This window comes from Corvus cornix, chromosome 13 (assembly GCF_000738735.6).
Source record: "Corvus cornix cornix isolate S_Up_H32 chromosome 13, ASM73873v5, whole genome shotgun sequence".
NCBI lineage: Eukaryota > Metazoa > Chordata > Aves > Passeriformes > Corvidae > Corvus > Corvus cornix.
In genome coordinates, this window is record NC_046343.1 from 12709739 (window position 1) to 12853917 (window position 144179).

Here is a 144179-nt window from a genome sequence, read left to right on the forward strand (position 1 = left end):
TGCAGTTTAGACACTGACTCCAGCCCAGGCTTTTCCAGTTCGGTGGAGGCTCCACAGGAACAGGCACCGCGGTGCTGCCCCGTGCAGGCACCGCTTCCCTGCACCCGACTCGACTGGGACGTGTGAAACACGCTGAAATTCATAAAATTTAAATAAGACAGCGAAATTATACCTTGTAGCTATAGTTATCACAAATAATGTACAGTCTAAATTGCAGCCTGAGCAAACACGATTTCCTGGGTGCCTCTGGAAGCCCAAGGCGGGATGCAGAGCAATTATGAGGAATGAGCACAAAGCTGATTTGCATCTGAATGGCGGGGGGGGGGCGAGGGGCGGGCTGGGCCCGCGCCATTCACAGCACCACAATACAGCAGCTGGGAAAAGCAACTTTATTAGTGTCCCGCAGCAAAATACATTAGTAATTTGTAACCAGGCATTGAAATTCCCGTCCGTGTCACACAGGAGCGATCGGCCGCCCACACCGGGGGATGTTTCCGCAGCGATTGGCCCCGGGAGCTCCCCCGGCAGCGGAGCCCTCCGGAGGGAGAAGTGCCAGGAGCACAAGGGAAGCACCCCGAGGGCTCAGGAAAAGCAGCATCACAGCCCCAAGACACCACCGAGCCCAGCTCCAAACATGATCCTCAGCAAAGCCCAGCCCAGGCACGGGTGTATCGTTTCTTTCCAGCTGTTTTCCAGCTGTGGTCACACAGCCGGTGCCTGCTGCATTTTCAAACTCCTCTGAGCTTGCTCCCTCTCCACCCCACAGCAGAGATACACTATCACACACAATACTTCCATTAATCTTTTTTTTTTAGTAAAATATCTAATTTTTCTCTCTTGATCACCATGATAAACTGAGTCTCTGAGTAGCAGGATCCAGTATTAGTGTTAACCGTTAGTGTTACTGTAAAATCCTCTTTGGTTATAGAATCTTCCATTTAAAGCACGATTATAAAAAACAGTTTCCAGCTAGAAATCCACCCCTGTAATCTAAAGGCCATCTAAATTACCACACTTCTGCAGGCTGAAGATATACTGATAGGACTTAGCAATTTGAGTATCTCCCCAGGTAATCTAAACAAAGTTATCAAAATTATATTAAGTAAATACATTTGGAGGAATAGTAAATTTTTGAAAAATCCTTAGGGTATTAAAAGTAGAGTTCTGGAAGTAGCAGTAGTGGGCTAGAGAAAAACACCCCTGAGCCAGAGCCCTCCTCTAAATACTCTCCATGGCTTTGAACTCACTGAGGGCCTGCACGGGGTTCACGTGCTTCTTCTGGGATGCCCTCTTGATTTTAGTCTGGGTCTCGTCCTGTTTCTCCCTCTTGACCAGGGGTTTCTTCTCCGGAGCCTTCATCTTCCAGGAGACGGCCGGGAGGTTGAGGGAGGCCATGCCCTGGGACTTCTGGTACTTGGTGGACGCCACGTAGGAGGCCTTGACCGTCTGCACCACGGCGTTCATCAGGTTCTTGGCTGCCTGGATCAGGGACATGGCACTGTCCACCTGCCAAGGGGCACACACAGTTACACACCACTGAAAACACAACAGGCCTGGGGGGCAGAACCACTTGAAACAGATTCATGTAACTGATTTGTATTTGTCCTTTGAAACCTGAGGCTGCCAGTTTGAGGCAGGATTTTTCTTTGGACACTTAGTGGTTACAAACCTGACTTTGCCACCAACACAAAAGCAGGGTTTTCCCCATCTGCATTTTCCATATTAATGGTGATGGGAACGATTTGTATTCTGCCCTTTGCTTTTGTGACTAAGCTTTAACAGTTGCTTATTCTCTAATGAAATTAATAAAGCTGTAGTAGTATCTTAATCACTGATAATAAACATTTAAATTGCCCTAGAATACTAAGTTGTATTGGGAAGGAAGGAACACAACTGCATCACCAGCCAGGCCTGGAGCCCTTTCCCAGCTGGTTCCTGATTTACAAGAGCATCAAAACAAGGATAAACATGAATTTGTCAAAGCTGTAGGGCACAGCAGGGACAAAGAGCTGAGACCAGGGCCGGGGGGAAGAGAGAGGGAGGAGCACTGTGGTGGCCTCAGCTGGGACCCCCTTCTGCAGAGGCCAGTGTCCTGCCCTGGGTGGGATCCCCAGCTTTTCAAGGCCAAATGGTCTGGGACAGGGTTTGATCTGGGGCAGGGTTTGGTCCAGGGCAGGGTTTGAACTGGGGCAGGGGTTCAGCACCTCTGCTGAGCTTCCACAAGAGCTCAGCTGCCTCTACAAACTCAAACCCTGCTGTTACAGACCTCTAAGGAAGGTTCTGGGGAAAAGCTCGCAGCCGTGGCTTGTCCAGCAGCAAACCCAGCCAGGCAGGGGCTGGTGGCTTTTCTGGGGGATTGTCCCCTCCCTTCTACCCTGCTGTGCCCCGAGTGCCACCACAGCACTTTGGATCCTCCAGCAAACCCCTGTGCTCTGCCCTCCTCCTCAGTAGCCTGGAAACCACTGCCACTGCCCTGGACTGTTTGCATGAATCCCCACAGCAGGAGGAATCATTGAACACCAGGAGAGCAGGGAGGTGCTTTTGTGAATGAACTGAGACTGTGCAGGTGCCAGCGCTGCCCGCCCAGGCCGTGGCTCTGCTCTCACAGCACTCTGCTCCATGGGCAGGGTGTTAACACTGCACAGAATCGTCCTTCTGACAGGTGATGTCTCTGCACTGGCTGAGGTCTTCATCTGATTATCCCACGGAGCTTAACACTGCTGCTGGCAACACTCAGCCCTGGTGGACAGGCTCGAGGAGAAGGATAAAACCAGGAGATCAGACTACAGATGGCAGGCTGTTCTATAACTAATTTATGGCAGAGGGGATGTAAATCCTGGAGACACTGAGTAACTGCAGTGAGGCCCTGGAGTACGTACTGCTGCATAGTAACACATCTCCTGCTGTGACAGCACGATGCCTTCAGCCTCCCAGCTCCCAGGACAGGAACAGCAGCACCCAGCAGCACGTCCCAGCACAGCCCCTGGAGCGGCTCTGGGGGCTGGAAAGGAAGCAGGGGGGGCTGGCAGCAGCAGGAGGGGCAGCACAGTCCCATCACCCCCAGATGGGCTCGGCTTGGGCAGGGATATCTATTGCAGACCTCCCCCAGCTGCTGCTGCCCCAAAGCTCTCCTTCCACAGCTCTCCCTGGTTTTTGGGGAGAAACCTGTGCTAATAAGTTTAAGCAACTGTGCTAATAAGTTTAAGCAAAATAAGTTTATCAAACAGTTTCACTGGAAAATATCAGTGGTACAGGGTGCCCAGAGCAGCTGTGGCTGCCCCTGGATCCCTGGCAGTGTCCAAGGCCAGGCTGGACAGGGCTTGGAGCTGGCAGGGGTGGGATTGGATGGGCTTTAAGGTCCCTTCCAACCCAAACCATTCTGTGATTCTGTGGTATCAAAACGGCAGAATGTGTTTTTTCCATTTGCTGTTAAGGATTCAAGGAGCAATACTGGACTATCAGCCAATTCTGTCCCTTCTTCAAACCTTCCTCAGTCCTGACATGGCTGGGGAAAGGCACCAGTGACCAAATGTGCCTGTGCAGGGCAAGGAAGAGTATGCCAGAAGAAATTAAGAATTTAGCTCCTCTTCCCTCCCCGCAAATACCCGTCATACAGAATCCTCTTAGGAGGAAGCATTTCATGAACTACAGTGAAAAAATTATTTGCAAAGTAATGGCTGGAATAAGGAAGCAGGCTGGCCTAGGGCAGCTTCCAGCTGTCAGAAACCAGAGCAGCCACTAAAAATCCCTGCACTCTTCAGGGCACAGCTATCCTGAAATATTAACATCTCTGGAGCATTGCAGGACCCCAGCATGTTCCAAGGCTGTGCAGAGACGTGGGGTAGGTATAGCTGGGCTGATAAAGTGATTTAACCTCACTAACAGTGAAAAGCAGTCTGGAAAACAGATTACACAGAGGTGAAGTGAAATCTGTCTACAAACACTGTTGAGTAAGGAAATGTGAAGTCTGTATTTTCACAGCAAGCGTTCCTCCCCAGAATGAGGCAGCAACGCAAACTCTGCATACATTAAAACTCTGAACGCTCCAGCATCTCCTGTCTACATTCTGTGGTGTTTAACATAAAAGCTCAGCTTGGAATAGCAGTTGCCTGTGGAAGCAAAGCTGCCCGAGGCAGGCGTGTGCCATACGTACCCCGGAGACGACGAGCTCCCCGCCCAGGTTCTGCACCTCGGCCTTCACCTTGCTGCAGATGTTGAGCTGGTGGCAGTAGAGCGCGATGCGCTGCAGGTAGGCCAGCAGGTCCTGCTTGCACGCCGAGTCCGGGCACTGCGGGCAACAGAGGGCACGTCTGGCTCTGCAGCACCACAGCTGGGGCAGGAGCCAGAGGGACAAAGCAGGCAGCTCCCCCTGGAGCAGGGAACGGGTTGGGAGAGCACTGCCCTGCCTGGAACGCTGGGGTTGGAGACAGCCGAGCAGCATGAAAGGCATCTAAAAGCCAGGAGCCATAAACAGGGGTGGCACTGGACAGGCTGCTGGACTCCTTCCAGCTGCCCTTCAGCAGCCCTCCCAGGGAGGAGGAAGAAGAGGAAGAGGAGGAAGAGGAGGAGGAAGAGAAGGAAGAGGAGGAAGAGGAGGAAGAGAAGGAAGAAGAGAAGGAGGAGGAAGAGGAGGAGGACTATCTACCCTCCCCAGAGCTGGTTTGTCAGCTGTAAAAGGTCCTTCCCCTACTGTGCAGGACACAGCAGCAATGGTTTGACACCCAGGATCTCAAGCTGCAACTAGCAGATGTTACCAATTCCTCCCTCAGTGCTCAATCTTAAGTATTCCAAGCTCAGAAATGATAAACCCAACAGCTACTCAATGACATGCAGCAAACAGATTTTCCTGACTTCTGCTCCCATTTTGTAGCAGTGGGGAAACCAGGTTCCTCTCCAGGCACAAAATGACATTTTTAAGGTGCTTGCTGCAGCACTCATCCATAAGATAAAGGTAACTTTTTCAGCTTTGCACAAAGGGCTCTGCAGGAGCCCCTCTGCGGGGCTGCTGTGCAGTTTGGGAAGGTGCCATTTTCCAGGACAGAACTGAAGGGCCACCCCTGGCTTTGCTGAGCAGTGAAATGATGGATGAGCCACAGATGAGCCAGGCTCAGGCTGGATTTCCAGACCAGAGAGGAGCCCAGCTGAGGGGCAGCTACAGTCCAGAGCAGGCTCTGTGAGACAAAAGGGCTGGGGGAAGGGTTTTGCTGCCCATGCCAGCCCTGCCGCCCCTCTGGGAGCAGCAGCAGTGGGGTGCCAGCAGCAGGTCCCCCATGGGCCACCTCAGCCCCAGGGGCACCCCACGGCTGCCTGAGGACGAGTGAATAAAGCAGCTGGCACACACTCACCTCCACAGCCCCTTTGCCCACCGGGCTCTGGTGCTGCTGTGGAACAATCCCAGTGGCACCTGTGCCACACTCCTGTCCCTGTGCCCAGTGCCATCAGGGCACCTGCAGCTGCCATGACCAGTGTGGGCACCAAACAGCTCCTGGCCGGGCAACACCCGGGCAAGCTCAGACCTCCAGACACGGCTGGTGCTGCTGCAAGCAGTGTCTGAGACCCCAGTGTGGGTGTATTCCCGATGGCAGGACTGCAGCAGGGCTGGGGGCTGTCCCAGTCCTACAGGCCGTGCCCTGGGGCCTGCAGGGGAGGACCCCTTGCTGCTGCAGGAGCATTTCTGGCCAGAGCAGGGGATGAGAGCTGGGTGTTCACACACACACACAGAGCACCCACAGCTTCACATCCATGTGAGGTACATCACACTGTGTCACACCCCCTGTTGCTTAAGCCCTGCTCTGAACCCGAGAGAAGCATCACTTGCTGTACCCCACAGAGAGCTCCTGCTCTTTGTTCCACTGAAATGGCCACTCATATCTCATCTTCCCACCCAGCATCCACAGGCCTCCTGGACAAACCCACCATCAGACTCACATTGGTTGTTATTCTGTGCTCTAAGGCAGGCTGCCCTGTACCCAGCATTATTTCAGTGGTAGCAGTGGAATTCACCTGGCATTACCCAGGGACAGGACTACAGGCACACCCTGCAGTGACCTCCAGCCTTCCAGACAGCTGCACCCCATCCAGAGTGATTTAAGAGCTCCTTTTCACACACCCCTGTTCACAGCAAAATCCCATTTCGCCTAAGACCCTGATCCTGTGCAATGGACCATCTGATGAAGATTCATAATGGACATGAAGATTACTGCTACAAAATGGACTGGAAGATTAATCTTCAATGTGGCACCACTTCATTACTTAATGCTTCACTCCAGCTGAGGTTTGTTGCTTTGGCCACGCAGCCTCTCCTCCCCTTTCAGGTAAAAGTCTCCTCCTGGCTGTCAGCAGCAGGGTCTGAGCCCTAATTCTCCCTGCAGACCCCTCCTTAGCTGTGAGATGGAAGCACGAACTCTTTTCCCTGTCTGAAAGAGGCACCAGAGCAGATCGTGGTGCACACACAGGGATGTGCAAACAGGGTCCCACTCACATGGAGCATTTCCTTCCCAACACCACCTGATCTGCCAGAACAGGCATTTCCCTCTGCAGTGAGGGTGAGTGTAGCTAACACATACATTTGGTTTTTTCCAGGGCCAGACCGAGTGGTTTCTGTGAGCCAAAGTGGTCTCTGTGCTGAGCAGAGGTAGCTCAGGTGCTGCAGTGATGTGCACACAGCTAACACACACACGGGCACTGCACAGGGACTGGGGCCACGCTGGCACAAGCACATCAGTGTGGAGATCTGCGTGGCTTTATGGGCATCTGACCCCACCAACAGACATAAAACCACCTTCTGAGTCCCAAGGAAAATGATGGAACACCCAAAGTAACTGCAGCTCTAACGTGGGCACATGGCTTCCATCAGTGCAGTGAAGCACTGCCTAACGAAGCAGCAAAGCTTGCAGGTTAATTTTTTAAGCTAATCAATATTAGTCAGCGGTACAAGAATGTTTTAGAGCAAGTCCACAAACAGCCCTGGCCAAAGAGCTAATGAAAAGTTCAAATTACCATTTTGGAAACTGCTCTCCATCTCCCAAAGAGCTCATCTAACACAGCGAGTGAGCAGCCCAGCAGTGGAGGGGCTTGAGGGCTGACAAATGCCCAGTACAGCATGTCAGAGGGATGGCTCAACAATTCCAGCTACTCTGTGGGGCTGTGGAAACTGTTCAAGGGAAGACTCTTGAGGCAGGAGGCTGCTGCATGATCACCAACAGCCGAGGAAGGCAGCAAAACCTTCGTGGAATAGGAATCATCACTGGGTTGTGTGCATCAATATGATGTGAGTTGAAACCCACATCCTCTCCTGTGTGTGCTATTTCTGCGGGCAGAATCGAGGACTCAGCTCAAAGACAGATGAGGTTTAAATGGAGATGTAACACAAGATAAAAAAGAGCATCAACAAAAGGCTCTGCGGGCGCCTGCAGGAGCCCTGTCCTTTCCTAGGCAGGAGCATTCAGATAAAAATCAAAAAACCCAAAAGGCAACAATTTTATCACTGATCGAGAATGATGACATTATTGTATTAACCCACAGCCACAAGCCCCATCTGTAGAGCCCAGCAGGGAGTGCAGCGTAGATGGAAATGAACACGTTGGGGGACACTCCAGCTTCCCCAACCGCCCAGACTGAGCTGCTGCCACAGACCCAGTGAAGGTTACTGGCAGAAGCTAAGCTGGCTGCTCCAGGTCAAATCCAGGCTCCGTCCTGGACACTGCAAACATCCCCCACATTCAGTTCCTGCTGCCACAGCTGAGCCTGCAGAGAAGCAGAATCACCCTTTTCTCTCTTTTTGCCAAGAAAAGGGGCAGGGAAGACAGCAGAGCCCTGGTGGTGTGTGCTGATGGAGACAGCCCATCCCCACAGGCTGTAGGGGAGAGCCAGGAACTGCAGAGTTTCTTCCTCCCTGCTGCACCAGGAATTCCCAATAAACGCCCCCCAGCCCTGGGTGCCAGCTGGGCCCAGCAGGAGCTGCAGCAGCTGTTTTGGGGAGGCAGCTCCCTGGCAGGACAGGCACTGACCATGTGTGCCAGCAGCTGCCACTGCCTGTGCCCAAGGTCCCCACGCCAGCCCCCCCAGCCAGGGACCAGTCTCCCCAGCAAGAGGCTGCTGGCACCTTTTACTGGGAAGTGGGGCAACTCCTACCCTCACCCCCAGCTACTTCTCACTGAATGATCAGAACTGATGTAGCCTCAGCCTCCCACCACTAGGAAAGGAAAAAAGCAACAGAAATGTTCTTCAGCTTTGTAGGTGTTTCGACACTGAAGAAATAAATAATAGAGAGAACCCTTGTCCTGCTGCAAATCATTGTCATTTGTGTTGTGCTCATAACTGCTTCATATTCCCCTATTCCCAGCAAGCAGCAGCTGCTTGGAGTGAGGGATGGAAACCTTGGGGAGAACCTGCGGCTGATGGCAGGACTCTTCCCAACAGACACGGAATTCCTGGGATAGCAGCTCTTGGGGTTCCAGAGGAATGTGACGGCAGAGCTGGGAGCCCCTGGCACAGGGACACGAGGGGTCAGGGCTGTGGTGTCCCCCAGCACACAGGACACAAACCCCTCCGGGGGCTCCCGGCCCCGAGCAGGCACAGCAGGGATCAGGGCTCGGAGCTGCTCCTGCTCTGTAGCTGTCACACCGTGCCACGTTAACATGTTTCCAAAGAGTATGGAAGCACAGCTAATGAAATATGCAGGCTCGAAGTATTAGCAGAGTATGGAGTCAGGAAAAAGCTATATTCTTGTCAAAATGACTAACTGTACAGTGCTGCTCGTATTTATCTTCAAACATGTGCTTAATCTGTTACATTTTTAAGGACCTTACGGCTACTAAAAGGAGCCATTTAGTTTTCTTTTATATTTTGAAATGGCTTGGTACAGAAAACCATATACTAACTTTGCATAAAACATGTGAATTTAAAAAAAAATAAAAAGCAGTGTAAACCTTCAGCCCAAGCTCCCCGGAGACCTCTAACACAAACTGCTCCTTGCTTCATTTACCTACATCAGCAGCACACCTGGTTCTTGCAGAAACAAGGCTATCAAAGTGCTACAGCAAGGAGACCCATCTGAAAAAACACTTCTCAAATTTATCTCCCCACTGAACATTTCTCACTGCATCATTAATAAAGGAGGGTGTAGACAAGCACCCCTGGATGCAGCATTAAGAGAGAGTCCTGCACTGCAATGATTTACTTCCAAAGTGACACGGGTTCAGTTAGAACCTTGCAGTACAAATTTCCATCCTGGAAAGGCCTGGAAAGCAAGTGACAGCTGGAGAAAACAAAGTTTAGTCCATGATCTCAGACTTAACCTCCCTGCATTTCAGAGTCTCTCTTGAAGGTGGAATATTATTACTAATGTCAATGTTTCCCTGCCATTTGGGTGTGGGCTGAGGCCAGAGGTGCTCTTGCTTGGCCCAGTTTCTAAATGGCTCAGGACAGGCATTGCATAAATAAATCCCTGAGCTGGCCATGCTCATTCAATCCTGGAAGAATTCCTTCCAAATACTGGGACAGCACAGCCACGCTCAGGTCACTGCAGGCCTTGCTCCAAATCTTCATCAGCTCTGACTGGACAGGGAGAAAACCACCAGAGAGCTTTGAACACCTCCCCACTCAGTCTGTGGGGCATCTGAAAATTGTTAATACTAAAAAGCTGCCTCAAAACCAGTATTAAAGGTTGTGCAACAGGCCAGGTGCGATTGTGCAGGTGCTGTCCCTGCAGTCTGTGCTTTGGGGAGCACCAGGAGTGCTCTGGGTGTGACGTGAGCCCAGCCTGGCTCCTGCTCAGCACAGCCACTGCCCTGGCTCTACGTGACCTGAAGCAGGGCTGGCACAAAATGCCAGGTGCCTGATGCCAGCCAAGGAGCTGCTGTGGCACTGCTGGCCACGCTCAGGTGTGACACAGCTCAGGGAGGCACGAGAGCAGCCGGAAAGAACAGGCTAGAATTTTCTAGCAGCAGATCTGGAAAATCAGTTAAAACACCCCAAAACCCAAACACATTTTCATCTGTTCCTCATGCCTGCAGATCTGAAAGATCTGCTATTGCTCCTTGGTGCTGGAGGCTTATGGGACTGTGACTTACATGGTCAGCAATGGTCCGGCCCAGCTTGTCCATCCTTGACCCAGCCTCTGCGATCTTCTTGGCTGCACTAATCACATCTGACGTGTTCTTCAGTGGACCCTTGCCCCTGCAAAACAGAGCAGAGGCTCCTTCCTAGCACCAGAAAACCACAGCAGTGAACTCTACATCCCTTTTCTCATTCTGTTCCACACGGTGCTGGCAGTGACTCCTCACCCCAAGGGCAGGAAGAGGCAGGAGCAGCCATTACAGCACCTTCATTTTCAAGAGTTTCCCCCTTTCGGCTCCTCCCCACATTTAGCTTAAATCTAGGAATAAAAACATCTTAAATTTTACTGCCCTGAGCAACCTAATGATGATAAGAGATAACATTTTAGAAGACGGATTTGCAATTTTTATGGAATGGAACATGAAGTTTAAAAAATAGTGTTATATAAAATCTGGTAAATTAATTTCAAAAGGCATCAAAAAGCCTCTTTTTCCTCTGCAAATAACTGTGCTAGGAACTATTCCTGTAGTATGGCAATATTGAGAAGCCCACAGAATTTAATGCTGTAAAGAACTGAGCAAATATATATATATTCCTGGGGACAAGAATCACCCTTAAGAAAGGAAGAAAGACAGGCAATAACTGCTGTGTATCTGTAGATCAATTTAAGCAGTTATTACCACCCAGCCACTGCACAATAATGCGTCTCCCCAGTTCATGTGCAGGCTGTAACAGGGCACCATTTAAAGGAAATTAGAAGTAAGGCTCTTAGGAGAACTTGCACCGTGTCTCACTGAAAGCCCAGCAGCCCGGAGAGCTCGGAGTGAGCACAAATTAAAAAGCCTCACCTGGTGAAGTCTGTCATTTCCATCATGATCATACACATCTGTTTGGCCAGGACAATGATGTCATTGCCACTGTCATCCCATTTTGACACTTCAGCATCCAATTTACTCTTCTCCTCCTGGAAGCTGGCGACCTGCTCAGCAATCTTGGCTTTCTGCTCTTGAGGGAGCTGAGCCATGATAGCCTGGAAGAGAAGAGTTTTCTCACGTGGCCTCCTGCTGCCTTGTAGAGGCTTTTTGGAACATTTCACTAATAACCAATTTCAGTCATGTAGATGGGGGATAAAACTTTAATAGCAATCCTCTACCTAGAGGCTTTACAGAGCCATTTGCTTCCATTTTGAATCGAAGTTTATGCTCTTTTTTAAGAAAAAGTGCCCAGAAAGACAAGTTGACACTTAAAATATGGGCCTTTGCATGATAAAGCTGTTAAGACTCCAAACAAATTTGCCACATATTACCATCCCTCAAAATAAAACTGCATGAAGAAGGAGGACTTGTCTTTTATAGAAAATTTCAACATTTTAAAATTAAGTTCCACTTGGGTATTGAGGATAATAAGAAATATTACCAGTCTCTTCCCTGCAAAAAGCTAGCTGTACTCTTTTGAAACATGTCTGCTGAAGAAAGAGCAAGTGAAAATAAAGGGTATGTGCTTACTCCCAAATAAAATCTCTCAGCCTGGGTTTACAGCCTGAGTAAGACTCCATGCCCTTGCCTTCATAAATACTGGGAGCACAGATGCCTCCAGGAGCAGGCAAAAAGGAGCCTTTGGTACTAAAAATCCTCTGGCAGCAGCTGTGCTGAGAGGCAAATGAGCAATGTCTGCATTTAAATGGAAAGGCGTGAGGGTCCAGGCACAGAAAGTGCTTGTGCAAGGGAGGGGAGCATAAAAATACTCTCAGTTAGTGTAACTCCCAAGCCAACGTGGCAGAAGTTTGATAAATAAGGTCTGGCTTCTTCTTGCCTGGCAGGAAGAGCCCCCACAAAAAATCTGCCATGGCCCTTTCCCAAGAGTGTAAATTGTTATCGATCCAGAGGGGCCGTGTCAAATAAAAGCAATAGGTAAGGCCTGGTCTTCCTTCAGTGCACTAATTTTAGGGTTTCACCTCTTAATGATTATATATTGCCTATCAATGCTTTCATTTTTAAGTCATAGGAAATGCAGTTAGTTGAAATTATTTCATTTCTGAGTTCCTCTCAACGTTGTCTTGACAAATGCTCAGTGAACAAACACACACCAGCACGTGTGTGAGGAGACATTTTGTGAAGATTTTTTGCTCATAAAGTTCGTATTTGTCTGTTGGAAGTAACATTAATCCAATGGAATGATCTGCCCTGTACCTCCCTGCAGAAGCTCACCCGACTACAGTGTCTGTGATATCAAAATGTGAAGCAGTTTGTTGGTACTAAAAGGATTTTGATCTCTCAGAACACCCAAAATAAACCACAGACATTTCTCACATCCATCAGACCAAGTGCATTTCACTCAACCTCCTTTTCAGAAGAATACTGGAAACAAAGAATGCCAGTTTTCTGATCCAGCATTTTTATCACCATCCCCCCCAAATTAAACCTGGGTTTTCAAAGCAAGCTGAAGTGTTGCTTGAAGGCAGGTCACACTTTTATAATGCTCAGGGTTCTGCCTTACCCTCGCACTCTGTCCAGCAATGAGCTGATCATCCTCAGTCTGGATACTGGTTCTGCTTCGCACATCGAAGTCCTCGGTCTCAAAGTCGGAATCATCCAGCTCTTCAGGAGTCTGAGGAAAAAGCATTCACTCAGAGTCAAACTACAGATTACATGGCTCTGCAAATCAACAACAATATTGTTTTTCAAGTAGAGAGAATGGAAATCAGTGGAGGTAAAAATTATTTCATGTTTTCAACAAAAAGGTAAATAGAGGGACTGTATCCAGCTCTGAACATGTGTGATTTTATGTGCTTGACTGCTCCTGTTAAACACCATAGGGATCCCCAAAATCACACAGCAGTAACTGAACAGCTGAGATTTGTCAGGACATTAATGCACTCAGCATCTGAAAGACAAAAAAATGTTCTTGCAAAACGAACAGCATTTTTGCAACTTGATTAAATGTAAAAGCTTCACTTGAGATTCTGAAGCTGGAATTACACACAGCTCTAAAGGCTGGTTCAGAAGCACAGACAGTGTCTTCAGCACAATTATGAATCAAAGCATTGACTAAATTAACAACAGATAAAATATCTCAAAATTTATCCTTATCCCTCAGGAAAAGCTGAAAAATTTTAGCTAGTAAGGGCCAGCTTTTATGCCGTAGGCTAAACACATCTGACCTAGTTCCTGCTTGCCTAGGATTTATTTTTGCTACTGCCAGTCTGTAGCTGGCAAACTTTTTATAAAGCTTATCAAGTTTAAACAGCATGTTTGTCAGAATACTACATCTTTGCTAAAGTGGTACTTCATGACAATTCTCCAGAGCTGGGTCAACAAAGAACTTCACTGATAAATGCAATAAATTGTGATTAACAGATAAGATGCAAATAAAGTCCCTGTTCTTTACATTTCTCTCCTATGATTTGGATTTCACAGACTTGTCTTCCAGTACAGACACTTTGTGATACAGTGAAAACAGAGATGGACATGCACAATAGTTGCCAAAAAGCAAAGGTGAGCAGGGTGACAATCAAGGCTTTGGGTATTCCAGCCTCCTCTCCAGGCCCTGGAGAACAGGGTATAGCCACAAAATCAGCAGAGGGACACACACTAGGAAGTAGCTCAGTGTATCAATATTTAAAAAATTAAAAAAAATAAAGACAGTTCTGCTGTATGTTTACAAACTGTCTGTGAGTCTCTGCCCATCCCTCCCAAAGCTCAGGGACACACAAAGTGTAACTCTGCCTTTCAAGTGCCACCAAGGGCAGAGACTCCTCTGGGGTGACGGGCCTGGGCAGCAGGGAAGGAGGGAGAGCTTCTCTTCAATACATACAGATAGAGTGAGATGGTAGTTTTGAAATACCCTGCATAAACACAGAAATGAGGTGCTGCAGTACCTTTTCCTGCTGGTCCCTGTAAAGAGCAAGAGCCCCTGGACAAAGCTGAAGTGAACGAGCCTCTGTGAGTGGGTTACACCAAGCCCTGGAAAACCCTGGAATGTCCACTTGGATGGCTCTTTTATCCCAAAATAAACCCTCTGGACCACAAGTGCTAGCATTTTAACTTCTTTCTAGGTGGCCGCTGTGTCGCCAGGGAGCTGCTGTTGGCTGCTGGCAGCGGAGCTGTGGCTCCCTGACACTGGAGCGTGGCACAGGGGAAGCGTCAGCGCTCCTGGCACTGCCAGCCCGGATAATTGCTGCCGACTGGGATTGGCAGCCGTGCTCCCTGTCCTGAATAACAAGGGCTTCAGCAGGGGGGGAATCACATCCGTTTGTCTGCATAGCGGGAAGGCATTGATATCTTCATCTAACACTGGCTGTCTATAAATCCTGAGCGCGTCTGAAAAAAATTCCGTGGGGAGCACATATGTGGTTGTCAGCTTTTCTCCTGGTTTCTCATCTGATCATTTGCTTTAAGCAGCACACACGGAAGATGCTGTTGCAATGGTTACTGTAATCACGTCTCTTCTGGGGCTGTACATCCTTGATTTACTGATCACAAGCTGCATCTGCCATGGTCACCACTCTGACCATAGGCAGTTTCTCAGAGTCAAAGGAATACAAGGAAAAGAAGAAAAAAGGAATAAACCCCCTCTATTTGTCTTTGTTGTGTCTGGCTCCTGCCAATTTTTGCCCCACTAATATCCAAGAAATAGGTCCATGGATCAGCTTCAACCAGAACTTCCTTTTCTGCATCCCTTCAACCAACTGCAGGAGCCCTTCTGACCTACCAGAAATTTGGGCTTCCAAGTCACACCCACTGCACCTGAAACAGCAAGCACAGAGGAGACAAGGCCTCTGTGAGCTGCCCCTGTGTACCCAGGTTAGCCAATTAACAAATTACATGCTTTAGGAACTGCAGACCAAACTCATCTCAGCTTCCTTTTGACTAACTAACATCAATTCTCCAAATTTACTTAATGAAGAGCCATTAGGTTTTATTTTTAAGCTCTCAAACCATCAACAAGCATCTATAGTTCTGAATTAATTTGCTATTGTTAACTCAAAGGTCACTGATTTTAGCACATTAACGAGCCAGGCATTACCACGAGATTACAAAAGATGCGTGAAGGGTATTTAGCATCACAACTCGGGCCATCATCGATGCTCAGATCTGGTTAATGAATCTGAATCCAAACGTACTGCTCCAGTGCTCCACAGCGATTTTAAGACTCTGAATATTAATATGAGCTAAATGAAAATCTTCTGCTGTCCGCTCCCCATTATCCTGATGGCTGTCAGTTCAACAGCGGCAGGGAAAGCGGGAAGCTGCTGGGGGAAGTTCTGCTCACCCGGATCATCAGCACGGCTTTCCTGATGTCCCGGATGCCGTCGTACACCAGCCGGGAGGCGTCGATGAACTCGTTCTCATCCATGGGCTGGGCAGGGTCGGAGCTCAGGGCTTCCACTGCAGCTTCCACTTGCTCCGTGAAGCGTGGCATGACTGAACTCAGAGCACACAGCCAGTCAGTCCCACCCCAGAGCCACCCTGCTTCCCCCTCCTGGAACCCTCGCGACTGCCTTGCTCCTAACTATCCTGGAAGCTGTGCAGTCCTTCCACTGAAATCACAACATTTCTTACAGGAGCTGAAGTCTTAATCCACCTCTGTTTCTGCTTACGCTGCTGATACTTGGTGTTTTCCCCTTGGACAGAGAAAAGTTTATCACACCCTTCTAGTGGACAAGGAGAAAACACCCGGGGAAGCCCTTGAATACTATGGGATAAAATACTGATTGTTCGTTTGATGTTCCCTGCAGATGTACATCATTTTTTGGGGAAAAAAAAGTCATACTACCATCAGGAAGCTCACGTTTAAGAAGCACTGGAAGGGGGCAGATTGCACTGCTGCATTTTGGTGACTCATGGTGCCCCAGGAAGAACACGCCAGAACCAGTTAAGAGTCTGCTGTTTCTTCAGTGTCACCCTTGATTCTTCATCAAAGTAATTAAAGCAAAACCAACAGCTAGTGGCTGGCACTGAAGCAACTCGAATCACCCCTCACCTGTACGGGTGTCAGCAGGTAGTTCACAGGGAACACCCTCATTCGGTGTTTATATGTGGGGCACCACAACCTACAATGCTCTTTCAACAGCTGTAAAGATACTTTACAAAATTTACCCTAATTATTACCCCAAATTTATTCTGCTGGGGGAATGTGATCTTCCTTCTGGACCCTGAACAGCTGCAGGGCCTGGTGCAATACTGCAGCACGAGCAGAGCTCAACTTTCAAGCCTTCACTCACGTCTGGGACTCATTCCCGGTGTTTTTGCTTCCCACAGCCCAGTCCATGACAGCGAGCACGCTCAGGGACACCATGTGCACCCCTGAGCTTCAGGCCAGTCAACACAGCAAAATCACACTTCTCACTTTGAAACAGCTTTGCAAACAACTCCCACTAATTTGCATTCCAGCAAAGTGAGTCTTTAACAGGTTTCACAGGTACGCTGGTACCCAGCTGCCCACACGCCTTCAGGCAACAGGAGCTCAGGGCTCCTGGGAGTAAGCGACCCTTACCTGTGTTGGACAGTAACTTGGTTGCTTCCAGCACCTTCTCGGTGTAGACTCCAGGTTCGTAGTTGTCCATCTCCGAGGTGACCACGTGAATGACCCGAGCGGCGCGGCCCCGGATCGCTCCGGCCGTGCGGTCTAAGCCATCCACATCCTTTTCTTGGAGAGCAATGACACACTTGTTTACATCTTCTAAAATGTGGTTCTCTGGTGGTAAAAGAAGGAGGATTTAGATGGTAACGTCTTTTCTGTCACAGTCATCAGCATTGCAGCTGCTCAGGGTGGGACCTGCTCTATAAAAGCTCCACAGAGATGTTGTCAAGCATGAATCTGAAGGTCACCACAACCAGCAAAGAGCTGCCCTTCTCCAGAAGGTCAAAAAGCCATCAGTCCATCCACCAACTGGCCTCCACACGTCCTGCCCCTGTTTGTACTCGATTTTACCAACAGGAAAGCTGAGTTCTGCTGAGTTCTCCCCTGGTTTCTTTCCATATTCCTCCCCTGGACTGCCCCAGCCCTTATTCCAAATACCTGCAAACCACTCCCCTGTTATTGCACGTGGGGCAATGGGCACTCCCCCTCAGCACCACACCTACTCCCCTCAACACTCCAACAGACACTTGGTGCACGTTTCCAGCTTCCTCCAGAGTGTTTTCCTACAGCCACACACGTTCCATCAGAGCTCATTACACTGTCAGTCGCCAATTCCCATCTGAGACACATAATGTATGCAGTGAATAATGTGGAAAGCATTCCAGCCACACAGCACTCACTGACTGTTCAGAAAACAAAAATAAAACAAAGGCAAGACCTCTGTTTGCAATTTGCTTTTTAAATATACATTTGCTGGTTTTGTAAAGAGATATTTTCCCCATTCATCAAGTCCAAGAAGCCCAAAATGGGTAAAACCCTCTAAGAGATTTCTGAAGATGCCTAAAGAAGTTGGGATCCTTATTTAGGGAAACCTACCCTAAAGATCTCCCAGACTGTTATTAGAGACTTCCAAACTCTGTTGGAGAGTCTTTAATGAATCAAGACCAATGCTTCGATATCATCATCTAACACCAGCATTTGGGCTGCTTGGTAAGAAACCAACTTGGAAACATTTCTGCTCTGTCACTTAAAATAGTTTCCAGTGTTAATTACCATTGACTTACTCATTCTACACTGCCAACCTGTGCAAGTGGCTTTTATTCCCTCTGCAGGTAGTAAAAGAGCCATTTTGCAAGAGTTTGTAGAGACAAGAAGCTCACAGAGTTGGCTGGGAGAGGATCTGGAAGGAACCGCCTGAAAGGATTGCTGCGGGAAGTTACACCTGATTTACATAAAATTAACAGAGCCAGGTGCAATATTGCAAGACTTCTGTAAGTAACCTGGACAAAAATTAAACTTGTGAAATCCCTCTGAAGCAACTCAGCCTGAACAGGTTCAGCTGAGGGCAGAATGTGGCCCTGAGAGAGGGAAGAGCAGGTTCATTAGTGATTTGACAAGTCAGTGAGCAGGCACAGGAGCCACAGCGGGCACAGAGGGTATTTAAAGCAGAGACAGCCCTGGGAGCTGCAAGAGCCCAAAGAAAAAGCTTCGGCGCCAGGCCAAAACACAGACTGTTTATTGCTTCAATTCCTAAATGAATAAATTAAGCCACAGACCATTTAAAAGCCTCTTTGGATTATCTGAACTTTAATAAAAGGCATGGACAAAATGAAGGTGAATATTTAAATGTCTGCTGATCATTTAATGCCTTTTGCAGATGTGAAGTGGCCAGAAAGTCCCTTCTAGAGGGAGATAACCCACAGGGCAGCTTGCAAAGGGCCCAGGGAAGTGCAGGACTGTCAGGTCTCTCTGCTCTGGTGATATTCTCCAGCTGGATGATAACAGGTAAGATCTGACACTGTGCTGAGTTCTTATAAATACACCCAGTGCTCCCCACCCTACTGGCACACGGAGCACAGGTTCACCACCAGCACCTCTGGGAATGGGAGAAGATTGTCCCACATTAGAACTCCCCTGTCCTCCTGCTGAGCAGGAGGAACATCCCACAGCAACAGAACACAGCACAGACAACAGCAAAGAGATCTTGCCCCACCAAAATAGCTACAGGGAAAATGGTGTGGTTGGGCAGCAAGGGAAGAGGAAAGGCATTTTTTCCATAGAAATGATTTTCAGACCAAACAAGGAAATACATTAAATAGTGAAAAGCTACAGAATAAAAAGTCACCCACGACTGTCAATCCTCAATCCACGCCCACCAAACACCTTCCACCTCCACCCACCTCCACATTAAAGGGATTAAGAAATCCTTTTCCAAACAACCCCAGCAGTCTGTGAGGACATCTGAGGGCTACAGGAGATCAAAATCAAAGAGCAACAGTCGGGAGATGAAGCCACAGATTCATAAACACAACTGTGCTTCTCTGCTGCATCTCCTGGGGAAGGTCTCAGAACTATTTCCGTGCTGAGCCTCTGCTGCCAAGGGGCACTGCAGGAGCCAGGCCAGGCAGCAGTGCTGGCACAGGGAGCAAACGCTGGAGCATTCACACCCGTGTAAACACAGTGTTCATCCTGGAAATATTCACTGGGAGGCTCTTCTGAAAAAACAGTTCCACTGAGATGGGCAATCTCTGGCATAAACCTCTGTCAGCAGCAGAGGAACAGAAGGCAGCAAATGGAATGGTTCTCTAAGAAGGTTTCAAAAGAGATTCAGGTAATTTCAGAACATTGAATTTGACAATTACACGGTGCTATCAGCAAGTGCTCTAAAGAACAGAGATAGTGGGCACACCAACACACCCAGAGTGCTTAGGGAAGGCACTGATAAGAGGGATAAGAATTACAGAAGGTACGGTAGAGCTTTGAAATGAGGAATAATGAAACAGGCAAAGACTCTGCAGTCAGGAAAGCAATGAATGACGAAGTGTATGGCAGAACTCTGCATGTCTGCAAACAGCATGAAGAGAGAGAGGGGGGAAATAACCTCTTCACCATCTTCTAGTACAAGTAGGGGCACCAAATGAAGCAAAGAGGTGACAGTGCAAAACAAGGAGGTTCTTCACACGGAGCACACTTCAGCTGTGAATTTTGCACAGGATGATGGAGGTGCCAGCAGTTTATAATGGTCGAAAGAACAACTAACACCAGCTTAAATGAGAAAAATCTGTCAAGGACTGTTCAGGAGATAGCACCTCTGATGCTGGAGCTCCCTGAGCTGCACATCACTCATGGCTGGGAGCACACAGACATCTCTAGGCTACAGGGCTCCTGTGCCATCCATCTCCATCCTGACAGTGAGCCTCCCCCAGACCCTGCCCTAGCTCAACAGGGCCCTTCTGCTGCTGTACCTACAGAAATGTTGTCACCTGCAAGCTCACCTGCAGCACTGTGCACTGAAGGATCCTTCTTCTGTGATGTTCTGCTGTTACCTAAACCCAGCATCTCTTTCATCATGCCTTCACTTGTGGGTAATTGGTACAGTTCTGTAGCATATGCTGCATGGTGAAGCCTTTACTTCAGCACACCACACGGCAGGAATGTGGGATGCTTATATACATATTTATATATGCACACACTCATGCACTCACAAGAACTCCTTTAAATTCTGCTTCCATCCCAGTTAGTAACTGATACAAACATCCTAATAACCCCAAACAGCACTCGACATAAATCATATCCGCCACGACTTTATCCAAAGAGAAGTTCAGACTTTTTGCAGATGAATTGGAGCTGTGGCATTTATATGGGAAACATTTATCAAAGTTCAAACAAATAATATTTAAAAGAGTATTTATTGCTTTAATATTTTTCTACCATCTCTTCGAAAACACACATAAATAATTACTGAATGCACTTGAATGTCTGGAGTTGTCTCCAACTACACTTCCTTGGCTCCATTGTGGGTGGTGAGCACTCACTCCAGGTGAACTCTCCTGAGTCAACCTGCCACCACCCCAGGAAAGAAACCTTCTCTGCTTACTGCCAAGCTCTTGAGAGTACAGCCATGCAACAGACTTGGTTATTTAACCAAAAACCCCACTTCTGCTCTAACCTGCATCCCTGCAGAAGATGGGATTGTCCTGCCCACAACTCACTTGAGTCTTGTGGTTCTACACCTGGGCTACAAGGGAAGGAAAGTGATTTTACTGAGTGATGCAACTTCCTGCTTGTGGTGTCTTCAGTCCTAAAAAGCAGCTTGGAGCTCTTCAGCACAGCCCAGCACTGGGCCCACACCACGAGCTGAGGAGCAGAGCTCCCACAGCAGAGCTCCATTCCTCAAATGTCCTGCACGGGGATGCAGAGCCCTCAGTTCAGTGGCTGACCCCTGTGGGGGCACAGCTGCCAGGGAGATGCCCTTTGGCAGCTCCCCACAGGCTGTGTTTGCATGGACTCACAGCTTTTCCTTGAGCCTCCAACTTCAGCACACAATTCCCTCTGAACAGATTTCCCCAGAAACAGGCTCCTCCCAGCTGTGCAATTCCAGCTGCTGCTGCCCCAGTGGGCACCGACAAAGAGCTCAGATACTCAATTGCCCACGAAGTTTATGCTCACTCACTGCAAAGAGGATTTTTAGTCAGAACCCAGGGAACCACAATACAATGTGGATGACAATGCAGGTGACTCATCACAGGAACACCACTTGGCCTTCTGTTTGTTTTGTTTATTTTACTTTTCTCTCTTTTTTTAATAATATAAAAAATACGGTCTCCTAATTCAGGATCTTAATTTTTCATCTACATTTTCTAACCATGTTCACCTAGTACTTCTCACTCCACACATCCTCCTGTGAAATCTCTCTTTACAACTGGGGGTTTTAGGTCACTTGAGATGCCCAAAGCTGCTTGCACCACAGAAATTAGAATCCCAGCTTGCAGTGGTGATTTGTGAACACTATTGCAGACACAATTCATGTGGCTACATCTCCATGTCCTCTGACTAGAGCACAATTAAAGGATGTGGAAATAAAAATGCCCCCATTATTTTTAGGTCACAGCAGCTGACAGCGGGTCTTTATCAAGATGCTGATAAAACGGATTATCTTGGCAAGCACTTTGCCAAATGCAATTATTAATCTATTATAATGATCCAATCTCTTCTAAAAACTCTTAAAACTTTACTAAAGCTGACATGGTACTAACAGTTTTATTTTAATTAACTTGTACAACCATGGTTTGATATTCAATTTTGTTTACATGGCAGAGTCTAAAGTGAACTGAGGGATCACTTTTTCTGCTAGTTCCTACCTTGGACATAAACACGTTCTATTTCCCCCAGAGTTACTGGTGAGGCTTGTCTACAGCAGCTACATGGTAATGCATCCTTAGCTCAGCCAGCAATTCCAAATCCTGAGACATGAAGTGCCTTCTTGAGACCAGATCTCCTGCTGCACTTTCACACCTCGCTGGGCACGAGGTGACACCAGGTGAGGTGTAACAACACCATCCCTTCCAAAAACCTCACAGGCTCCAGAACACGTGTCCAAACCACCCATTCCCAGGAGTAAGCTCTTAGGAGGATGATTATTTCTGAGACTGTGCCCCTGATTACCTGATACAGCCAGGAAGTCATCGATGGACGTGATGTCATCCACAGCGTCTGTCAGCACACGGACCTGCCTCTCCCACTGCTCCTTGAAGAGATCCATGTTCTCTTGAGCCAGTTTGCTTTGGGGTTTAGCAGCCAGAGCCAGTGCAGCATTGATGACCTGTAAAACACCTCTGGATTTTTAAAACATATCCCAACAAAATGATTACCTTCTGTGTCCAATGAACTCAGCAGCAGACAAAGCAATTTTCATAAGTTTTGTGGAGCTTGATGTTTAAACACAGAAGTGTTTAATTTTGTTGCTCTCGCATCCAACTCATACCTGCTCCCACACTGATTATGGATAGTTATTGGAAGCAAAATCACTTGGCCAAGTTTTCCCAAGAGCTGGTTTCACCTGTCTTTAGCAGCTCGTGGTAACAAGGTGTTGCTTTCCCAGTGCAGGCTGTGTTGTTAAGCATTTTAGGCAGGATGACATTTAGTACACTTGAGGCTGCATTTGCTACTTGCCAAAACCTCAGTAAAAAGGTCAAAAAAGGATTAATCTTACACAGACTGAAGTAGAAACAATATGCAAATATAAAAACACAGATAAATTTTGATTTATCACTTATTCCTAAAGCTTTAGTCTGAATCTTGCCAGTAATTGTTGTAATGACTTCAGATTTCTGCTGTGGCTGTGAACAAGCCGAGGGAACAGCAGGAGATGCTCCTTTTGAATACCCCCTCCTAATTTTTTTCAAACACTAAGACCAGAATTTACACCAGATCCTAGTTTTTCTTAGCAGAACAAATGCTACAGGTGCTGCTGGGTCACAAAGCTTACGCTGTGTCCACTAGCTGGTCATTGAAATGGCCACAAAAGCCTCTCTGAATGTGGGGAGAAACCAATCTCAACAGCCTGGTCCTGCTCTTGCTGCAGCAGAACGACCTGGAAAGGTGCCAGGTGTGAGAAACCATCCGCAGCCAGAGCGTGACAATCCCAGCCTTGTTCCCAAGCACCTGAGAGTCAGAGCTAATTAACTCACAACTTCAAGGTGTAATTTTTCTTCTCTTTAGGACCGTATTAATTTCACAAAATTGTCGACCAAAACATGCAAGCACCAGATGTTCCCGCTTTTCCAAAATCTACCTTCTCTACCTGCTTCATTTACAAGTGTCACAAAGCATTTAAAACAATATATAACTCACTAAACATGGAAATGATGCTGATGTCAAACGTACTGGGATGGCACTGAATGAATCAAGCAGGAGAAGGAGGCTGCTTCACCCGAGGGATGCCAGGAGGTAGCAGTGACTGAGGAGAATCCACGGACAGGCTGGGCTGCTCCCCACGCTGCCATCCTGCCTCTGGAGCTGGGGGCTGCAGCTCTGGGTCACAAATCCAGCCCAGCTCGGTGGGTTTGGTGACAGTGACAAACACAAGGAGCAGCACCTGAGCCTGAGCAGCATCTGCTCAGGGGCCTGTGGGGATGAATGTCCCTGTCCCCACCACCACCGTGGGCTCCTCTGCTGCTCCCCTTCCTCCAGCCAGCCCAAGGTCACACCTGTGTGGCACCTGCAGGAGTCAGGATGTCCCTTTGGAACGTCCCTGCTGCCAGCCACGGTCCCTGCTGCTCTGCCCCTCTCACTCATGGATCTGAAAGTCCTGAAAGCCTCCAAAATGCCTTGCAGCACCCAAGAAAATGTTGTTTAGAATTTCAAAATCAAACAGAAATAGAGGTTTTAGAGAGGCAAACCTGTCCTCTGCTCAAGAGCCCTGATTTGCAGTCCAGCCACTGCCACCTCTTGCCCCAGTCTGATGGATGTAATGAATTAACCACCTATCAGTCAAAATCTAGCTATCCAAGGTTTCATGAAGATGAATCTAAACAAGTGGCCTGGAAACAGGAGAGATAAACCAGACAATGCTCTAGAAATCTGCTCTCAGCTTTTATCCTGCTAGAAGCTGTCACTACAGAGACAGAGGCGATACCAAGGGTCAGGACATTTCCTCTGCTTTTCTCAACCTGCCTTGGCCTATATCAGATAGAAAATATCCTCCCAGCACTGAGACAGGGCAGCATTAATGCTGCAGGAACATATGGCCTGGGTACCTGCGAGATGTTTGTCTGGACACAGCATCTGTCTGGACAATTAATCTTTGCCAACAGCGCATGTCAAGCCCAGATGCCCATGTTCAGCACCTCGTCACAGGTAATGGCAGAGCTGTCACACATACAGGGCTCTGCAACTGCTCCACAAACTCAAACTGTGTGTCCTCACCAAATCCAAACACAGGAGGCACAGGCTGCATCACCCTCCTCTCAACAGGCAGTTTGTTCAACTGGAGAAAGGGTAGGTTTTTTATACATTACAGCAAAAATGAGTGGCCAAGGTGAATGTATCTTATAACAATGATCAAGCAAAAGCAGTGTGTATGATCTCCCTTACAGACAGACATTCCTGCATTAGGGAGGCAGCCAGCAGTGCTGGAGGTGAGGAAACCTGGTGGGGATATCGAAGGTTATCCATGGTCACCATGGAGCTGAAGACAAACCTCCAGCTCAGGAGAGCCATACCGGTGTGTGTGCTCAGTGAGAAATTCAGGGCAGCAGACACAGCTCAGCAGTCCCTTTTTACAGCACATCCTCTGTATCTCCATGTGTAAAGTGGCCACAACATGCAGCTTTAGCAGGGGTGATAAAAGCCTTCACTCTGAGGAGAGTTTAGCATTCAAGTGGGCAAATAATCCCAGAGGTGTCTCACACCTCTGCTTGAGGAAATGTCCCAGGGATCACTGACAACACCCTGCATGTGATCTATTCCAGGGAATATAGTCTGGTATCCAGCACAGAGTGATTGATTTATTTTCCAACAGATGCTTAGAAAGACATGGGAAAATGACAGGGATGCTGGATCTTAAATAGTCTGTGTAAGTAGCAGGACTATGATCCCTTTATTATCTAAAAATAAACCCTTTCAAGGGGAGGAGGAAACACTTTTTTGGGAGAAGGGATGGACCACAATACACTACTCCTTCTCCAACAGACATAAAGCACTGGGCAATTACTTTAAAATATCAGTAACAGGACAGAGGCAGACACAGTTAAAACCCCAGGAAGATCATGACCACACTATCTGAAATGTAGCCACTTCCATGTAAAACATTTGGCAATTTCAGGGAAATATTTTGTATTTCAGAGCTTTTCAAGATGCTGCCAGAGCACTGTGATCACAATGACTCACTGAAGTTGTACAAAGAAGAGAATCAAACAGGGACATTTTGAGCCTATCCAGAAGGAAATGAAGCATGGCAAGAAAACACACTATTTTTATCGGTGCTTTGTTTCATGTAGCAATTGCAGTGTTCAAGTCAGACAGCTCCACACTCCATAGCGTGGTTCCAGAGAGTTCCTTGAGCCTCTCTCCTGCACCTCGCAGCTTCCCAAGGCAGCAGCCAGGGCTTGGCAACGCCCTGGGACTGGGGAGGCTCAGCATTCCAAAGACTGCAATGGATGTCTCAATCTGCACCTCGAGTCTTCTTCTCATCCCTTCCATGGGAAGAAGCTGCTGCTTTCCCCTGGTTTTATTTTCCCTGTTGAAACCAGAGATGTCAGACCGTGGTTGTGTCCTTCCCCCTTTGCAGGGCTCTCCAAGGCTCCCTGCAGTGACTCCTGCCCGGTCACAACACTGCAGCTGCTTTGCCCAGAAGCTCTCTCAAAAAGCTCAGCCAGAAAACGCTGAACCTCAGATAAACCTGTGGGTAAATTAGAGCCACTGGGTCAGCCAGAATTAATTCTTTTAGGCTAAATTTAGGATGACTTCCAGCCTCAGCTCTATAGCACCCCATCTGAAAGTCAGAGAGGCCAGAAGAAAGCTCTTACACGTGGTGGTGTTCTTACAAAGAACAATTTTGAATACTTGGCTGGCATGGCCAAAGGAAGAAACATCACTTGGGAGAGGAAAACTATCACCCACCTATTTGCACTGCAATCCCAACCTGTTGTATCTTACTCAGTGCACATCACGTCTGACCCACACCCATTTCAGTGGCTTTAAGCACTTCTTGATTTTTGCCTCAGTCCTTTTGATAGGGAGCTTTTGCTCCTTCCAGGAGAATGTTCTTTCTGCAGCTGGTTTAGCTTTGCCCTGATTCCTGTAGGATTGGTTTCAGGATGTTACTGCACCCCAACAAGGAGGAGTTTTTCAGTTTCAGGAGCTCTGAAGTGAACCCCCAGTCCTCTCCCCTCACTACACACCATTTCTTTACAACCCAAACATCTGCAGTTTCTAAATAACTCACTTGGGTTTGGGGTTTATATAAAGATCTTGACTCACCACATTTCTTGTGGCATTTGGATAATGAGTTGGAAAGTAGCTCCATGGCCTACAAATCCAGGATACTTTGCATTTGTAAAAAAGAAAAAGCTAATAAAACAAGCCCCCACCCATCAGCTCTCATCTCAGGGGCAGAGGGAACAAGTGACACACACAGACAGTGCCCCAGTGGGGATGTGAAGTCAGTTTTACTCAGGAGTACGTGAAAAGGAGCCAGCAAGCCTCTCTGCCCTTGCCCAGGTGGGTTTTAATCCCATGTTTTCCTGTAATGCAGCAAGCATGGCTTGTTTACTTGGCAGTTCGTAAGAAGCTCCTCATAATTTAGCTCTACATACACAAGATGCCAGAGTTGCCTCCAGTGTTCACCCTGCTCATGCCCCTTCCCTGCTCCTCGCTGCATTTTGCTCCGAGTGCTAGAAATGGTTTATAAGGAGGACGTTCAAGTCGCTTCTAGTTACATCCAAGGCCAGGTTTGCATGCCCACGTCGGCGTGTGCCAGCCCTCCATGCACTCGAGTACAGCAAAAAGCACTCTGCAGGCTCTGATGAGCTGAAATGCCTGGGAGCAAAACACACAGCAGATTGTTTTACACTCTCAGAAGCTCTAATGGCAGTGACCAGCGATGAACGGAGCCTCATGCACCGAAAGAGGAAGGAGAAGTTTCCTTTGATTTCCAATACTTTGTTCCCATGTAGAAAAGGCACTTTGAGCACTTTCCTGTAAGTTATGCACGGAGTGACTCCAGGGATCTCTGCAGAGATATTTACTAGTCTTGTGGCAGTGCTGTCACAACCCACAGATCCACACTCTTACTGAGTAACTTACAGTCACAGACTGGTTTGGGTTGGAAAGGACCTTAAAGCTCATCTCTTTCCAATGGCAGGGACACCTTCCACTGTCCCAGGCTGCTCCAAGCCCCAATGTCCAGCCTGGCCTTGGGCACTGCCAGGGATCCAGGGGCAGCCACAGCTGCTCTGGGCACCCTGTGCCAGGGCCTGCCCACCCTCAAGGCAAAAATTCCTTCCCAAGATCCCATCTATCCCTGCCCTCTGGCAGTGGGGGTCCAGTTCCTGATACAGAGTCCCTCTCCAGGTTCCCTGCAGCCCCTTCAGACACTGGAAGGGGCTCTGAGGTCTCCACAGAACCTTCCCTCCTCCAGGCTGAACAGCCCCAGCTCTCCCAGCCTGGCTCCACATGGGATGTGCTCCAGTCCCCTCAGCAAAAAGCCCTTCTCCAGTTCAGCATGTACTGTCACAGCAGTATTTGCTATTTGCTATAAAGACTATTTGCATACTGTGTATAGATAATTATCCTATCAGCTTCCCCATCCATGAAAAAAGCATTTTCATTTGGAGCTGAGGACTGATTTTGTATTGCCAGTCCACGTAGAACCTGCAACAATTCTGGTGCCATTTGTCTTGCTCCATTTTGCATTTTACTGACTTCGAGTGCTGAAGCTTTGGGGGTCTCGGGGACTCTGTGTCTTTTCTGGAAACTGTTCCACCACTGTGCTCCCCAGATCCTGTGCCTGTGAAGAAACACAGGGCCCTTACTCACTAGTACACCTCTTTCTACAGAACTGAATCCCTTTCCTGCTCTTTGCTTATTTTTACCCATCAGTAACTGTTTGACTTTCTAAAATTGCTGCTTTTAGGGTCAGCCTTGGCCTGTGCTGGCAGTTCTTCCATGCGAGCCTGGCTGATACAAATCTGCAACCCAAGTGTTAAGTTTTTAATAGAAGCATTTCTGCTCAATGCCAATAAAATGTTTCAAGCACCTGTAATTAAACAGTCTGGAGACAGATCTGCTCGTTAGAACATTCAGAAAATCTGACAGTCTTTCAAAGCGATGAAAAAAGGGGACAATTGTTTGATGTTAAGTCTTTACTGCAAGAAAAATTAAGTTCTCTCCTTCTCCAACAGCCACCAGGAAACTGGTGGTGACCGGGGACTCAAGGAGAAGAAAGTCTGCTGGTCACATTTGCGTTTGCCTGATTTGAGGGGTGGCCTGGAGGGGCTTTTTGTTTCTCTAAGATAGTCCAACTTTTAAACAAAAGTTTCTGGAACTCTCCATGGGATTCCTTATGCTTTGGTATTTTGTCTGTGTCAGTAGGTGTGATCACATATGAGCCATCTGCCTCATCAGAAATCTATAAGCAGCAAATGGCTTTTCAAGCAGTTCAAAATTGGAATAGAAGGATGTGAACAAGCAGTTATTAAAACAAGATGTTAATACGAGAAGAGCCAATTTATTTTTATTAAAAATGTAATTTAATCCAAGAATTCTCTGGAGTCAGTTTGATGGGCGACGCTCGCTCGCGTGTGTGTGGTGAGCAATCCAAGCACACTCCAGCAGGTATGGAGGGGGTTGGGAAGGACCTGTGCTTCCAAGTGCTGCCTGGTGGCCTCCCAAAGTTTCTTTGGAGGGTGAGCTCTTTGGGCTGTGGAGGGGAAGGCAACCAGCCCTGCCTTACATGGGAGAGCAGGTCCTGTGTGCCCCGGGGCAGTTCTGCCCTGCAGCCGCTTCCCAGGAGATACCCAATGTCCAGGGCAATGGGCTCCACATTTTGCTGGCAGAAGCAAACACCCAACCTGATGGGAACTCTACTCCACAGTTATTTTTTACAGCTCTCAGCCTGACTGCAGTTTGGGTAGGAGTCTATAGATGAACTTCATGGAGGCTGCAAAAACCAAGGAAGTCAATGTATAGCTGGTAAAAGGAGCTCAAGTGACAGCAGACTGTCACATCAAAAGGCTGGAGCAATTCTCCTTCCTCTCAAGAGCTGGGCTGGGGCATTCTCACTGTTGGTTTCTAACACCTACAGCTTGTATGATCAGAAACACTGATGGTTTAAGCTCTTCCCAGGCATCTTTAATGCAAAATGCTGTTACAAAACAGCTTTTCCAGGCTCCTAAAGCAAGTACTTCTTGGAAACAGCGCAGAAGCCAGAGATGTGAGAGAGGATCCAGGTTTCTGAATTGAGATAAACAAAATCTTTCCCTAATTCACCATTGGCAGGCTCTGTGTTTAGCAAGAAGGCAAAGAGAACTTCCCCCCGCGCTCTGTGAGGCAAAGGAAGGCACAGGCAGCTACTCCAAGCATTTCACAGCAGTAATTTTCCATTTCCATTAAGAAAGACAGTTTAAGCTTTTTTTTTTTTCCAAGTTAACTGTAGTGATGGAGAACTTTGCTCCTTCATCTTAACCGCCTCCAGCCTGGCCTGTTTGCCCAGCACCCAGCAAGGCAGGGCTGAGGGAACTCCTGCGAGGTGCTGGACAAAGCTGCTTCCTTCCACACACAGAATTCCAGCAACACGTGCTCTCACAAGACAGAATTCAGGCAGGCTTGTAAGTCAGGGCTTGAGGGAGGAAACACCAGTGACCCCCTGAGGCTGCCTTATTTCTGCCCTGTAAGCCCAGACTAACTCAAATCACCCAGCTGGCTATTCCAAGTGCTGCCTGGTGGCCTCCCCAAGTTTGCACAGACATTCCCAGCAGCTCCTCCCGCAGCCTCCAAAGGGAGCTCTAAATACCCCATTAAGTCTTCAGCTTCACATTCATTTCTGTGCTAATTGGCTGGGGACCCACAAACAGGAAAGATGATGTTACTCCTGAGGAAGAGCTGATTTCCAGTAACAAAACCACGCTAAATAAATTGACTGCTTGTTTCTGTAGAGACCTTTCCATGAAAAATTTTCTGCATTTTCTTTTTCCTCCAAGAAAATTTCACACCTGAGAACATCTGAACCCAAGGGTGACACTGGCAAGGACTGACTGCTTGTCAATACCAACAAAACTTCCAGGTTTTCCCTAGCCAGCTTGAAGAGTTGCATGTTCCTTCCTCCTGCTGCCAGTTCAATGACTCCTGATGGCAAGGGAGCAAATTACTGCTCTATTTGAGATACAGCTTTTATAATTAACTCTACAGATTGATTTCTGCAGAAATCATTCTTTAACCAGGAATTCCCTACTCCCAGAATGGCCTCTGCTCAGATAAACTATTTAAGAGGTTACCTGGGACTCAAGTGCATTTAATTTCAGTTTCATCTTTCAAGCACAGCAGTACTTTGAATTACATTTCATACACCATATTCCTGTGTGCTATTGACATCTTTAATTTTCTGAGACTACTGTAATTACTGATTGACTTGACTCATTCTGAAACCAGCACCTTCCAGGAAAAATACCATCTGAGCCAAAAAACCCCCAACCAACATATGGGGCACATAATGTTGGGTTTAACCTGTATCTTCTGCCTAATTCACACATTTGTCCAGCACAGCCACCTAGGAGGATTCAAGATGCAGCTGTGAATCTCATCAGGAATAAACTGCAGAATAAATAGGTAATTGTCTAAAAAAGGAAATAAAATCCCACTTTGCTGTTCATGACACTGAGAACCTTTCAGAGATTGTGGAGAATACCCAAGGTTTGGGGACAAGCTGAGGAAGGCAGCTGAGAAGGAGGAGGATGGAGAGCTGTGCTGCTTGCACTGGCACAAGGCAAGCTATTGTTACCAGAAAACACAGATGCCATTTGTAAAACAGCTTAGACAAGTGCCCCTAATTATCCCTCAGGATTCACAACATGTTTAAATACTCTTAGAACATTAAAGAATCAGCCCAAGAGCATGTAATATAATATAAAAGCACTCTTTCAATGCTATGAACATCTATAGCGTCATTTACTAATCTCTTGGTGATGACCCTGAAATTAAGGCAAGACTGTGCAGTGGAACATCTAAACTCTAGGCTTGGAAGTTCAGAGATGTGACCTTTGTAAAGCCAAACTCCATCAGTTAAAGCCCTTGTGCATTTATAGATACTCAGAGCTTCCAATGTGTGTTAAATATATTGTCCATAATCCCTGAAGTCAAAGGTTAACAGCTGCACTTCAGGAGATGTGGCTACACTGGTGACTGGTGACTACAGCTGGGCCATTATTTCATGCTGACTACCATGGTGCTTATTTTATACAGGAGTAGATCTATTTAAATAGGCAGTTGTTGGAAAAGCAAAGATAGAAGAGTCTGAAATACGCACAATTTCAGCAATGGGGAGAGGAAAACACCCCCACAGACTTGGACAACCACCAGAAACATTTAGATTCAAAGAGAACCTAACTTTCTTCAGATGATTATTTTCAAAAGCAGCAGCATTTGTTTGGAACACCCTGCGTTAGACACCCATATTCTGGGAGATAACTAAAAAAAACCTTACATCAGCCTAGTTGGCTCCTCCAGAAAAGAGCAAGCCCTTATATCAAAGGAAGATGGATTTCTAAAAGCTTTTTCTTCCACATGCTTTGTTCCAACTGCAAAACTTGACCTTTGGTTTCAGCAGCCATGCACAGCCCTCACCCCAGGGTGGGAGGCAGAGAACTGCTCAGCCACACGCAGGAGTGGGGACCACAGAGAGCCACCCTGGCATGCCCCAAGGCCTCCTGGACAGCATTTAATGCTTTATGCTCAGGGGCCTGTCTTCACCTGTTTAACAGCACTGTTACCTGGAGGTCATACAACAGGTAAAACAGTCCTGCTCTTCACACTGCCTGCACCTCTTCCCTCAAAATCCCCTCCCCCCGAGGTGGGTACAGGTGAACATCTCTCTTCCTTTCGACTGGTTTTAAAAAAGACCAAAATAGATGGGAAAACCTGCAGAAACTCCCGAGTAGTCCTGAGACAATACACTTTATTTTCATAAAACACCATTTTGGCAATTTTTCTGAGCACATATTTTCTATTAGTTCCTCCTTACCAGCAACAGTTTATTTGGAAGTTTTAAATCTGAATTTCCTGTTGCTTTAAAAAATGTAAATTACACGAATCAAAAGCACCCTGCAGTCTTCAGGGGTTCATCCAAGTATCTAGTTGTTGACATTTAGAACACCAGGCTGTCAAAAAGGAAGAGGATAGTCTAGTGCTTACATAAACTTAATTTCCTTGTTTACATTAAAAAGTTATTAATTAAAAGGTAGTCTCAGCCAGGTTCCCACTCTTCACACATAGCCAACTTCCTCTCATCCTACTCCATCGGGAAGATTTTTTGGCATATTTATATTCTACTCAGGCAAAAATAGTGTTTTATAATTCATCTTACAGCTTGCCCAGGAGCAGTGCTAGCACCTTCACAAGGCACCTTCCTGCAGCACAGATGTGCACAGGAAACCACTGAAGCTTCCCACATCTACTGACTGCAGGTTACTGGAATATCCGGGCCAAATGGAATTAGAGCTATGACATAGAAACGACCCTTTCACATCAGTGATTCCTTTGCCACGGGTTTCAAAGTTCCTAAGTCTTGATGCCTACGCTGCATTTCATTCTCTACATATTCTCTAAGGGAAAAAACAAGTTCTGCAGCAAGGCACAGCCAGCCACCCTGAGACCAGAGCATGTCCTAAGCAGCACCAGCTGCCCAGCTGGTGGGGGTTTGTCTTCTGTTGTGATGCCCCTCCTTACCTGGGGACACAGGGCCTCCAGCTGGCTGGCTGACATGCGAACCAACTTCACCCCTTCCTCGTTGTTTGAGATGGAGCAGGCCAAGTTGGCAACCTGTGTCAGAGGTGAGAGAAAACAAGAGACAACTGTTAAATTTGAAGGTTATTTCTTTATGTAAAAAAATTTTGCCTGATCCCAACAGTGACCAGTAACCAGTAACCCATCATGGAACATGAAGTGCCCACATTAACTCCGGTCTAACCAGTTTTGAAGCCACTGATGGCACCTTTTCCTTCTGTAGACATAAAATCCGTAACACGTTGGATCATGGAATCCTGGAATGGTTTGGGTTGGGAAGGACCTTAAAGCTCATCCAGTGCCACCCCTGCCATGGGCAGGGACACCTCCCACTGTCCCAGGCTGCTCCAAGCCCCAATGTCCAGCCTGGCCTTGGGCACTGCCAGGGATCCAGGGGCAGCCACAGCTGCTCTGGGCACCCTGTGCCAGGGCCTGCCCACCCTCCCAGGGAGGAATTCCTGCCCAATATCCCATCCAGCCCTGCCCTCTGGCACTGGGAAGCCATTCCCTGTGTCCTGGCACTCCAGTCCCTTTTCCACAGTCTCTCTCCATGTTTCCTGCAGCTCCTTCAGGCCCTGCAAGGCCCCAGTGAGGTCACCCCAAAGCTTCTCCTCTCCAGGCTCAACAATCCCAGCTCTCGCAGCCTTTCCTCCCAGCAGAGCTGCTCCATCCCTCGGATCATCCTGGAGCCTCCTCTGGCCTGGCTGCAGCAGCTCCAGGCCCTTCCTGTGCTGGGCCCCAGGGCTGGGGCAGCTCTGCAGGTGGGCTCTCACCTGAGGGGGCACAGGGGCAGAATCCCCCCTCCCCTGCTGCCCACGCTGCGGGATCTGCCCAGGGCAGGGGGGTTCTGGGCTGGGGCAGGTCCAGCTCTCACCCCCAGCCAGCCAAACAGGGCAGACATCACGGCTGGCACTGATCAGGGTCAGCTCTCTCCAGTAAAATGCACAAGAGCAGCGCTGGCAGCAGCTGCAGTTCCAGTTTAACAGCCCATTCACACAGGGGTGAGACAGCAGCAACCCCACGGAGCCCGAGCTGGTTTGCTGGTGCTCCATGAGGACCTCTCTGTGACAGGACACAGCTTTGATGCAGGTGAAGCCTGGCAGGTGTTCCTCCAGCCCTCCATCTATGCTGCAATTCATCAGATAAAACCAGTACAGGAGATCTTCGAGATGCATCCACAGGCCTCCAAAACTTGAACAGGATTTCTTGTGATGCTAAAAACTTTACTCCACAACCTTGACCTGCTGTACAGCATCACCCTTAACTAGGGCAGCCTGAAGTAGAGACCTCTGTAAATACCTGCCTTTTAAGAGCATGGAGGATGGGGACAGCACAGAATTTTTTGGTAATTGAAGATATTTCTCATACTGGAGCTACTCTCAGGGGAAGGAAGTCTGAAATAAGTTACATTTCTCAGCTGACAGGTGAATGACAAGCATGTTATTCTGAGCCATTTGAACACAGAAAGCTGTAAAAATAGCAGCAAGTGAACTGAGACGAACACCAAGTACTGTCCTTCCAGAGGCAGAGCAACCTGCAAAGCCCCCTGTAAATGTGCCATAAAAGCATCACCAGGAGCCAGCAGATGCTCAGTAACACCACTGAACCAGATTTCTCCAGATACTTTTCTCTGTAGGCTGGGGAATTTCCATTCTGCCTTTAATTAAACTATTCTTCGCATTCATATAAGTCATTTTGGAGTAGTATCTGCAGCTCTACCACATGCTATTCCCCCTCCCCAAGCCCTTCCCTCACGGCAGATGTTCCCACACAGAATACATTACTGTCCTGCAAATCATCAATCACGTGCCATTACACTTGAACAGCATTTTTCATCAATCCCATGATCAATTTGGGGAGCAAAATGCAAGTTCCAACTGCAAAGCACATGGCCCCTTCCTCCCTCCAGCTCCAAATCGAGTTCCAGAGGATGGAAAGCAAGGGTGTCAAGAGGAGAGGTGTTTCCAGCACAGCACAGCACAAGCAAGCAAACAGCTGTGACGGCACATATTTGGAGGAAAACAAACCAAAGTTGAGAGAAAGACTCTGCAGCATCAACAACACAGAGGAAACTCTGCCAGCTCTCAGGAATATTTGTGTCCTGCTCCTGAAGTTTCTCTTCCACTCGTGTTTGGATTCAAGTCCTGCACATGCAGGGGTGAATTGCAGGATGTCCCCAGTTCTCTGCACAGTGCTGCAGGCAGGGCCCAGCTGAGCCAGGGCTCTGCTCCTCCTCTCTGCCACCACACGTGAGCAGGCTCCAGCCCAGCCCCTCTGCACGGCACCCCACCAACAGCTGGCCTGGAACACCCTCTCTCACAGGGACTGTGTTTGAACATGGGGAGTTTTCCTGTACATTTGCCATGCCTTAAATCCCTAGTTCCCAGCAGGCTGCAGTACATCATGCTTTTGTTTAGAGGCTCACAAGAATCAAAAGACAATCAGATGCCATGATTTAAAAGTCAAATAAAGATTTTGCTGTTGGTTTAAGCACAGGTCATATTTTTGAGAAACACCAGTTTGCCAATATTTTTTATGGTCCATATTTCCCTGTCATTCCTGCCTCCACAGCAGCAGTTACAATCTCTAGGAGCGAGGAGAACACAAAGCTCTATTGAGTAGGGGCAGAATAAAAGCGACATTGAAGCACCACAAAATCAGCCTCTCCGATATCTGGAGATGTTGTGCTGTCTCTCAAGCCAAGTGTGATGAATCAAGCGCACAGAAACCCTGCTCTGTCTGAACACAGAGAGGCAAAGAAGTTCATAATGGAGTGTCCCCACCATGGTATAATGAAAATTTGCTTTTTTGCACAGTCATTTTTGAACAGTCATTTCTCTTCTGAATACCCAACTGATGGCAATTCTTCTTTAGAAAGCGCCCGACTGGCACTGCCAACCCTCATGAAAGGAGCGTGTGTGCTTCCCTGACTGAGGGTCTTTGGCAGTTTAAGACAATCCAACTGTTGGCTGCCACATCCCATCCCACTGCTGCGGCTCCAGAGCTCAACACTTCATTTCAGCACGCTCATCCAGAAGCCAGCTATTCCCTCTGCCGGGTTGGTTTCTGTGCCAGCCCAGCACACAAACTTCCCAGCAAACTCTTTGCTGAACATCAGAGCGAAGCAGAGACCTGGCAGCAGCTGAGATGACTTCAGAGTGCTGCAGACAGGGCTGTAAATCCACAGCAGTGCAATGATTACTGCACCCATGGGAAGGCTCTGTCAAACTACTGGAAAACACTCACAAGCCTCTTAAAATTTGGAATTTAAGAAGAGCTGTGTCTACTAATTAATCAAGTTGTAGATGACATAACAATGAGGTATTCTAAATTGTCAGCAATTATCGGGTGCTCTGTAACACAGAATTCTGAAATTGCACGTACCAGCTGAGGTGGACAGCTGCAGGATTAAGAAATTTAATTTTAAAAGTACCCGAAAGGACTCATCTTCAATAATTTCTGGGTGATCTGACAAATAACTTCAAACTCCCTCTCTCTTCAGAGGATAGGGTACTGCTGGCCAGTTATTTGGCACATACACATAATACATTGGGCTTTGTAGCTGAGATGAAGATCAACTCTTTTAAAGCCCACAGAGCACTTGGAAATCATACATTTCCAAAACTTCTAAATTAAATAATCCACCTCAAGCGAACAAAAATTTCCTTTAAATCAAATGTGAATTAAATAGTTTCTCCATGTCTCCAGCTAAGCAGCTGACTGACATAGTAAGTGGTCAGACTTGATTTAGAAAGAAGAACACTTGTGCTTGAGAGCAAAATAGCAATTGAATTCCCGCTGCATTTGTTCATTCTTACCATTCAATATCATCAAGTCCCTTTACATAAGCACAGGCATCAAAGGAGACAAAACCATCGCAAATAATGTAATCAGCATAACGAGCAATCTCTTGAAAAAAGTTAAAAATACACTGGGAATGAAGACAGCCCCGAGACCGCAGCCCGGCGCGGTTCAGACACCTCTCGCTGCTCACAGACCGATTTCAGAGCAGCTTTCTGCTGCAGCATCAAGGCTCCCTCAGTTCAGCGTCTACAGCCACGGCCCAGAGACAGCTCCTCACACCCCAAGAGGCAGGGCAGACCAAGCAGCTGCTGGTGTTTAGAGGAATGAGCTTAAATTCCCCCCCAGTGACAAATGCAGTGCAGAGCCCCAGCCATTCCCAGCACGGAACGAACGGTGCCAAGCGGAGCAGCTGGACAGGCTCGTCTGGAGAGGGGCTTTCATGCACTGATCAGTTCTTGAAACTCAAATCTCACTGTCTTTAGCGATGACATCAGCACACTGCAAGATGATTCGAGGTGAGTGGCTCTGGTGCCGGCACAATCCGGGAGGGCAGGAACCAGCGCTGGGGAATGGCTCTAAATCCAGGCCGTTCATCAGTGGGGGTCCCATCAGTGGGCTCAGCACTGGGGCCAGTCCTGTTTGATGTCTTTACTGGTGACCTGGATGAGGGGATCGAGGGCACCCTCAGTAAATGCACGGACAACACCGAGCTGGGCAGGAGTGTGGATCTGCTGGAGGGCAGGAAGGCTCTGCAGAGGGATCTGGACAGGCTGGATCCATGGGCTGAGGCCAGTTGTATGGGGCTCAACCAGACCGGGTGCTGGGTCCTGCCCAGGGATCACAACAACCCCATGGATGCTCCAGGCTGGGGAGGAGTGGCTGGGAAGTGTCCAGCAGGAAAGGCCTGGGAGTGGTGGTGCCAGGGGCTGGACATGAGCCCAGGGGTGCCCAGGGGGCCAATAGTCCCTGGGCTGTGCCAGCCATGGGGTGGCAGCAGGGCCAGGGCAGTGCCCGTCCCCTGTGCTGGCCCTGCTGAGGGACCTCGAGGGCTGTGTCCAGTTCTGGGCCCTCATGGCCAGAGAGACCCTGAGGGGCTGGAGCGTGTCCAGGGCAGGGAAGGGAGCTGGGAAGGGGCTGGAGCCCCAGGAGCGGCTGAGGGAGCTGGAAAGGGGCTCAGGCTGGAGCAAAGGAGGCTCAGGGGGGACCTTGTGGCTCTGCACAAGTCCCTGACAGGAGGGGGCAGCCGCGGGGGTCGGGCTCTGCTGGCAGGGAACAGGGACAGGAGGAGAGGGAACGGCCTCAGGCTGGGCCAGGGCAGGCTCAGGGTGGATACCAGAGAAAGTTTCTTCACTGAAAGCATTGTCCAACCCTGGCACAGCTGCCCAGGGCAGTGGTGGACTCACCATCCCTGGGGGCATTTAAAAACCATGCAGATGTGGCACTTGGTGACAGGGTTTAGTGGTGGCCTTGGCAGTGCTGGGGGAATGGTTGGACTCAAGGATCTCAGAGGGCTTTTCCAACTTAAATGCTTCCATGGTTCTGTGCCTTTGGAGGAGGCATAACTTAACTGGCTCCTTCTGAGAGGCAGACACTATCTCAGGGCAAAGGGTCAGCTGGGAATATGGTATTAGTAAGAAGGTGTAAATCTAATATTAAAAAAAATATTGTACCATCTGTCACAGAGTGATTCCATCTCAAATTCTAGTTAACTTTGACTCTTCAGAATTTACTAATTTTTAAATCAGGAAAAACTTGACATTTCTAAAGCTGTTCTTTCTACCATCAGTAACAATTTGTGGCAGAGAACCGCCTTCCCAGACAAGACACAGGCTGTACCTTTTCCACATGAAATATGTTTTTTGGGTTTGTTTTTTTTTTAAACTCAAAATTTGTTCAGATCGCGACTAAGAAGTTAAGTCTTCCAGCAATTAAAAAACTGCAGCAGCCTCAACTACACAAGTTTGGGGTCAGTGTTAAGCTTCTTAAATTACACTGTTGAACATAACCCAGCCATGCTAATAATAACACCGAGGTTGTGGGTCCATTCACTTAAAAGCTGGACTTGATGATCCTTGCGGATCCCTTCCAACTCTGAGCATTCTGTGGCTCTGTGTAACAATGCTCCACCTTGGTGCTTGTTCCACCTTCTCCTTGCACAGACTCCCTGGCTTAGGCAGAGGGGTTGCTTTACAGGGAACTCTTAATGAAGGACTGGCAAACTGCATTTTCAACGAGAGACAAAAAATGCAAGAGAAAAAGAAAGGAATTATAATCTCTAACACTTTAAACCTTCCTTTGCAAGGATTTCAGAGGCTGACAATAAAAGTATGTATTAAAGCCTCTGAATTATGCACCTGGATTGACTTCACAGAAACACCTCCCAGGTTTTTCCTCCTTGTTTACAGGTCAAGTTTTCAGGACAGCTTCTTCAGGCAGTCAAGAAGGCAAAATCTCCTAAGCAGGTGCTGCTGCTGCAACCACCCCAAGCTGGTGCAGCCCAAAGAAGGCTCTGTAATGTGTTTATTGTTGCATAATTGAACGTTGTCAGAGCTGGCCCTGCCACCCAGCATTGCTACAAGCCCGGATTACACATCGCTGTGCAGGAGCCAAACACACACTAATTGAATCTTGAGAGTCTGAGCACTCTCATTTGAACCTGCAGTTGTAAAAGTAGTGTTGCAGAAAGAAGTTTTCCGACTGTCTTACACTGACAAACTTTTCAGCTCGACATTAAGCAGAATCCTCTCATAACTGGTGCTCGAAAACTCTTACACAAAAATAACAAACCCACATCCATGTGTACACAGATACCTTGGGAATTTCAACACCACGGAAACCAAGCTTTTCAAAGGTGTTCCTGGCATTTTCATTTCTGATCAAACTTCAAAACTTCAGCTGCTTGTTCTATTTTCTTTGCTTTACATTTTACAATTTCGCTGGGAATGCAAATTCCAACTTTTAAGCAGTTAAAAAAATCACCCATTTTTAAAGCAAAAAGAGAAAGAATGGACAGGCAGCAATTGAACATTCTCCTCCTAGGGATTTGCTAAAGAAAAGTGTATCTGATATTCTCACAAAATTCAAACACAGCACAGCTAATTTCTTCCTTCTCCATATTAAAAAAAACCTGTCCCGATTTCCCTCACGCTGGTCAAAGCTCAGGAAATGAATTTATCTGCAGAAACAACTGCTCTGGCAAAACTAATGGCAACCGAGGACTCTCAGAAGAGATGCGTCGATTATGTAATCCCCATCCCTCTCCAGAAAGGCTTTCATTATTCACTAAGTCCATACATTTATTTATTTACCTGTACACTACACTCAATATTCAAGACAAATCTGAGCATTTTAACAGCCAGCCCTAACAGGTGCTGCATGAGGGAGAAGTGTTACAGCTCCAACCCTACAAACCCCTCATTTTGCAGAGGCAGAGCTAACTAGGAATTACACAAAACGATTCCACTTCTTTACTACAGCAGGACTTGGGATCAAACCCACTGGGACTGTGCAGAGAGTTACCGGAGCCCTGCTGTCAAAGTGCTTTGTGATTTTATATGACTTAAGTAGCTGCATGTGGCTGCAGCTCCACAGAAGGTACCTTGCAAGAGCTTGTTGTGGGCAACGGAATCCCAATGTATTAACTGAAAATAGTAAAAGTCTTTAAATAAAACAAGGCACACACAGACAAACTGCAGACGTAAAGCACCAGGGGGAACGAAGGACTAAACTGAGGGAACTGCTATTTCCAGAGCTCTGCAGCCTCACGCGAAGATGACAACAGTTTTCATTCCAAGTCTGGTTATAAACACAAGGAGGGGAAGTTTCAGCTGGCTGGAACAAAACTGGCAAGCAAAGGTTGGCATTTTTGATTCCAAAGTTTTGCACAATGAGAAATGGAGGTTACACAGTTTGTTATTTCAACAGGCTGGCAAGTGATGTCAAGAGAAGGGGATCAGAGACAACATCACAGAATCCCACACTGGTTTCTGTTGGGAGGGACCTGAAGTTCATCCAGTGCCACCCCTGCCATGGCAGGGACACCTTCCACTATCCCAGGCTGCTCCAAGCCCCAGTGTCCAGCCTGGCCTTGGGCACTGCCAGGGATCCAGGGGCAGCCCCAGCTGCTCTGGGCACCCTGTGCCAGGGCCTGCCCACCCTCCTAGGGAGGAATTTCTCTCCCAAATCCCATCTAATGCTGCCCTCTGGCAGGGGGAAGCCATTCCCCCTTGCTCTGTCTCCCCATGCTCTTGTAAGTAATGTAATAGTATAAAAATAAATGTATTGTTTACCTTCTGCTCCCTGTTATATTGAAATGACCACTTAATATTTTCCTGGGTGACCACCTTTTGTTTGGGATTACATCTTAATACTTCCACATTTCTAGCTGTATCAGTGTTTAAAGTTCTAGTTAAGGAATACAGCTTTGCAGTTGCCTCTCCCACTGTCCAGAGCTGTCTCCAAATACCTCTCCAGCTCCCTGGTGCCATTCCAGGTACAGCTGTCCTGCAAAAGCTCTGCTCCACAGTGGTGAGCTCCTTCCATGCCCTGAGGAAGTGTTCTTCCCCAACAGAGAGCAATCCATGTGTTGCCAAGGTTTCACAGAGAAGGGAAATTTTTCACAGCTGGGCAATCCCAGAGTTTGTGCATCAGGACAAACCAGACTGGGCTCCATTTACCACGCAGCAAGGGCAGCATGGACACAACTCCTCTCTTGCCAACAGGGAAGTTTTTCAATTACAGAGAAAGAAGAGGTGTTTGAAGGGAATCAATACATCTATGGCATAAACCATACCCGCAGTAGGAAAGTGCAGCAATATCTTTATTTCCAGCCTGGTGGATTATCCTCTCTACAGACCTGAGGGAAAGCAGGGCTGGTACAGCAACACCAGTGTGCGACGTGGGCACCGTGCCCCTCGTCGATGCAGCTGTGGCAGCAGATGTAACTGCTGGCACAGGAACTATTCCTCCCTCAGACAAACAAGCTGAAGTGTTAAAATGCTATAATCACAAACCACATTAGTTACACAAGTCTGTCTGAGCTACCACGACAGCAGTGACACCACTGGTGTGTGATGGAGAGCTCAGCTTCAGCTGAAACCTTCAAAGCAAACCCTCATCTGAGATGCTTCTTAGCAACACAAATACCTTTCCTTAAAATAAAAGTGTTTCTAGTAGTGATATCTGGACAGTACCCAAATAATTATCCTTATCCAAAAATGTCTCTGTGTTTATCAAAGTGGAAATGAAGACAGGCTGGGAGAGCTGGGGGTGTTCAGCCTGGAGAAGAGAAGGCTCTGGAGAGACCTTAGAGCCCCTTCCAGGGCCTGAAGGGGCTCCAGGAAAGCTGGAGAGGGACTGGGGACAAGAGTATGTAGAAACAGGACACAGGGAATGGCTTCCCAGTGCCAGAGGGCAGGGCTGGATGGGATATTGGGAAGGAATTGTTCCCTGGGAGGGTGGGCAGGCCCTGGCACAGGGTGCCCAGAGCAGCTGTGGCTGCCCCTGGATCCCTGGCAGTGCCCAAGGTCTGGTTGGACATTGGGGCTTGGAGCAGCCTCGGATAATGGAAGGTGTCCCTGCCCATGGCAGGGGTGGGATGGGATGAGCTTTAAGGTCCCTCCCAGCCCAAACCAGTGTGGGATTCTGTGAAATTGTACTTCTTTCCCATCTCAGTTTGCTCATCACTCAGAACGTGCTGCCTTCTGATCTAAAGGCTTCCAAGCTGGTGCCTATTATTAGCTGCTTAAACCAGTTTCTGGTGATTCAGACAACTGTTCATGGCAGTGTAACTGTAATTGTCAGTACACTGTGCTCTTGAGGAAGACGACAAAACAGTGTCAGTAATGAGCTCTACACAGATTTCAGGCAACTCCTTGATGACATGACATGACTAATAATCCAATATTGCTAATGACTAAGATGATGAAAATCCAGACATGCATCAAGGCTTCTAGTTAAATATCAAGAATTAAAACGCTTATGCCACATCTATAAAAACTTTACCCAAAAAGCTACTTAAAAATGCTGTTGGAATTAAGACTTAAATATCTGGAAAATGAAAAGACTCTACTGCTTTTCAGCTGCCTCTGAAGACATCGTGTCAACACCACCTAAACCCAACTGCTCTCACACTTCCTGACCACTTTTACACATTTCCCTTTCCACAAAAGCTTCTGTTTCCAAAGGAAAAAGGAACAGAGTAAACACAGGGCAGTTTCTAGTGGAATAAAAGCACATGAGTATTTTCCCCACCCTACACTCATTCACCCCCAAATTCTACCCCCTCCACATCTCCCTTGGCCCAGGTGTGCACAGAGCAAGCCCCTCCCTGCCAGCAGTCACACGGCGAGGTGACTGTCCCTGTGGCTGAGGTGTGGCAGAAATGTCTCTCCTCCATGGAGCAGCAGCAGCAAACCAAGAGCATTTCCAAAGGCAGAAATTGTCTCCAAACAGCCCAATCCCTGCCCAGATTTGTGAGGATTCAATCCCTTCATCCCTGCCATCAGTTTCACTGTCGTGGCCCTGCTTCCCCATGTGCACTTACAATGAAATCTGGACAGACAGATTATCCTGAAGTCTCTTACTTCTCTTCCAACATGATTTTTAAACTCTACCAGCATCCTAGAGACCCTTTCATACATTATTTGGTGTAGCATTAGAAGATTGGCCTCAAAAAATAACCTTACAAGAACAGAAGTTATCCTATTAAAAGGTCACTTGCCTTTACTTATGTATGATGTATTAAATTTGTATACCCAGTTTTGTTGAAAAATGTAGGAACATCTTTCTGCTGAGGCTTTCCTGCTTTCCTGATTATGAATGTAAGGAAAGCATGTTCTACGAGAAGAATTTAATTTATTTATGAATTAGTTGACTAATAAAATGAACTTACAAGGAAAGTACATCGGCTGTTGAAGAGTGTCAGACTTTAGAGGGCACATTAGAGTAACACTGGTCATTTATTGAAGACATTAGTTTTAAATTGCTGCCAAGGCTATCTACAGAAAAATTACAGAAAACGTGCTTGTGCTTTGGAAGAGATATTTTGCTCATTTTGGTCTCCATTTTAAATGGGAAATAACTCTGTCTCTCTTCTCCAGACCACAGTGCAAGGAGATTTCCCTTGTAATACAAAATTACATTAAAAATAAAAGCAATAAAAGACAAACCTGAGTTGGCAGATTTTTTTCCCCTCTGTAAATGAGAGTACTGGAAAAATAGGTGCTAAGGTACCCTGGTAATGACCCTAGTCTGGAAAATGCTGGGTTTTGAGATATGAATAAAATTCAGAAAAACACTCCAAGTCAATACTTGAGTTGGGTGCCAAGTGCTTGTCTGCACTGTATCCCAGGAACCTCATCCCTGCCTGGCAGCCCTGACTGATCCACAGCATCCCCGTGCTGGCAGGCAGGAGGGGAGAGCGCTGAAAGCATGAGCAAAGCCACCTCCAGAGAGGTTTGGAAAACTCTGTAGAAACTCTGGAAATCAGGTGGCTGATGGACACAAAGGATAATCTTGTCAGAGCAGATTAACTTCTGGATCTGCTGGATTTTTCCACTCCATGCCTTGTTTGCAATGAATGGTGCCTGGCCATGCCCAGGTAAGTGACACCTCGTGACCAGGGGACAGCCAAACCTCAGCTTTTCAAGACCTTCACTGTGCCTCCAGTCTAAAAGCCAGTTTTTATTTTAAATCCAAGCTGTGTTTTATCCACTTCACATTTTTTAAAAGCCTTTCACATGTAAAAAACCTGCAGCTGTTAAGACTCTCCGAAGAACATACAGGCTGCAAGTCTGAGCAAATCAGGATAATTGCAAGAAAAATGCAGCAAGTGTGCAAGGCTTCAGGCTTTGGGAGAGGGGTATTTTTAGACTGAGATCTGAAGAATGACTCCAGGACATTGGGCGAGACAGTGAGGGCAACAGAAGGGGGAAATGTCAGAGCAAGAGGCTACAGAAAGCTTATGGAGCTGCAAGTGCCCAAATGTGATTCTTTCCAAGCAAATAAATTTGCCGTCTGCATCTGTTCATGGGTTTCACTGAAAATGAGAAAATCATCACTCCATATGCAAGATGCAACCCAGTGCATTAAAAAAAGGCACAGAGCAGTCTTTTCAGATAAATTAAAGCAATTAGAAAAAAAATCAATGCTTATGAAACACCACTGAGAGCTTTTGCCTCCGTGGTCTTAGCAATATTTCTCTGAGAAGAAGACTTATAAATAAAATTTAAGTTGAGAAAAACATTTGACACAGGGGTAGTGGGTTCCAGAGGAAGAGGAGATTATTTGTTCTTTTTAAGGAACTACAAAATATTCTCCAAAATATTCTTCAGCAAGTAAACTGGAGGATTTTAACCTGGACTCTGTCCTCATTTACCTTTCACTTCTGAAACGTCTGAAAAATTTTCCATTAAAACTACACAGTGTTAGACTGTGTCACAGCGTAAAAAGTGACAAATTGACAAGCTAATTTTTATTTTTCTAAAGCATTCAACAGTGTAGCAAAGGTTTCTGCTTAACGTGGGGCTTTTTCCCTTTGCAGGAGCAGGCTGGAGCATCCCTGGGGAGAGGCACAAAAGCAGCTCAGCCCAAACGCTCTTCAAAGCCTGGCAGGGACAAAGAGCCAGCGTGGTGCTCAGTGACATCAGTGCCCATGAGCACCACGCTGCAGGACAGCCCCGTCTCTTCTGGGGAGAAACAGTCACTCCAAGGATGCCAGTGCCAAGCTGTCCTTCCTCAAGAGCAAAGCCAGAGGCCGGAGAGCCAAGGCTACCTCACCCAGTGGGAAAAACCATTGGAATGGAGCAAGTAGTTCCCAATCTGGAAACTGGGAAGACTTTCATAGTTTACAAGTGAACTTAAGTTTTTGTTCCGCTGGTTCCCCAAATGCTGTCTTTTCTGTTATTCTTGTGTGTTACATTGAAATTGGCTTCTCAATTCCTGAATTGAACTCCTTTAACCAAATCCAGCCAGAGTTAATGGTCTGTTAGCACAGAGCAATTTTGAAAGCTATCTTTGAAACGTATTATTCAACTGAGACAAGGCTCATTCTACTCTTTTACTGTTACACAGTTTTCAAAAGGCAGGATTAAAGGGTTAGGATTTTACTATGTGGGAAACAAATTAAATGGGAGCCCTTTGGGATGTGCTTGGTATGGGTTCTCTAGAAGACACAGACCCAGCAGGCAAATCAGGCTTTTGTGGTTATTGGACCTTTTGGTCAAATTTGTCTGCCTGGACATTAGGAACCACAAAAGCAGACAGTGCTGTGCTGCCAAGAAGGGAACATTTCAAAACGAAATTACCCAAATCATGTGCTTGCATCTCTTTATGGGTGCTTGGAGGGCCCATAAACAGCCCTGCACTGCAGGAGCAAGAACTCCCTGTGCTAACCCAGGGCAGAACCAGCACTGCCACTCCTCCTGTCCGGCCAACGCCTGCAACAGTTCAGTATGGAAAATAAAATAAAATAAAATACATCTATCTCATTATATATCTCTCAGGGGTTGGTTCACTGACTCCTCCAGCTCACAGACACGGGGGTATTGACCCAAGGTGCAAGCCCTCCCAGCAGTCCAGTGGGGATGTGCCAAGCTCCCCAGGGCAGAGCAGCATCTCCCACACGTTTCTTGCCCTCGCTCAGCATCAAAGGGAAGGAAGGACGTGCTCCCCTCTACATCTAAATCACAGGAGCCTGTCAGTCAGGGCATGATGTACCACAGCTCCACTCTGTGCTGCAGCTGTTTGGGCACATTTGATGTCTCGAGTGGCTCGGCAGCACCTGTGAGGGCAGCTCTGATAAGCTCCCTGCACACTCATCTCCCCCTGAAAGCAGGTGGAAGCAATCACTTCCCATCTCAACAGGCAAAACATCTTCTGCTCTGCTCTTACACAACCTTTTATTGTTTCTCCTGAGTTTCCTGCCCAAGAGCAGAATCACGAGGGAACCTGCACACGTCCTTCTCCATTCTGGCAGAGACACAAGACATTTCAAGTGCAACCCACCCTGACCCATCTTCCCACACAGTGACTGTGACATCTCATACGACTCCAGTGGCTCTCCTGCCCCTTGGGACAAGGGCTCTGCAGGAGCACTACTCCCCTTCTGTCGAAGCTAAGTGTATGTATTAATCCATCTCCATTCAGGGAAGAGGTTTATAAACCATCTAGATCATGCCACTCTGCAACTACAGTTACATTTCAGACAGCAAAAGCAATAACCAGGCCTTCAAAAAGCTGTTGCAGCAGCGTATCATTTTAGCAGAAACTTTTGATGCCAGTCAAAAATATTGCTGAATGTCTCCTTTCAGGGGAATAGTCCTTGGAAGACAAGAGTGTCTGGCTGTACAGAGGCTCTGGAAAACTCCTCTGCAGCTTAGTGTTTGCACACCAGGTAGGGCCAGTGCCAGTGGGGATGGAACTGTGGCTGCTCCGGTGGGACACGGCTCCTGAGGCGACAGGGAGAAAGGGCTCACCTGGCAAGGGCTGGGGAGAAGCTCAGGGACAGAGCAGCACAATTATTCCTCTGTAAATATGCCAATAAATTCCATGTGTGGACACCACACATCTGCTGAGGAGGTAGCAGAACTCTGGCAGAACAGGCACTGCTATTGTTACACCATTCAACTTCTCCTGTAAACAAGTCCTAAAAATAATTTTCTAGATAAATCAGGCTTGCAACATGAAGAAGGGAGGCTTTAGACCAAACCCACTTCAAAGTGTTCCCAAGGCTGTATCCTGCTGCCAAAGCAGGGCACAGCAGCACTGCCTTCCTTCCACATGCTGCTTTGCAGAACAACGTCAGTTACTTAAAATTTAGATTAGAATAACTTTGCAACTCTAGGAGGACAGCACTGACGCTGAAACACGACAAGCCAAAAGTGAAAAATGGATGCCTTCAAGGAATTAAAGATTTTCATTGCTTAGACAGCAGCTCTAAAGAGCTGGACAAACTTCATCCACACCAGACTACGGGGCAGTTGCAAAGTGCACTCAGAATCCTACGAAAAATACATTGTGCCAGTCAGAAACTACTTTTACTGATGTGTAGTAAGTCTTATTAGTGAGCAATTTGAATCTGCCCAGCTGTGTGAGAGTATTCCCCACGAGCCTTGGAGACACATGGACTCCATTATCAAACCCAGAGACACTGAGAGAGCAAAACCACACGAAACAGCCTGGGACTGCTCCCAGGGAGCTGCTGAGGTTAAGCACAACCAGCCAGAGCCTCAAAGCATGGAAGAGCACAGGAGGAGCTTTTGAAGCTTATTCCTAGTGGCATGTTTCCTCAACAATACCTATAGCTGTTTGTTCCTTGCCATTCAGCATCAGCTGGCACAAAACTCTCACGTGAAGGCGGCGGCGGCAAGGGGCCGAGGCTCCCCAGGTGGATCCACGAGCATGGGGCATGCTCTGCAGCTGCTCTCTGCAGACACACCTCCCTTGGAAATCTGCTTCCCTCAACACTGCACTAAAACGCTTAAAGCAACTGCCTGACAGGAGGGGCAGCCAGGTGAGGTCAGCCTCTTCTGCAGGTAATGAGCGAGAGGACAAGAGGGAATGGCCTCAAGCTGTGCTATGGGAGATCAGCAGGAATTTCCCCATGGAAAGGGTGCTCAGGCCTTCGCAGGGGCTGCCCAGGGAGGTTTGGAGTGCCCATCCCTGGAGGTGTCCAAGGAAGGGCTGGAGGTGGCACTCAGTGCTCTGGGCTGGGGACAAGGTGGGCATCGGGCACAGCTGGGACTCGATGGGCTGGGAGGGCTTTTCCAGCCTCAGTGACCCTGGGATTCCAATTAAGACAGGTTGGTCCCATTTAACCTGGTTTCCCCCCCAATTAGAGCTCTGGTCTGCAGTTCCACCAGCTGAGAGCCTTTGGGTTTTCATTACAGAGGGGTGGCAGGGATAAGTGGTGTTGTCATTCCGAGTGTCTTGTTTGCTCTTTACACACACACGAGCAGGTTTTCATTCTAAAAGCCTTCACATAAAAGGCCTGTTTATATTCAGTGGGATTTTACTGGAAAGAAAAACCCTCCAGGCTTCAAAGCAATGGGTCTAACCGTCCAGGAGGAAAATCTTGCCCCCGTCTCCCGTACTCCAAATGGCCACCTCCAAGTAACAAAACCTTTATCATCCACTCACACTGTAATATCCACAACTACATGGGTTATTTAACAGCTCCTTTTGATAAGCTTACATTTTCAATTCATTCAAATAAAATTTCAAAAGGAAATTTATTACAGAATTTGCTTTGTGCTTCAACAGAATTGAAAAACCTGTTTTGCCTAGTCTTGCCTTAATTTAACTAGCAACAATTAAATTTTAATTTGTACCATCTTACCTCAATCAATTTGTTGGCATGTTCACGGAAAACCTGGGCATATTCTTTAACTTCTTTTTCATTCCCATTCTTGGCAGCTTCAATCAATACTAAAAGAGGAACATTTGTTTCCAGAAAAGAGTCTGAAACATGGTCCATAACAGCTTTGCGGAGCTAAAGTAAAAATAAAAGAATGAGTTATTCTGCAGTAGTGTTCCACTGCTGTTTCCCTCTTACTGTATTAATACGTAAAGCTTAAACTACTTTTGTCATTGATCCCTTTTCCTTTGTGTGACCAAGGCTTTCCTTGCACTAAGTCTTGTCTACACACTTTTTGCTTCAATTTAAATTAAATCTCCTTAAAAAATGGATTAGTTATAGAAGTGCAAGTCACCAGTTTGGCCACAAATATTGATTTAGCAGCTCATATTGGTTTTGTCTGAGTAAATTTGCTGCTTTCCCTCAGCTGATTAAACAACACACTGATTTAACTTTTTTATTTTTCTGCTAGAATAAAAACATTTTTCAACAAACCTCATCCATATTCTCGCTTACTCAAAAATGGGAATATATTGCTTTAAAATCAAACAGACAAAAGGCTGATGCTACATAAATATAGTTCTCAAATAAAACAGGTCGAGATGAGCACCACCAGAATTATAAAATATCACTGATTATCTTCAAAATCCACAACATGAAAGTTGTTTTTTGGGAGGTTTTGGTTGGGCTTTTTTATCTCTCTTATCATGAGGATGATTAAGACTCCAACATTTGTATCTCACAGTTAACAGGGAATTAACAGGGAATTACATTCCCACCTTGTGCTTCCCTCCGAGCCACGCACTGGAAGCTTCTGGCTTTTAATTCACTGAAGACAGGCCAGCAAACCCACTGCCCAGCAGAAACAAATCCCCAGACAACACTTCCCAGAGGGCAAGCATGCAGCAAGGCACTCGTTTGTCTCAGCCAGTACCACCTCTGACACATTCATTACCTGTCTGCGCAGGTCTCTGGTCTTTTTGGTCATTTTATCAATGGCAGAGTTCAGGGCATCACTTCTTTCCTTGCGGCCAGCCTGGAAAACAGCAGACAGAGAGATAAACAGGTATTCAGGGTCTCAAAGCAGTTATTATTCATTTCAAATATATTGTAAGCTTCTTTCTTTATTTTTCAGGTTTGCAAAGTGATTCTGCACCCTGGCAGTGGTCTCCACCTCCGTGATAAGGCAGTCACTGCTGCCTCCAAACCCCATCCCCAGGGATCACACAACACTGCTCCTGAGCAGGCAGCCGAAAGCCCAAAATCAAAAGTCAAATCCTTATGAACCTTTTGCTGGGTAAGAAATTCAACATTTCCAGTGAGTCTCCAGGCCCACCCACGGGAAGCTGCCAAGGTTTTGATCCAGCACGTTTCTCCTGAGCCCCGTTGTTAGAGAGGGCAAAGGGCCAGGCAGCAGGGGCAGCTTCCCTTTTCCATCAGACATGAGGTCAAAGATATCCTCATTTGTACCAAATTAAGAGTTAGGTAAGACAGTGGTGGTGGTCTGGTTTTGCTGGGAGTTTTTTCTGTATAATATAGCTTATATTAGGGTTTCAAAACACACTTTATGCAACCACAATCCAATTTCTGAAGTCCTAAGCCACAATCAATATAATTATCCAGTCGAGAAGAAAAACCGTTTAGCAGTGCTGCAGAGAGGGTATGCCAGGTATCAATTCTCCAGGTGACAGGCTGGTGTGAAATATCTGGATGAACAATCTAAAACACCAAGTCCACTCTAGAGCAGAAATAAAAAATGGGGGGGAGGGAGTTAGGATGTTGTAATGTCATTATAGTGTAATGAATTATTGAAGATTTGTCACTGCCATGATCAAGTTATTTGATTCTCATCACAAAAGGTAACTGAAAAGTGACTGAAGCTAAACCCAGGAGCTCGTTGTGGCGCTGCCACAGCCCTCGGCAGCCCTGGCACTGGCCCCCGTCTTTGCTCTGCATTCAAAAATCGAAGCTGAAGGCTCGAAATACAGTGAAGAGTAATGCACTGATTTACCCAACACTTTGCTGTTCCCCTGCTCGGGGGATATGACAGACAAGACTTGCTGATCAATGGCTTTGTCCCTGGCATGCTGGCGGCAGTGGGGAGTGCTGGCACCTGAGTGGGACAGGGGGACACTGACCCCAGAAGCTGCCACCAGGCACAAGCTGCTCCGAGACACCAACCTGCAGTGGCAGCTGCTTCTCCTCCTGCTGTTTCACCCCTGTTTACCCACAGCAACGTGACCATTTTACTGAACCCACAGCACCCCTCCCCATACACTGGGGTTTTTCCCAGGAACAAGTTTGGATCTAAGATATATGCTCATCTATTATGCAGAAAGCCAAACATTCAGCTATTCCAAGAAGTGCCATTTTACTTCTCCCCGGGTGCTCCCACATTACCATTTTAACAAGAAGCAGGAGCAGGGATTTGAGGCGAGGCCGCCCATCAATTCCACTTTGCTGTCCCTGGCTTCACAGCCCACAACAGCCTCAGTGCACAGCACCAGATGCCTTTTGGATGAGAGGAAAACCCAGAGATGGCTTCCACTAATGGACAATCAGTTCATGAGACCACTATGCAACAAAGAGCACATTACAGCCTGAGCAGCACTGATTCCTCACTGCTGATCCATTCCTACTGCACCACGTCCCAGCGCAGGAAGAGCTGTAGAATCCAGCCCCAGTAGATTTTAGGAAGGCAGCTCCAGTTTATTTCCACCTTGTTGGCATGCAGAAGTTTTAGTACAGAAGCTTGTCAAAAGCATGACCAGAATTTCCTTTGGAAGGCTGCAGGATGAAGCACCCTGCTAATTTAGCTCTGGTGATTTAGCACACAGAGCTACTGACTGGGATCCTTTGTTAGGGCTGAGCTGGGGCAGAACAGGACAGACCCAGGACACCTCTACAGACACTCTGCTGCTCCCATTGACATCTTAAACCATCACAGCCAACTCCAACCAAGGTCCTGGACACAACAACGTCGAGTTTTGCCCAGCTGAAGTTTCTTGACTTTTTTTTCCATGCATAATAAACACCGTGGGGCCAATCAACCCCACTAGGACCTGGTGGAACACATGAAGAGCTGCACAGCCTGTGGCAGCATGAATGCCCCTGGGAACGCTGAGGATCATCCCGGGCCACACCACTGTCACTTTGTCCTGGCTCCCACACACCTCGGGAGTTTTACCCATTGGTTCCACCCCACAGCTCAAAAGTCCTGTTTGAGCTAGTCTTCCTCTCTCAAGTAATAAATCGTGTTTTAAAGGCTCCAAGTGCCAGTTTAGCTCTTCTGGGTAATTTGTTCCACTAACCAATTAGCCTGACCATTAAAAACTGGTCCTCATGTCTGGTGTGAACCTTCACTGAGGAGCCAGCTAATGACCCAGGAGCACAAGGCAGCCCAGCCATCAGCTCCTGCTACCCACGGGATTAGGAGGACTCACAAGAGTGAAGCCCAAATATTCAGATTTCTAATAGGATTTTTAGATATTCAGCACAAAACTCTGCTGAGGGAATCACAAGCCCCGCAGCCAGCGAGCAGCTAATAGATTCAGTAGATTTAATAGGGTCATGATGACCATGTCAATTATCCTGCAGTACAATATCCCAACTCTGTCCAGCATCATGGATAATAAATTTAGCCATGGTGCAAATTTACTTTAAATTAAATCAGATCTTTATCAAAGAGGATAGAATTGATGTTAAAAATTGCTCATTTCCCCACCTCCTTAATCTCTGCTTTTCCCCCACCACTGCTGCCCTGCTTGCAGAGCAACACAAACATTCCCTGTTGCATCCCTGCTGTGCCAGCTCACACCACCATCCCCAGTGGGGCTTGTTTTAATGCTCAAAGCAAAGAAAGGGGATTTGTGTACAGGGAGGGGAGCAGAATCACCATTTCTGTCACAAAGCACTCCTGCTGTAGGTGTGCCACCTGAATTCAGACAACCAAAAGATGCATCCAAGCTTTTCCTGCAGCTATGGAGGTTAAAATCTAATCCCAACTGAGTTTTGGAGATACAGGAGCACCGTGGTGGTGGTGCATTCCACCAGGATCCGCAGAGCATGTGCTGTAACCAGCCACTCAAAGATACGTTTTTGTAGCTAAACATCACAAACATCTGTTGTTAAAGGTTCATCAACAGTTTGGGTTAAGCTGAGCCCACAGAGGGAGATGGTGCCTCCTGCTCAGCACCACCTCACACCATCCCTGCAGAGCCCAGCATGCCCCCTCCCCAGATCAGCACCCAGATGTGAGCCAGATGTGCCACTGCCCAGAGCCACCACTGCCCCACCTGCCACTCACCATACAATTAGCCAAAAAGGATGGTTGGCAGAGAGGTTTCTGCTTCAGGTTGTCTGTGAATTGTCTTCTGGGATGTCAGTACCACAGGCAGCATCCTGGTTAATGATGGGGCTGAATAAGTGGCAAATGAGTGCCTGGCACACCTTCCTATGGGCAGGCAGTGGTGTGACACGTGCCACCTCTGAGCTCTGCCTCCAGGGCACACAGGACATCAGCTCCCAGGGGCATTTTGTCCCAGGCTTGGTTCTGCCTTGCCCCCAGCCTAATTCCGTGTCTACAGAGGATAAGCATGCACGGCCCTCCATCACTGTGACAGCAGGGCTGCCACCAAATTCCAGACAGAACAGTGCTGATTCAAGGCCAGGCAGTGAGAGCAGCAGAGCGTGGCCCACACAAATTCCAGCAGTGTTTTCACATCCAAGGTCTGCTGGTGGAGGAAGCAGGACTGTGCCCTGGTTTGCTGCAGGAAGGAGTCTCCCACAGCCAGCCCACAGCTCAGCAAAGGAAACGGGCTGCATGGCATGGTCCAGGGTTCAGCAAGAACCTGAGTGACAATAAAGCTGCCTGCCCTGTCCCCCCTGCCCAGCTGGCCATGCCACAGCACTGCCAGCCTGACATCCCTCCCCACGGCCAGGCTGCACCAGAGAGGGGAAGGGTGGCTGCTGCACTCACCCCGCTACAAGGAGGAATTACCATGTGCAACCAGTGCCAGGTGCAGAGAGCTGCCAGACAGGGAGGTGACAGCCTCCTGTGGTGGGCATGATGCCACCACACGTGCCCTCTGCTCCCAGGAAGACAACGACACCCGACCTACAGTGCCGTGACCCATCCCTCCCACTGCCCTGCCCCAAAGGACTCTCCGGCTCTCTGAAGCACTGGGCACATCTGCTGCTGCTGCTGGATCACCTCGGACATGCCTTTGCCCCATGTGCCCCTTCCCAGGGCTCAGTCCTACCCCAGCTCACGGCAGCGAATCCGAGTGACAGAGCACGCACGGTGACACTGCAGCCACACGTCCCTGCCCACCTCCTGCCTCACAGTCCCGTGACACAGCACAACAACCTTCTGGCCAAAAAGCAGCAAACCCTCCCATGGCCCCCGAGGTGCAATTCCCACAGCCCTTCCTGCAGGCAGAGGGGTGAGCTGGCTGCCTGTGCAGTGCCACACACGTGGCTGCGTGTCCCGGGTGCTGCAGTCTCACCTGCAGCTCCAGGACTTGCGCCCTCCAGGCCCCCAGCACAGCAAAGTCACGCAGCCCCCACATCTACATCCAGTAAAATTAGCTTTTATGTTGTTCTTAATACACTAGGAAGGCTTCCACAAGATGTCAGCCTAACTAAATGACAACGCTCGCCTCAGGGTGCAATTCTACTTTCCCAGCGCATGGGTTTAGCAGGAAAACCAGTTGTGCTGCTGCCCCAGGAGTGGGGTAGGTGAGAAGCCCCCAAAAGGGTTATCTGGTCCTAGCAAGCTTATTCCTGCCAATTTCCCTGTCCACGTTGAACGTGAGGGTTCAGGCTGCCATAAAGCTCCCACTGGGGCAGAAGTGCCCAGATGGCATCAACATGGTTTTCCTTGCCAGGCAATGACTTTTCAGGCTCAGAAGAAATGCATTTGCATGAGTTTTCTGGGGGTTTATTCCCAGCCTGTTACACCTTGATACCCCAGGCAGCTCCCAAGGAACAATGTGAATGTCACTGCAGTGTTCCACACTCAGGAGACTCAGATGCACACTTGTGGTAATAACTGCTATTTCACAGCAAGTGCACATAAAAACATGTTTTGCTAAGAAAAGCACCCATAAAGTTCGTGTTAACAGTTTCCTAAACAGGAAACTCGCTGGCAAGGTGCTAAATAGCCCTTGTTTGGTTAAGGGCCAAAGAATGGAGAGCTTCAGAAAAGGAGCAACTCACCGTGTTTGAACATTAACTCTTAACTCTGTGCCAAATTACACAATCTTGACGTGGGAGGAACCTACCAGCAGATACTGATGCAAAAAAGCAAAATGTTTCCAACGATCCCTAATTTCGGTCTCCTGGTAAGAGTGGAAGAGGCAGCAGCGGGGAGGGCTAACAGTTGACCTCAAATTATAGCCTTTGGAATGTTGTTGTTAAATGTTACGGTAACATATTGAAACGTTCTTAGAATTCAAAGCAACACTTCAGATCAGGGTGTTGCGCAGAGCTGCTCCCAGAACCGTCCGCAGGTGCTGCGGTTCCGCTGGGCAGCTGGCAGCTGAGCCTCAGCTCTTTGTACACTGAACGTTAAACAAGAAGAAATTCTTTAAATAGGTTTATGTAATTTCTTTGCATGTATTTCTTTCACCCTGGAGCAAATGTGAAAATATTTACTATGGCAGAGCAATTTAAGAAATTTATCTAACATTTCCTAATTTGCTTAATCATTAAAGACAGTTACTCTCCTAATGGGTTCAGGGTAGGGTTTATTTGTTTTGCTTTAGCTCTTTTTGAGGTTTGAGGGGGTTTTGAGGTTTTCTTCTTGTGTGTTGTTAAAGAGTTCACCTTCTCCATCCCTTTACTTTCCACCCAGTGCTCCCGTTGAGTCTGCCCATCCCAGAAAGGGAGCACCAGAGGCAGTGTCCCCTTCCCACCACCAGCAGACAGCCAAGGGAGAAGCAGGCAGGAAACAGCAGGTCTTAGTTTTAGCAAGGACCTCCAAGGAACCAAAGCAAGGAACCAACACTTAATAACAAAGGTAAAAGGCCATTTTATTTTAAAACCTTCTTTTGACACAATTCATCTTGCTCCATCAGCATGGGAAATTTGTTATTCTCGGCTCATTCCAGATCTTGGAGGTCAGAGGTGATACCTCGCTGCTACACAGAAAACATTGTCAAGTGCCTCCTACTGCATTATTGCTTTATATCTCAAGGTGAAAATAAAAGAAAAGCTTATCAGCTTATCCAAGTTGCCTGGAGCAGGAAGCCGGCATCCCCCTGCTGCACCCACATCGAGCCACAACCAGAGCAGTGGCTCCGAAGGCTTTATCTGCACATGCATCCCAAAAACATATAAAAATGTCAATCAAGCCTGGTCATTTACCTTTCAATACCGACTGTCCCAGAGGAGAGGTTGCTCTGAATAATGGGGCAATGAACCTTTAAAGCAAGCAAACAGCCTGAGAGCCCAGTGTCCTCCTCCTGGCTGTGCGAGCACACTCCGACCAGAGCCCGGCGGGGCTGGACCAGCACACACAGCTCTGCAGGGACACAGCTCTGCAGCCCTAAACCCACAGGATAGCTGTTACAGAGCCACCCTGCAGCCAGGGGCTCATGGAGGCGGTCTCCCCCTTTCTGAGAGAACACACAGCAGCAGGACATAGCGAGTGACCACAAGGAAGCCCTCGCACTGCTCCGAGCCCCGACTGGAAATGCCAACCTCACCGTTTCCTCCCTGCACTCCAGTGCCCAGGAAAAAGCAAGTACAAAAGCCACCGTTTGGGAGGAGAAAATAGATTTTCTAGTTTCATAACCACACACTGTCAAGCTGGATTCCAATTAAATTTTTCCTGTGCCTTAACACAAGCTTTGCTTTTTCCAGAAATTTCCCCTGGCTCGAAGCACTTGCTCCTGTGCCCTGCTCCCAGGCTGTACTTCCTGACACACCAGCTCCAGCTACACCACTGCTCTCTGCACTTCTGCAGGGACCACAGTCGCACATAGTTGTCACACGGAGCTCTGAGCTGCTCAATCCCTCTCACCTCCATGAAAGCCAGTGCTGACCAGCATCCTCTATTCAAACTCTGCGCATTTTGCATCTAAAAGTTCCTTTCATGCAGGGAGATTTAGTAGAGAAGTGGGAGCAGGCAGCACTCAGGCACTTCCACCCGTGGCTCTGCGCTGCTTTTAACCCCAGCTGCGCAGAGCCGGCGCAGATGTGGGGGGAGCAGGGTGCTGCAAGTCTCTCCTGCTCCTTCTGTCGCGGGGACGAAGGACTCCTGCCGCTGGATTTTTCCCCCTCTATCAGTGGTCTTTAACACGATCACAGTATGCAGAACAATGCTTTAAAACAGCAAAGCTTCTGGAAAACCCAAACAAAAGGAACGTCACCAGGTGACGTCAGCCTATATAGAGCCCTGTGTGGTCGCAGCGCATAAGCAAATCCATTCTTGTACCGCTTCCCTGAAAAGCTTTTCAGTAAATGCACTCATGCTACTACAGGAGCTTCTCTCAGCAATAAGCCACCCATCTGCCATCAACAAGTTAGGACTAAAGGAAGCCACAGCTGCGGAAAAGGAAAACGTGAGCTTCAATTAACCAGCTGAGCAGCCACGGAGGACGAAAACTTGTATTAAGGCTTAAAAATTTCAGACCTGTCAGAGGAGATCAAGGCAGCAATTTCAAAAGGAATATTCCAAGAGAGCATCGTGGATTTTGCACTAATATCAAAGGACTCTAAACCCGGTCAATTATTCAAGGCTGTCTCATATTAGAGCCTTTCACAGACTCACGGCGTTGAGTCTCAAACTACGACTGAATGCACCCTCCAATGTACTCAAAAGAATGGGTAAGTTCCTGCGTTTCTCTGTTCCTTGTATAATGAATGACGGCTCTGCTTTAAAGGAGCAGTTAAGATGCTAAAGCTGATTGCTCTGCAATGAACCTTATGAAAAAAATGTTTTCCGATAGTGCCACTGTAACCCTCCGTAATCGAGATAAAGCCTCCTCCTAAGTGTAATGTCCAAGTATTCGGTTTGTCGTAGTAAGTTGTTTCTTGCATTTAGAATTAGCTTGTTGGAAATGCATGGCAATGTTATCTGCAGTGAAATCTTCCACCGTGATGTTCCAAGTGTACTGATAAGGCTATCCTATCTTGTTGTTTTCCTAAATTATATTCTGCAGGCTTACATTTCAAGTGGCCATTAGGGGCTCGTATGCTGGCAGCACTATATGCAATGAGTATGGTTTTAAAAATGCTGCCTGCCTTGGGCATGGCTTGTCCACCAAAATGTCGCTGTGAGAAGCTGCTCTTTTACTGTGACTCTCAGGGGTTTCACTCAGTGCCAAACACCACTGAAAAGGGCTCGCTAGGTTTGTCACTGAGGCACAATTATATTTCTGAACTTGAAAGGGATCAATTTGCAAGCTTCAGTCAACTTACTTGGCTTCACTTAGATCATAATCAAATTGCAACAGTCAGAGAAGATTCTTTTCAAGGACTGTATAAACTTAAGGAATTAGTCTTAAGTTCCAACAAAATCTTTCATTTGCCAAACACAACTTTTAGCCAGCTGCTTAACCTGCAGAATTTGGACCTCTCTTTTAATCAGTTATCCTCTCTGCACCCCGAGCTCTTCTACGGCCTTCGCAAGCTACAGACCTTGCACTTGCGATCCAACTCCCTGCGGACCATCCCGGTCCGCCTGTTCTGGGACTGTCGTAGCCTGGAATTCCTGGATTTGAGCACAAACCGCTTGCGAAGTTTGGCTCGCAATGGATTTGCGGGATTAATCAAGCTGAGGGAGCTTCACCTAGAGCACAACCAGCTGACAAAGATTAATTTTGCTCACTTCCTCCGGCTGAGCAGCCTGCACACGCTCTTCTTGCAGTGGAACAAAATTAGCAACTTGACATGTGGGATGGAGTGGACCTGGGGCACCTTAACAAAGCTTGATTTGACTGGAAACGAAATCAAAGCCATCGACCTCACTGTCTTTGAAACTATGCCTAACCTTAAAACCCTCCTCATGGATAACAACAAGCTCACCACTCTGGATTCCAAGATCCTGAGCTCGCTGACATCCCTCACCACCGTGGGCCTCTCCGGCAATCTGTGGGAATGCAGCCCAAAGATCTGCGCCTTGGCCACATGGTTGAGTGGCTTCCAAGGTCGGTGGGAGCACTCCATCCTCTGCCACAGCCCCGACCACACCCAGGGAGAGGATATTCTGGATGCAGTGTATGGTTTTCAGCTTTGCTGGAATTTATCGACTGTGGTTACCCCCGTGGCTACGACGTCGTACACAGCTCCAACTACCGAGTACACGAAAAGAATAAGCTCTTCTCATTTCCATGTGGGAGACAAAGAGATTCCAACTACGGCGGGCATGGTCGTTACCACCGAAGAACAGTTCCCTGAGCCAAACAATGCCATCTTCACTCAGAGGGTAATTACAGGAACAATGGCTTTATTGTTTTCTTTCTTTTTTATCATTTTTATAGTGTTCATCTCCAGGAAGTGCTGCCCTCCCACACTAAGAAGAATTAGGCAGTGCTCAATGATTCAAAACCACAGGCAGCTCCGATCCCAAACGCGGCTGCATATGGCCAATATGTCAGACCAAGGACCCTATAACGAGTACGAACCCACCCACGAAGGACCCTTCATCATCATCAATGGCTACGGACAGTGCAAGTGCCAGCAGCTGCCCTATAAAGAATGTGAAGTATAATACCTACAGCCCATCACAAAGTAAATCAGATAAGTAACCTATTTTAAAATTGTAGGGACCTACATCAGATTCTAATTTTTACAAATGTTGACATAAAGCCTAATTTTCCAAGCTACTTAATGGAAACATTGTTTATGGAGTGGTGCAGTATTTTTAAGTTTTTTAAAAAATAAATCCATAATATTTTCAGTGTTAAAGAAGCAATGATTACATTAAACTTGCACTCCTAATGTTTAAAAGTCTAAAGATATGCTCACCTCAAACTATGTAAAATGTTTCATGTTATGTAATTATATGACTGTGTGTAAACATTTATACCCGAGTCTCCATATTCTACTTTTTCTACTGCAAACAGTCCGAGGGGAAGGATACTGGATATCTGTACAGGGATCTGTGGGGGACGTGCGCTCCGTTTGTTCCACTGCAGCTGGAGGATCCCAAACACTGCAGCTGGCTCCAGGCACTTTAAGGGCAGCTGGGGAGGAAGATTTTCCTCCTCTGAGCATTTCACTCCAGTAAGGGAAAGGAGGGAAAACAGAAGGAAAAAAACATAAAGAGCAACAAAGGTCCAGGTGGGAATTTCAGTGCATTGGGGTGAATTTATCTGAAATACAGTTTTTCTCTGTGCGTGTTCATAGCTTGGCTTGCTGAAAGGCACAGCAGGCACAGAAAGGAACAGTTCACACAGGCACACACAGCCCTGGGCAGGATGGGCACACACACACACACACAGAGGAGCAGGATGGGCACACAGCCCCAGGAGCAGGATGGGCACACACACACACAGCCCCAGGCAGGATGGACACACACACACACACACACACACACAGCCCTGGGCAGGATGGGCACACACACACACACACACACAGCCCTGGGCAGGATGGGCACACACACATGGGCACACAGCCCTGGGCAGGATGGGTGCACACACACACACAGCCCCAGGCAGGATGGGTGCACACACACACACCCCCAGGAGCAGGATGGACACACACACATGGGCACACAACCCCGGGAAGGATGGGCAGACACACCCCAGGAGCAGGATGGGTGCACAGCCCTGGGTAGGATGGGCACACACACACACAGAGGAGCAGGATGGACACACAGCCCCAGGAGCAGGATGAGCACACAGCCCCAGGAGCAGGATGGGCACACACACACCCCCAGGAGCAGGATGGGCACACAGCCCCGGGTAGGATGGGCACACAGCCCCGGGTAGGATGGGCACACAGCCCCAGGAGCAGGATGGGCACACAGCCCCAGGTAGGATGGGCACACACACACCCCCAGGAGCAGGACGGGCACACAGCCCCAGGAGCAGGACGGGCACACACACACACACACAGAGTGGCAGGACAGGCACACACAGCCCCGGGTAGGATGGGCACAGACACCCCCAGGAGCAGGATGGGTGCACAGCCCTGGGTAGGATGGGCACACACACACCCCCAGCAGCAGGATGGGCACACACAGCCCCAGGAGCAGGACAGCCCTCCGTGTGTCCCCAGACTGGCAGTGTAGCTTCTTTCGGGAGGCTCAGCACGCCGGGATCGATTGGAAATATTAAGTACATTCAGTGCTCAGCTCCCTGGTTTCACTTGATGATGCTTTTCATGAATTCAGGCTAATTACTTAATGACAATGAACAAACAGCATTTCAACACCTTTTCATGTGTAAATACCCTTAATGCAAGGTTCTCTTGATTAAAAGCAAATATCAACAGCGAGGTTAAGGAGAAAAGGGAAGGAAGAAAGGAAGGAAGGAAGAAGCCTCTCTTTGTCCCCCTGCTGCCCCCCCAGCTGAGGCTTCCTCTCGCTGGGAAGCTATTTTCATGCACTAACTCCACTAGTTTCTCTGGAGACAGAATTAGCCCCTGTAATATAAGCTCTCACTTGTCCTCCTCTTCCAAAATTCAAGATAAAAAAAGACCTCTTCTGATAAGTTAGGATAATATGATTAGTTTATAGAATAGTTCACTGAAAAATGTTTTGTTTCTTACTTGATATGGGACAGAATCTAAACTAGTATGACTTAAAAAAACCCCATATATAAATATATATACACACACACCTCATTCTAAGGGGTAATTTGGTTTCTTTAGCCAGAAGTACCATATTGCTATTTATACTCTATTATGAAATTATATGTAAATATTTGCAGATCTATGCAGTGATGGTGGTACTCAGATGCCACAAGGGTGGGGGGGTGGGGGGTCTGCAAAGGATTACATTATTTTTAAGTCAACTGCTCAAATATTGTAAACATTCTAACCAAAGCTAAAAGATGCAGAGGGATGGAGAATTATTTTATATATATATACATGTATGTATAACTAAAAAATGTGTTGTGTCCAATGCTGCAGTGTTAAACAATTACCAGCACACCCTGATGAAGAAACGAAATTCCTCACAGTGTTGCCATACCTTGACCAAATCCATAATTACAGTATGCTAATTGTGATGTACTAAACTATCCTACAAACTTTTTAAACAGAAGAAACACCGCATAAAAATCTGTTTGCTATTTCACTCTGCTTTTCTCTCTATATTACCACTTAGTGAGGTATTTAGGGTGCAATTATACAACAGTTTGATGTTTTCTTGTGAGATGAATTCGTCCAAGGCAATTATAGCAAGATAAGTAACTTCTGTTAAAATTTTACATAAAGGTTTTTCAATGGCTGGTTTTGAAGATATTAATTTGCATCATTTTACTTTTACATACAGTGCCCTTATTATAAAACCAATATTTTGTTTATTTCCCTTGACTCTGTACTTTAATGGAAGAGATCCAGTGAAGCCTAATGGATTTCCATGGAGATACCTTTGAACTCTTGTTACTGTTAATTCTAGGATGAGTCCATTTACACCTGTTCTGGGAAATTAATTACTGCTTTTAACTGACTACAAAAAATCCTGTGGGGTAGGTGGACAAAGAGCAGATGTTCTGTATGATTATATCTCATGTGAAGCAGAAGGCCAGAGCTAAGCTGAGAAATACAAACCCATATTGGTGCCCAGGGGTATTTAGCTGACTGTAGGAAGACTTGCTTTGCTCCTTCCCATAACTAAGTGCTCACAGCTCTTCTGAGGCCCAGGATGCTGCTCTAGGGGCAGGCGAGGGAGCAGTGAGTGGGCACTGAGTGGGCATTGAGTGGGCAGTGAGTGAGCATCGCTCTCCCTGCCTGTGCACCTCCCTCACCCCATGCTGCTCAGAGCTGGCACAGGGCAGCTCTGGGAGCCTGGGGAGGAGGCACTTAGGGATGACTTCTACCTACAGCTGCAGGGCACCAGCACAGACAAAGTTATCACTGAGCTCGTTAATTATCCTGGCAGCCAAATAATCTGGCTACACTGCCATCCCCCATCAGATGTCACCACTGAACTCTGAGGGCCTCGGCTGCAGTTGCAGGAAGCAATCCCACCCCCTCCCTGCAGGCCCTGCAGAAACCCTTGCTCTAAGGCAGCTCAAGGGGCAGCACACCAGTCTTCCAACAGGAACAAGAAGTGGCTGCTTGATGAAGAGCTGAGGTTCCTCCAGAGGAGGTGCTCTGCCAACACCCCAGCTCCATCCCACTCCATCTTTATGAGCTTGTAATTACACCCAAGAAGAGCAAAGACAGATGCTCCAGCAGTGCTGGATTTAACCCTCGTCTCCATCCCTGCCACTCACGGCAATTTTCCAGGCATTAAAGCACTGTTCCAGTGCCTCTCCAAGCAAACCCACCCAGGCACCCAACTTCTCCCTCCCACCAGCACTCCCAGTTTCCACTGGTCCTGCAGTGCTTGGCTTGCAGACAGCAAAGCAGGAGGCCAGCAGGCACAGCCCAGCACCGTTCCCATTCCCGCTCTGTACTCCACACTCATCCAGAGCCCATCTCCCAAATGCCATGGTTTACGTCTGCTATTTCCAAGCCCATTTGTTGCCAGGTTCCGGGAATAAGCAAAGCAATTCTGCAAACATTACATTTAGGGTAACAGGTATCATAAAACTCACAGAATGTCAAACACTAGCAGTGAAGTCAACTTGAATTCCCTGCGGAGGGACAGCAAGCACCAGGCAGAGCCATCGTTCTACACAAGGACACAGCCAGAGGCTGTTAATATTTTTTATTTTAAAGTTACTGTCTTCCATTTGCAATTGCTTGTGACTCTTCCAGGCAAGGAGGGGATTGGAATAATTGTGCTACTCTGCAGTCTCTGATTTATTTTGTTGATGGAACAAGAACCACGATGATTTGGTTTAAATTAATCGTATTTCAGTAGAAGCACTGGGTGATGACAGGAGCTTGTTAACTTGCCCTCCCCAAATACCATCTCTGCTGCACAGCCTCGGTTTGTACAGATCCTACATTGCTTACAGGTGCTTCAACACCCTGAGGCACAGCCTCAGAGGTCTTTGGGTCTTTTAGAAACAGAATTTCTTGTACTGCTCTTGAGGTGCTTGTCCCATCCAAAGATCTCCTCCAGCCTCGCTGATCTCCAGGCAGCTTCTCCTGCTCCCCTCCCTCACGTCAGTGAAATGGAAACCCAGCAGCACAAGTTCAGGTTTTGAGTCATCCTCCTGAACAGGCTGAATTAATGCTCCCAGTTAGTCGCTCTGCATTAGATCAGTGTTTAAATGCACACAAGTAAAAATTACCCGATGAAGGGTAAAATGGGTGAGTGTTCAGTCTCCAGCTGAAGTGTTCTCTGCACTGAGCTCCCGTTCCCTATCAGATGGAAACAGAACAAATGCTGCTCCAGCAGTGTTTGGTTTTGTTTGCTTCTCCCCCAAGCAGAAATGATGCGATTTTTCAGTGATCAGCCACATGCAAATCTGAGCCTCTGAGCTTCTGTCCCATTACCCCCTTAGAAGACAGGGGCCTATTGCTACCTTGTAAAACCAGAAACATCCTGTGGCTTTAAACCAGAAATCTGCACTACACACTTATTTTTAATGTGTCTAAGATAATTTCTGTACTACTTTAATGGAAATAAAGTTGATTTAATTTTGTGATCTGTGTAGCTATCAAAATCCATCTGTTCAGACCTATGAAACTTACCCAGGAGCTGAATTTCATCTTTCTTATGAAGTTTTCCATAAAAAATTAAACAAGTTCAGAAGGGGATACAGTATTTCTCCTCCCCCTGAAAAAGGAACAAGCAAGGAAACAACAGAAACCAAAGGCAGCAGCTCCTCCCTTCCCACACCTTCCTCCACTGCAAATGTCCCAGATGCTAAAATTGGTGCTGGGCTTTGCTTTTTAAGGCACCACGTTAGCAGGATGCTTAGAGATAATTTCAGAATCAGCTGGAAATTCAGCATTTCACATCTTGTGTAAAATTATTTTAGGGAAAGGTACCAAAAGCTTTGAGGGGTATAATCAGGCCCCAGATGGGGTGAAACACCAATGTACACCACTGTGCAAGCAGGTTGTACACCACTGTGTAAGCACTGAGAAGCTACACCTGCCATCCCCCAACCACTCCTTTGTAAAAAGCCAAACAAAACCCACCCCGTTTTTCTTTTTACTAATGAAAACACTAGTAAGTGAACTATTCTACCAGCTTAGCAACCCAAGATTACAGAGAGTCCTCGATGCGTTGTGTTTAAATTATGTTTCAAGAGCCAACGTCTGGTGGGAGGGGGTGTGAGTAATGGAGTAAAACAAGTGCAGTGTACAGAAGCATTTTGTTATTAAAATTGTGTATACTGTAAAACTGAATTTGCCTCTTTCTTCCTCCCTTTTCAAGCAGAGGTGTCAAAAGCTCACTCTTTCATGGTATGTTAAAACCAGTCTGCACCCACTGTCCCAAGCAGGCAAGCCAGGTTTGGGCCATTTGCCAGAGTCACACCAAATGCAGCACCTTCTGTTGCACCACAGGGAGCAGGGCTGCACGGGCTCCTCCCAAACCAGGTGTCTCTTGATGAGCAAAACCTGTCTGAATGAGCAGGCTGGGAGTGAAAACCAAACCAAAGCCAAACTCTTGCCTCTGGAGTAGCTGGATTGGGATCAGGGCAGGCACAGCCCGGCCGAGCTGCCGAGCCCTGGCTCTGCCCCTGGGTGGTCCCTGGGTCTCCAGGGACACCACCACGGCCACCTGTGGGTCACTGCACCAGCCAGGAGCTGGCATTTCCAACGGGACTGCCCTGCCAACAGTTCAGCAAGGACAAAGAGCCTGTTAGGTTTAGAGGTGTCACACAGTGAGACATCCCATCAGCTCTGAGTCACAGCCCTCCAGGAAGGGCCACGAAAACATTCCGGTACAAGCAGTGTTCTTTCCATGGGCTACCAGAGCGGACACAGCGTTCAGAGCCACCAAGCCTCAATACCACAGGAAGGATTCCTGGGTTTGAGAAGTGACAAGTTCATGGACACAGCCCAAAAGCCTTGATAGAGAACTGAACAAAAGAGCAAGTTTCAGGATGTTCCAAGATGATTACACGCACCGAACCGCCAGCTAAAATCATTTTAGTAACTAAGCATTAGCTCCATTTACTTTTTTATCAAAAGGTTTGGCTGGAACAAGTTCTCAAGGGTTTTAAATGTCAGTTGGCAAACTGCCTCTCAAATCCTTGTAATACTTCAGAGCAGCACATGATATATCTATTTTTTTAAACTCTCAGAGACTAATTTTACAAGCAAAAGCATCTCTCAACTACAAACCCAGTTGTTCTCACAACCAAAGGTAACGTACCTCAGAGAAAAAACAGTATTCTGAATACATTATGCAAAACCTTTAAATCCAATTAGTAACAAGGAAATGTCAACATCACTAGCAACTTACTCTTAAATGCAGGCTCTGTTAAGACAACTGCTAAAAAATTGAGATTCAAGAATTTGACTGGAGAGGATTGCACAAATGAACTGAAAACTGCAGCACTGGGAAACTCTGACTGTCCTCCAGTGAATGTCCAGGCTAAGGGCCAGGATTCAGTGTGAGTGTTCACCCACCACAAAACCCTGAAGTCAGTATTTTCTGTAATCTGTTCTTAAGGAAAAGCTCTACAAAATCATTGTTACCTAATCAAAAAATTCATTACCATGAAGATTTTAGGAGATTTTATTAAAATGAGTTAAAGCTCTATTTGTCATATTTGACATAGGATTCACATGGTCTGGGCCTTATTTTGGATGAAATGTTTTTACAGTGAGGGTGGTGAGGCCCTGGGATAGGTTACCCAGAGAGGTGGTGGATGCCCCTTCCCTGGACACATTCAAGGCCAGGTTGGACAGCACTTTGGGCAATCTGATCTAGTTAAAGCTGTTCCCACTCATTGCAGGGGGCTGGACTGGGGTGGCTTTTAAAGGCCCCTTCCCACCCAAACCATTCTGTGATTCTATGAAACAGGAGAGTGACAAGTGTCTCATTAACAAATTTCTGGGTTTACTTCTGTGATGCACAGCTCCAGAGGTTTGGCTGCCAAGGGTACTGAGCAAACCTTTCTGAGCTGACAGGTAACCAAACCCTGCTTTCAGCTCTTCAGCAGGTGTTAATCCACAAGGTCTGTAATTTGACTTTTTCTTCTAAGTCTGCTAAAAGGACAAGAGTTAAACACACACAAAGTTGAGACCTTCTGAACAAACAGCATAAAAACCAGGAGCAAGAAGCTGAACCATGACCAGAGGGGAACATCCCTTTAGTTAAACCCAAGCTCTTCTCCACAGTATGTAACACTTCCAGTGTAAACAGGCAAAATAAAGGGTATTCTCTGCTACCTGCATGTTTAAATGAAGGAACAAATCTTTCTTTTATAAAACCAAAGTATTTCTTTTAAATGCCATGGAAGTAACTTCCCCATTATCTCCCAGCAAACTCTGCTCCTTGCACACTGAATACTCAAGCAAACTGGACACACAGGAGGTGCTGGTTTTCCCTTCCACCATTCCTTACCCCAAAGGGTGGGCAGTGCAGCCACTGTTTGACAGAGGTACATCATGCTTTATACCAGTTAAAAAACCAGCCATATTTCATGGGAAGTCTTGGAGTAAGTGGAAAAGGTTCATCCATCAAAAAGGTTCTTAAATAATGAATGAGTCATAATTCTTTACAGTCAAAAGCAATTAATTTTCTGTATTGTAATCAGGAGAATAAATCTGAAAAATCCCTTCTAATGGCTCTGAATCTGAAGGTAGTGTTGCAGCTGAATTTTTAATCTTAAAATACAGGAGCAGTGAGGACTTCTGCTGTTTAAACATACAATCTTTTACCAAATAGAACAGCTTTACTGCATATCTAGTAGGTAGAATGGGTTTTGTGAGACTACATGAGATTAAAGACAGCACTAGATACAGGAAATGCATTTCAAGCAGAAAGGTCCTTCTAAGATACCTCTTAACTATATAGCCACTAAAATACTTGAAATATCCTTTATGAAGTGTACAAAATACTCAGAAAATCTTACTGCAAGAAGTAGTTTTACTTATATGTTTGCAGAGAGCTAAAAACATTGAGAAGCGCGTTAAGGCGGAATCCAGCTCAACCCTACAGCAACTATTCCTATTAGGATGCATTTGCTCTCTTTCCCACTAACTCCTAATAATCCATCACATATCCAGAACCTCTGCCTCAAAAGCCATGTGCTGTTAGCTGGGACTATCAATTTCTGCCCTCAAATGGATTATTTCCACCCTCACACCGCTTTAAGTTTTAATTCTTTTAGAGGAAAAAAACCAGTAAAATTAATAGAGCTCCTAGTAAAGCTAATAATGACACAGTCTGCTAGGAGGGAGAACGTGGGAAAGGGGACAGGGACACAAGACTACAAAGGAGTTCCCATTTCTGAAGTCACCACACAGCACTTAACTGGGGGAAAAACATATGCCCCTGCACTGCAGCCACTCTCAGCAGCTTTGTTAACAACCTCTGCTTTCAGGAAGGCAAATTTTATCTGCCCAAGCAGTTCCAGAGGGAAGTTGTGCACTGAACACCTCAGCACACACCTATCAAAGGATGAGAGGCAGGAACAAACCACCAAGTTGGGAAAACCACACAGCAGGGCCATGCTGCAGGCCCCCAGGTCTAAGCACACACCTCTGATTGAAAGAGCAGGAGATATTAAAGCACCACCTCTGTTGTCCTCGGGAGAAGACAACACGCTCCAGTAAAGACGTGGAACTGCTTATTGATCCCGTCTAGCCCTGAAGCATCCCCAAACAAACAGCAACATCTGCTTGAAATTCTGGCTGAATAATTTAAAGGTTAAAGAACTCCTCCTCAAGCTTTCCAGATAGTCCTGAAGATGGAAATAGATGGAATTGCTTCCAGGTAGGACAAACACCGAGCTCAGCACCCAGGGGGGCAGCAGGGTGACCCGAGCACAGGCAGCAGCCAAGCTGTGGAATGCCTAATGACAGCTGGAAGCTCTCTGGGTATCAAGTGCCTATCTTCAGGGTCCAGGCCTTCAAGGATTCCACAGCCACAGGGCAGCAGGCAGAGAAAGCCATCTCTAGTTTATGTTCTTCTCTATGGATGACTGGCTTAGCTCTGGGACGTCCATTAGCACCACAGCAACTGTGGACCTTGGAAGTAAGGGAGCTGTGACTACATGACAGATGCCTTTTGCCTGCAATTAGCATCCAGAAACTTCCAAAAAGGCTAAGGTTAGACATCTGATTGGGTTGAACAGGGAAAAAAAACCAAAAAAACCCCAGTAAGCTCTGGCAGGTACTGCATCTCTAACAGGACCTACACTCCTGAACAGAACAAAAACCAGATACTTCTGACAAGTTCCCAGAGTCTATGGTGACAAGGAACTTCTAGGAGATGTCTGTTCACCCTTTACTGAAACTACAAAGCAGCAGCCTCAACATCTCACGTGCAGTGAGCTCTTGCCAGATATTACTCCCTGCCAGTGAGTACAGAGCAAGTCTCTAGACCAGCTGAAATACCACCCATAGTTAAACTCACCAAACACCCACAGAGCCCCCTTTGTAACAACACAATGGCAGCAGGACTAAGGAATTTCAGTTATTTACAGACCACTCAAAATACCCTCAGTGCTGGGAACTGCTGAACAAGCTGCAGTGCCTCTTCCACTCCAAGTTTTGGGTTTGTCAGCAGTGTAAATATTTGTCGACAAATCTGAAACTTGGATAAAACCACCGCTTTGCTCCACATCCAGGAGGTGTTTCTGGAATGAATTCAAAGCCTTTGCTCCCATGCTGCAGAGCTGTCCCTTCCCAGCCAGGACCAGGACAGCAGCAGGAGGTTCCTGAGCAAAGAGCACTGGCACAGCAGTGGGATCATTGCACGGAGCTGGAGCCAGAGCTGTGGGATGTGAGTGCTCCACACCTTCCTCAGGCCTCCCCAGCCCCTCCCTGTCTGACAGCACACCCTGGAACACAGGGACAAATGGAACATGGACACAGTGGAGGCAGACTCCAGCGCACCCAGCAGATAAATCCCAGGGATATTGTCCCTTCATACCTACAGCTGTCTACAGACAACAATTAACTTGACAAAGGGTGCCAGGGAGAGTATCCAGAGACACATGAAAAAGCTTTATGCCACATTCAAATGAGCTGATGCCACCAGGCTGCACACTGCTTTCTTTCTTGTTAGTGGGCACTCCATCATTTGAATATGCCCCAATAAAGCTGCATCATCAAGAGGGGAACTTTCTGACATCTACTTTTACTGTCCATTTATTCAAAACCAGTAGTCTTCATCAGGCAAATTAATAAGTGATCATCAGCTTTAGAAAGCAATTTCAATTGTTCATGCAAACATAGCTCCACTGTAGAACACGGCTCACTGCCACTGCCCCAACCTCAGCCTGTGCTGGGACAGTCACCAACAAAACCCAGCCCATCCTGTCTGGCCATCAGACACCCACAGGAGCCAGGAAAACACCAGGAAACCACTCCAAAAATATGAGCTTATGCAAATAACAGAGCAACCCAACCACCCCATCCCTCTAAAACATTCATTGTGCACACATATGCAATTAATTAAATATATATTTTTTAAAAAATAGAGACATTTCAGGTGGATTTCCTGTGCCACAATATGAAATATATGCAATCAGTAATCCCAGTAAACTAACTGAAATCAGTCAAAAAATATTTAAAAATCAAAAGTAAATCTCAAAAAAAAAACCCACTAGTGAGAAGTTCACTTGTGGAAGGAGCTATAAAAGGGTATTTTTTTTATAATTACTCCATCCTGTTTGCTACATTTGCTTATGCAAGGTGTTTTTAACTACTGACAGGACTAGGACTAAATGACAAGTCCACATACTTAATGCAGATTGCTCACAGGCACAAGGTGAAAAATATGATAAAGAACATGAACAGGTTTTAGTGAACCGAGCCAGGAAAAAAAATCAAACCCACACCCATTCTGAGCAGAAAATAGGACTTTTTTGTGATTATTAAAACAATTTCTATCAAGGCAAGTACACAGCCTCATTTCTACTCTGACAAGTTGTTTGGTCACGTCTTCTTTTTATGTAATGCAGTTATAATCAAGACAGGCTGTTCTACCTCTGTTATCAAAACCATTCCATTGCCTTCAAACCAAATATTTCAAGTTAGTAAAGTACTTCCAGTCGCTTCACCAATATAAAAAAAACCTCCAAAAATCTTATTTCCTCATAGGAGAGCTATAATTTGCAACTTCAGTCTTGCAGTCTGTTCCCTCATGAAAAAGAAAATCCAGGAGAATGTGCTAGTCTTCCTCCAAATTTCATAGCACTTTTAACTTTAATGGCAACTGACCAAAAGCTTCAGGACTGCTCCGGGCTAAAAACAACTCCTAATCCCTGTAACTCAGTCTAGAATTCCCACTCAAGGGCAAAGCTGGGAGCAGCTGAAAACACTGGGACTGGTTTGTAAGAATTCACATCTTAAGAACAACCAAATGTAGCTGCCCCAGCCCTGGAAGCGTCCAAGGCCAGGTTGGATGGAGCTTTGGAGAACCCTGGGATGGCAGAAGGTGTCCCTGTCCCTGGCAGGGGGTGGATGAGAGGAGCTTTGAGGTTTCTTCCAACCCAACCCAGTCTGTGATTCCCTGGATCTCAACCATATGAAGGGACAAATTTCACCCCCAGTCCATACAGGGACCCAGTTACTGACCTGTATATCCACCTATCCACCCTCCCACCTTGTGCTCCTGCTGCAGCAATAACAGCAACTTAACTCCAGCATCCTCACAGGCCACGGGAACTGGGCACGTCACCGTCAGTGCCTGAGGCAGCCACAGGGGTGGCAGCAGGGACTGAGGCAAGCCCAGGGTGAGGGTTGGGTAGGGCTGGTCAGGGGGGTTCCTGAGCTCAGAGACTCCCAAGCAGCAGCCTGAGCTCCCATGGAATCTTCCCTTGGAAATAAGGCTAAACAGGAAGGTGTGTGCCCAGCGGAAGCAGGGTCAGGTGACATGGGAAGAACACAGAGATGCTGCTGCCCACTGCAGGCAGAAAATCCGTGTGGACAAAGCTCAACTGGAGTTGGAGCTGCCAGAACTGTGGGGGATAATAAGAATTCTCAAACATATTAATGGCAAAAGGCAGTGTGGAAATAACATCAGTGTGCTCCAGGATGAGGACGATCAGATGATCATCACAGACAGGGACAGGGAAAGGCAGAGGTGTTGAATGCATGCTTTGCCCCTGTCTTCAACATGGATCAAGGACCAACGAGGTCCCAGCGCCCTGAGCCAGAGGACCATGACTGTGACAATGATCAGCTCCCAGTTGACCCTGAAATTGAACAGATCTGCTGCTCCAGCTGGATCCCTACAAACCTATGGGGCCTGATGGGATTCATCCAAGAATGCTCAAAGAGCTGCTGATATCATCACAAAGCCTCTCTCAATGATTTTTGAGTGGTGTTGGGAATCTGGAGAGGTCCCAGCTGACTGGAAGCTGGGGAACATTGTCCTGATTTTCAAGAAGGGCAAGGAGGAGGACCCCGGAAACCACGGGCCTGTCAGTCTCACTTCAGTGCTGGGTAAAGTTATGGAGAAGATTATTCTGGGAGTGTTGAAAAACACCTGGAGGTCAACACAGGCATCAGTCACAACCAGCATGGTTTCAGGAGGGGAAAGTCCTGCTTGTTGAACCTGATTTCCTTCTACAACAGGGTAATCCACCTGAATGATCAAGGGAAGCCAGTTGATGTGATCTTTTTGGACTTCAGCAAAGCTTTTGATACCATCTCTCACAGGATCCTTCTGGACAAACTGTCCAGCCCACAGCTGGGCAACTGTGTTATGTGATGAGTAAGCAACTGGCTCATGGGTCAGGCACAAAGGGTGACAGTGACTGGGTGACATCAGGCTGGCACCAGTCACTGCTGGGGTTCCACAGGGCTCCATCCTTGGCCTGTGCTCTTCAACACCTTCATTAATGAGGTGGACCCAGGGCTCAAAGGAAGACTAAGGCAGTTTGCCAACAACTGGGACTCCCTTGAGGGCAGGGAGGCTCTGCAGAGAGACCTCAAATTAAAGGGCTGGGCAATCACCAACCATAGGAAGTTTAACAAGGGAAAGGGCTGGAGTCTGCACCCGGGATGGGGCAATGCTGGCTGTGTGTATGGACTCAAGCATGAGGGGCTGGAGAGCAGCCCCTGGAAAGGGTCCTGGGGGTCCTGGTCCATGGCCAGGTGAACCCTGGTCAGCAGTGCCCTGGAGCCAGGAGGGACATCCCTGTCCTGGGGACATCAGGCTGGGCCAGGGAGGGATTGTCCCGCTCTGCTCTGGGCTGGGGCAGCCTCACCTCCAGTGCTGGGGCACTTTGGGTGCCACAACATCAGAGAGATCCAAAGCGGCTCCAGAGTGTCCAAAGGAGGGAGCCGGGCCTGGGGAAGGGTCTGGAGGGGCCGCCCGAGGAGCGGCTGAGGGCACTGGGCTGGTCCAGCTGCAGCAGAGGAGCTGAGGGCAGAGCTCCCCGGGGCTGCAGCTCCTGCCCAGGGCAGCGCAGGGACAGCTCCGAGCTCTGCTCCTGGGCCAGGGACAGCACCCAGGGAGCGGCTGGAGCTGGGCCAGGGCAGGCTCAGGCTGGAGAGCAGGGAAAGGTTCTTCCCCAGAGGGTGCCGGGCACTGCCCAGGCTCCCCAGGGAATGGGCACGGCCCCGAGGCTGCCAGAGCTGCCAGGGGTGCACAGGGTGGGGTTGCTGGGGTGTCTGTGCAGGGCATTGGAATCCTTGTGGGTTCTTCCAGCTCAGGATATTCTATGATTTTATAAGTCCCCTTTTAAGTCATGGTGAAATCAAACCTTCAAAATTACTGTCTAGTGCTATCAATATATTATTTCTTGAGGGGAAAAAAGCATTATTGCAACAGCAGGAAGTAATTTTTTTACTATTATTTGCACCTGTGGTGTGGGGGAGGAAGGGAATGGATGAAGAGAGGTGTTTGTCAGGTCTGAAAAACAACAGATTCTCAAACATTTTGTACTACTTTTATACCACTACCAGGTAACAAAGCTACCTACCAGTGTTCTGTTAAGGCTTATTCTTATATCTAAAAAGTTAATAGCATAGGTTTTACGATATACAGCACAAAGGTTCTCTACCTCTGCAGTACATTTCTACCACTGAAGCAAAAATATCTATTTATACAGATATGTAATGGTAGGAAAGTGCCAGGGTGCCAAGAAAGTAATCCTGTAACAACATACATCTTTTCCCTGAAAGCTCAAAAGAAAACCCCAATTGGCAATAATACATCACATGCTAAACCTGACTTTTCATGGAACTGAATTTCCCCAGTTTCCATTACATCATGATGCTGGGGCTCTACAAGCCAGACCAGACCCAGCATTAACCAAGGAAACGTACCTGAAACCTTCTGCAAAATGGCACAGGTTTCTATTTCTTGTTACCCTGAAGATGTTCCTTAGCTGAGCTCAGAGCCAGCTGAAGGGCTCTGACCTGCCCTGGCTCAGTGTGCCAGGCCCCCCTTGGAGCAGCACGCTCAGATCACAGAATATTCTGAGTTGAGGGGACCCACAAGGATCAGAGTCCAGCTCTCCAGTGAATGGGCCACATAGGGATGGAGCCCCAAACCTTGGTGTTATTAACATGCTCTGACCCCCTGAGCCCAGCTCAGAGTCACCCCCTCCACGCCAGGGCAGTTTCTGCCCCACAACAGAGAGAGGCAGAGGAGTGTTTGGCTCTCACACAAGCCCAGATGTAAAGAGGTTATTTCGCAGCAGGTCTGGCATCCTACTCCTTCTGCAGTTTGCAATCCCGTGCTCCTACTCCTGCCTGCTGTGAGGTGCCAGGGCTCAGGACTCCGGCACTCCCGGCCAGGCTGTGCCTCCCCCTGCACCACAGCCCCCAGCTCCCACCCAGCCCAGACAGGAGCAGAAGAGCTGTGCTGGGAAAGCAGCAGGACAGCACGGTGTCACAACAGCCCTGCAGGCCCTGGAATGGATCATAGCTGCTGCTCAGAGCCCTGTTTTAAATCTAGAGTGGTTTCATGCAGCACCCACATCAACGTGGTGCTGGATCCCCCCCTCTGCTGTGCAGCCAGGTGAGATCTGACCCAGGCTGCTCTGAGTGACAGCAGCACCGACCTCAGGGGGGGGCTGCCCAATATTTTGTCAACACTTCCAGCTGTTTCCTCCCAAGGGGTTTTGCTGAGTGACGAGTGGTTAAGCTTGGCTACAGGTCAATTCATCTCACTTCCAGTATGCCTGGTTAGATGGGAGAAGCAGGATGGATGGGGGAATGCCTCAGAATACCAAATCAGGGGGACAAACCACCTCTGCAGGAGCCACCAGAGAGCTGCTGGGGCTGGTGAGTAATCTACCACTGGAGCTGCTTTTTTACAGGCCTGTTTTTTCTTTTTTATGTTAATCAGCAACCTTATCTGAGGAATATCTCAAGTTTTTCCTTTGCAGATTACATGAATTAATAGATACATCCAGAAGCACGAAAAGCAGGCTGAAGTTTACACCTGCAGTAATTGTAAAAGCCTTGAGATATTGTAGTTTTTATCAAATTTTACATATGTGCAAAAGGCTTCAGAAATAGAACTAAAATTGGAACAACACAGACCCCTGCAAAACTCAAATTAAAAGGAGTGAGCCAAGGCAGCATATGCCCTTTCCAAGAGGAAGAGAATGCATTATAAATCTGGGAATAAAGCCACCTAACTCCTGGCAAGACAGCTTAGAGAAACAGATAATAAAGCAGTCCTACCAATATGGTCACAAGACATTCAACGTTAGAATTAATGTATCCTTTATTCATTATTAGAAATATAAATAGGTTTAATTTGCAACAGATTTTAAAGTGTTTCCTGTAAAGGGGGATTCAGCAGCCTTAACCTGCAATACGGCAACAGAGAGTAGGTAGGAAGTTGCCTTTGACAGCAAACAAGAGGCATTCAAAACCAGGAACAGCAGGAAAAGCTGACTAATTGTCAAGAACCTCAAGCCCTGGCAGCAGCAAAAGCAGCAGAATCTCCTCTCCATCACAGAATCCCAGAATGTTTTAGGTGGGAAGGGACCTCAAAGCCCATCCCATCCCACCCCTGCCATGGGCAGGGACACCTCCCACTGTCCCAGGCTGCTCCAAGCCCCAGTGTCCAGCCTGGCCTTAGGCACTGCCAGGGATCCAGGGGCAGCCCCAGCTGCTCTGGGCACCCTGTGCCAGGGCCTGCCCACCCTCCCAGGGAACAATTCCTTCCCAATATCCCATCCAGCCCTGCCCTCTGGCACTGGGAAGCCATTCCCTGTGTCCTGTCCCTCCATTCCCTTTTCCACAGTCTCTCTCCATGTTTCCTGCAGCTCCTTCAGGCCCTGCAAGGCCCCAGTGAGGTCACCCCAAAGCTTCTCCTCTCCAGGCTCAACAATGCCAGCTCTCGCAGCCTTTCCTCCCAGCAGAGCTGCTCCATCCCTCGGATCATCCTGGAGCCTCCTCTGGCCTGGCTGCAGCAGCTCCAGGCCCTTCCTGTACTGGACCCCAGGGCTGGGGCAGCTCTGCAGGTTCAGCATCTGTGGAGTCAGGTGAAGTTCCTGAGAAGCCAAAAGGGCTCAGAACCAGCCAGCCCTCGGTGCCCAGGAGGGGGATCCCACTGAGTGCACTCAGACCAAGCCAACCTCATCCACATCCCCTCCATCTACTCAGAGCCAGTGACTCACCAAGGCACATGTGGGATTAAAAAGCACTAAAACGTGGTGTGCATACCTTCATTTCTCACAAAGGCACCACCAAGCCATTATTTACTAAGCTAACTCATTAGCCAGCCACCCTTGCAGATAATAAGAATGCATTAAAGTATTTAAAATTCCAGCACAAGCCTGACACATATGAAGTGGCTGCCCTTCTTCAAAAGAAAATGAATGTCAAAGCAAATAAGCCATTTAGGAACAGTCAGCACATGTGAGGTGCAGGGGAAAGGTGGCATCACCTCAATATCCAGGAAAACAAAGCAGAGTGCTACGGGATGCTGAGACGTTTCACATTTTTATTGTATCAGCCTCTACTTCTAAAGAGATCATTAGATACATGATTTCAAATAGCATTAGATAGGTGATAAAGTAACAGCTATTCAAAACAAACAGAATTAATACACAGAACTGTGAAAACTGGCACAGAAAACCCGGGAGATTGAAGGTACTTAAGCTGACAGTAATCTGAAAAACCCAGCTGGTAAATTCAGTTTTACACCAAGAAATAAGCTGTAACTGAATCTACACTTCACTGCAGCACCCTTCCCTTCACACAGGCACTGCTCCAGGAGTGGGTAATATTATCAAAGTCATAGAGCAAGTTTACAAAACGCATAAAATAATCAATCCACTGGAAATAACACCAGGAATACTCCCAGGGGATACAAGTTCCCTGTGTACTTGGTGTAGTCCTGCTCTTTCAAAAAGAGCTCCTCAAGTCCAGCTGAGGATGCCCATAACTTGGGGGCACGGAGGAAATAGATTTCCACAGCACAACAAAACTGACTGGGGATAAAAATTTAGAGGAAGTTTGGAGAATTCAGTATTTGCCACCAAAAAGGCAGCTTTACACTGTCTGTGAAAAAGCCTTCACGAGAGCATATGGGGCAGTACAGGACAGTAAGATTTGTGTGATCACCACCTTTTCTCTCCACACACTGTCCTGCCAGGCTCTCCTCACTCCACAGCTCCCACAGCGGATCCCTGAGCACCTGCACACATGGGAGCAGCCCCTCAGGGCGAGCAAAGCTGTGACTGACAGCACTGAGAGGAGCAGGAGCCCAGCCCACCCACTCAGGTGAGCCTGGGCAGCAGCTTCACCTGTGGCTACCAGAGAGCCAAAGCTGCAAACCCACCCTCCCCACCCAAGAACATCAACTTCTCCATGGACTGGTGAAGACCCTGCCTTCCTCAATGAAAAGGTCCTGCAGGAAGGAACATGCCCATCTTGTAGGCCATTAGCTCCAAAGGGGTCAAACTGCTCAGGTACAAGGCAGAAGGGCTTTCAACTTCTTCCTCTTCAGTTATTTCTGCATTAACTTCTCGTTTTCTTGGCTTTTTTCAGTCCAGTGACCTCTAGAATTGGGATTCTTTGACTCCTGGAGAGATGCCCAAAAAACTCATTCTGCCTCTAAGGAAATTCACAATTTGGCATTTAAGGGGAACAGTATCAAGTGATATGGCTGCAGTCTTATTTTGTACTTGACATCAGAGCCTTCAAGTCACCTTCTTCCCCCAAAATGACTCAGTAAAGACTCCTCAAAGGAGAGGTTCAAAGGCACAGTAGGGAAGAGGAGCCCCACATCCCACATTTCTCCCTACACAATCCAGGAAGCTGAGTGGTGAGGAGGGGACACACACACAAACCCTTTGAAAAGAGGGAAATGACATTGAAGCCACAGATGCAGGAGCCACCTGGGCAGTACCACGTAGCCAGTTGCTCAACCTCTACACAAGCAGAATTAATTGCATTAATTCTGGGGTTTAGTCAAGAGGATTTGAATAAAAATAATGCATACTTAAAAGCAGTGCACAGTATCGGGTTAAAAAACATGGGGACAGCATGTTTATGGAGGGATCTGACTTGAGCACCACTGACATTCACAGCTGCAATTCATCTGCTGGGAAGCCTGAAAGGAAAAACATCCATCAACTTCCAACACCAGATACAGGACAAAAATATGTGAGCTACAAACAAGTCCCAGGGTTATCTTCCTGTTCAGCAAACAGGGGCTTTTTAGAGCGTCATATACCAATGTTGCAGGTAATATCAGAAAAGAAAATAAACTCAAAATAAATAAAGTCTCAAGCACATAATGAGATTGGTGTCTCAAAGAAATTGCTGAAGATACTGAAGTATCTTCAGCATTCCTCAAGATCTCTGTATGTATTTTAATTTTGGGAAAAACTATGCAACTATATTAATATATGAAGACAACATGAAAAGAAATTTAACAGTACCAAAATTATTTGAAGTCTTGAATAGTTTAGGATAGTCAGTGTTCCAACTCTCCCAAACTGCCCCTGTGTGCAGCCTCATAGCTAAATCTTCATCTGTCATCATATTAAAAAAAGCTGTCTGCCACACTTGTAGGTGGGAACCTTACTCCAAAATTCAATCAAAGGCAACAAAAAGTTTTGTTTTTTTTTGAAGGAATCCATCCTTTAAATACGAGGTCAAAATAAATTCCCTAAACCCCAGCAGATGAAAGGCAAGCTAGAAGGATGCTCTGGAGCAGTCATGGCACCCACACCAACCCACCTGCATCCCCAAGATGTTCCTCATCTCTGTCCAGTCACTCCACCACACACTCCCATGTCACGAACATTTCCTGTGCCCCACAGATACTTCACTCTCAAGACCACCCCACCTACAAAGTTGAAGCGATTCTAAACCAAAAACCTTCTGTTTTCAGAGCCCTTTTCCCCCCAGAGAACGAGCAGGCTTCATTTCCCCAGATCATTCCATAGGTTTCAGAAAGTAACTGATAACGTCAATTCACGTTATTATATTCAGCAAACCACAGCTGACAGCACCTCGGGCATATCAAAGAGATTCGGAGCTGAGAAGCAATTTTTTTTTCTGGCCACATATGGCAGCAGTGGAGCACCCAACGAATGGCAAAAGCCTTGTTTCTGACAGGCGGAGGCTAATGGGAATGCAGTGGAGTCGATACTCCACGAGTGGCTGCACATCCCACAATATTTGCGTTCACTCTGACACACACAGTAAAAACACCCTCCATTTATGGAAGGCACAGGTATTTGTGAAAGCCAGCTCAGAACCATCTGGGTTTGTTTCTTCACTGCCTACTGCTAATTTTGAACATGCCCTGGTTTTCCTCTTGTGGCCCAATGCCAATGCTTTTTTTAACTGGTGCCGAGAAGAATGCACCTTTTAGCCCACCTTTGCAAGGCAGCTCCTGGCCTGACAGCCTCTGGCTTTGCTGCTGTTATTGTAAGGAAACCACTCTTCTAGAATGCCTGTTCAGCAAGAATAATTTGTGAGTATCCAGTCTCCAAAGTCATGAAGTGAGTGTTTTCAGACAGCCTGAGCAGGTTTTTAACCTTGCCATACACAAGCTGGCTCTGCTGTTTCCCCTCTAACTCCCGTCCCTCCTGCTAAAGGAATGTGTCCCTGTGCAGGCCAGAAGGAAGCCAAAGTTCTCTCCTCTATTTCAACAGCTTTCCAAGATACAGCTTAAGCCTCATCCTTTTCTCAGACATGAGAAGGATTAAGTCACTCTTCTGGCTCTATTTAAATTCCAGAGGGCTGCCACTATTTGGATAAGCCACAAATGCTAATTATTCTGTATTGATTCCGTTGACTTTCTGGGACAAAGGAGGTCTAAAGCTCCAGGACACATTAAGAGCATTACAGAACATCAGCTTTCTTACACAGGATAAAACAGATTAAGCAAGAGCAGAGTCTGGATAATAAACACCACATCCAGAAGAGAATATCCAGGTTTCCATCAAGACCTCTAATGCTTGCAGCAGGAGCTGTAAAAAAGATGAAGAGGTATTGGAAAGGGAAAAAATGAAAGAGCACAAAAGGTTTTGCATGTCATGGGAGCACTGAAGAGGAGACAAGTGGTAGCAGAAGACAGCCACAGGGACACGTGTGTACATGGACAGTGACTGTTCCCATTCTCTCTCTTCATTATCTTCTGAATCCCACCCTGCAGATGGAACTTAACCCAGAGTTTGTATTAGATCAACGCAAAAGCAAAAGGAGAAGTTGAGGACTTGAGATGCAAATATTTTGTTGCAATACAAGAACTGTGGTACTCCATCTTTTTAATAATTCCATCATCCCTTTCCTCCAACAAGAGGAATTGAAAAGCCCAGTTGTGTGTGTAATACTTCTGCACACTGAGAGCATGATCCTGCTGGAGGCTAAAAGACTGTTTATCCACAGATCAGCAGTCACTGTGCAAACTTACATGCTCCATTCCATCCATACTCCTTCATTTTGACTTTGAGAGATTATTCAAGTATCACCAAATGGAGCTGCATTAGGGGTGACTACATATTTGATCTTATGTAGGCAGATAAAGTTCAAATATTTTCCTACGAAACAGTAGAATTCAAATGAATTAAGTCATGAAGCACAATGTTAAAGCAGAATCCATGAACGGCATTAGTGTATTTATGTAAAACCACTTACAGCTCACCAAAAGTAAAACATTGCAAAATGCCAACATCCATATCACAAACAAGGCTGTACACATTATTACTGCAGGTTTTCCCTGCACCAATCTTAAATGTTATTTGATCAACATGAGATTAAGAAAGGTCGAGATTTATAATACATTATTACAAGATTAGAATGTGTTAACATTGGAGATGGACACATGCCTGACAAGAAAGGAAAACCCAGGTGTTTCACCAACACAAAACCAGGGGGTGAGGGGGGAAAGGAGGGACCCGGTAGGATGGGAGCCCTCACTGCCACTCAAGGTATCCACAGGACTCAATTCCTGCTCAGAGCCAGCACCAGAGCTCAGCTCTGCTGCACAGCTGGCTGCAGTGAGCACTGTAAGTGAGGGCAGCCACCTTCCTTCTTTTACATACATTAGGAGTCAGTAACAAAAATGCTGCAAAGCATGGAAAGGCTGCAAGGGTGAGTTCTGCTGTACAAGGCAGCTCAGAACAAGTCCCAGCTGCTGTCAAATCTATTCAATTTAAGAGAGTTCTCGCTGGCAGCTCTGCACCAAACAAGCAAAGGCTGAAGGCAGTGGATGGAGTGCAGCAGTGATTTAAGACTTCAATAGACATCTAGGCTCGTACTGGAACCAGACCTGAGGTGTGAGTGCTGGCCTTTGCTGGATTCTCTCAGGAAGCGCTAAGCCAGCCAGATGCTTCTTTAAGAAATGCATCTGCACAGCACAAAAACTGTCTTGGGTCTGAAAAAGCATCCAGGACTTGCAAGTTGTGCCCCTGGCATCAACGGCCTCAGCAGTGTCTGGCTGCACTGGAGTGTGTCCCCACCCAGGGCACGAAGCTGAAGCCCACGTGTGCTGCCCTCCCTCCCCTCTGGGGCTGGGCACCCCGAGTTGTTTGGGGTCTCTAAACCAGCAATTCCACATCAACACTGGGATGAGCTCAGGGAAACCACTGGGGTGACAGAGAAGACTGAAGAGCTTCAAAACCCAAAGATCACGAGGCTTACAAAACTGCCTGAGCTGGCTTCTCTTAAATTCAGTAAGTCCTTGTATTATTCCCTAAGAAACAGAAGGTGCCAGAACATCTCCTGAAAACCCCACACTAAGTCCCAAACCAGGCTGGTGTTGGGTGAACTCCTGGAAGCTTGACTCTGTAGCCCAAAAATGCCTGACTGACATAGTGTGAAGTTCTCATCTTCATCTGGCTTCACTCCAGTGATGCTGAAATATTTACTCTATGGCAGCCTGTAAGCATTAAACTTAAAATTCTCTTATCACTTCAGAAATGTTCTGTTTTTAAAAGCAGCATCTTTGTCAAACCAATAATGTCTATGGAAATTAGGGCCCAGCATAACAGCACAGCTCTCTACTGAGCAGCAAAGTCCATGACAGGAAAACCCATCCAGGCTTTCAAACCACATCCATCACGTCAGCATTCAGGCATCTTAAACTGACAAACAATATTAAAAAAGAAAGTGTAGATTATCTCAAGGCAGAATTTTTATCAGCATCTTTATCATCAACACGATCAGTGTGCCATTTAAATTCACATCTATTTCCACAGAAACAGATGCTTTCATTAAAAGGGCTGTGCAAGAGCTCTTTCAGTGTATAGATACTTGCTATAAATGAATTTTACAGTCATGTGAAAATTCACATGTTCCTTTCCAAGCTTGGATCCTTGATGGGAATACAAAGCTGTGGATCAACATCATTAATAGGCAAATTCATCATGAAAACACATCTCCATTCTGTAAATTGCAACTGTGTCAGGAGTAGAAATATCCTTTGCTGGTAGTTCTGAAGACAAATGATTTCTCCCAGCAGATATTGAATAGATAAGCTAGGCACTTTCTTGCCCAATCACTTCCAAGCATCAGAGATGCTCAAAGCAGCTTAGGAAAGAAAAGCAAATAGTGCAATTAAGGTTGAGGAAACAGCACTTGTTTGGAGCAGTACATTCCCCTAACTGCACTGAACACAGACACAAGGGTGCAAATCCAGCATTTCGCAAGTTATGGGTCCACCAGGTCCAAATCCAGCAGTACTGAGCCCTTCTCTGGAGACCCTGAGATCCAAACCACGCTGGCCTGCAAGAGTTCCCTGAGGCAGTGCAGGGCCACAGCCTGGGCTCAGCCACCTCTCCCACCTTCCAGTTGTGCCACACCAGCGTAGGTTAGGTTAAAATCTAACACAAAAAGAAACACACCCCCCACCTCCAAACAGACACTGCTGTGGTGCTCAAGCACTTGAGGCCAAAGAGAAGATGGAAACCAGGGAAAATAAAAAGCCATCCTGAAGTGATGTGTGCCTGGAATGCCTGCTCTGAACCAACTCCCAATGGCTTTTCTCCATTTGCTGCCAAGCACCTCTAATGCAATCCAGACAGTCAAGGACACAGTCAGAATGTTAATATAAAAGCATTAAAATTCCCATTGAAATGGGACCTGTCAGGCTACTTTATGTAACATGATTTATCGTTTCCAAATGTAGTAACAAGGGATTTTATTGTACAAGAGCATGTGGTACACAATGGGGCTCCGGGTCCGCATTCCGCACTCGCCAAACTACAATTCCTGACAATGTTTCTGCTGGTACATGGCTGAGTTACTGGTGTGTGCATGAAAGGGGAGCTGTATGCATTAGAAATTGATGGGGTACAGAATAGACTGAAAATGAGAGCTCTCTGCACGTCCCTGTGCATACTAAACAGGGCTGGACACCTCCGACCACTGCTGGCTCATGGAAAGGAGCTCAACTGTCCCCATCCCTCAGGGCTCCTGCACCAGGCAATAAAAATTGACTGTCAAAAGCTTAAGGAAGCTTTTATTTCCAGTCTTACATGTCAGTCAGATAACTGATGTCTTCTGCAGGTTCAGAGCACGCTGGAAACTGCTGGTTGCATTTCCAGGCACTGCCTGTGCTTTCTACCCTGCGAACCCCAAACCCCTTCAAAGCCCAGCCTCAAAGCCACCATCTCCAGGGTTTGCCATGTGCAACACAGAGCTGACAGCAAGGCAAGCTGCCCAAGCCCTGTGCTAATGACACCCAGAGGGCTACAGCACAGAGCATGTACCTGTCACGACAGAGTTTGTGGATTCCTGTGTCAGTGACACACTTTCTTACTTCTCCATTCTACATACCAGCTTCTCAAACACAGAAATATTTCAGCTGTCAGCCCACTGGGGATTTTTTAATGCATTTGCTTTCAGTAGTTTAGATATCCATGTAGTTTTCATGGGAGTTCTGTTAACTTTGAGGCAGAGCTGAGTAGCACAGCACGGAAAAGCAGAGATGTTGGCTGTACCTACAGTGGGAGAGGAATCTCACCAGCTGCCAGTGCAAAGGCAACACCAGGATAAATTGGTAGTAGTGTCGAAAAATATACAGCTTCATCCTTTTTATTTGGAGCAAACTGCAACATGTCAACATGTACCCACACGAGATCATGGAGTTAAGACACAAAAGACTGTTTCCATTGTATTTTCTTATATTTCTTACTAACTTCTTCATTGATTGCACTATTAATCTTGGCATCATTCAGTTCCATGCTTTGCTCTGCCCTCTTGCCCTGCCTAAGTCTGGAATCGATGTTCAACTAAACTCAATATGCTTTGAAATTTCGTCATTTAATTAATAAAATACACACCAAGAAAGCCTGACTGCCACAGATCATACAAAGATCTGAGTCTTGCCATCTGTGAGTTATATTACAAACTTAGCTACAACTCACGTGGTCAATTTACTGCATTCCAGGCAGTTGATCCCAGAAACAAGACCTTGGACTACTCTGCTTTTACAAAGCTTCTCAGAATCAGTAATGAATTTAGGCCGCCTTCTTCTAGCCCTGCCATTCAGCACCAGCAGCAGGACTCAAGCTTACTCCGAGTAATAAAACCAAATGCAAATAAGCATCCATGCCATTTCAATCCAGGAGGGATCTGCAATGAAAGTTTAAAAAGGAAAACTATTTTCTGTTGGAATTGTGAGAAGTGAGCAAAAGCCATAATGGAAAACAGCTCTCCCTTGGCGAAGTGGAAGAGGAGGGGGAAAAGCTAGAGAATCAGATGCTACAATTAAGGGATGAACAGCTGGGATTTCAAAGAATGTAGCTCATAAACCAAGAGGTTGGGTCAAAGTTTCCAATGAAGTTCGGTGGACACAGGTAATGAAAGCCCATGTCAAGTAACATCCACAGAAACAGACTCCTGCCACTGTGGCTCAGAAGCTGAATCCTGAGGGTAGCTCCTCCTGGAGCCCCCTCCATGCTCAGGAGATGTCAGAGAACACATCAAGTGTGAGGCATTGGTAGCTCAGGACTGCAGAACAGAACCAGAAGATACTGTGCCACTGCCGGAACCCTGAACAGCCCGTGCAGTTCTGGTCCCCAAAGTTCAGAGACCATACAGGCAGGGCACGGCAGGGGATGGGGGAACATGACCACGCCCAGCATTTTGGCTCACATGAGCACTGCGCTTTTGAAACTCCTCTCCCAGGGCTGTCACTTCACACACTGGCATTCTCATCTTGAAGCCTTCCTGGGCCACCTGAGCTGGACTCTCCACGTGAATCTACACAAGGGAACAGCCACTACCACACCAAATGCTACCCAGTCCTCAGGACTGGGCTGAAATCAGCTGAGACCAACTGCTGTGGGATGCAGGCATGCACAGGCCCTGGGACATTCCCTCTACAAACCCTGTCCAAAGCCACCACGCTGTTCGGTCATGAGGGCAAAGCCAAAGCTGAGAGGAGGTGGTGAGTAACTCACTTATGGCAAGATCTAATAAAACTAGGACACTTCATTCTGGGGAAGCTTAGACCAAAGCCTCCTTCATTATATGGTTCTGAAACAACAGTGGCACAGGAAAGGATGGGCAAGGAGCTGCTGCTCAGGGGCTTTTTCTAAATGAGATGAGAGAAACATCCAACAGAACAGGCATGATGAGGTTGTTCTGCTTCAAAACAAAGATACTTCTCCACAAAGCACCCATTTAAGCAGGAAACTCCTTGCTAAGGAAGCTTATAAGGGTTCAGAAAGGATCTCCACAGATTCATTGGGGAAAAGTCTGCCAAGAGTCATTCAACACAGTCAGCAATGCCAGCTCGGGACTGGGGGGATACTCAGGTAAGTAAAACTACACAGCTCCCTTGTTCCTGTCCTTCTGCTTGCAGGATCCACTCACCACTGTCTGACAGGATGCTGGCCTTGATGTACAAGATTTAGTCTGACCAAGCTGGACTGCTCTTGAAAATGGCAAGAGAAATCATGCTAGATGAAAAAGGAAATAATACACCCACCAATCTAAGAAAAAGGGGATTCAAACTTCTGTAACAAACTACTGAACAAGCAAATCTATCCCTTCTTTTAAGGGCATAATCACAGGATTCATCACCGTGCCAGCAGATGCAGTGGGGGGTCAAGAGATCCCACAATTCAGTTTATTGCCAAAAACTGTTATTCAGCTAAAAACTTCTGCCACACTCCATAACAACAGCCGCCAATGCTTGCAGACTTACAGACCCTCAAGGACAGGCACAGAGAAACAGTTAAACTCTGGGTCCAAAACACTAAACTTTGAGTTATAAAGTGTCTAGAAAACGGTCTTGTTATTGCCAGAGATGAGAAAGCAAGCCCAAAAGCTAGAGGAAGTCACTGAAGAGATGGCATTTAAAGCTAAAAGGGAGTCTGCCTCAAGACAGCCCTGTGCCTCAGCCCTTCCAGTGTATTCCTCATCCCATCTTCTCTGAATTTTTACACTTGGCCAATAAATACCTCTTACTCTAGCACTTGGATAGGATTTACGATGCACTGCAAGTGCTGTGCAATTAACAGATTTAATGCCCAATTCACTTCCTCCTTCAAAGGGAGACTGGAGGAAAGCATCCCAGGAGCTGTGGGTATATCATACATATACATGAAATGACATTTCCTCTGCCACTACTCTAAGTCAGCACATCCCTACTCTTCCTGCAGATGTATCAAACCATTTTCACTGTTTAGATTCCCAACTATTAGTCACTCTTCAGCTTAATCACAGAGGGGTTTACAGTATGGATTTTTACACACCATCCCACATTTTCACCATAATTTATCAATTGCTTTTTCCACTCCATTTCACTGAATTTCTAATCTCATTTCCCCAACTACACTGTCTACAATCATAACATAGCAGTGACTTTAAAAAATTCAGTATGCTCCACTAATTTCACAATGTGTTAAAGGAGATAACAGAGGGAATACATTCTTTCCATCTCAGCATGATTACTTTAACTTGCCTATCAGAGACAAAAGCACATGGCTGAGGAGGAGGACAGGCATTGCTGTCAGAGGAAGTCAAAGCTCTGCACTCTCACAGGGCTATTGACCAACTTTCAATGAGACAAATGCCACCAACTCCTACATGCAAGACCGAGCATTTACCTCTTGCACATGTTTAATTACCCTTTGGTGGCTGCTCCATTTGCAATCATGCTGACAGGGCTCCCTCCAATCCAGCAGCACATTTGAGGGATTATTGCTGATGCTTCATAGACTTCTAGAACACCCTGCTCAAAGGAGTTCTGAGTGGCACAACTCCGTGCTTTGCTTCCCAGCTGCAGTCTCGAGTTCTACAAAATGTCAATGCTGAGCACAAGTGACTTTCACAAGCAATTAAGACAGACTGCATGAATACCTAGCTCAGCCCGCAGGCTACATCACACTTGCCTTTCAGTTTTGTTCAATTACTTTGCCCTTCTTTTGGTAAACAGAAATCCTTGTTTTCCTTTCTCTCTACCACACACTGCATCTGTTCTCTGAATTCCACCACCCCAACCCACACATGGCAGCCTTTGGACCAGTTTTACTCTATGTTGAAATCACTCTGGCCAAAAGATTTGGAGGTAAGGTATCTAATGCAGCAAGGCTCCTAAATAAGTGCTACTGCCTAAAAAAGCTATCTCTGAACTAAGTTGCACCTCAAACACATTCAAAAGCATAAATAAGACTTCACCTCCTCCCATTAAGCTTTCTTCAGACAATTTTACTTGCCTCAGTGCTACAGGCCACATAGTTTGCTTAAGTTGTTGCCATTTCTGCAACCTTACTTGCAAAATCTGCTTTAACAATACTGAAGTTCAACAATTATACATAGTCTAGTCTATAATCTTATGATATCCTGATCTCACCTCTCAACACAGCAAGTTCTTCAGATTAAAACCCACTGGAACAAGAGGAAAGGGGCAATGGAGGGGAAGGAAGTCCAGTATTGCACCATGATGCCCTCAAATGCAGAAGCTCATCCGCATGACATGACACTCCAACTGCAGAAACACTCTCAGGCTTCAAACACTGTGTGCACATTCAGTGCCTAAACACTGGAAAAGAACTGCTCTGAGCCCAATATTTAGACCAAACTGCTCTCAGGATTTTTTACTACATAGTTAACTTCCTACATCACTTCTACTCAAGCTGAATAGCAACAATAATCAACTTGATTCTGACAATTTATGCTTTCAGCCACAAAGATGACACAGTTAAAGGTTCCAAGAGTCAACAGAAGTGAAGTAGAACTTTTTGCATAGGCCCAGTTACTTTTTGTAAACTGATGTTTGAATTTCTCTACAAAGCAGTATTAACAGTTATAAAATAAAAGCAGTGCCAAAGGGTTAATATTTTATGATAATAACACTTGTTTGGAAGACTGGAGATGAATTTTAAGGTAAGTATCATTGATGATTTAAGTAGGTTTCATCCCATCTCATGACAAACCTTTCAGGTACGCTTCTTACTGTTCAAATTCCTTGGGACAGAACAAATCAGCTTTGAGGGATGCGGCTCCAACTCCCTATTTTAGCTGATGACACGGGGTTATACCCCCCGAAGCGAGCAAGCAGAGCAGGGCTACTCACGTTGCCCATGTACTCGGAGAGCAGGTCCTGCAGGGCCTGGCGCACGGCGTTGCACTCGGCCACGATGCGCTCGCGGCGGTCGTCGCGCGTGCAGGACGAGTCGGCCATGAGCGCCGCCCCGCTGATGATGCTCTCCAGCCGCTCCTCCAGGGACGGCCGGAACCGCTCCTCGCTGAACGTCGAGGGATCCACGATTATTTGTTTCTAGCAAAAGAAAAAGTTCTGCAAATCAGTCACCAGCCAAAGCAGTGCGTTACTGTTAAGTCATCCACGCAACCAACACTTAGAGCAACCCCCTGATCAGGCATGAAGAGGCAAACGACACCATTTTGGCACTGAGGAGGATTTTCATGAGTAGTTTTGTAAAATTACTAAGAGGTTTCCCAGCAGATTATATTGCTACTCATTTCTTGTGCTGCTTTGACAGCTAAAGAAAAGTTGGCCACAGGAAGCCCTGTTACATGAATGGCAAAAATCAAATGTGCCAGCAAAAATAAGGTTCAAAGTACAGAACTCTTCCTAATGACATGTCAATCTGGACAGGCCTTCACTAGTTAACTTGTCAGATGTAATTATCCCATCATGAACAAGAAAACAAACATCCAAAATTAGCTCTATGTATTGTGCTCCATTGCCCTACTTTGTAGTCTTTCTTCTCTTCAATGTTAGGCAGGTAAATACAACTGTATTCTCAACAATTCTCCAAGTGAAACATCAACACAAAGGTTTCAAACCACACAGAAATCAATTTCTTCATGGCAGAAAATTACCACAGGTTTCTCCTGCCAGAGTGCTAGCAAGCACAGCTCATACCAAGAGACCCAGGGCTGAAACAGCAGCACTGATGTACCTGCTCTCACCACCACCCTGGAAGCTCCCCAGAAGCAGCTGCACAGCATTTATCACCTTTGAGTACTTTCAGGTGATTTGTTTAAACAGGTCTGTAATTTAATGAAGAAAAATAATTTGGCCATTTCATGGCTGGGTGGTTTGTTTAGGGTTTGGTTGGGTTATTTCAGGGGCAGAATTTGTTAATTCTAAAAGGAACCCCAAAGCTTTTTGAAATGGGAATTTCCTCAGTCAGTTTCTACTGGAGCTAACCTCTGCAGCCATGTCACAACCACCTCCTCCTGCCAGCCAGCACATTTCACATCCCTATGGAGTAACCACACAGCCATCACAGCAGGATGAGAACATGGCATGTGCCCTCCAAGACATTCTCTCCTCATTTTTCCTGAAACTTCTAGCCATTGGCTAATAGAATGGTACCACCCCAGAACTGCACCATCAAAAAAGAGAGATAACAATCAGCTTGTTATCTTCTGGTAGCCATTTAATATGTTACCATCACTGGAGTATCTGGCAGCATGTGTGCTCAAAGCCTCTGTTACAGGAGCACAATAACACTCAAGCAGCAGCAGGAAATGAAGTGCCGGGATAACATCTGCCAAGAACCTCAACACATTTGTTTTGTCAGCCTCCTTTGGCAGGGATGAGATGACAAAGCTATCGTGAAGCTGGCCTGCTGATCAGGCACTGCTGCTATTAGAGAGCCTCACAAAGTGGAATTAAAAGCTTTGTGTGAACTGCAACACTTAAGGAGTAGTCTGCAGCTGTATCCTGGAGAGTTTGTATAGTAAAATGGGGTGATTTATGAAAACTCCCATTAGCTGGTTTGAGCTGTACAAGCCAATCCACAAACCTGAACTGAATTGCTTCTTCATTTCCAGCCCCTGACACAGTGCTGCTGCAGGGCTGCCTTCCCCTCCCACAGACACCTGTGAGAACCTGCAGCCCCTCGGGGCTAACCCCAGGCACACCCCTAAGGCTTACTGATGGAATTTCAGAAAGGCAAACTCAAAACTGAGATCAGTCACAAAGATCAAGGTAGCCATGACATCCTCTTGTTACCCAAGAGATCACAGGGAAAGGCTTCCCATCAGGCACAGGGAGAACTCAAACAGAACTTCATCCTGGTAAAATATACATGCCAGAAAGGGAGGAACAAGAGTGGTAAGAGCAAAAAAGGAGGTGGTGATCAAAATCTGGCAAAACCACAACTATTAAATGCCTTTTGAGTGATGGCTTTGCAATATTAAATAAAGTTCTAGAGTTAGTTAGTGCTACAGTGTTTAAAATTCAGAGGCTGAATCAGGTAGACACCGAATCCTGGCTTCAAAAGGAAAGCGATCTCAGTAAAAATGCATGGCTGTCCTCAGCAACGTGCTGAATGCAAGATAAAGAACATGACAGATCAGTACAACATATCAGTGTGAAATGACTTCATTTCCAACCAAAGATCATATTAAAACTTCCCACTTCATGTTCCTCTCAATAGGTAGTTTCAGCAATTCCAAATACATTATTCACTTTTAATAAATCACTTCTGTCACCTCCAAGAATACATTACATAAATATATTATGAAATAATCAATTTCAAACAAACCATCTAACGTAGCAGTAGGCTAACTGCTATTTCAGAGCTAGTTTTACTTGACAGCCTTCCATCACCAAGAACCACATATATAACTTTCTATATTCCATCAACCCTAGTTTGGAAAATGACTTTTTAAAAAAAAAAAGTCTACTTTGCCTACAACTTGCTGTACTTCAGTAGAAATGATCTTCCAGGCAATATCAATGAAAGCAAGCTGTGGCTAACAAAGCAGGTGAACAAACAGGAGAGCTCGAGGGGGTTTTTCACAGCAAGGTTCCAACTCACATCGAAGTTGTTGAGGGCGTAGGCCAGCTCCCCGCCGCCGCCCTGCTGCTGGGCAGCGTCGTCCGAGGCCGTGGCCTGGGCGGCGTTGGAGATGCCGCTGACCGCCTGCTGCAGCTGCTTGTAGATCAGGTCCCTGTTGGCTTTGTAGGCAGCGACGTCGGGGTGCTGCAGGCAGGCCTGCGACGCCGTGTACAGGATGGGCACGTTCTTCTGCAGGATTCCTCTGGCTGCCGCCATCTGATCGCGGTGACCCACATCTTTCAACTCCTGTTAGGAAAATTAAAGGGGAAAAAAATTCATTTGAGAGCACTGCCCACATTCAACATCCCTACACTGTCTCCCTGGATCTTCAGAGGACAAGCAGGTTCTTTGCCTCAAATCTGCTCAAATCTGTCTGCTGAGTATTCCTATCCTTAAGGGCTCAACTAATCGCAAAACACGACAGATCCGTGAAGTCAAAAAACAACAACACTGCAGGGCAATTCACAACACCACAATTCAAACTCTGACATTGGATTTTTGTTATTCTGCAGCAGAGGACCAGCATTTTGAAAGCTGTCCTGTCTTGCACTTGCAGATGAGAAGCAAGATCATCTTTAATTTAAACTCCCAGACTCACAGCCAGAATGTTTTCTTTAATCACACCTAGAAGATGGTGTGTACTCTCCTCAAGAGACTCAGGTACTTAATTTCAGAAGAACAAATATATAATCTCATTCAGCTTCTTGTTCACCTCCAATGAGACAAAATTAATCCAATGACTGTAATTACCACTAATTCAAGGTTAGTGAGCAAGTCCATAAGTCTTTCCCCAAACACTCTGTGCTGTAATTCTCTAAAGCACCATCACCTCTGTTTTGGAACAGAAGCACCACGATCAGATAAAGCTTCTGAGTCCAGCACAAGCAGTAAGTTTATAAAAGGAGGAACAACCACAGTTATTAGCAGCATCACCATCCCCAAGTTACCTCTTAAATCTAACACAGAGGCAGTGAAAATGAAGACAAGGACTGCCTTACTGAGAAAAGGGAAAAAAAATCTGTCAGACTCTCTAAAATGAATGGGCAATAGGTGACCTCTGTAAGGTACAAACTGAGCAGGCAGGGCACTCCAAGCAGGCACAGAGATTTACAGATTTTGTACAACCACTTCCTATAGTGTAGAACAATCCATCACAAAGCAGTTTAAGAGCATTTATTGCATTGCCATCACAACCCTACTCCCATTTACTGCAATCAGATTTGAGATACATAACCAACTGGCAATCCCTTTTTGACTGTACCCAGCTTATTTTCTAAGACAAATCTGTGCAAAAAACCCAAGCAGTGTCAGAGGTGCATAAGCAGCTTTGGTTTAACCATATCTGCAGAACAAAGAGGCAAAAAATGCTCTAGAAGAATTATGCTATTCCTGATAAGTTTAACTGCCCACACCTCTGCTTTCTTTTGAAAACTTAACTACACAAGAATGAGTCACACCAGCGCTGTTGAACAAAACAAATTTCACACGCAATTTAAGGCTAAGGACAAGCTATCCAAACACAGAACATACCCATAACAAACAGGAATTTAAACTCCTTCTCCAATGGACATTTCAGTGCCAGACCAGTGGGCAGCACCACTCACTTCCTCGGGAAGTTGTGGCTGTGCCCAGCTGTGAGTTTTGCTCCGTGTGTACGTGGACGCATTCAGTCCATCTGCATGAACCGCAGCAGCAATGTGGTCTAGTGGAGAGTGCCCCAACACTGGGACACAGCTCCCTGTCCTCACCCACACCTGCACTGCTTCAAAATGGAAGTGCAGCTCTTGGGGAGCAGCATTTCATTAGGGCACTAATGAACTGACATAAACAAATGCTACTAAGAACAAATTCCATCAGAAGCAGCACCCTACAGCCAAGCAGACTTTTCCTGCTTACCAGGCAAGCTCACAGTCCCTAAACATGGCAGAGCACAACACAAACTACTCAGCAATAATGGAAAAAAAATTACATAAAAAGTATTACCAGCAACAGGCACTGTCCAAGAGCAGCAGGGCTGCCTTATTTGGGAAAAGAAAAAGAAAAATTAACATACAAAAGAAAGTTGCCACACTATACCTGTTGTCTTTTGGCTGCCATTATGTTAAGCTTGTCCACTTCTGGTTTGAGGGCTTTGTACTGGATACCCAAGTCCTGCTCTGTGCCAGCATTTCTTAGTTTCAAGATACCATCTTCCACCTAAAAGAATATATATTCACATATTTTTCCAAGCAATACAGTCCACAGGTCAGGAAGTAATTCAGAACGTATTTCATAGCAGACAGAGAAAGCAATCTTCCTCTGCCCCGTTATTTTTTGGAGAGAGACACTTTAAAGGCTAATAGGATACAGTGCTTAGCTACTATTTCACAGTCACCAGCTACCAGAGACAGTCAAGTACACACATCTGAGAGAGCATGAAGGAGTCCAGGGCCCTGGCAGAGCCATGGCAGCGGTCAAAGGGCACAAGGAGAGTCCTCAAAGCTCATTTGCAAAGGAAGACCCAGTATCCAGTGTCATCTCACTTCAAATTCTGCACAATCACTCACCCACCCTGTTGCCCATGGGAAGAAAAGGCTTCCTCAAACAGTCCACTTTCATTTTTATTTAGCCTGCCAAAGCTACTCATCCCTAGTAGCTGCAAGGGAGTCCTGGTTATAAGAAAGCCAAATTACTTCTGTAAGATGAAAGGGCTGACTATCACCCGCAGCTGCAGACCAGGGCTCAGTTAGTTTCTGTACTAAAAGTTCAGAGCAGAGTGCAACTCAATGTCAAAAGCTACTGACAGTGAGCATAAAAATGAGTGACACACGCCCACTGCACACATTCTGCTGAGAGGAAAAGCCCCAAGACCCTCCCCGGCGCAGAAGGGAGCCGCTGCCAGCGCACACCCCACGGGGTCACACGGGGGCACCCCCGGCGTGCCAGGCACAGCACAGACCCACACTTACTACTTTGAGCTGGACAAGCAGCTTGTAGACATCTGCCATGTCAGCCAGGATGAGCAGGCGGGTGACGGCGGAGAGCAGGGCGCGCGCGGCCCGCACCATGTTCCCTCGCTTCACCGACGAGCAGGGGTCATCTGCAAACTCCCCTGACGCGCTCTTCATCAGGTCACCTGCACAGGGGGACAGCAGGGGCTGCTTTAGCACCACACAGCACTGCCTCAGCCACCAGAAAGATTCCTAAGCCAACCTAAGTCTCTAAAACAAAGCATTTGTGAAATACAGCCAACCACTAATACTGCATGTGGCTACCTCTGGGTACAGCTACCACATGGCATTGGGGCAGAGGGTTTGTGCAGGGAGGAAGGGCTGGGAAATCACACTTTGGTCCTTATTTCCATTTGTACAGGTGTTTCAGCATGCCAGAATTCTCTAGAGAGGCAAATTCAGCATGCCTTTGCAGGGCTGCAGTTATTTGCCAAGCTACGATGCTTTCAAAGCCTGAGCAAAAGCTTTGATTTGTGTGCGTGTAGAGTTAAGCAGAAAGCAGCAGAAAGCCCAGAAACACACAGCGAGCTGCCACAGCTCCTGGGACCGTAAACAACTCCGAGCTATGACCTGGCTGGATATGCCCCGCTTGGAATTCAAAGCCAGGCAGCGCTTCGTAAAATGCTTCAACATTTCATAGCCTGTGGGGCTGCATCTGGTGCAGGAGCAAAGAATTTGGGTTTCAGATGGTAACAATGCCATTGGTTAACTATGAAAAGCAAAGGCCACTCTGCACAGCTACAGCAATTCCTCCAGAAGGCATTTGCAAAGCATCAAAGTAGTGCCTGCAAATAGTCAGAGGAGTAAATTTTGGATTTCTCCCTCACTTTTTGGGGCAGCTTCCAGTACCACTGTTCCTACACAGCAGCAAGTTTTGGAATCCACATTATTATCCTTGGATATCTCAGCATCTCAGAAACACAAAGAACAGCTAGGACTTAGTTTAGAAAATGGTAGGTCCTCAGGGTCAGGGACCTGCAGGCAGCAAGAGATGACCGGAAAGCAGATTGCTATAGCTGCTGTTTCAGAGGCTTCCCAAAAACCTGTATGAAAAAGTGTCCACATGGCCAAATGCCGAAATAAAAATAGCCTGTCTCAGATGAGACTAAAAAGCCTCCACCAGTGCTTGACAAGTGACAGCTGACAGTGAGTCCCTTGGAGCCCCCCACACCAAACAGGGCGAGGGCTGCACCGAAATCTCTGCGTGATGCAGTCCCAGCAGGCTTCCACTTATTTAACAACTTATTCTTAACTGCTCAGAAATGCCAACAGCTGGAGAGCCTGGGGTTAACCATCCTCATACATAATATCTTGCCCAGGAAGTTTCTGCCACCCAGGCACTCTACACCTTCACAGCTAAATTCAGCCCAAGCACAGCTGCCAGCCTGCCCAAGCAACCACATCAAAATACTCGATTTTGTTAAAATGCTCCCTCCTATGTAACACCCTTCCATCATCTTAAATAATATAACCAAGAGTGGCATATAACATTTTAAGATAAAAATATGCTACTTCTGTACTGGGACACAGCAAAAAAGTTTCTGTCCAAGTACAGGCCAGCTCTCAATATCAACCCAAAGCTATCCCCTACCCAGCTTTGGGGAACACAACTCAATACTTCAACAAGGCTTAAGAACTGCAGATTTCCAGATGGGTGAGAGATGATGTACCACCAATGCTGAAAACTTCAAATCGCCAGATCACAAAACCCCAACAGTAACTGACATGACCCTTTCTCTATTCCTTCTGGAACAGGCTGATAATAAAAGTCATCACCACAAGTATGAAATCCATTAACAATCTCAGGATTTAAAGGTATATATTTACAAGAGCATGAAGTAACAATAAAGGGGAATGGCTTCAAACAAAGTAGGTTTAGATTGGGTATCGGGATAGAACTCCTCCCTGGGAGGGTGGGCAGGCCCTGGCACAGGGTGCCCAGAGCAGCTGGGGCTGCCCCTGGATCCCTGGCAGTGTCCAAGGCCAGGCTGGACACTGGGGCTTGGAGCAGCCTGGCACAGTGGGAGGTGTCCCTGCCACGGCAGGGGATGGGATGGGATGGGCTTTGAGGTCTCTTCCAATCCAGGCCATTCTGTGATATGCCAGAACCAAAGTTCAGTACAAATATTTCCTTCCTTATTTACTTATATGTAAAATTCCCACATTTTTAACTCTCAAAATGTTGTTTTCATTTATTTTCTATTTAAAACAATTTATTGAAGGGGCCACTTGCTTCACATGAATCTCAGAAATTGCTAATGAAGTTAAAAACCAAAATTATCCTCTATCCATCTCTTAAATTGCAACCTTTCAAGCCAGTCCTAAAATAAAATGCTATTCCCTTTTATTTTAACAAGAGATTTTAAAAGATTTAGTGAGTTTCAAACAGCTTGTCAGGGTGTCAAAAGATAACCAGCTTCCCAAAATTAAAAGCAGATTATATTTAAAGTTGTTGCATATATATACATTTCTGCCAATTAAGGGAAGCTGGCTTTCAGACTTCTTTTATAAAGGGAAAGCACCATGGGGTAGTTATTTTAGCTGGATTCAAAGGGCAAGAGGGCACTCTGGCCTGGCCTCAATGTGCAGGTACTGCATTGTGTGTGCACATCAGCAGTTCCAATGGGATCCAGCACCATCTTCCCCTTTTCAACACTGAACACAGGTAACACAACCACTTCGGAAGAAGGATTTTAAGAGTTAAAGTAACACTGTGGAGAAAAGTCCAACTAAGAGACTCAGATTACAAAGCTGGTACAAATCCTTACATGAGTAGTCTGTTTTTCCAATATAACCTTCATTAGATATTACAGGGGAAAGAAAATAAAAACAGAGTTGAGAAAAGAAGAGACAACAATAGTCATCCTGTGGTTTTGCCAATCAAGCACTAATAATTCAATTAAATCGAATGGAACAGAGCCCATTTTAGAAATGGTAAGATTTTAGTCCCTCAAAAGAAAATTCCCACTTTCTAGTCTCTTTCCCCCATGCCCACAGGGTGTGGCAGCACTTTCATGTGGAGCATGATGACCATGCTGGACACACCACCAGCGGGAGGGCACAGCAGCAGGCAGGACGGGCGAGGCAGGAACACCCAGGACACACTGCTGCTCCTCTTCCGAGCTGGGAATTCGTGCCCACACATCACCTCGTACCTTTCAGCACTTCCAGTTCAAGGCTGTCCCCGGGCTGCTTTGCCAGCAGTGCCAGGGACACCACGAGTGCCACCAGGCCATTCCCTCCTGCTCACAGCACCCCGCTGCACTTCCCCAGAGGCTGCCATTCCCCACCAAATGAAGGCAAGCAGGAAATCAGAGTTTCAAGTCTCTACTACTCTGGATACTGAAGTGCCATCCCCAATAATGCCACCTTCAATGCCCACCAGCAGTGTCACAGCAGGCTGTCCTGGCTTTCTGCTATAAAGGATGAGGCCCCACATGACCTTTTGCCATATCAACACAGAAATTGGTACTTATGGCAACAATTCTGGTAATTCCGTAATCTTGTCTTCAATTAAATCCATATACTGTCTACAACACTCCTACAGTTTGCCAAGAGCCACCTCAGAGCTCCCTCAGGTTATGGCTTTCCAAAGTGGCACATTCCTAAAGCATTGATGCAGGAAACCAACTGAACTCATTGCACCTTTCAAAGAAATTTAGCTAACTGGTCCCAACAGAACTTTAAAGCTGAATTTTCCAAGAAGAATTCAGTATTTAACTTCAAGATGTTCCACAACTGGCTTCCTACTGCTCCTTGGAAATCCTTACACCAGACATCTTCTGTGATGTACAGTTGAAAAAACTGTTTTTCCCTTTCATAACTCATCTCACTGTTCAGTTTTGAAGAACCCTTCACTTAGAAACATGAAGCAGAAGGACACTGAGCTGAATCAGTCAGCTCATTCCCCTGCATTGGCAACCTGAGACATCAAAGCATTCATCCCTTCTCCTACCTCAAACCCAATACACAGGCTTAGGCTTTTGAAGTTTTAATTTTTGGTCTGTTATGTAAAGTTGCCATAGAAGACACACAGCAGCAAGAGCACAGCTCATTCCCTGGATCCCCACGCTCACATGCAGCTACAGAGACAGTGAGCTGTGGCCATCAGCATTCCAGGGAATCAGGAATGGCCTTGCCAGTCTGATCCAAAAGAAATTTCCTTCTTCAGCCCAGTTTGGAAGCTGTCTCAGTGCCAAGCACCTGGGTAAGGGACTGGTTCAAGTTCCACACCACTTCCCAACAGCACCAGAAGAGCTGAGCACTCCAACACACAATGAGACCCCACAGGGAGCTTACAGTGGGGAAGTCAGGCTGGGCAGGACCAGTATTGCCCCTTCTGTTACCCAGCAAACCTCTGATGGCAGAAATGCCTCTAACAAACACTGTGACAATGCTGAAATTCAAAGTGTTCACATCAAATGCTTTCCCAATACCAAGTCTTTTCCATAACCACAGCAGGATCTGTTCTGAAAAACACTTTGATTCCTTATCTCCACTCTTTAGCTCAAAGTCTTAAAAATTTCCATTACTTTATAAGAAATCAAAAGTCCAAGCTTTAAAGGGCCAGGAATCTTACTGTAGGATATTTCATTAACTTGCTTAATATTTAAAGCGAGTTGTAATTTATTCTGCCATTGTAAAAAACAAGAAGACTTTGAAGATCCTCTTACATTGATTTAGGAGGTAGCCATGCTATTATTCATTTGAAATAGCTCTTTTCACTTCTTTGTTTTTACCCCCAACAAATGGGATTTTATGAACAAGCGTGCTCACTAAAATCATGTACTCTCTCAATCTTCTCGCTAGGCTGAAAAAAAAAGTTTTTAATTTTCTCTGATGAGACAAGTTATCTATTGTCCTAATCATCTTCGTAATCCCCATCTACATTCATTCATCTTTTTTTATTATGGTAACTAAACCGCTCCCTACTCTAAACAGAGGCGTTATTAATGCTATTTTCCTGTCCTCTGCTGAAGATTAATTGTGCTCTATATCTGTAATCCCACTGCTGCTGTCAGACCCAGATGCTGCCAGCTCGTGATCACCCTGCTGCTGACCACGACACCCAGATTCTCCTCTCCACTCCTGCCCCAGTTGCAAAAGGCAGGTAAAGGCACCACCACCAGGAAGATTTGCTGAGCACATGCTCAGGCTTTGCATCACACTGTCCTTGTTTCTCCAGTTCATTAATGCAACTGGTCTAACCACAATACTGGGAGCTTCTGAGGTGCACACAGTGTATATAACCACATACAACCTCCCAATGTATCTCCCTGCTGCTATTAGCACTGCTGAGAATTGCAATCCTCCTGGGCACTGGCAGCAATAACCCTTCCCTCTGTTCTAGCTCATCCTTCACTGCTGGCTTCTCATTTCCTCAAAGGCTGGTTTGACTTTTAATTTCCTCACCAAAAGCTGCTCCGCTAAACCTGGCCAAACACTGGCCCTGTGATGGGGCACAGCTTTGATCCCTGGTTGTGCAGCAACTGCATCCCCACAAAGGATGGTGGGCCCCACTGGTGTCCAGGAGATTCACTGCAGTCTGACCACCCACCCAGCCTCAGGAAACAGGCCCAGCCCCCCCTTTTAGGCCACAATTCACACAGGCTGCAAACAGCAAAAAGGGAGAAAGAAGTGAAGCAACATTAAGGTGGGAAGTTATTTCACTCCAGCACCTCTCAGTTATGAGCTTCACCTCCTCTGTCAAAGGCAACAGAGCAGGGAGGTTTTGGCATCAAGCCTATGTGTAGTCTCAGAACCAAGAAGGAGCCAAGAAACATGGGAAAGGGTCATCTGGAAGATTTTTTTATCAGTCTCTCCTTCCCACCAGCTTCTCACTGCAATATTCAGCTACAAATCCAGCTCAGGGAACTTCTCAGTCCCAAGGGCTGAGCAGAGCTCCCTCTCTCACCAGCATCACTGAGCCATTTGGAGGCACCCACAGATGAGTTCTGACTCTCCACTGAGCAGCAAGCACCAGCAATTAAAGCTCAGAGTCAAAGGGGTCTCTCTTGCTGTTTGTTGTTGTTGTTAAATTAAGCCAATTCAATTAGCCCCTTGTATTGCAGCCTTCTTACCTTGATCTTTCTTTGGTCTGTCAACCAGGCTCATCCAGAACTTAGAACCATTTTCAACTAATATTTCACCACTCTGCAACTTCAGCTACAAACAAGTAATTAATGCTAATGAGTTTTCCCTTTCTTGCAGCAGCAGCCGTCACCATTAATACCAGTTGACTGGGTTTCACTGAAGCATAGAAAAGACTCATGACTGGAAGAATGATAAATGATTTATGAGCAACAGTATTTACTAGTGCATATTTTAGAGTAAGTCAGCTCCACAGGCTTTTCTTGAAGGTCTGCTCCAAGAAAGTAAAAAATAAAATTATAAAAATCAACATTAGACGTGAGGAAGGAAGCCTGGAATATTTAATCAAGGTCTTCACATTCTGTTTGGTGCTGTTTACATCTTGCATATTCAAGAAACACATCTTTGTCGAGTCAACACTTGGCTCTTCCTCCTACAGTGCTGGTCTGTATACAGCCAAATATTGAAGAAGTTATTGACATATTTGAGATGCAGTCCCATAAAAGTTATAGCTGTGGGGAGCACGTTTACTTTTGAGCCTAAACTGAGTTTTTAAATGCTCTTTAAAGAACCAGCCCTTCTGCTTCTCTTCTTAATCTCTACTTGGAACATCCAATTTCCAGACCCATCCAGTTATATTACTGCTCTGGGATGCCAGCCAGGCAAGCTGAGAATCCCCAAGGTGAGAGGTGCAGAGTCATTAGAAAGAGCAGCAAAGGGAAATGGGAACGGTTCTGCTTGCTCTGAAGAGCCACAGCTTGAGAAGCCACCAGCTCCACACCCTTACCTTGCTTGCGAACATCTTCCACAGCTGCCACCAGCTCCTCCTTCAGGAACTGGCTCTCCTTTGCAATTTTGTCTCCTTTCTCCAGGAAATTCTCTGTTGCTTGTTCCACTGAAGCAGCCAAGACATGGGCCTTTTTAGAACGGCCTCGCTTTTTATTGGAGGGGCCCTTGTTGCTGGTGTTAACCAGTGTTGTTACCTAAAGGCATAGATGGAAGGGAAAAAACCCAACATCAAACAAATTTAATGTTTATCCATTTGATAGTAAGGCCACTTTTTTTTCTAGACTGTGTATTGCTTATACCTGCACTGTTGCCAGCTCAAGTTAACCTCATGAGTGTTTTTCACATTTAAACACTACCATGCTTCTTGATTCTTTAGGTGAGCAAATAAATGCAGCTAAACAACTCAAAGACTTCTCTTAGAAGCAGCAGACCTCAAAAGTTGATTTTAAGAATGGAGATCTATTTGTATTTTTGATAAACTGCAGTGTCAGTAACAGGCCAGAGCTCTTTGGCACCGCATGAAAGAAACCAAGGTGGGGATAATTAGTTTGGGATAACTCTCCAGCCATAAGAGACCCCAGACAAGGTTGAAGTCTGTGCCAGTAGAAATGTAGAGACACAGTATCTTTTCAGTCCAAAACAGTGCTATAGCCAACAGGCTGAATGCACAGCAAAGGATTTGGTAGAGCTCATTTTTCCCTAAAAAAAACCCCAACCGAACTCTCACAATCCTCCTGTAATCCACAATATTTCTAAGCTCTGTGTCTTAGACTGAAACCCTGCTGGGAACAGGCTGATCACCAGAGACCAGGAAACCCCCAGGTACTGCCTGAGCTCAGGATCAGGATCCATCCCCTTCTATCCAACACAGACATGTCACAAAATCCACACACACACTTCTCCATTTGCCTTACTCTTTCCTCTCCTTTTTGGAAAGTGTAAGAAAATGCACACAAAGCTACTTCAGAGGGACATTAAATTACAACACTAAAAAAATTACTACTCTGGAAAGCCCGAGGGCTGCTGACATAAAGGTCCTCAGAGCTGAATCTATCTTCCCAGTTGGCTGATGTAGAGAGGGAAAGCCATCAGCTGGGAATATCATGGCTGGTTAATGGGGAGCATTTGTGCTGGGTAGTCTCAGTTCATCGTGTTCTACAAATAAAGAACAAGTTGCAACAAGGCAATTTGCTCCAGTTCCCCCTCTGTATTTTGTCAGCCACATCATTCAGAAAACTGGGGGTTGCCAGTACAGCCTGTTGTGCTCATTCCTTGAGGAGTAAGTTCAGACACTCCACTTGGTGAAAAAGGTCCTGTGAACAAGTGTGCTCAGTTAAGTTTGCCAAATTAGGGCAATTTCTCCTAAGCAAAGACTCCATCAGTAACTTTGGCTAAAAAGCCTTATCATCCAACTGCCCACCTGAGGATCCAGAGGGAACAAGTGGCAGGTACAGACAGCAGCTTGGTGACTAAAGGGAAAAACACCAGAAACAGAACTTGGCAATTCCCATCTGCACTTAGCAGGAATGGTGTCCAGCTCATTCTATCATTTTAGACATTTCATATTCCAGGAAAACAACGCTACAGGCAAAGAGTGAACTGTCTCCAGTGTACCTTCTCTTCCAGACCTCATAGAAAGTCTCTTCCAAGAATTTTCAAAACACCCAAAACACATAGCTCCCTTTTACAAGACTTACTCCAGCCTTCCTGAGCTCTTCAGTGCTTTTCACTGGGGCACATACACCCCACAGAAAGAAGCTTTTATTCACAAATCCAGCACAAAGTGTAGGCATGGAACATTATTTCAATCAGAAGTGCATGTTAGTAACTGCTGTGTCTTATCAGGTGCTGAAGCAGCAAAGTCTCCCTGGACTCATGGCCAGTGACTGTTCCAATGAAACGGAACAAAGAAACTGCTTGTAGACTTCATCGTTAGTTTGGAGTGTTTTACACCTAGAATTTAAGCTTTGTGACTTAATTAAAATAAAACACCAAAACAGGCAATCCTCTTTATGACTGTTGATTTTGCCCCATCTTCTTCCTACCTGTGTAACAAGAGGCTCGAGCAGCCTTTCGACTGCCAGTGTTCTTATCTCCAGGCTTTTGGGGTCCCATTTGAAGTTCACGTTGGCTGCAGTGACAGCAGTCATTTCTGTGAGAACAAAAGAGATACATGAATACAACTTTTTATTGTTAATGCATCTTAATAAATTAAAATAGACTGTTAAATACAAAACATCCATTTAGTGTAAGTGAAGGTTACAGCATCTCCAGAAACATCTGTTTTGATTCAAATAGTGAGTTTGACAAATATACAGGTATTTGACAATATACAGATATTACCTGTACATTTTGGTTAGAAAATAAAACCAAAAGCAAATAAATCCACACAAACTACTGCAAAGCCACACTGTTTTATCAGAGCAATGACAAGATCAGCAGTGCCTGGGCTACTCACTGGTGGTCCCCGAGCAACAAAGGGCCACAGGTAGTGGGGACACTTCACCCATGAAGCTGAGAGCCCCCTTCTTCCAGGGCTCCCTTCCAGGGCCAGCTCTCCTGTGCTCCCAGACCAGCCCTCAGACACAGCCCAAGGTGTGGGGGAGCAGAAGGGAACACCTTGACTTCAGCAGCCCCAGAAAGCTGCCCATATTCTCAGCTCCACCACGAGTCACTACCCCAAAGGCTCTGCCAAACCAGGAGCCAGATTTAACCCAACCCATGCACCCTCCCCCTTCACCCAGTTCACCTTTGGGGAGTACAAAGGTAAAGTAGTGAATCCAAGTCTTACAAAGCCAGAAAATCCAGCTGGTTCATACTTAACAGCTTACATATCTATTACACTTCTCCTTAACATTTGCATAGTAGGGAAAAGCAGATTTGCATGAAGAGATCTGTTCAAAGCTGTCACTGAGCCGTTTCTTCCCGTTACAGTTTTATATCAACATCCCAACGGAACAGCAAACATACTTATGGGAAAAGTTGAGTGAAACTACTAAAATAGCTCTGCTGTTGAGACCAGGAGTCCAAAAAATCAGAACTAAAAATAAGGAACTACAACAAATCACTGGATTAACACCATGGTGCTGCACAGCACAATGAAAGAATAAACTGAACAGTAATCTCAGTAAAAACTGGATTTGAAGTATTACAGAACGATAAAACCAACTCATATCACTTCAGACATAATACATTTTAGCTCTTCCTGCTTTGAGCTGACCTCAAAATTCAAGATTAGACTAAACCTACATTTGTAACTTTTTATTTTTTTAAAAAGTCAGGAAGAGAAATAGATTTCCTAAATCTCCTTCCACCCATCTTCCTAAACACCTACTGTTGAGGTCATTTTAAAGCTTATTAGCTGACATTTTTAATCTTTCTCTGGACAGGGCATTGCCTGTGCTGCATCTCAGCAGTCACGTTGCTCTGACAGCACCAGATGTCCCCAAGCTGCCAGACAAGCACAACATCCCGTTATTTTTAAGAAGCAGGAGGCAAGGCACTAATTTTGGTAACCAACAACGTTTACAACACGTACCAACAACCAACTGCTCTCTCCCGACCCCAACAGCTAATTGTGCTCAGGAGGGGCTGCTTGTTTCAGAGAATAAAAGCTCTGGGGCACTGGAGGAGCTCAGCATCACCTGGCTCAGGGCTGGTCCCCAGCCGTCCCACAGGCTCTCACACCACGGGCACCATAGGAGAGATTAAGAACTCACTCCAGCACTGCTGGCCAAAGCTGACACACTGAAGCACAACTTCACAAGGTGCAAGGTGGAATATTCACCCAACTGCATTCAGCTCTCCACTACACCCACGCTCCAAGTGCCCACACTGCTGGGAGAAAAAAAACTTTAAAAGCTGAAAGCTTAAAAAAAGAGAGACTAGAAAGAGCCTGATCAATGCTGGAGTACATGGAACCTTTCTGCTGGCTTTGGCTGAAAACACTTGTGGGTGCAGGTGAAGGCTCCCAGAGCACAAGCCAGGCCACAGTTCCAGAGCCCCCAAGGAGCCACAGGCAGGTGGAAGGTGGTCACCTCCTGTCCTCCCCTACCTCTGACAGTGACCACTAAGCACTGTGAACTCACTGATTAACCTTCTCTCTCAATCATCCCCTTTTAATTTCACTCACCCACTGGCTTGTGCCACAACCCAGATGCTGGCACAGGGCACCCTTCACTCCCAGATAGCTTCCCACCCTCCACAAGGAATTTCAGTGGTTTATTCCCTCCCCAGTAGCTCGGCATGAATGCTTCCTATGTAAGAAGCCAAGAAAAATACACTGAAAACCTTTGTGGTTTCTGAGAAACATAGCCAGGGCAAGGAAAGCCCAGCAGGTTTCTAAAGAAAGGCTTTTTCTGTGTAGTTAATGCTGTCACACCTCTTGCAGAAACAACGTGCAGGACGAGGTAACCACGAGAAGACACATTAATTGTATTAGTAGCATAATAAAGGCAATTCATCTGAAAATACATTAGTATGATAGTTCATGAACTGGCCTAAAGTAATGGTCTATAAAACCACTTAGCAGCAGCGCTATTGAAATTTATCTAAAAAGTAGCGCTTGATATCAAATAGCCTGTTTGGCAGCAATGGCTTGGGTATCATTTGTACATTGCAATAAATACGTTTATTCAGTTGATACTTGTGGAGAATACAGGAACAGGCTATAGGTTACCAACACATGGGTGAGATGGCTTTAGGGGATAAAAGGACAGCAGCCAGGGTCATGTTCTGGCATGGCTGTGAACCCACCACGAGGACCCTCCAGTTCTCTGGAACTTGTCTTTTCCCTGTGACTGCTCAAGCTCTCCCTCACTGAATTCAAATACGGTAACAGGTAGCAAACCACATCATGGGATATTATAGCAGAGTGCTTCATCCTTGGCTCCTGGAGAGCACACCACAACCCCCACTGCAGTCACTCCAACATCTGCAGGGAAAGAGGACATCCTCTGGAAGGGGAACCCACCTGCAGAGCAGTGCAGCACTGGTTTGACAGCTGGGACAGCCCAAGTGACATAGAAACAGGTTCTCCATGCCCCAGCCTCACCACGAATTTCAAGGACAAAGCAGCACAGACCTCATGGCAGAAGAGTGAGCGGCGCTGAATCTCAAGTGCGGGAATATATAGAACAACACCACTGCACAAGGAGTTGTGGTTGCCCAGCCTGTGGTTTCATAAGCAGCAGAAAAGCTGCTTAAAGACCAATGTTCATCCTCCCACACCCCTCCAGGAACTCATTCCCGTTTGCACATCACACCCCCTCCGTACTGGCACAGCTTTCCCCACGCCTGAGCGATTAACCAGATGGGGAAGGACTGATTTGGCTGAAGGGAAAGAAATCCATTTTTGCAAGGTGGGCTGAGATCCCCATCTGGCTCACCGTGCCACCACAGACACTGCTATGGCAAGGGGAGATGGCACCATCAGCTGGCACCCTTGGCAAAGACACTGCAGTGGGAACACAGGGCAAAGCTGGATACCACAGCCAAGTTGAACAAGGAGCCACTGAAAACTGAGCATCAAGCAGAGCTTCAGCAGAGAGCAGGAATGTCCTCCCCACACATCTGATGCGCACACATGTGAAGCCCCAATCTTCAACCACGCTCACCAGCCAGCACGTTAACTGCAAGCCCTTTGGGTTATTATTGAACCAATAGAGGGTTCAATAGTAATGCAGCATCTTACTGGGGTTTAGTGCACTGCAAGGACACGAGGGCAGGGGAAGCACAGAGTTTAAAGAAGCCACTTTCAGAGCTGTGTTCCAGCCAACGATCTGCAAGCAGAGCCAGCCCTGGAGAACTCTCTATTCCTTTCTACAAACATGAAAGATCTCATCCACAGCTAAAAATTAAGGACAGGTCTCCATTCTGCTTCAAACAACCACTGTTGCTACCCTACTACCCTCTCCCTGCCCAAAACAGACCCACGCTGGCACAGGCCTGATGGGGTGAGCCACTGCAGGGAGCTCAGTCTCGGAGTAAGCTGGTAACTCAAACTTCCCTTCCCAGGTTACTGTCCTGATGGAAGAGTTGAGACTGCACAGGGAGGGAGCAGCATGGAGATGAGCTCTGCTTCTGAAGTGTCCCCCAGGGCAGGTGCCAGTCCTGCTCGGAGAGAAAGATGAGCAGAGGGATGTCTGAGCTGCTGGGGCTGCACTTGCTCACCCTGGTACAGGAGCTGGCCTGCCAGGAACACACCGAGGGTGATGTGCACACAGTGCTCCCTCCAAAAGCCACAACTGAAGTCTGAGTGTTTTCAAAAACTGGTAATTCAAGGTTTTAGGAATAATTTCAGATACCTACTTCCATAATACAGGCATGCAAATAATTTTTAGATATTGGCAAGCAGAGGAATGCAGCTCTGCAGCTGCTTTGCAGAAGTGCCCTGAAGGCACCTGAGGCTTTTCCAAAAGCCCATGAAGGAGCACAATTTTAACAGCGAGCTCTGCACCCCAATGAATCGTAAAAAGGCCTAAGTGCTTGTGGTCCTGTTTTTCCAGGCTGCACTCCCACACAGCCCTGAAGGCACTGCTGGCTGTAGCTCAGACACTACTGAGCGAGTCCATTCCACCTGCCCTGTACCAACCATCCTGCAGCCACCCCACCTCTGGGCAAGAGTAAATCTCTTGGGGTAACACAGCAAAAAACAACTGCCCATCTCCTGTGCTTCAGTCCCACCACCTTGTGCTACCTGAAAAGTCTTTACCATGACATCTGTTGTCAGTCTTCACACTTAACTCTCCTGCCAGGCTGCTTTCTAAAAGCTTTTAGCTGCACTTACTGATTTCTTGGTTTTTCTCAGGGAAGCCAGCAGTCAAGGAACAGTCTGACTGGCACAGAGAGGAGCTGACCTGGCCAGGCACAATAGACCACATGCTGAATTCCAGCATTGTGCTATCCAAAATACCTGACACAGAACACAGGACAAGAACATTTAATACCTGAGAGGACATTCTCCATTTGAACAGCCTTCCTGCTACTCCTCAGCTGTTCCCCATTCTGTGGGGCTGATGTGCCCAGGAGCAGTTAAAGGTACTCCACCGCAGTTTTTTGCAGCTTCTTTCTCTCATATGTCTTTAAGTAGTCTCACTCATTTTGAATGATAATCTGGTCTCCTCCCACCATGCTTCCAGACTGTCTTTAGATATTCTGTACCACATAATGAGAACAGCCCTTACTCTATCACCCAGGTCCTGGGGATGGAACATGGTGGGATTCACAACACAATGACCCAGCTTCATCTTTCAGACAGAAAATTAATCAGATCCCCTGTTCCCAAGGGAATCCTTTTGCTTGGCTTGTTACCCAAATACCCAACCCACCTGACAACCAGCAGGGATCCTTGACCCCTGCTGAAGGTAGCAGACAAGAGAGAAAAGATCTTCAGGAACTGGGTATCTAACACACCATTAATGCAAATCCTCTGAACAGTTTTGGTTTCAAAAAGTTTAAGGCCCACTTCAACAACTCAGCTCACATGCTGGGGCTTCATATGGCCCACTGACAATTCAAAACTGGTTTTCATATAACTAGGAGTATCCATAAAATAAAAAGTTTCATTCTTTCACTTCACAGTCTCCAAATTAATTTGTCTGCCCTGTTCCACAAATAAAGCAGCACTCGGCAGCCAAATAGCTGCAAGTCAAGGATGTTTGGTATATGTGATGCTTTTCAAGGAGGATTTAAGCAGGCTTTATTTAAGCTGCTTTTATTTCACATCAAGCATACAGAACTAAAAACAGAGAGTCATCCTCCTCTAACACAGCCTTCAACCTTACATTCTACCTGCTCAGATACCAAACCCTGTCCCCCACCATAAATGCCACACAGGTACTACTTCATTAGAAATCCTTACGGTTAGCATTTCACAGTCGGAAATATTAATACAAAGTCAGATGTCATGTTGTGGCAAACTCATATTTGTATGTACAGGATGAGTTTGAGTTGAACCTGTCTTACGAGACCCAGGTCTGGGTGGCAAAGGTGGAATGCACTGCCTGTGTCTGCGTTATTAAACTTGGAGTGCCCCCAAGATCTGAGGTGTGAGTAGATACATTGGCCACGTCCAGCTTGGTGTCAAGGTAAGACCATCCCCACCTCATCCCAAACTCTTGGTTTCCACTGAATACAATTTTACTAAACTTTCAAGTGCAGTATCTATACAAATAATGGAAAAATAGATGAAAAATAATTTCACTGAATAAAACAAACTTCTGTAGAAATCAATGACCATGTTTTCCTTGATGGAATTTCCTGCCACTTAAGTATATTCAACTTTGTTACACCTCTTGTTTTGGGTTTTTCTCCCACAAACTGCAGTAATTACCCAAGAAAAAAGACAACATTCAGGTTCAGATAAGCCTGTTTCTCACAAGTGCCATTCCAGTTCCAGGTCTTTTAATCTGCTTTCATAAGTTTTTCTCTGCTGCTTTTGTGGAGAAGACCCACAGAGGCACCTGAAACACTCATCAGACAGCCGTACACGGCCAGTAACAAACAAATGCTTCTCTACTTCTCCACTCGTTTAGACCTTGCTACTGAGTTGAGAGATGAAACTCAATCCAGTGTCCCTACAAAAATCCATGAAATTCCTGACTGTTTTCTCTCCAGTGTAGGTGTTGTCTCCCAGCAGAGCCAGCAGCCCCAGGGAGCCCCTCACCTTTCCCCCGGGGCAGCAGAGCCCTGCCCTGCCCAGCCCACGAAGCATCACATGGGAGTGGGCACAGGGCACATCACCAGATTAAGATGCCTCGCTCTCCCCCAAGCAGTCTGTGCTATCTCCTAGCAGCTTCCAAATTGTCACAGTGCTGAGAATTTGAGCAACTCATTTTCAGTCAGAATCAGGAACGTGCTCTGTCACTACAGGTTTTCACTCCTCCACTCAGGTCCAGCTGTCGCTGAGGGGATGAAGGCACGCTCTGCACAAGCAGCTTCACTGTGCTGGTCCTGGGACCTCAGCAGAGATTTCACAATGGCAAATATGATGTTTTCTTGGGAGATGCTGGTGCCAACAGCAGCTTCTTGCCTCCAGTTATGTAAGTGTTCAGCTCTGATCGTTTCCTTTTTGACAGAATTGTTTACCTCAAAGGAGCTAGAAAGGAGGTGCATGGAAGACAAATCACAGGCAGCACAAGCAATTAGTGACTTATTTTTGTCACACTAAGGCCCCAGTTCATGGATGACACCCTGAAAGAATACAGAAGCCAAACTCAGGCTTATACTCACTGAATTGTTCAGATGGATAGCCTGGTATGTCCCAACAAGCCTCCAATTTATTTCTGCAGTTTTCAGTTTCCAAAATTCATGCATGATCCTATCTCCATAAAGAAAACTGACAGGGTATCAAGAGTGCTTTAGAAGACACATGTGCTTTTTCTAAAAAAGAGAATATTCTATATAACCAAGATTAATTTTTATATTCTGGCTGGAAAACTTTGTATTTGGAAAAAACCAGATGATGTGTCATGACCAGCAAGCTATTCCTGTTATGAATAAAAACCCCTCTGCCTTCATGGGGATGTTTGTGCATTTTATGCTGAAGACCTGCACTACCACCATGAACAATAACTTCCCAAATCAGAACAAGTGACCACTAGATTCATAACTGCTGCATTGAGCTGTTCTGTGGGTCAGCACTGCGAGGCTCTGGCCATGCAGAAGGACACCACACCTGCATGTTACACAAACAGCAACATCTCTCATGAGCTTATCCCTGCAGTGATGGCAACTTCAACCTCCCAAATGCAGCCCTTATTCAGCCACATCTCTCACATTGAAGCTGTAGGCTCAAACTGTAGGTTCACACTCAAACACAGCAAGGGGGCTCAGCCTGGAGACAGGATGTCAGAGCCCACGCAGGTCTTGTGCATCTGCTGGACCATCTGAATTCAACTACCAAGAGCCCTTCCAACCTCAGCGTCTCTTTCCACTCTTGAGGCAGAAAACTCTGTGAAGCTTCCCTAAAATCATTGAGAAAGAATTAAAGAACAGCTTTCTGGCACTCTCTGAACCACAGCACACATTTCAGACCCTAGGGACACACAGTCAGAGCAGATATAATAACTAGGCTGTGGCCTCAGAGCATGGCTCTTCAAACCCCAAACTATGCCAGCACAGGTTCCAATTACCAACCTTAAGTTAACAAGCAATGCAAGAAGGGGCAACCTTTTAACAAGTTAATTTTTGCCACAACTCTGTGTTAAATAAGAAAAAGGTTGTTATAAATTAGTCCACTTTATCAACTGGCAGAAGAATTTGCCACGGCTGCAAAATTGATTCTTGCTTAGCTTGCAAAAACTCACTGATGGCTGGCAATAAAGGGAAAAGGAAACCTGGGGATTTTTGTTCTGATCTTCCTCAGCACTCAACCTGTAATAAAAAGTGCTGTTTATGCTAAAGAGTCAGAAATAACCAGAATCTGACCCCACTCAAACTGCTTTTTCATTCCTAAATTGATATGCTGTTATGCAATACTCTTCAGTGCTTTTAGCTGACCACATCTTCAAAACCTAGACCTTCATTAACAATTTAAAACTGTCAGAAGTGCACAAATACTGGAGCTGTTGGAGCTGACACATGTGTTTAGAAAAAAAAAATGAGACTCCCTGTAATTAGGGGGTTGATGAAAATCTACTTAAACATGGAGCAAATGGACAGCCTTGTATTATCAGAGACTAAATACCATATTCTGTCTCAGTTGCATGCTCAGCGCAGCAGTAACTAAGGACTACGTAACAAAAACTTCTGTGTTTTAAGAATGGAAAAAGTTTTCCACAGTTTTCTCTTTTTGCAAAAACTACTAGAAGCACCCACTGAAGCAAAGGAGAACACAAGTGTGAAGACTCTTCAAAGGAAAATGTTTTCTAAGCTTCCTACAAAAACTCCTTCAGAAGTCCTTTCGCAGTCCTCCACTTTGATTCAGGAACACTGTCACTCTTAGCTAAAACTTACAAAGCAGTTATTTTTTAAAGAAAAAAGTAACAAACCCCACAGGGGATGAGGCCGAGATTTTCACTCCATGCTCAGGGCAACTTCAGCAACACCTCCCAGCTCTAAACAATGAGTTACTCTCACAGGAAGAATTGCACCATCACCACACGCCCTCAGACAACTCTCAACTTGCAGCTCCACCAACACACACCGTGAGTTTGGAAGGGGGAAGGGGGGAATTCACAAAAACAAACCCCAGAAGAAGGAGCGAGCATGAATGGGATGTACAAGCGTGGTTTGGAGGAGTTAAGCATGTTTTAGTGCCTGCACTAAAGGCAGGATGCTCTGCCAGCCCATCTCCTCCAGGCTGCAGACACTGGGAATACAGGGCACTGACAGATGAGAACTTTGCAGCTTCTCCAGAAGAGCAAAGCAAGCAATAATAAAAACACAGTGGTGTGATGAATTTTTGGATGCTTCCCAGAGCTCCTGCACGGCCATAACCCCCCCTTCTATCAAGTACAAACTCGCTAAGGGTGCACCACAGTGCATGAGAGTCAGAGCTAACCATGATCTATCTGCCTGGGCAGGAATCCTTTCGAGTCACTGCCTTTACACATAGGTGACCAATTAAAGCAACTTCCGTTAAAAAAAAAAAAGGTCACTGTCCCACCCACATTCACATTCCGTAAAAGCAACATGAAGGAACCAGGTTTGAGAAACAGGAGTCACTGCTTGGATGGTCTTGCCGGAAAAGAAAAAGATTTTAATGTAGTAACACGGCCATTTACTAAGTAGAAACCAACCTACATCTGATTAAAGATACATTTTTCTCTCTCCACCCCTTCTTTTCACCCCCAGAAACAGGAAACATCACAAACCAACAGAACAAAAACCAGATGAGCTAAAAAATCCTGTTCCATTGGCTTTGCACCAGCACTTTGCCTCTGGTTCTGCTGAACACTGCATCTTTCACTGACAGCCATTGACTTTTCCCTAGGTCCACAATAATATTCTCTTAATCAAATAACCATATTCAAATTGTCTTAACCAATTCTGTAAACTAAGTAAACCAGCTTAGAGCACCTGACGCTGAAGTACTGATGCATAAAGACCAGAAATTAACTTTTTTTCTTTGAGGTTATAAGCTTTGAACCCTGCACAACTATTCTGCATTATTCTGTTTTGCTACAAATCAGCCCTCTAGCTCTTTTTTTTTTTTTTTTTTTTTTGTGCTACTCTTATTGGATTTTACATAATTATTTTTTCTCCCTAACCCCCAGCTAGGAGAAAACGGAAAAAACCCACTCTCACAACCATACTGCACTCCTCTCTGTACCCATACAAAGTAAGGAGGTTGTGATTGAGGACCCCACCAGCAATGGGAAGTGTCATGAAGTAACAAACACAGGCTATGCCCATTGTCCAAAAAGCTTCCCCACATCTCCTCTTCCAGGATGCCCTGTTTAATGTTACTTAGGAAATGAGTTTCCAGCTGCAAGGGCGGTGGTTTCTAGTTAAACACATCTTCCAAAGAGTGGAAGTGGCAGGAACTACAAAGCCATACTTTGTACCAAAATTCAAACCACTCCAGAGCCTCTCATAGAGCCAAACCAGATTCCTGCTTTTCACTCAAAAAATACTCCATATCTTTCATTTTACTTGTAGCTTGTATGAAGTTGTTTGACTCACAAGGCTTCTAAATTTAAAAGCCATGAAGTCATCAGCTGAATGTGATGACGGGAGAGCTGCTCTGCACCTGCAGCCAGGACTGCCAGAGCCAGCAGCCACGGGGGCTCCTGCCAGCACTGGGCACATGTGCAGAACAGTCCAGGCTCCAACTCCTGCCTCAGGAAGCTCCTACACTGCTGGACCTTGGCAGAGAACCCCAGGGAAGCAATGCTACTTGTTTGCTCTTCTCTCGTGGTTTTATTGCTTGTTTTACTGCCTGCCTGTTGCTTTCCCTTTTAGGGATGGCTTTACATGCTGCCACCACCCAGGAAAAAGGTGGGGGAGGATATGAGGACAGGAAGGTAAATGATGATAAGTGATTTTAGGGATCAGTAAAAAGAAAAGTGGCAGGGGTCGATAATTACAACCAGAAAACCAGAAGGAGACACCAAACACCATCCTAGAGCATCCATCGCTCCACAAAGGCATCAAAGGAGCCAGAGGATACTGCTCAACAGTGCAACAAGCAGAGCTCCTGCTTTATTCCCTCCTTCAGTAGCTGGTAACAGTCAGCTCAGACAAGACCAGCTGAAGGACTTGTAACTTAGGGCCTCAGACAAGGACTAGACTAATAAAAAGCTGATGGGACCAGTGCAACCAAAACCTCATGATGAGGGTCACGACAGGACAGACCTCTCAGCTATGGCAATCAGAACACAGCAAGCCCTCTGTGTGCCACTTACAGTTCATTGTTCAACTTCTCACCTTTTAAATGAATAAATAATTGAAGTTTCAGGATGCTTAGGCCCCAAAACATCTGGACATCAGGTACTGGTTGGAATGAACTGTATGGTTAGTAAGTGAAGTTATTACAGGATGTGTCACCTGCACACATGTCCACAGCCCATCATGAATTATCCAAGACCAGGAGCAACTCTTCAGCACTGAGCAGCGAGACTCTCTAGGTCTTTAAGCCATGCTAAAAGAGATTAGTTTTACAAGTATACATTACAAGGACATACCTGCAAGAAAGAGGGCAAAAACTGACAGCTTGTACATCTTGATTAGTTGCACTCACACCCACTTTCACCTTCTTGCTTGAGCATACCAGAGCTCTGTCCTCTGCTGTTCAACAACGCTGGCTCTGAATTCAATATTCCAGTCAATTAAAAACAACATTTACCCACCTACAGCTTCAGCTGGAGATCTCAAGAGCACTTTGCTAAGATGAATAGTGACCTGCTCAGTGTTACGCAGGTTAAACACCATTTTATAGGCACACAGCTCAGCCCTGTTTACATGAAAAATTCAACTGACCTTTGTGGCTCTGTAAAGCTGCATTGCTAGTGCAGCCCTTGTGCAGACCATTTATTTAAGTGGATCTTCTGTGTTCAGGTTGTATCAACCAGAGAAGGATACAGAAAAAGAATCTCCCTGTTAGAGCCTTAGATCTGCATAGATATCACCTCTGCAAGTGCCCAGAATAAAGTGAATGAGCCCTTGGGGGAGTGGGAACAGCAGTGGAAGGGGGAGCATGGAAAACCACACAAGCCATCAAGGCCACATGTTCCTGACAGCATTGACTCTTACTGACTTAAATGAAAGGCCACAAACTTAGTTTTTACCTAAATGCCCTCTTGACCTTCTGCTGAACAACAGCAACGACAGAACTGTGGGGCCTACACCCTCTCCTCAGTTCCTTTAGTTAACCTCCAGGTAAAAAAAAAAAATAATTTTTTCTCCTCCTGATCCTTCAGCACCTACCCACCTATTAAGCTCATCAGCTTCAGCCTCTTTCTTGAACTAGCTATTGAAGGCTACTCCAGAACACAGTGCACCAATGGTGCCTCTTCCACCTTAACTTGCACCAACACCTCATTTGCTCCACAACAACTCATTTGCTCCCTAACATCAGTTCCACACAGAAATTCTTCTGAAGCATATACAGTCACGTGCAGATCTATTCCATAATAGGGCACTGATTGCTGAGAAACTGGGTGTTCTTTGGGAAAAACAGCACACCACAAGCTGAGCATCTCATATGATGCTCAATGCATCCCTACCTGCCACACTGGTGCCAGCTCCCTGTCTGCTTTGCTCTCAAGCCCCTCACTGTCAGGCGTTCCACTCACTCTGGGGCTGTGACACACATCAGCACTCCTCTGCCTTTGTGCCATTCCACGCACTGAAGCAGAGCTGCCAGAGAACCAACTGGCATCCAGCTTGGTTTCACAGGCACTGCTCTACTCTCTGCCTTAGTAATGGTTATTCCTTCAGCTCCAGCTGGCCTCGTGTTTGCTTTTTCCATCCCTGAGTTTATCAGAGAACGGTTTGGGTTGGGAGGGACCTTTAATATCATCTCATTCCACCCCTGCCATGGGCAGGGACACCTTCCACTATCCCAGGCTGCCCCAAACCACGTCCAGCCTGGCCTTGGGCACTGCCAGGGATCCAGGGGCAGCCACAGCTGCTCTGGGCACCATGTGCCAGGGCCTGCCCACCCTCACAGCCAAGAATTTTTCCCACTATTCCATCTAACTCTGCCCTCTGTCAGTTTGAAGCCGTTCCCCCTTGTCCTGGCATTCCAGGCCCTTGTCCCAAGTCCCTCTCCAGCTCTCCTGGAGCCCCTTTAGGCACTGGAAAGGGCTCTAAGGTCTCCACAGAGCCTTCTCTTCTCCAGGCTGAACAATCCCAGCTCTCCCAACCTTTCCTCCCAGCAGAGCTGCTCCATCCTTTGATCATCCTGGTGCTTCCTCTGGACTGGCTCCAGCAGCTCCAGGTCCTCCCTGTGCTGGAGCCAGCTCTGCAGGTGGGGTCTCACCTGAGTAGAGGTGAAGAATCCCTGCCCTCAACCTGCTGCCCACACTGCTTTGCATAAACCCAGGATACAGGCATAGATCTCTGAATTTAAAGCCTTTCAGAAGAGGCTCTTGGGAGTCTAACTGATTAATAAGTAGCTGTCTTGTAAATTAGAGAAATTACAACAGAAGGGAATGTCAGACTGGGGGAGAATTTCACTTTGCAAACTGTGTTAGTTTAGATCTGTGTATTGAATAATTTCTATCACTTCACAAAGCATGGGGAAAAAAGGTTACTCCTCTAATTCCACCAGAGACATCTATAAACACATAGCAAAGGACTAACAGATGTTTTCTGTAGTACATCTGGGATTAACAAGCAAAAATATGTAATCATATTGAGAGAAAAGATAGCTGGCTCTTTAAATCCATCAGTCACAAGGAATTATGAATCATATTTAAGTATCAGATTTGCCAATAGAAGAGTCTGGACTAACCTCCTGCACACCAGAAATCATAGTTACACCCATTCTCACCCTGACTAGCAGATAAGGAGTCTCAGTCATTCGAGGAGAACAATCCCACTTCCAGTTGCAGTGACCACATTCCTCCTGTGACTCCTTCACCTCAGTAAATCCATCTGCACCCAGTTCTGCTTCATGACACAGCAGGCCACTCTCAGCACTTGTCTTTCCAGAGGAGCTCATCCAGTGAGGGTGCTAGCATACAATTTTGTGGTAGCTCTATTTTAAATCTCATTTGCTGGATTAAAATAGTATGGAGTTAAAAGTAGTAATTATCAAACATCTGCACTTTCTCTAAAGCTGCAACGCTGTTTAACCAATGCACAAGCTATAAACTCACTGAATGGAGCTATTCCAGATTAGCTGTGAAACAGTTCGGGTGAATTCCCAGAGCAGTAACAGATCCCATTCCTCAAGGTCATATTCAACGAACTTCTGCAGCACCAGATTTGGAGTGATGTCCAGTTAAGGCACAGCAGCAGGAAGTCCCATCCCTGGAAGCATTCAAGGCCAGGCTGGACAGGGCTCGGTGCAGGGTTTGGGCAGGAAGGTGTCCCTGCCCATGGCAAGGGGAGTGGAACCAGATGAGCTTTAAGGTCCCTTTCAACCCAAACCAGTCTGTGATTCATCATTATGTTGAGTGACTGCCTCATAAGGCACTGTCCTTACAAAATGACACTCAGTCCTCTTTTATTCATCATGTTTCCTTTAGTGTCCAGCAAAGCTGAGAGACCAGTAAAAGAGAACCCAGCAAGTCCTTGAACAGAAACACCATGGCCACGTGGGCCCTTGCTCCAGACCAGACCCACTGCCCACTATGATGAGCAGGCTGGTTTGGCCACTGAGTATTTTTGTGATCTTAACTAATTCTCTGCATAAGAAAGGTCATTTAGAAATCAAATAGTAACAGCAGATGTAAATTAAAGGCAGGGCTGACGTCCCACTAAAGTGTATTTCCAGCTCATAAACATTTCTACTAATGTGGATTCCTTTGCAAGATCAGTTTCTCAATCTTACAGCTGCAGAAGGAAGATATTCATGCTTCTGAAAAAACACAAATTACTTTTCTATTACATCTGCCAGTTAACTTTATCAGACCAACAGAAGCCCTATGAAGAAGCCGCACGTTAATGTCTGTCCTTACACATGTCAGCACAGAAATGCTGATGTTTCAAAGCTTGAAAATTCATTGTGAGGAAAGTATTTACATTCGTATTTTAAAGCATCGATTTGAGCACGGGATTTCTAATCTCTGCCCACTGCTCTCCCCCCAGCCACCTTGTGTAAACTTTTAATCTCTGAGGCAGAGGCCTATTATTAGAGCTGGCTGAAAAAAACCCTAAAGACTGAAGGCACATTGTTTGTTATGGAAAAGGTTAGGGCAAAGCCTTTCTAAAAACAAAGCCTACTAAACCTTTGTCTGTTTCTGCTGAGAAAAGTCAAAACATTTCCGTGATGTTTTAGAAACTGTTTCTTTGTAAATGAAACACAGTGAGTCAACATCAAAGCATGTCCTTTTAAACAAAATGTTTCAATTCAGAAGGGGTGAAATAAGTACAACAAAACACTTAATGTGGCCTTGGTGCCCCAAGACAGAGCAAAGACTGCACCTAGCGTAAAATGAGCTGGGCTTTCACCTTCATCAACACAATCCTGAACTACAAACTAACCCAGGAACTGAAATAAACAACCGCAGAGCCTTTAGCTGGTTCAAAAGCCCTGAGAGCCTGGTGTAGCCAGCAGGACTGAGGAGTGCAGCCTTCTCCCAACTCCCCAGTCCCAGTGCAGGAAAAACACAGGAAACCAGTAACTCAAGCACAAGTAACTGAAGCACCCAGAAAACACCTTCTGCACAACTCCCATCCCAAAAAAACAATAGACAAAGACAAACAAAGGGGGAAGGGCAGCAAAGAGCTCCCAGACTAGTTCAATACAGATAGCCCAGACACGCCTGGAGTCATAACTCCGAAAGCTGGGATGAGGACACGGTCATGAGGCTCACAGCCCGGCTGGGTGAGGGAGTGATCGATGACCCTCGCCAGAAGGCACCTCCTGGGCAGGGCTGGCAGGCCAAGGGCAGACAGGCAAGGAACCGTGCCTTGATCACATCCAGCTCTTCACTAGACATAACTGGAACACACACTTTCCTGCAAACTTTCGGCCCGAAAGATTTTAGGCATTTTGAACTGGTATGAGCAGTGAATAAAAGCCGGGTGACCCACGCTGCCCAGGGACCCCACGGCCACAGGCGGCAGACACAGGGGTCACACATAACCCAGGAGCTGATACTCTCTCCCCACTTTTCGTCTAGGAAAAAGTAGCGCGAAACTTTTCTGTCAGCGAAGGAGAGGCTCTCGCCTTCCAGCACAGGAGCGGATTAGAGGTGGGAGTCGGAAAACGTGGCGGAGCCAGGCGGAGGCGCGGGGCGTTCCCGGCTGCTCGCGTATGGGATCAGCAGCGCGGCCGGGGCGGCAGGGAGGGCTCGCCCGAGCAAACTGGGGCTCCGAAAGGCACGGAGCGCTCCCGGGGGCTCCCGGCAGTGCCCGGCCTGCTCGCAGCCGGGGAGCGGCGCCGGGGCGGCCCCGGCGCGCGGGGAGGGGCCTGGACACCGCCCGCCGCACGAAACTTGCCGGGAGCCGGCCCGGCCGCGCTTCTCCCCCGGCGAAACGCGCTCGGCGGCCCCGAGCGCCGCGGGTCCCGCCGCTCCCACGCGGGCCCCGGCGCAGCGCGGCCTCCCCAGCCGGGCCCGGCGGCCGCCCAGCCGCTCCGCTCCCGTCCCCCGCTCCCGCGTCCCTCCCGGGCGCTGCGGCAGCCGGGCCCGGCCCGGCCCACCGCGCAAAAGTTTCCAAGTGCGAGACCCGCAACTTTTACCGGGTGAGAGGCTGGCTGGGGATGGCGGCCGCCGCCCCTGGCTGCGCTCCGGCCCGCCCGCTTTGTCCCGTCCCGCGGAGGAAATGGGCTCTTCCGGCGCCTCCCCGCCCGGCCCGGCCGCCCTTCCGGCACCGCCCGCGCGCCGCCCCCGCGCCCTCCCGGCGCCGCCCCGCCCGCAGGTGAGGACGGGACGGGAACGGGACAGGGACAGGGATGGGACAGGGATGGGACAGGGACGGGGATGGGACAGGGATAGGACAGGGACAGGGACAGGGATGGGACAGGGATAGGACAGGGACGGGGACAGGGACAGGGACGGGACAGGGATGGGACAGGGATAGGACAGGGACGGGACAGGGACAGGACGGGACAGGGACAGGGATGGGACAGGGATGGGACAGGGACAGGGACGGGACAGGGACGGGACGGGACAGGGACAGGGACAGGGATGGGACAGGGACGGGACGGGAACGGGACAGGGACGGGGACGGGACAGGGACAGGGACAGGGATGGACAGGGACAGGCGAGGGGACGGGACGGGACGGCGGGACAGGGACAGGGATGGGACGGGACAGGGACAGGGACGGGACAGGGGACAGGGATGGGACAGGGACAGGGACGGGACGGGACGGGACGGCCGGGACAGGGACAGGGATGGGACGGGACAGGGACAGGGACAGGACAGGGCGGGACAGGGATGGGACAGGGACAGGCGGGACCCCCCTCACCCGGGCACGGACTCCGAAAACCCCCGGGCCCCGGAGCGGAGCCGGGCACAGCTCCCTGGTCCCCGAGCGGAGCCATCGCTCCCTCGCTCCAAGCCTCCCATCACAGCCCTCCGCGGGACGCCCCCAGCCCAGGATGCCAGGACGCCACTTTTGAGATAGGATCAACAAATTCGAGGTCAAAATCTGGCCTTGTCCTCATAAGCTCAGGATACCGAGGGTCTTTGGAGAGAGGGGAGGTGATGGATGCAGGGATTTGAAGGCGACAGAGGGAAAGTTATAGCTGGGTTCCCCTTGGATTTGTGAATTGGTGTTTTGTTTTGAAAACACAGATATTTTCATCCTCCTAAGAGATGTTGCTTTTAGGAAAAGCCTTGTTTTTATCCAAATCTCTCTAATAAGAAAACTACAGGTGAGAGGAAACCTCAGGAGCACAAGCAGGGCCAACAGAGCCCCTCTAAGAAGAGAAGAAGATTTTGGGAACCCGACCTTGACCTGCAGGAGCAGGTCTGCAGGTGGAGAAACTTGTCTATATGCAGTAATTAAATTGAAAGTTTCCTTTGAAAAGTCCCAGTGAGCCTGTTGTGAGAGAGCGATTGTTTTCACCCTGCAACAAATTACTCTGGGACTTTCCATGGTGTGTTTTGAGATGGTTTTTAATACAAATCCCTCCACAGAACTTACACTTGAACTGGATTGTAAAGACGACTGAATAAATTTAATACATTTCATGACTCATTTGCCAGCACTTCTGAGATAACTGAATCTATACACCACTCCATCCTGTGTTATTAAGCAAAAAAATAGAGAGATTGAGTAACCTACAAGGAAGGTTCATTCAAGGTACCACATTAATTGAAAGTATGTAACTGAGCTGAGGGGGCTGGCCCGAGGTCCGTGTCACAGCACAGGTGACCACACTGTGGTCAGGACTCTGACTTCCCTGGTTCCATGGGATTTGTAGGGCTGTGTTTCCCATCTTTGCCATATTCCTACAAGCCTTTCCTGCAGGAACACCTTGTCCTGCAGCAAATTAGATTGCATTTTTCCTTCCTGCAGGTTTAATCCAAGAAAGGGATCCAAGACAAGGAAGTAAACAGAGTGTTGTTGTTTTATAATCCAGAAAGAAAATAGGGATCAAGAGCCCAGCCTTGTCAGTGAGTGAAATTAATCTAAAGAACGTGAGGGCTGTAATTATGATACTGACTGAGATACAGGTTATTAAAAAAATACAGGTCTTCAGTGCCTTAACAAACAGACTCTCCTACGGAAACATATGGAAAACAGATTTTTAAAATTCTTTGTATTTCCTGCTTATGCCAAACCATTAATATTTGGTGTCAATTGCACTAGGGATTCAAACTACTCATTTCTGGTCTGTAGCATACTCCCAGTAAAAACTGAGTTTATACTTCAGTAGCTTGCTTTCTTTCATTACTCCTTTTAATATCATGTCTTGGCCTCCTGTGGTGGCTTCCACGTTTGGCAGTTCTGTGTGCCTCACATCCTTTCAGGACAAAATGTCAGATTAAAAAAAAAAAATTCTTTTAAACCTACAGATTCAAAAGTAGAAGGCCTGGAGTTGTAGAGAATCACATGCTCTGCACTGCGCCACTGAAAAGCGAAGGGAGAAGTAGGAGATCAGCTGGCAGCTCTGTTGGTTCATGGAGCGAGTTAAAAGGCTCAGCAAACAAAACATAAAATTATGTAAAAATAGAGCCAGCTAGCTTGAGATTGGACTTTGTCTCTTAATTAACAGCTCTCTCTGAATCACAGCACTGGGCTCTGTCAACAAGACTAAAATGCAGGGGGGTGTTCAGACAGGCACCCAGCAACAGTAGCTCACACCTCCCATCCAGTCCATGTCATTGGCAGCTTGAAATCGAATGCATTTTCTGAAACGAGTTACAAGTCTGCTGCTTGACCTCAAATCTTCCTGTAACAGTGTTTGTGGTTTTGTAATCCCATTTTCCTGGTGGCTTTTTTAGTGTTTTTCTTGCCCTTTTTCACTGGGTGAAAACCCAGCGTAATCCAGGGGAGAGGACAGGGAGGAGGAGACGAGGTGACCGCACTGATCCTGTGGGGAGGTTCTGTGTATGAAATCAGCAAAAGCTCTCGGCCTCACCCCGGGAGGACAATGCAAGGTGCAGCAGAGCAGAGCAGGGTTGGCGGCTGCGCACTCGTGGCATCTGTCCCTGCTCCTCAGGTGTGTGCACAAGGGCAGTCCCTGGCCAGGGCCACCTGAAAACACCGTGTGGGTGTAGCCACAGCAGGAAGCTGCACTTTCCTGTAAATCCTGGGGTGGGTCTGTATAGGAAAGGGCTTGTTTATGGAGCACCTGCCATAGCTCCACTGTCTGCCAGTCCCAGTGTAAATGGGTCTAAATCATGTGCTTCAGCTGGAACTGGGTTTTCTATTTCTGTAACAGCCTCGTCGAAGGGAAGTAGTTGCTCCATGCATCCATTTGTGCTCCATTTCAAAATGTTTGATCTCTGTGGTTTTGGTTTTTGTTTTGTTTGGGGGTTTTTTCTAAAGTGTTTCGTTTTGTTGTTTGTGAGAAGTAAGCATTGCAGCTCTCACGTCAGTTTCAAAGACAGGACTGCTGGGGCAGGAGATGGTAGTGAGGGGATTGAGAGGGATGAGAGAAGGAAGGAAATAAAAAGAATGAGGAAAGGATTGTAGAGTGTTGTGATGGCAAGCTGAAGTTCCTGCCGGGTGGGCTGAATGGGCAGCAGCAACCAATAGAGAGAGGAAAAACTCAAAATACTCTAAAAGAATCTCCGGGTTCAAGTAGCAGCGTGTTGAGGCTATCTGCAGGCTGATGTCATGCTGGGCGGTGGGGACAGCCCCGGGGCAGCCGTGCGGTGCCACCAGCGGGCACAGCCCTGTCACCTCGGGTCCCTGGGCTGCCAGCGAGGGCCCAGGAGCAGGGCAGGGACTCGCAGCCAGTCAGCTTTGCTGTGGGGGTCACCCCAAAATGCAGCCTCCCTTGAGGACTGCGGGCTCTGATGAAGTCAGCAATGCAGCAAAGTGACAAACTGAGGGTCTGGCACGAGTATCTCACGTGTGCTATGGCATCAGCTCCTGGGGGCTCCCCTGTGTTCATCTCAGCGTTCCATGTGGCTGGGAGGCATCACCATTCCTTTCCAGGGCTCAGATACATAAAGAACTGAGATTGTCTCGCAATATCCAGCTAGGAATGAGCATCTGCAGAGCCAGAAATCAAATTCCGGTGTCCTGGGGCGATGCGTGCCTCGGGACTCTGGAAATGCTGGTAGGTGGTGCTTTTGGGGGGACTGCAGGTACACAGCCTAAGCTGTGACTACTACACCCACCTTGGTGAAATAAGCCTCAGTCAGGAGGAGAAGGGATTTACCAGCACACCTGCAGCTACACTGGGGCTCCCTGGCAGCGCTGGCAGCGCAGGGATCAGACCCAGCTGGTGCTGCAGTGCCTCTGGGGTCAGCACTGGTTCTCTGAGAGCTGCAGCCACGCTGCTGTCTGTGCCAGGGCTGTGCTCCCCATCACTGCCACCCTCTCCAAGGAAAACTGTCTGCTAGAAACAGTTCATAATCAAGAAGCCATTGGATCAAGAAGCCATTGGATCCTAACTGGAACTCTCTCTTCCTGTACTATCAAATGCTCCTGAAGCCTCCAGAAAGAAGCAATCTATAACGCCAGCATGGCCAGGAGCACAGGGGCTGATCCCCCCTGCGCTCACACTGCAGCACATGCCTGTACTGCCTGAAAAAAACAGGCAGAAACTGTAATGAGGAGAAATGATGCCATCCCAAAAGGCTCAGCATGAGCTAGGTTCACTGGTTGCTGTTCCTAGCCCGAATAGTTTGCATTCACCTCCAGGTTCACACAGCCTTTGTGTAATAAACTGTCATAGCCCCGGAGAAGGGAACATTCAAAAAAGCACCCCGAGGCAATGCATAGCAGAAGCCTGAGAATCCTCCTGCATGAGTCACTGACCTCCACACACTGCATCTATTTCAGCCTTTAATTAATAAGGTTTTACATTTCTATGGCACTTTCCATCTGGAAAGATCCGAAAATGCCGTAAAGACTAAGGGGTGTACAGCACCATTGAAATGTGGTTCCTGTAGAGGTGGGACTGTGCCAGCTTAGCCAAGGGCACAGGGGAAAAAGGTTCTTAATTTTAAATGCAGCCTCTGTTACGTCACTGAGTATTTCATATCTATGGAGAACAGACAAAAAGATTTTCGTTTCTAAGGCACCGCTTGAGTAAATAACATTGTAGATTTTTTTTGTTATCCAGGGGGGATGCAGTGCAAAAAAAGTACTGGGTGATTTTAATTTGGGGTGTTAAAGGGTCACAGAAATTTAAACCATCATTGGATGAAGGGTTTCCTGTCTCCTGATAAGTAAGTTATTCCCAAATGTTGGACACAAAGCAGAAGCCAGTGGAGGAAACAAATTCCACTCTGACAGCACCTGACTCCGCATCCAGAACACCAAACTGCCTTGCACATTGCCTGAAAGCTCAGCAGGACCATGTGAGGCTTCAGCAAGGTAAAAACCAGCCCCAAGCAGCAAGTGGGGCAATGGAGAAAGCCAGGAGGAAAGAGCCCTCCTGTCCCACGGCTGACACAGCCCCTGAGGGGACCCAGGGCTTTGCCGAACCAGCACAAATCCCTTCATTTTTTATTTCAAAAGGTTAAACGAGTCCAATCGCTCTGCTCAGCGGATGAGCAGGGCCTGGCTTGCATGAGGGAAACCAAAAGGACTGTCAGCCACAGCTGGCATCCCTCTTACTAAGTACTCGGCCAAAGTGGGCTGGGAACACTTGACCACAAAGAGTTTTCAAAGGAATGTCAAATTCCTTTTTTTCTCAGTGTGATTCTAAACTATTTTTATCTACCTCTTTCTGGAAGAGAGACACGGGCATTGCCACGACTAGTCGTAAACTTTCATTACTTCCCGAGGAGAAATTGCAGGGAAATTACAGGCTAGTGCACTCTTTTTATGTCTCTCCTGCTCCGGGCATGTCAGCACTGCTGCATTCCAGTCTGCCCCCAACACATTCCTCCCTGCGAGTCCTGTCCCCTCCCCGCCTGCTTATGGACATTAATGACCTTCCTCGGTAATTAACGCGTTGAGCGCCGCAGTCCGCGCCAGATGAGCCCTCAGCGGTGTGCCAGCGCTGGAAAAGCACACATTCCCGGTGTGCGGGGTGGGATCGGCCCCGACTCCCGGCTCCAGCGCAGGGTGCCCCTCGGCCGCGCTGCACCTGAGCCGCACCTGCCCTGGGTGTGGGGGCACACGGAGCCCCCGGTGCGCCGTTCCTGGAGCTCCCTTCCCTGCGAGCTCCTGACTCGCGCATGCAGAGCTCCACACCGCTCCTCCAGGCACACAAAGGTGTCTGGAGAAACACCCCCAATCCTTCACGTTTCAGCATTGACGAGGAGGTGCCAGTAGCAGATATTAATTACCCCTCTCCCATAAAGACAAGCACCTACAAGCTGTTTCTACACTGTTGTAGTATCGGGGAAACTGAGGCAGAGCAGATTGGTGCTGCAATCCCGGTAGCTCCTGCCCCAAACTCACATCCCTGCCATTCCCAGCCCCGAGTCCAAGCACTGTCTGCAGTGCACCAGAGCTCCCTGAGCCTGGAAATCCCACACCCACGTGGCTTTTTAGGCATGGAAACTTCATCCAAAGGGAGAAATTCTGTCGTCAAGGTGAAAAGCATTGCTACTGAAATGTGATCAAAGAGAGAGCTATCAACTTAAGTGTACTCAGGAGTTTCTGTTCCAGACAGAATTATCAACAAGAAACCAATCTTATAAGGTAGCTGCTATTGACAGGGAAGTAAAAGGAATACAGTTCTTACCAGACAGACCTAAGTTGCTCCAAATTGCTGTCAGCTTGAAATATCTTGCTGGTAATTTGTTTCCAAATTCTTTCTCCCTAAATTTGATTTGTTGCTGTACAGTGGATGATCTATTCTGCACAGCACCTCAAAGAACATTCCCGTTGTCCTGTCCCTGATTGTTTGTGAGCTATCACTTCTGGGAGTTGGCAGCATTTATTATAAAAAGGCACATCATTGCTTGAAAAGCAGACTTCTGTCTGAGGCTGTGGTATCTGCTGCCCTTAAAAACAGCAGCTGAGATTAGTGGGAGGAAAGTCATCAAGGAAAAGCCACTTTTCCTCCCCATCTTTGAGCTTGTCCACATAGGCAAGCGGCCACTCTGTGTGTCTGTACCCGGGGGCAGGGGAAGGATGGGGCAGCCTTTCCTAACAAGACGTGAAGAAATCCTTTCACCAGGATCCCTTTTAACCAGGATAAAATCCCACCTCCTGTGCTATTGTAGCAAGAGCATGAACATCACACCCAGCCACTTTTTTCTGCTGATCCCTGCTCTTTCTTGTATGAGGGAAGAAGAGAGAACTCTGACTTATGAAGCACCCTGCTGGGTTCAGGGATGTCTCCTACACGGTGTGTCTGGGGCTTTCCCAGGCCTCTGAGCAGTTGCCCTCTGCTCTCCAGAGGATTTATTTCTGCACACTTGACACAGAGGCAGAAATGTGGAACTCCACCTCACCTCTCCGTCAGGATCCGTCCAGCCTGCGTCTGGGTGACAATGAGGAGAGCAGTAGCCTTGCCCTGCCTTTCTTTTTCAAGAACATCCATGTGTCTTCTCCTATCCTTTCTCTGCTTAACCCACTCTGTCCAATGGTTTAAGCAAATTCAAGGAAATTCTGGTTTGGGGACGAGGAGCTGCCTCAGCTTATTTACATGGCTCCAAGGCGTGGGCAGAACAGAGAGACTTGGCTTCCCAGAAATAAAGGCTCTCGCTCATCCTGTGTGTATGGCCATATTTGATAAAAAGAAGGAAGATATTTGTGGATCTTTCTGGGAATGTATGGGCAATTTTAGCATATTTTTGCTCTCCAGCTTGTTGGTGGTACCCATAGGTGGCTTTGCTGTGGGTAGGGCACTGCAGGCACGATGTCAGGCACTTCAGGTCACCCCAAGAGCTCGCGCTGCACCTTGGACAGGTCTCGGTGCCATCCAGAGCATGGAGAGAACTGGAGAGTTGGGAGCTGGTGGAAAGATTTCACTCCACCCACGTAGGCACCAGAAAATTAATAATTGCTGCAAATGCTCGAGAGCAGCACAAAACACAGTGCTAATTCAGCTGGCTGTAATTCTGCCACACAGTTTACTCTGACATTGCATCAGGGAAAGCTCCACTTAAGCAATTGTAACATCACTGAAAGGATGGAATTAAGAAAAAAGGAGAAGGAACATAAACCTCCCACTATTGTTATTTTCAGAAAGCAACAACAGGAAGAGCCAGTTAAAAGGCCTTGAGGCTCTGAGCTGTTATTCCTGCCTGGAAACCAGCCACGTAATACACAGAAAACCCTGAGCTGTGTGGGTGGGGGCTGCTCCGTGCCCACCAGGGGGATGTGGGCCCATTCCTGGGGCACGTGAGCCCATTCCCAAGGGCAGGTCCCTGCGGAGGGCTCCCTCCCCCCCCAGCTTTGGCCACCCTTGGCATTTGCTCTGCTCTGGGGTGCCCTGGGCAGATAATCCTGTGGCTGCTCTGGGGCAGCATCTCCCAAGTGCCACTGGCAGGACTGGAACGCCTCTGTCTCCTCACGCACAGTTATTGCACCAGGGCTGCTCAGGAACCAGCAATTTTTCCTCTTTGCCGGAGCAGGCTGAGCCTTTCCGAGGTGACCGAATGCAGGTGTCAGCCAGGCAGGAGCAGCACAAATCAATCTCTCACTGCTTAAAAATATATCTGTATACCAGATCTGAACCCTTTCCTCCAGAGTCTTGTGGCAGAAATGGAGTTTTAAAATGCTCAATTATTTATAGCTGAAATGCTGGGGAAAAAAATAACCTCATTTGTTGTGTTGGAGCAGAACGTGCTGGTCCCCATCACCCACTGTTTGCACAATGCCCAAGGGTCGTGAGATCTGGACAGGGGGATGAGGAACAGGGAGCAAGAAGTAGTGCCTGAAAGCAGGGTGCCAGCACCCCAAAGCAGAGCCAGTTCACCCAGGGACGTGGTCAAACCCAAATCACGACAACCCTGAGGTGTCCCAACTGTTGCTGGGTGTTAATTATTGAGAGTTAAGTGGGGTGGGTGGTCCTTAAGTACAGGCTTCTCCTGGCAGTCCAGGGGGAGAGGACAGGTTTTGTAGACCCACAGATGTTGTGTCAAAGGGGCATTTTGCAGAGTTAACAGCTTTTAGGAGGGAACCTGTGGGAGTTCCTCCCGGGGAGGACTGTCTGCCTAAACTTGCTTTTTTTTCTCTCCCTGTGTTTTGGGAGAGCTGCTGCTTGCCAAGGGCCCAGCATGGGGAGCGGGCACTGCGGGTCTCTGCCTGGTGAAGGAAGACACCACAAGCTGCAGTCACACATGACAGGAGGAGCAGCAAGAGGAGATGAAGGGGAAAGCAAAAATGAGAGACCAGAGGATGTAAAGACATCAAGTGTCACTTGGCTGCTGGATGGGGACTGGAAGAATTTTGCGTGGGTTTAGAACAGAATTGAATCATTACAGCTGTGTAGAGCCTGTCTCCCTTACTGAGTTCCCCACTGGCACCCACTGGACAGGCAGGAGCAGTGATTTGGAGGGATGGTTTGGAGCCCAGTTAAGTACTTTCACTTGTGTAATTTTGTCCAGAAGGAGAGAATCACCACCTGGGGTCCCCTTCTCTCTCCTCCCTGTCCTGGGGAACATGGGCATCAGGAGGGGGCTGAAATCCCAGTGCCTTGTACTCAGCTGCTTTGTGGTGCATTGCACTGAGCAGTGGTTAAAAACCTCAAGGATGACTAAGAAAATGCCTGTAACCATGGCAATCCTCTGCAGCCACAGCCTTCCCCCCCTGCAGCCCTGGCCAGAGGACCTGGAGCCACCCCTTGCCCTGCAGCAGGCAAGAACTGGTCCTGACACCTGTACTGTCCAGGGATAAAGGATACTTCCAGCCTGAAGGAAACAACTCCTGATAACTTGGAGCTGGTAACCACTACCTGGATCAACAGCCAGGTGCCAACATCTCCCAGGGGTTAAGGACAAAGGTGCCATAAGAGGACCTGCATAAAAGGCCCTTCTGCTCAAACTCTGAGAGAAGCCTTGGCCTGTCCCTGGGAGTATTGCCCAGCTCCACAGCCTCTGTCCTTCTTTCAGGCACTCAGGAGACTTTGGGCCACATCTTCCAGTGAAACCAGTGAAAGTTACAGCATTTGGCTGCTGAGGAACTGGTGGCTTGGCCTTCAATAAGGATAAAGCTGTTTAATTCCTTCCCACCTCAGCGCTACCTTCCTGCACAGCCCTGTTAGAGACGCTGGCACAAAGAATGTTAGGGATTAATGAGACAGGTGATTAAATACAGTTCTGATTACATCCAGTCCTGGGAGGATGGATGTGGAACTGCCCTGCTGTGAATTAAGTAATAGAGTGGGAAAAAGCAGAAAACGTAGCAGGGAAGTGGTTCTATTTCACTAACACCCTCATGCCTGACGGTGCTGGCACCTCTGCCCAGTGCAGGTGTGATTGCAATGTGACTTTGGGACCCTGGGCAGACCTGGCCCTCAGCCAGAGCCAGGGACATGTGCTCGTGCAAGGATGAGTAACACGATCAGGAGGGAGAAACAGGGAAAAACACAGCTGTGCACTGAACTACTGTCACTTCCTTGTGCTGGTGTTCTGAACAAAAATCTCATCCGTGCCACAGTTTCGCCCCCAGCACCTCCTCTGACCACTGTAGCGGATCCCGGGGGATGGTGCAACAGGTACGTTGTGGTGCAGAGCAGCAGCACGTTTTTAGGACAGGCAGATCCCCACAGTATCTCCATACATTTGCAGAAGCTATCCAAAATCCTGTGGAAGTCTGAAAGTGGGGAAGTTGGGAAGTGCAATAGTAAACCCCTTCCAGTGAGAGCACTTCAAATCCACAGCTCTCAGAGCACTGTGGCAGCCAGCACCATTATCCCCTCCTTACAGATGGGAAAACTGAGGAAATCATTTGCCTTGTGTAACCCGGGAATGCAGCAAGATCCCAGTCTAGGGAAATCTCAGCCCTTGGACCATAAATGAGTCCTCAGATGTCAGCACCAAAGGCTATAAAACCTGAGCCCTGCTGGCCAGCTGGCTGGTGCAGCTGGGGAGGTCTCACTGCTGGCAGGTCTGACAAGAAGCTGAGACTGCCCAGCCCCACGCCCTCTGCTTCACCTCCCTTCCAAGGATAAAAGCTTCCCGTGAGCACCACTAAGGTCGTTGGGAGCAGGTCACTCCAAGCCGTCCACCTGCCTGCAGGCAGGCACAGAGCACGGGCAGAGCCCCCTCCGCGCAGGGGCACGCCAACACCTGCCTTTGTGCTCTCCAAAACCTCCTGGCTGCATGAAGCCGCCCCTTGTGCTGACCACAAAAAGGCTGAGTCTCGACTGCACAGCCCCTGGAGTTCAAATTCCCGTTTTTTGCCGGGCGCTGGGGCACTTTACCCACACCCTCCTCCTGCTGCCAGCTCTAACACAGGTACGGGGGAGCACTCAGCGCACTCTGGAGCAGAGCAGCCTGCTTGTAAACTCAATATTACTTGAGGTTTGCTCAGAGTTCATGCCCCAGGTTGCAGTTAGATGGAGTGAGGCAGTCCCAAGTGCTTCTGATGGATATAAAAAGGATATGCAATCAGACGTGCACTTAAGCAAGTATATTACCAAGTTAAATGACTAGAGTTTTACTAAGCTAATTAAAAATGGAACAAAGCGATGATCAGATTAAGGTCATAATTAATAACTCTATAGGTTCAAATTATCCAGTCACCCAATAAATTCTCCATGTAATCAGAGGCAGCTGCAGCTGATAACTTGAGGGAATTCGTGTCCTGCTCAGAGGTCTTCAGGAGGCAAGAGCTGCCCTTAGAGCAGTGACCTCGGCTCCCCGAGGTGCCGTGCTAACCCTGCTGCTCAGGAGCCCTTTCCCTAAGGCTTCAGTGTCTATTCCAGGTTGCCTTCCTCAAGGGAAGCGAGGGGACTCAGGATGGGTGAGAGCCCCTCGGTCCCCACCTCCTGAGTAATCAGGGCAAGAGCCAGCACCCACCAGCAGAGTGGGGTCTCGCCATGGTTTATCTCCAGTTTTTAGCAGGGATGAAGCTTTTTAAGGAGCCCAGAATTTGGTCTGTGCTATATTTACACTCGGTGGTTTAAGGCCTTCTCTTTAGGTGCTCTCCAAGTGGTTGAGCTCTGACATCCCCCCACCAGCTGATGCTAAGCCCTTGGGTACCTGGCTGGTGGAGACAGAGAGGACTGCCCAGCACCTCCCTTAACCTGCCCCAGCTCCTCAGGAGCTGTTGGAAATGCCCAGCGTGCTGCTCTCCGTGCTGGGATTTGGACTCTTTCCATCCTCAATGCCCAGGATTTGGCCAAGTTAATGTTTTAAGAGGGTTGTTTGTCTTCTTGTTGCTCAGAGCCTGGAACAGCTGTAAGAGCAGGAGAGTTTGCCAATTACATGATCCTATTGTTAATTATCTTAATTATGAGTATGCTGCTAGGTGACATCTCCACTGGAGGCTTGTGCTGCAGCATTCGGGTCCTGAATCCCTGGGGTCTGCACATGGAGACTCATCCAGACCCTTTCTGGGGCTCACAAGCAGTGAGGAACAAGCCCCGAGAGGTGCAGGGAGGGCTCCATCACCCAGAGGACTTCCCAAAGCAGGAGGGAAAGATGGGGATGCTGAGGGTGCTGGGGACACCATGGTGCCAGGACTCCCTGGAGCTGAGCCCCGGGATGCACCCAGGCCCCCAGGGGATTGCTGGTGGATTCAGGGGAAATCGGAAAGGTCCCCTCAGGGTCTCCTCCACCCGAAGCCCTGGGGCAGTTCGGGCTGGTTCCCTCCCCTCCCAGGCTGTTTCATAGCCTGAAGCTGGTGTTTACAAAAAGCAAATGTTTTACCGTTGGCTAATCCGCCTTGTTTGCAAAAGCCCTGAAGGCGCATTTTAATTGCAAGTAAATGATTCTTAACGATATAAATCAGAGCCAGGGAGTGTTTGTGATATCTTGCACTGTAACCAGGAGTCAAGAAATGAATTAGTCTCAAATTGAAAAGGGGAAGGTTTCCATCTGAAATTGGGCAAATATGAGGCTTCATCAAGGAAAGATAATCACTTGGCGGGATAATAATGAGGCTTCATCTTATCAGTTTTGCATGAAGAATCCTTAATACGCCTGGAGCGTGTTTTGCTGCCGTGAGCGGTGTGAGAGACAACTCAATAAGAAAGGTAATGGAGAGAGAAGAGCTGTGGCAGCCCCTAGCTGTTCCCTGGCCCAGAAGCTCAGACCCACCTGGCTTCAAAGAAAAAAGTCAGGAAAATGAAAACAAATCACACAGATGGCAAAGAGTCTGGCTGGGGAGCAAGGCTCTGCTTTGCTGGGACCCCTCTCGCTCTGCCAGCATGTCCCCAGACAGGGCACCCAGCTTGCTCTCCACCAGGACCCTGCCCAAGCTCCCAGCCTGCCCAGCTGGGATCAGCAGGAGTTTTTCTGCTGGTCTCAGTTCCAGCTGGATTAGCCCCAGACCATGGATGTACAAAAGCACAGGGACACCAACAGCCGAGGTCTGGCATGTTTGGGGTGCTGTTCCCTGTCCCATTCCTCTCTGGGAGGTTCCCTAAGTGCAAGGGATGGGTTCAGACTTGCAGACACTCAGTATCGCCTTCCCTCCCTTTGCCAGTGAGGAGCCTTAGCCAGGACAGCACAGGGCTCTTTGGGAAGCATCTGGCACAGCTGGGATGTTCCCAATGCCAGTGGGGGTCCCCCAAAGGGGACAGTGATCCCCAAAGGGGACAGTGATCCCCAAGGCCATCCTGGCCCAGAGGCTGGGCGGGAAGAAGGGAGCAGTGGGATCTGCAGCGGGACAGTTGTCACAGCAGAGCTGCTGGACCTTCTGGCCAAAGGGCTCATGTGTCCTGCTTGCTGTGCCCAAATGGCACCCAGGAACTTGTGCACAATTAGCAGTGGGCTGTAATTGCTGTCTGTGACATCTCGGGCTGTCGGCAGGATAAAGCCGAGCCGGCCGGCTCGGAGGGCCCGGAGCTGGGCCAGGCTCTGGGTTTGCAGCCACCAGGGCTGTGCCAGCACCGAACTGTGCCCTGACCTCCCTGCTCAGAGCCCAGGATGTACGTTCACCTCCCCTGGAGCATCACCCCTCGGCCAGGATGGGGGTCCTGACCCCTGGGAAGGGACAGAGGCCGGGGCAGCGGCTGGGGAGTGGGTGCAGCTGCTGCTGAGCAAAGCCGTGGGTTCATTACCAACCTTTTCAAAACCAGTGCTTAAAAATATCCCCCGCTCGCAGGGGCTGGCTCAGCTGCACGGCTGGTCCTCATCTCCCTCTCGGGATATAAATAGTCAGCACTGAATAGCAACGCTGGCCCAGCGCTTTTCATGCTGCTGCACAGGAGGGGACGGTGGCACGAGCCCCGTGGGTGGCTGGGGACATTGGCTGAGCAGCCTGGCCATGTCCCACCAAGCTGGGCTGTGGCTTCAGGTGTCACAAGAGGTGCTGCTTCCAGCTTGAAGCAAAATGCAACCAGGAGAGCAGCCAGGAAAAGAATGGTGCAGCTTTGGGATGAGGATGAAGGAGGAGAGCCATCCCTGCTGGCTGGGGCTGCAAACCCCTCCTGGCCCCCTGGGACATGCCCTGGGAACAGTGCTGGCAATGGGAGCTGCGTCTGAACGAGCTTGGCTTTTCTTTCATAAGGTTTTACAGTTTTTTAGGGGAAATGGGTGATTTTGTGATGAATTTTGAGGCAAAATTGTAAATTTGCCATTTGTAAAAGAGGAGTCGCCTGCATTATGGTCCTTTGGTGGCACTGGATGAAGATGTTCCCACACCACGTGTCCTACAGCAAACCCTGATATCTGAGCAGGAGGAGTACCCAGGAGAGAAGGAAATAAATGCTAGAATAAAAAACATTTTTCCTTTTTTGCCTTCTAATAAGAGCCTGGTATTTAACAATGAAGGAGACTCACATACGCAGATATGCCCTTATTAAATGAAAGGTGCAAATGTCTTTGCTTGATCCACAGTGCAGCTCTCGGACTAAACACAGGGCAAAAGATCTTAACACCTCTTCTAAACAAGTGGATGCTCACGTTATTCTCTGGTGCAGCTGCAGCTTCTCTGTTCAGGAAGCTCCTCAACTGCTTCATCACAGTCTCCCCCAGACTAATCCCTCTGTCCTGCCAGGAATTCATCATTGCTCTCCACATTTCTAGAAGATGATCCATTACGCAAAGGGAAGTGGCGGAAAAGCCCACGTGAAGCCTGTCCTGTCATGCCCTTGGAAGCAAATTATTCACAGTGCCACCACGAGAGGCCACGAAATAACCCTGGGTGCTCAGTGGGCTGAGCGAAGCAGGAGGAAAAATTCATGCCCAAAGGCAAGGTGAAGAGTTTCTTGGTTGTAAATTATATTTTTTAATTGGTGATGAAGTCTCTTCTGGGAAAGGGTTGGGAAAATCTGCTGCAGAGTGAGAAACCCCTCACAGCTCTATCACTGTTCATGCAGGCTGGGGCTTGGCTGCAGAGAGCCACCAGTGATGGCTGTGATGGCACAGGAGCTGTACTGGAGGGTGGTGCTGCAGCTGGGTGTCCCTTTCACCTGGTGTCCCTCCAGGTCAGTGTCTCTGGCTGTGTCCCCACACAGAGGTTGGGGACAGGCTCCACGGGGACAGAGCTGATCTCTGCAACCCTCAGGATTCCCACTGCTCCATGGGGCGTGGATGTTTGATCTTGCTTTGTCTCCTATTCCTTTCCACCAGCAGCAGAAATCTGCTCTCTGTCCTCCTTGGTTTAATCCAGGGGAGAGGGACATTTAATTGCCCATTTTTCCTCCACTGAAATGGTCTCACCTTCCAGCATCTCTGCCAGAGAAAAGGGGATGCTCTGAGCCCACCACCTGCCTCAGTGGCCAAGGAGTTGTCATGAACACTTGCAACCACCCCTGTCACGTTGGCCATGTTACTTACACCCTCTAAAAAGTCATTTTCTGTGGAAAATGGTCATCTCATAACCATGACAATAAGGAAAGCTCAGTTTTGGGCATCCCTGCTAGAGAGGGCAGAATCAGTGCCCAGACTGGGAAAGGCTGTCCCACTGGGAAGGGCCACGAGCCCCTCCAGGGGCAGAGATGGCCTTTGCCTCTGTCCCCAAGCCCAACAAAGCTGTGGCTCAGTGTGATTCCATGAGTCATCCCCAGCATGAGTCACTGCTGCTCCCTGGGCTATCATTTTATTGGGAATGGGCTCTTGCTGGTTCCTCTGCAGCAGACAGAGCAGGGTGGGAGCCAGGGCAGAGCAGGAGGGGACACTGCAGCCACCCTTCCGGAGAGAACACCTCTCTTCCCGGCTGCAGCACCGGGCCAAAATCAGCTCTGCCAGAGTGACTCTCCTTTGAATCTCCAGCTGCTCTCAGGGAACTGGAAATGGTGGTGACACTCCCCTCGTAAGCAGATTATTTCTGTTCGGCGCTGGGCTCTTTGCCTGCACACAGTCGGTCACTAATCGCATCTTTTTCGCCAGTTAACTTGAGGTTTTATCAGTCTGAGCCCTCGCCTTTATCAGATCTCAGCCTTGCTGGGCCGATGAGCATCTCTTATGCTTCCCAGGCTCCCTGGAAGATCTCTACCACTTATTTGAAATGTGCTGAAAGGAAGCCAGGCTTGGTGAAAGCGCCTCTCCTGGAAATCCCCGCAGCTCTGAGAGATGCTCCCAGCTCAGTGCACAAACTGGAGCCAGCGGCACGGAGAAGCCTCCTGCCCACAGTGCCACAGCCCCAGGGGCATCCATCCCAGCAAAACCTGCTCCTGTGGAATGCAGGGTCCTCACAGAGATTCAGGGACTGATAAAGTTGCTGCAGGGTGCAGTGAGAGAGGAGAAAGCTGCTCCTGCAGCCCAGGCTGCTCTGTGCACAGTCCCCATGTGCACGCACACAGTGTGTGTCAGACCCAGAGCTATCCTTCTTCTTGCTGTGTCCCAAGTGATGCTGTCAGCACCCTCAGTGACAAGGTGATGCCCTGGGTGATGCTCCCTGGCCCCAGGTCCTCAGCAGGGTGAGGTGAGGCCCTGTTTCGTGGGTGACCAGAGCAGGAGTCACACAGGAGGAGGAGGAGCTGTCCCTCAACCCTCTTCCACAAACCTCCTCCAGCCCAGGGTCACAGTGATGCCGCCAGCCCCACATCACCCGGGGAGAGCCTTGTCCATTGCAGCCCTGGCAGTGCCAGTCAGGAGCTGCAATTTATTTTGTTGGCTCAGCAAGATACCACTGGCTCCCAGCACTGCATCTTCCCTCAGTGAGGTGAGAATGACCCTCGAGCTCAGCAAGCAGGTCCAGCAAGAGCTGGGGCTCTGCTGTGCACACCGGGAGCCTCTGGAAGTGCCGCATCCTCAGGAGGCTCCAATGGGCCGTACGGAATGAGTGTCTGTGCTCACCCCGCCTCAACATCTCACGTGTGAAACAGAGATGAAAAGACCTTGGAACACGGCCAGGGAGCTGGGAAAATAGATGGGCTGTTTGAGAAGCACCTCAGAGAGCAATGCTGAGTGCCATGGGGCAGCCTGGGTGGAAATCAATACCCTCGGCTCCACTGAGCAGTTCAAGACTGGGTAGGGAGTGATGCTCCCTGCCCTGCACTCTTCACCTCGGGCCAGTCCCGGTGGCATCCAGGCAGAGCAGCGTGCAGGAAAGGCTGGATCCCACCTCACCTGGGTGTTTTTTAGCTTGGCTGTGTTTGTCTCTGTGACCTGAAGAAATCCTTTCAGGTAGGAGAGCACATGGCTTTGGTGGTCTCTCTGGGGGCATCCTCACAGCCAAGCCCAGGACTGGATACACACAGGATGTTTCCTCAGCTGCTGGTGCCAGCCACACTGTGGGATGCAAGGGTTAACCAAACCCAGCTCAGTTTATTATCTTAACTCAAAATAAGCTTTTTCACAGAAAGCAGCTGAGTGTGTGGAGCGAAACTCATCACTCCAGGGATGCTCAGTGCTGCTGAAGCCAATTTCAGGAGTAAATACATATTTTTAATGTATTTCTTTTTATGAAGCAGAAAAGTGACATGGCTGGATGGTGGAGAACCTACCTGAGCTAATGGCCCAGCTGGAGCTCTTCCAACCAGCCTGTTTAAGGAAATGAATAGTCTGGGCCTTAGCTCAGGCTTTAAATGCTTTTAAATAGATCTGTGCTATTTGCCTGCTGTCCCTGTCCCTGCCACGGTGAAGGAAATGGGTTCTGCTGGGCTGGCTCGTGCTTGGGTGGGAGAAGTCCAGAAGATGCCAAAAGTGGGCATGGCTGAGGGCTCGCTCCTCTGAGCCATGTGTGATGCACAGTGCTGGAAAAGCCACCAGCTCCTGGCTCGTGTCTGTCCCCAGGGAAATGACTGTCCCTGCTGGGCAGAGACCAACCAGCTTGTCACCCTCTGTGGGGGCCACCTTTGGCACAGGCTGCTTGGAGTGGGGCTTTGGATGCTACAGGAGGTTTGGAGACTTCACCGTGGCTTCCCAGCAGCTCTGTGCCCCCACCCGAGGGAGGGAGCAGCACTGCCAGTGACCCAGAGCGGTGACTGCCTTTTCATGTGGGTACTGCCACAGCCAGGTCAGTCCATGAACTCTGTGATATTCTGCCAGGTCGGACACACATTGGGAGGTCATTCAAAAGCCAGCAGCTCCTGTTGGAGCTGGAGAAGTTCCTTCTCTCTCAGCTGGAGAAAGGCAGCAGCCCAGGGCAGCTCCTTTCTTGATCACTTGAGTGGAGCCGACAGCTCTGAGTCAGCAGAGCTCTGCCCCCGCACTGGCCTTGGGGGGACTGAGGCACAGAGCACTGGCCAGCGCCATGCCTGAGCTTTTCCAGAGACTGCTGGGCATTTGCTTGGAGAAATCACCTCTGCAAACATCATGGAAGGAGTGAATTTCAGAGCTGTGCTTACACATGTTAACATGGGGCCAAAATCTGCATGGTGTCTGAACTTACACCCATATGAACGAGAGCAAGGTTTAGTTTGATGGGGAGAGCCTCCCTCAGCAGAGCCCAGGCGATTCCTGGATGGAGCTGGTTGCACATGGTGGGAGCAGCCACCCACCCCACCATGGAGAAGGCACCAGCAGTGCTCAGTGTGTCCTGTGAGGTGGCTTCAGGTGACACAACGATGCACCTTGAGCCTCAGCGCTGAGCTGATCACAGAGATGGGAGATGAAGGTGCTGCCTTAGAGAAAGCAGCTCTTCAGCTGAATTCCCCTGCAGGGCAGTGTCCAAACAGCTTCACAACCTTTTCAGCCCCATGACAGGCTTGAAAATAAAATTCCAGTAATGGATTTAGGGGAGCGTGCCTTTGTCCTGCGGGATGGTGAAGCGGTGCTGTGCTGTGATCAGCCCTGACTCATGCTCTGATGTGGCTTCCAATTAGCTCCGGCGCAGGATGGGCTTTCCTGCTGTGCTGGGAATGAAAGACACAGGATGAAAGGCACTGGCCATGTGCCAGGTGGCTGGGGACACAGAGGGAGCTCCCCAGAACCCTCAGAGAGGCCTGGCCAGTGGCTGTGTTCCCCCTTCCCCTTGGTACGAGCTGGGCATGTTCTTCACTAGTCCACAGACTAGCTCAGAAACTCACCAAAAGCTAGAGTATTTTCTATGTATTTCTAGGTTATAGAAGCATTCTATCATAGAATCCCAGAATGGTTTGGGTTGGAAGGGACCTTAAATCTCATCTCATCCACCCCTGCCATGGTCAGTGACACCTTCCACCATCCCAGGCTGCTCCAAGCCCCAATGTCCAACCTGGCCTTGGACACTTCCAGGGATCCAGGGGCGGCCACAGCTGCTCTGGGCATCCTGTGCCAGGGCCTCCCCACCCTCACAGGGAAGAACTAGAGTTGGATATCTATTCCTATATAATCTATATATCTCTCTATAAATTTGTAATGATAGACATATCTATCTATTTATTTCTATATTAAAAAGAAAGATTATATTTCTATATATAAGCTATATAGAGAGGAAAATCCTGTTGCTTACCACGATGTGACTTCAAGCCTCGCCACCCTTCCAGCAGCAGCTGCAGCTCCAGGGACACACGTGCTGTGCCTGCTCCTGCTGCCCACGCTGGGCTTCCCACAGGCCCAGAGCTGTTACCAGGGCTCCTGGTGTGCCCTTGGGATCAGGGGTTCTGGGGGCTGACATCCAGCTCATCCTCATCACCCCCATCCTTCATCCCTCCCTACGCCAGTGGGCATCTTCTGGGAACAGGGACATTGTGGGCTGTCTCACCTGCCCTTGGTGGCCACAAGGCAGACGCTGGCTATGGCCAGTGCATGGCCCAGCCGTGGGGCTCGGTAGCCCCGTGCTGGCTGCGTGGCTACAGGGACAGCAGCAATGCCAGAGGGCCTTTTTCCAGCCTGGAAAAGGATGCCGGGTGTCCCACGGGCACCGCGGGGCTCTGGGGGCCAGCAGGGCGGGGACGCTGCTGTCACCAGCCTGCACCGGGACAGCGCTCGGGCACAGCACCCATTCCCTGCTGGATCGCATCCCTGCGGGATTCCTGCTGCCGTGCCGCCTGCTGAGCGCCGCAAGCACCGGCAGAGCCGGAGGGGGCAGAGCCGGAGGCGGCAGAGCCGGGACGCGGAGGGGCCGTGGGAGCGGCCCCAGCCCCAGCCCCGGTCCCAGCCCCAGCCCCAGCCCCGGTCCCAGCCCCGGCCCCGGTCCCAGCCCCAGCCCCGGTCCCAGCCCCGGTCCCAGCCCCGGTCCCAGCCCCAGCCCCAGCCCCGGTCCCAGCCCCAGCCCCGGTCCCAGCCCCAGCCCCGGTCCCAGCCCCGGTCCCAGCCCCAGCCCCGGTCCCAGCCCCAGCCCCAGCCCCGGTCCCAGCCCCAGCCCCAGCCCCGGTCCCAGCCCCAGCCCCGGTCCCGGCCCCGGTCCCAGCCCCAGCCCCGGTCCCAGCCCCAGCCCCAGCTCCGGTCCCAGCCCCAGCCCCGGTCCCAGCCCCAGCCCCGGTCCCAGCCCCAGCCCCAGCCCCGGTCCCAGCCCCAGCCCCGGTCCCAGCCCCAGCCCCGGTCCCAGCCCCGGTCCCAGCCCCAGCCCCGGTCCCAGCCCCAGCCCCAGCCCCGGCCGGGCAGGCGGAGCAGCGCGGGGCCGCTGCTGAGCTCCCGGTAAATCCCACCGGGGGATTTAACGGGAATCGCCTGTGAATGCGAGCAGTGCTCGGTGATTACCGAGCTACAGCGCAGCACGCTCTGCTGGCACCTTGCAGGGCTCGGGAATAAATGCAAGGGACGGCTCTTGGGGCACTTGAGGGTGCTGTTCGTGTGCCGGGGGTTTGTCCTGTGGGCTCCCAGGCTGCGCTGGGCTTTGTGCCCTTCGTGTGTGAATTAAACATCGGCTGAAATTGCTGATTTGGGGCTGGGGTGCTGAGTTATTGCCTGTCACGGGGTGTTTGCTCCTTTGCCCCTGCACTCCAGGAAGCCCCTTTGCTAGAGCTGCACCTCCCCTCTCCTCCCAGCTTTGCGGGAAGCTGTGACACGGTGATGGGGACACCATTCCCAACCCTTCCCAAACACCACGGGGTGCCCCGGTGCCACCAGACCCCATGGCCAGCAGTGATGGCTCAGTGCAGGCAGGAACACTTGCAATAACTCTGCCAAGAGGCAGTGGTTTATTATTATTATTATTATTATTATTATTATTATTATTATTATTATTACTACTACAGGCACCTCAGAACCCTGCAGGGTGGTTACCTGAACAAGCTGTGAGTGGGACAAGCCTGGCTGGACATACAGGAAGGGTCATTGAGGAAAGGTCCTGCTGGGTCCCCTCCAGCCAGGGCCACCCCCTCCAGATGGTGACAGCCCCAAACCAAGCCCTCAGTGCAGGCACAGGAGCTGAGCTGGCCCTGGAACAATCGCTGCCTTAACAGGCAGAGAGGCAGCTGCTCCACTCCAGAAGGCCGAGCCAGAGCCAAGGCTCTTTCCCAGTGTCCAAATGGAGATGCTGTCCCTCGGGTCCTGCCTCTGGCTCCTTCCCATGTGCAGCAGTGGGCGATGGAAGCTCCCTGGTCCTGGCTGACCAAAGCCTGAGCCATGCTCTGATGGGCAAAGGACCAAACTCATACTCCCCAGACTTCACCCAGCCAAAACACACAAGTGCTGCTGCTCAAATGCATTGGGGATGCTCCAGGTCCCTGCTGGAGATCAGGTTTGAGGGGGTTATTTAAGAGAAAAATCTGTGTTTTTCTGGTGAAGGCAGAAAGACCAATTTTTGTCTCTTCTCCATAAATCTAAGTTCCACTTGCTCCCAAGTTGACCCAGTAATTGTAATTCTAAATTAAATGTAAATGTATTGGCTGCTGGTAAAGGTCATTCCACAGAAAATGGCTATGTTTGCCTCTTCTTCAGATGCATGAATACTAAACATGTATAATTCACAGGATCATTAGCAGATACAGACGTTTCCCACCTCTGCTCCCTAATCCTCACACAAACCCATTTTGTACGTCAGTGGGCAAAAGGAAAACTGTTCACTCTTATTTAATGCTTATAGATCGGGCTGTCTGCTGTGAAAAAATGCAAGTGCTCAGCATCCATTGGGATCCAGCCCTCTGGAAAGGAAATCCATGTCTTAGAGGAGGCAGAATGACCACAGGATGTCCTTTAGGGCTCTGTGCAGTTGGGTCTCTCCTCTGCCAGATCATCACCCTGGCTTGAAAAGGGTGGACTTGGGTCAAGGTCTTCGAAACCTCCTCCAAACCTTCTCTCAGGGGAATTAGGGAATGCAGGTCGAATGAGGACCCAGGCAAAAGGCAGCGATTATCTCTGGAACTCCTTGGGGTGAGCTGGGTCACATTGTGCCTGCTCAGGGAGCTCCTAAAACTGGGCAATAACAAGCAGGTGGAGCAGAGCTTCAAAGCTGATGAGGACTTTTCCACCACCAAGTGCTGAAAAAGGAAAAACCACAGGGTCCAGCAGGAATCATCCCTTGGCGAGGGGAGGAGGTGGCCAGGCAGTTTCCCTGCCCAGACTAAGGCAGTAACTCACAGCATCCTCAAGTCACTGAGCCTCTTGTTGTCTGAGGATGTCACAATTTCCTCGGCTGTGATCAGGAGCTGGAATTGCTCAATACTTTGGATTTTCTCCCCTTTGTTGCCTGATTGCAAACAGTCTGCCCCAATCTGCTGGAGCTGCCATGCTCTGGAGGCAGAACGAGCAGTGGATGCTCCTGCCAAAGGCACAGCTTTGCTCTCAACCACTCTGCTGGTGGTTTCTGAGCCAGGTGAGGGTCTTGCAGTAACCCCCTGCCCCCATCTGCAGGGAACTTCCCCAAGGGCAGCCCTTGGTGGGAGGCTGAGTACCAGACCCACTGCCTGACCCTGGCACAGGGATGAGGAGGGTCTGTCTCACCTGCAAGCAGCTGGGCCAGCTCTGTGCTCTCAGGGCAGCAGTGCCACCCATGACTCACCCCTTGCAGCTTTGGGGTCCGCTCCTCCATCCCCACTGGATACTCACTCCCGAAAAGCACAGGTTTTGTGACAACAGAGGTCATTAGCTCAGCATCCCTGAACACAGCCCCAAATCACCCCAAATTTGGCTGCAGATGGACACAGGATAGAGAAGCTCCAGCTTTTTGCTCTCATCTGAGCCACTCCCCAGGGAGTAGTAGGGGTTGGGATGCTCTGTGGGGATGTGTCCTCCCCACCATAGGAATTATTCCATGGGGCTGAGCACAGTGGTGCTGCCCACAGGTTTATTGGTCAGTAGCCTCAAGACCAG

General features: G+C 47.9%; 2 protein-coding genes across 5 annotated transcripts; one reads left to right on the forward strand and one right to left on the reverse strand.

The window, feature by feature from the left end:
• Window positions 1–888: 888 nt before the first annotated feature.
• On the reverse strand, window positions 889–120760 carry CTNNA1 (catenin alpha 1). Of its 2 annotated transcripts, XM_039559897.1 has the most exons (18): window positions 120655–120760; window positions 103901–104007; window positions 101854–102049; window positions 94935–95101; window positions 94063–94182; window positions 91966–92232; window positions 89244–89447; window positions 50034–50114; window positions 49061–49213; window positions 32863–32955; window positions 22087–22243; window positions 16555–16755; window positions 15331–15482; window positions 12556–12666; window positions 10908–11089; window positions 10074–10179; window positions 4154–4288; window positions 889–1506 (listed from the first exon to the last, which is right to left on the reverse strand). In XM_039559897.1, exons 2-18 carry the CDS (start codon window positions 104003–104005, stop codon window positions 1219–1221), a joined length of 2718 nt encoding a protein of 905 aa, XP_039415831.1. In that variant the 5' UTR covers window positions 104006–104007; window positions 120655–120760; the 3' UTR covers window positions 889–1218. The 2 variants fall into 2 exon arrangements, with proteins under 2 accessions (XP_039415831.1, XP_019147874.1); XM_019292329.3 differs by lacking the exons at window positions 89244–89447; window positions 91966–92232; window positions 94063–94182; ... (2 more) ...; window positions 103901–104007; window positions 120655–120760 and adding an exon at window positions 53385–53474.
• LRRTM2 (leucine rich repeat transmembrane neuronal 2) lies at window positions 57265–60110 on the forward strand. Of its 3 annotated transcripts, none has more exons than XM_010410152.4 (2): window positions 57265–57910; window positions 58246–60110. In XM_010410152.4, exons 1-2 carry the CDS (start codon window positions 57907–57909, stop codon window positions 59793–59795), a joined length of 1554 nt encoding a protein of 517 aa, XP_010408454.1. In that variant the 5' UTR covers window positions 57265–57906; the 3' UTR covers window positions 59796–60110. The 3 variants fall into 3 exon arrangements, with proteins under 3 accessions (XP_010408454.1, XP_010408456.1, XP_010408455.1); XM_010410154.4 differs by having other exon boundaries at window positions 57269–57910; window positions 58695–60110; XM_010410153.4 differs by having other exon boundaries at window positions 57270–57910; window positions 58674–60110.
• Window positions 120761–144179: the final 23419 nt, after the last annotated feature.

What these genes read in the sequence shown, in the direction of transcription:
- CTNNA1 (XM_039559897.1), bottom strand. Translation starts at nt 104,005, where the DNA reads ATGACTGCTGTCACTGCAGCCAACGTGAACTTCAAATGGGACCCCAAA. An exon ending in TTGCTGGACAGAGTGCGAGG is followed by an intron (nt 11,090 to 12,555) that starts GTAAGGCAGAAC and finishes CTTCTCTTCCAG; the next exon opens with GCTATCATGGCTCAGCTCCC. An exon ending in GGGAGCTCGTCGTCTCCGGG is followed by an intron (nt 1,507 to 4,153) that starts GTACGTATGGCA and finishes GCCCCTTGGCAG; the next exon opens with GTGGACAGTGCCATGTCCCT.